This window comes from Podarcis vaucheri, assembly GCF_965113315.1.
Source record: "Podarcis vaucheri genome assembly, chromosome: Z".
Taxonomy (NCBI): Eukaryota; Metazoa; Chordata; class Lepidosauria; order Squamata; family Lacertidae; genus Podarcis; species Podarcis vaucheri.
Window position 1 is genome coordinate 39,030,203 of NC_138758.1, and position 139,579 is coordinate 39,169,781.

A 139,579-nucleotide genomic window follows, 5' to 3' on the forward strand; every position below is an offset into this window, starting at 1 on the left:
GTGGTGGCCTCCAAATGGGGCTAGACTAAAACTAGAATGGCTCTGCCAGTCCGTGGCTCTCTGGCACCACCTATCTTGGGCTCCCTGCCTTCTGCCCTACCAATCCCAAATGGACACCAACCATCACCACTTGGATATAACAGCTTTTTGGTGTTCCATTTAGGTTATTTTCTTTTTGCAATATTTTATTAAGTTTCCATTTTATAATATTTAAATACATCCTTATTTATTATCCTTACTATTTGCTCATATCAGTTAATCGACTTCCCTCCCGCCTCATGGTTTTCATAATTCATTTCTAAGACATAGCATTTGTACCTCTTCCTATTTACATTTCACTTATTCTAATTATCAGAAATTTTAAATAAATATAAAAAGGTAATAATCATTGTCATTACAAGTCTTTTTATATCAGCCCTACTAGTGTTGTTAATTGTTTACAATTGTCCTTCAAATATTGTATAAATTTACTCCAGTCTTTTTGGAAAGCTTGATCACACTGGTTTTGGATTTTCCCGGTCAGCTTTGCCAATTCTGCATATTCCATCATCTTCATCTGCCACTCTTCTAACATTGGTATTTCTTGTTGTTTCCATTTTTGGGTTAAAAGAGTCCTTGCTGCCGTTGTTGCATACATAAACAATTTTTGATCTTTTTTTGGAATTTCCTTGCCTACTGTACCCTACAAGAATGCTTCTGATTTTTTAACAAATGTATTTTTATACATTTTCTTTAACTCTTTATATACATTTCCCAGAAAGCTTTCACCTTACTACATGTCCACCACATATGATAGAAATTCCCTTCCTTTTCTTTACATTTCCAACATTCCTTATTTTTAAAAATACATTTTAGAAAGCTTAATTGGTGTCAAATACCATCTATACATCATTTTCAACCCATTATCTTTTAATGCACTACAGGCAGTAAATTTAATTCCTTCATTCCATAACCTTTCCCATCATTCTAATTGAATATTACAGTGGTACCTTGGGTTACACTGAACCTGACGCTTCAGGTTACAGATGCTTCGTGTTACAGACTCCGCTAACCCAGAAATAGTACCTCAGGTTAAGAACTTTACTTCAGGATGAGAACAAAAATCACGTGGCGGTGGCACGGCGGCTAAAGTGGTGCTTCAGGTTAAGAACAGTTTCAGGTTAAGAACAGACCTCCAGAACAAATTAAGTTCTTAACCCGAGGTACTACTGTATAACCAAAATCATAGAATCATAGAATCATAGAGTTGGAATAGACCACAAGGGCCATCGAGTCCAACCCCCCGCCAAGCAGGAAACACCATCAGAGCACTCCTGACATATGGTTGTCAAGCCTCTGCTTAAATACCTCCAAAGTAGGAGACTCCACCACACTCCTTGGCAGCAAATTCCACTGTCGAACAGCTCTTACTGTCAGGAAGTTCTTCCTAATGTTTAGGTGGAATCTTCTTTCTTGTAGTTTGGATCCATTGCTCCGTGTCCGCTTCTCTGGAGCAGCAGAAAACAACCTTTCTCCCTCCTCTATATGACATCCTTTTATATATTTGAATCTTTAGCCCATTGTATCATAACCACTTTAACTTCTTCATCTTTAGTATGCCATTCTAATAATAATTTATACATTTTCGACAATCATCCAGCAACTCTGTTTCCAGCTCGAATCTTATCGTTTCAAAGCCCATATTCTTTTTATCCTCATTAAATACATCATTTACCTGGTGATATTGCAACCAATCTGTCATTAAATCTTTTATTTCATCAAATGTTTTTAATTTTAGCTTATTGTCTACTTCTATCAATAAATCACTATATGTGGCCCACTTTCCTTTCATATTTACCGTATTTTTCGCTCTAGAGGATGCACATTTTCCTCTCCAAAAATGAAGGGGAAATGTGTGTACGTCCTATGGAGCGAATGCAGGCTCCTTGGCTTCGCGGTGATGCGCCTGACCTGGAAGCCGATGGAGGAAGAGAAGGGAATCCTTCTGTTCCTCCTCCAGCTTCACAGCGTCCTGGAAGCCAGAGGAGGAAGAGAAGGGTCTCCTTCTGTTCCTTCTCCAGCTTTGCTGAAGGGGCAGCACCTCTTCAGCGACGCGCTTGTCCTGGCTTCTGCCTTAGCCCTGCGCGGCATCTTCGTGCAGGGGGAGCCTTCATCCCGCTGCCCTGAAGAGGCTTGGCGCGGTTATCCCAGAAGCCAGAACAGCCACACGGTATCCCAGAAGCCAGATCCCTCTTGCTGTTCTGGCTTCTGGGATTCAGAATAATTTTTCTTGTTTTCCTCCTCCCAAAACTAGGTGCGCCCTATGGTCCGGTGCGCCCTATGGAGCGAAAAATACGGTAATCTCTTTACTGATATTGCTTCTACCGGTGAGAGCCACCAAGGAGTTTTCCGTTCCCACAAGCTTTTATATCTATTCCATACCTCATAAATTGATTTTCTTATCATGTAGTTCAGGAATCCTCTATGTACTTTAACTTTATCATACCATAAATAAGCATGCCAACCATATCTGTTATCATATCATTCTAAATCTAACAAATCTGTATTCTGTTATAGAATTCAATCTCTCAACCAGCATAGGCAGGACGCTTCATAATATATCTTCAGGTCTGGCAACAAGAATCCGCCTCTTTCCTTTATATAATTTATATTTAATTCTTCGTTTCTTCCCTTGCCAGAAAAATTTTGATATTATTTTTTGCCACTCCCTGAATTGTCCTACCCAGCTGATCACTGGGATTGTTTGAAATAAAAACATTTTAGGTAACACATTCATCTTTATAACCAATATTCTTCCCCAAAGGGATAGTTTCATCCTTCCCCACACTTCTAAATCTCTCTTCACTCCATTCCAAATAGGTATGTAATTATTCTTAAACAAATTAATATTTTTTTCAGTTTACCGTATTCCCAAATATTTCACCTTTTTAACAATCGATATTTCAGTCTTGTGTTGCAACTCTTCTATCTTATCTCTATCTAAATTTTTAACTAACATTTTCATTTTGTCTTTAAGTCTAAAACCAGCTAATTGCCCAAATTCTTCCATCCTCTCCAGTGCTTCCGGTACACTGGATAAGGGTTCTAATGTTAATACAAGGTCATCAGAAAAAGCCTTTTAATTTATATTCTCTGGAACCAACTTTAATTCCTTTTACACTTTCATTCACTTTAAAATTCTTTGTCAGGACCTCTAGGGCCGTTATAAATAATAAGGGTGACAACGGGCATCCCTGTCTTATTCCTTTTGTTATTTCAAAATTTTCACTTAAAACATTATTAACTATTAATCTTCCCTTGTGTTCTGAATATCTAGCTTCTATTCCTCTAAGGAAAGATTGCCCCATGTCCATTAAATTTTCCTTCATAAAATACCAAGAGATATTATCAAACGCTTTTTCAGCATCAATAAACATTAAAGCAGTTTGCTTATCATTCCTGGTCTCCAGATATTCTACCATATCAATTATATTTCTTACGTTAGCTTTCATCTGTTGACCAGGAAAAAAGCCTGCTTGATCCTCGTGTATCACCTCCTTCAATATTTCTTTTAACCTATTTGCTAAGATACTAGCAAACAGCTTATAATCATTGTTTAACAGCGATATTGGTCTATAATTTTTAACTTTAAGTAAATCCGTATCTTGCTTTGGAATCAATGTTATGTATGCATCCTTCCATGTCATCAGAATCTTTCCTTTCATCAAGATATTATTTATTACTTCTCTTAAGGGTAATGTCAGTTGTTCACTCAATTTTTTGTAATATGTTGCCGTAAGTGAATCTAGGCCTGGTACTTTCCCACTCTTCACTTGTTTTATAGCTGTTTGTACTTCCATATTCGTTATTAAATAATTCATTTGGTCCTTTTTGTCATTCGGAATCTTCTGTGATTTGTTCTGTTCCAGGTAATCTACTATTTTTTCTTTGTTCTCCTTTTATAAGTCTTTATAAAATTTCTGGAAATTCTTCCTAATCTCTCTTGGATTTTCGATTATTTTGTCTTCATTTAGTTTAGTTTATTCTACCATCTTCTTCCTTTCTCCATATCTAAGCCAATCCTTTGCTTTTGTACTACTAAAGGCTTGATTGAAACATCCCACCACCCTTCCAATAAAAGGATAGTAGAGACCTCTGGGTATAGGGCAGTATATAAATTCAATTAACAACAACAACAACAACAACAACAACAACAACAACAACAATTCTGCATGAGGCTCGGCAAAGAGACGCTGCCATAAAAGCTTTCCGATTGATGTGCGGCATGAACAGCAAGGAAGAAGGAACAGTTCCCCTGAGGAACTGCCCTGCCAACTCCATCCCCATCGAGTCTGACCAGCCTCTTCTTCTCTGCCAGCTTATTTATGGCCTCAGTAGCTTTCCACCATGAAGGAGTGTGAAAACAGACAAAGATATTTTAACTATGGATCTAAGTCAGGGGTAAGGGAACTCAGGCCACACCCTCTTCCCCCAAGGCCATACCTCTCCCCAGCCCTGCACTGCACCCTCCCTGGGTGCCTTCGCCTAGCTGAAATGTGTCCCTCAGCTTTGATTGTGCCTCTGGCATGCCAGAATGATGACACTGGTACGTGAGTGTGGGCATGAGTGCTGACCCCCACTTCATTTAATCCACAGATGCATGCCCATAAATGTATCTATATGTCTTCCAAAGCATAACGGCACATAGCACATACCGTTAGAACTCGTCAATAAAGACTCACGTCCGGCAGAGCTTTAAATTTAAAGGGGCTAGCTGTCGAAACCTCTGCTGTCAAATTTGTTGTGCCATAGCGCCCCTAGAGGTCACTTCAGCATAAGAGCAGGCAATACCTCTGGTTTCTAAGATTAAGATAACTCACTGCACCAATGTAACAAGCAGCTCAGCAGGATGGGGATACTTTCTATCTTAACCGGAAACAATTAATCAAGCTTGTTTAACTAAGGAAATTGTGTATACATATCTATATCTATGCAGGTTTTGGTGTCTTCGGGTGTCTTCCCGTGTAAGAGTCGGGGTGTCTGGGCGACGTTTCGACGAGGTCTCACTCGTCATCTTCAGGCTGGTGCTTTCGGCTTCTTGTTACTGGAACAGAGCTCTGTTCCAGTAACAAGAAGCCGAAAGCACCAGCCTGAAGATGACGAGTGAGACCTCGTCGAAACGTCGCCCAGACACCCCGACTCTTACACGGGAAGACACCCGAAGACACCAAAACCTGCATTCCTGTACCCGTGAAAATCTACGAAATCTATATCTATATATCTATATCTATGAATGAATGAAATACTATTTAAAACGGTTTGTAAATGCTTTATTCTGTATACAGCGGTACCTCGGGTTAAGAACTTAATTCGTTCTGGAGGTCCATTCTTAACCTTAAAACTGTTCTTAACCTGAAGCACCACTTTAGCTAATGGGGCCTCCCACTGCCGCCGCGCCACTATTGTGTGATTTCTGTTCTCATCCTGAAGCAAAATTCTTAACCCAAGGTACTATTTCTGGGTTAGCGGAGTCTGTAACACGAAGCGTCTGTAACCTGAAGCGTCTGTAACCTGAGGTACCACTGTAACTAACTTCCAAAATATCATGCATTCTGGGAAACTGCTGCTGTCATAATAACCCCCTGAGCACGGGAGCAGGTAGGCTGCAACCTGTCAGGGGAAGCATTTGGGCAGGGTTTCTCCAACACAAAGGATATTGATGGAGGTGACTGATAAGATATGTAGCAACATTTGCCTAGAATAGTGATGGCGAACCTTTTAGAGATCGAGTGCCGAAACTACAACCCAAAACCCACTTATTTATCGCAAAGTGCCAACATGGCAATTTAACTTATATATCTCATTTTTTTCTGTGTGTTTCGTGTTTGTTCTTCATGACTGCTGTTGTAATAAATAATCCTTCATAAAAGTTCTTGCATTACATTCTTCATTACATTATCTTTCCAGTGATATATAATTTTATGTTATAACTCAGTGCTTTTTTTCTTTAAAAAAAGTGATTAGGGGTACTCTCATATTGACTCAAGAAAATCACCACCAGGGGAAAAACAAATACAGTTCAAATTGGGAAAAATAAATACAGTTCAAATTGGGGAAAATAAATACAGTTCAAATTGGGAAAAATAAATACAGTGGTACCTCAGTTATTGAACAGCTTGGTTCTCAAACTACTTGGAACCTGAACACTTCAAACCCAGAAATGAGTGTTCTGGTTTTGGAACATTTTTCAGAAGCTGAACGTGCTCTGTTCTGAGTATAACTTCCGTTTTGAGTGCCACACTTCCATTTTCCTAGTGAGGGAAGGTGGGCTGGGCGGCAAGTGAGCAGGCACCTGCCACCCTCCAGCGCTGGGTCCCTCCACCGCTGCCACAACAGTAACCACCCCCTCCTCCAGCTCTGGCGGCCCTGACGCTGAGTGAGAAGGCTGGGCAGGAGGGGCAAGCAAGCAGGCAAGGGATGCCTCGCCCCCCCCCCCAGCCTGCTTCTGCTTGCAGGCAAGTAGGAGTGGGATCAGGCTGCTCAGCTGGGGAGGCGCAGGCTCCCTCACACTTTCCGTTGAGCGCGACTGCACTCCCCTCAAGGGAGAAGTTTAAAGGAGCCCCCACCTGTGCATCAGATCCCCTGCAACCCTATTGTTGCAGGGGAAGGTGGAGGCAGCCCGAAAGCTGCACTGAGAGCTCCTGCACCACCTGAAGGCAGCCAAGCGCTCCTTAGCTGAGCTGCTCGCTCCCACTCCTACTTGCGTGCAAGCAGGAATGGAGGTGGGGATCTCTCAGCGCGAAGCCTCCACTCCACTTCTAAGAGATCCCCGCCTCCACTCATGCTTGCACATGAGCCCTCCTCTCCTCCCACCCCCCAGCACAGAAGCTACGGCCCTGCTGGGGCGACGCCGCACATACCCACAGAGAGGGCTCTGAGTCCCCTCTCTGGCATGAGTGCCAAGGGTTCACCACCACTGGCCCAGACGGACCGATGAATAGGAGGTACTGATCCTGTTGATCACAATATCTTCTGAATGCAACTTGCAGAAATTATTCTGAATGTCAATGCCTCATGTAAATTCTTTCTGGAAAAGTGTAAGATCTGCAGTCCATAACTGTCCTGATTGACACATTATAATTTTGACCTGACTGACCTACTGTAAACTACCCCCCACCCCCAATTGGTGATGTATCTTTGATGTTTTCCTATGTGTCACTGATATTTGTGAGGTGGGATTTCTTGTCATTTCACGAGAAATGTAAACCTTTAAAAGGCAGAGCACACTTTGTCTGTACTTCTCCTTTCTTTACCTTTAGAGAGGTTGTGTCTTTGTTGTGACAAATTAACAACAAAAGGCTTAAGAGCCCACTTTGCTTTGGATATTTTCCTGGTTGTCTTTCTACACCGATTAAGGAACCTCAAAGTACCTCAGGCCAGTTCTAAAGTGAGCACTGATTTCATGTATCAACACAGAGTGGTATGTGAGCATGTGTAGACACTGGCCTGCTGTACAGTAGGGATCATGTCAATTTATTGGACTGCTTACTTTTCCCTCTGGCCCTGCCCACTATGAGCATGTGGCCCCCAGAAGGCTACGAGAAGGAAATGCAACCCTTGGGCTGAAAAAGTTCCCTCACTGCTCTCCTGGGGGTTCAGCAAAACCAAGCATACACACCTCAGGACACACACACACTCTAGGGTCTCATGCAGCCAATGAGAAACACTTACCATTGCCCACTGCCTGGCTTTGATCCTCATTTGGGTGTAGCTGCGCTCTTCAGCATACAGGGCACCCATGAATGAGCCAATGGAGGTGCCACCAATCATGTCAACTGGGATGCCAGCTTCATTCAGCGCTCGGATGACACCCACTTGGGAACATCCTCTGAAGCAATGCAAGATGGGAGTAGCAGGGGGAGAGATAAAATGTACATTAATAGAGAAACCAGTCAACCGTAGAGAAAACCTAAAATGGCAGCTGTCAAAAGAAATGTGAGACTCCTCTGGCTGGAGAGGACTTCAAAAGTTAGGCCTGTGGTCAATACACTTTAAAAAAGAGAATTGACACCCAATACATGCTATTTCAGCACAACAAAAAGCATTACTCCAGGACCTCAAGAAGATTATGCAAAACACTCACACGTATAAATTGTGTAAGATGGTGAAGATTTGCACAAAACTATTCTCTGTCCAGGAACCCCACCTGCTAAGCTCATACTGACTGGGTTCAATCTAGGGGAGGCTGGATTGCACAGCTGGATCAGTGGCCGTTGATATTGACATTTGCTATTTAGTGATTTGTTATAAATTGTTGTGTTCTTACTTTAAAGATTGTAAGATTCTTTTCCTCCTATAGCTTTTTTGGTATTTCTTCTCTTCTTTTGTTTGAAAACCACATTCTGAGTTGTGCATAGGGTAGTATATAAATAAATTTCAATCTATAAAAATTAAAAATAATATTGCATTGACTTATCCTGCTAAAAAAGAGGGGAAGAAAGCAACAGCCCTGCTCTCGTGAACACTAGAACCCTTATTCAGCAACTTCTCTGGCTTGTGAGATTTCAGCAGGTGTACAAGCCCTCTGAGCAGAACCTCAAAATTTTGATAAAATCAAATTTGCTGAGATCAACATTCAGAAGCTGAAATCCACACCCAGCACAAGATTCCTAGGCTTTACTTCTCTGCCCCAGCTGCATACAAAAACCCCAGCCCAGGATGCAATTAACTCAGTGGTGCGGAGTGGGGACACTCTGTACATGCTCAGTTTATCCTCCCTAGGTCTTGACATTGAAGACGGACAACAAGGCTAAGCTGTGGTGAGCTTTGAGCCATCCTGGGTCCAAGATAAAAAGAGACACCACACCAGGTTTAACCCAGTTCTTGTGCAATAAGGCCCAAGATAGATACACAACAGGTGCTGGGGTTAAACCTGGGACCTTCTGCAAGCAAGGCAGATGCTCTGCCACTACAGCCGTACCTCTTAAGATTCTAATCCTCATAGCTCCGAATTAAACAGGGAGTAGGATACTGTCTTACACCAAGTCAGTTCTGTGGTCCATCTAGATCAGTATTATCTACACTGAATGACAGCAGCTGTGAATCAGGTAGTTGGTCTATCCTAGCCCTACCTAGAGAAGCCTAGGATTGAGCCTGGGACCTCCTCCATGCAAAGCCACAGCTCTGCTACTAGCTATGGCCCTTCCACCTAAGACAGCTGCCTCATAGAAGGACCAGCCCTGAACATGTCCCTATTCCTCCTCATCCTGTTTTAGAGTAGTCCCAACAGGCCTATTGGCAAGATTGGCCTGGCCCACGCTGACCTCTGGCCTGGCCATGTCAGTGTGCTCCCCTCTGCACCACACACCTCACAGCTTCACAAACAGTAGAGTTGGATAGACACCAAAATCCAGCTTGCTCCCCCCTTGGATAGTTGTTTTCGCTTAGCAGACATGAAACGTTGCAATTTGAGCACAGTTATGTGTTGGGAACTGTGACAGGGAAAGCAAGGGGGGAGAGCGAGGGAGAGCGAGAGAGAGTGCACTGCTTCTGTTCTCTATCATGACAAATTGCAAAAAGGGAAAAAAGAGGTAATTACCATGAAGTGGCTGGCTGGAAGGAAGAAAGAAGAAGAAAGGAAGAACAGAAGAAAGTATCTCAACGGTAATTGTTACCTGAGATGCCTGGCAAAGTTGCCTGTTTCGGGAACATAAAGCAGCAGCCCCCCCCCCATCACCACAGAGAGGCTGTCTTTTGCCTGTCTTATGTGCCGCTGGCTATGGTTCAGCAAGAAAGGAAACCAAACAAAAGGAAAACGCCACAGTTCACTGTGAATGCCAAGTGCCTGTCAGAAACAGGCAGCCTCTCTTTCAGGGTCCAGGAATGGCTTTTAAAACATTTGCCCCCATCTCATCCCCAAAAAATAATAATATGGGGGGTGGGGTTAGTGCTTGCATCTGAGACCGTGTGTGGAGCATGATTCACCAAGCAGAGCAGAATGTGGTGCTGGGTGTACAGGAGTCTGTGCTTTAAATTTTCAGTCTGGGGACTGGGGAACTTTTAGGGGGCAGCATGCCAGGGGTGAGCAGAGCCAGCAAGAAAATAGGTGGGGCAATGAATGCAGAATTTACCTCTGTACAATGGGCTGCCTAAACCCACTCCCCCTACCTCAGTCAACCATCACTTCAGATAAGAGGCATTATCCAAGTCTCAAGGATACATCCCAGCCAGGCAAAAAACATATGGAATAGGAAGCAGGGCCAGAAGGATGTGGGACCTGGAAAGAGTCCCAAGGGTCAGGCAGAGAGGCCTGGAGGTTTAATTTGCCTTCTGGGGACTGAAGTTAACCCTAGTGTCACTAAGCCCAAGAATGTGCAACTGAATTAGCTGCCTCCTGAATTATTCTTCCTCCTGCTTACATGGATTCCATTTTTCTACCCTTCCTCTGTGAAGAATTTCAAATCAGAAACTTCTTCAGGGCAAGGGCTGCAGACAGACCATTCATTTAAAGTACATGGTTTCCCTCAAAGAGTCCTGGGAAATGTAGTTTAACCCTCTCAGAGCTTAGAATTTCCAACCCCCTTAACAAACTAGTGCCTATGATTCTTCCTGGGGAGTAGGGCTTTAAATGTATGGTGCATACACAACCTAGCACTTTGCAAACCTCTATATCGTAGCAATTATAAAGCCTCATTATAAAGCCTCGTTAAGTTCATCAGAATTTATTGTTATGAGCGAGAGAGCATGCATATACACCCATTGGCAGACATGAGGCTTTAACAAGCAGTAAAAAGGCCTGCCATTGTACAATATATGTTTCTATATGTGATTTTGGCTTTAGGTGCGATCCCTGGAACGTAACAGCCACATGTCACAGGCTTGCTGTATATTAAACACAATTTGAGAAGGGCTGCGTATCAGTGGTGGAGCATATGCTCAGAAAATCCCACGTTCAATCTCCAGTGGCATCTCCAGGGAAGGCTGGAAGAGACCTGCGTCTCAAACTCTGGAGAGCTGCTGCCGGTCTGTGTAAACCACTGAACTAGATGGACCAGGGGTCCTAATTTAGCTTAACACAGCTTCCTGTGTACCTCAGGGAACATCAGAGGAAAGGAAACAGCAGAAGGATAGAAGTAACCCTGAGAGCAGGTGACCTACCACACAGGGGTATTCCAAAGACAAATAAGGCGGGAGAGAGAGACTTAAAACAGTTTGTGGGGAGTGCTAGGAAATATGGTCGACAAGATATGAGAAGGCCTTCCAGGTCTTTTTGAGATTCTGATGTTCTCCTGGGTTGATTTCAGGGCCACCCTCACCCCTAATTACACAAAGCTACAAACGCTGTCTCTCTCTCCCGCTCCCATCAGCTTGAAGCCAGAAGGGAAGGAAAAGTGGGATATTTAGAACATTTAACAAAAGGAGGGGAGGTATAAATACACATCTGGGCTGGAACAAATGTGTGGGCGATTTTTTACTTATGGCATTTCTCCCAAACCCTGGAACAATCAGTGAGGGACTTGCAGCTAAGTGTCAGGGGACTAATTACCCATGTGAAAGGAGAGGAGACAAGAAAATTCCAAGGTTCATTGCAATTTAAGGCGGGATGCATCAGCAAACACCCCCCACACCACTTCTGCAAGTGCCGCAACCTCCTCCCCCAAGGACAAAAGGGAATGACATTTACAACCCAGAGCCAGCAGCCCTAAATGATCCTGAATGGTCCACCAAGGATATAACAGGGGCAAACATCACCTCTGCACACGGCATAGTTGATGAAAGACATGGGGAGGCGAATGGGGTGTGCAGAGAACAAAAGGAAGGCATGCAGTTCCTGGAGTCGCAGGAGCCCAGAATTGCCCTTGCATGTCTCAATGCCAGAAGAGACTTCTCCAAAAATAACCTGCACACCAGTACAGAACTCTCCGCTTGCACACAGAGGCACTGTTTAGGATCAGCTGTCATAAAGATGTGTTGGGAGGGATCTGCTAGGTTCAAGGTTGAAGTGTTAATCTTCAAAGGGCTATTTTATTTAATTGTAACACTGATATCCCACCTTTTCCTCCAAGGAGCTCATGGTGGCAGACATGGTTCCCTTCCTCCTCATTTTATCCTCACAAGCAGCTTGTGAGGTAGCTTAGGCTGAGAGACTGTGACTGACCCGATGTTACCCAGTGAGTTTCATGGCTGAGTGGCAATTTGAACCCTGATCTTCCAAGCCCTAGTCCAGAGACTAACCACGACACCACACTGGCCTGAAAAACCTGGCCCCAAGGCACTTTAAAGGGCTATCTGATTCCTTATTCGGCACCTCAGTCACAGAGAACTTCTGATGGGTACTTTTTGTGGTTTCCAGGGATAGAGTCTTCAGTGTGGCAGGCTCTGCACTACAGAACCCATTGCCCTAAGAAGTATGGTGGAAGACACCTCTGCTTTCCATTCAACGTCTTTTAAAGAACTGTACTGTTCCAACAGACCTTGGGAACGTTCCCTTTTTTAAAATTGACAAGCTTTAATGATATGATAGTGATGCTTTTACAGGCTTTATTATTGCGGCATTGTGTATTCAATGTTGTAGAATCATAGAATTGTAGAGTTGAAAGGACCCTCAATAGCTATCTAGTCCAACCCCCTGGAATGTACGCTGCCTTGTTATGTTTTCTATGGAATAATTGTTTGTAAATAGTAAATTAAATTAAAATGTATGAATTAAGTCAATAAATTCGAGCCAGGATATCTGGTAGTTATAAAGGTGGAACCAAACCGGGGGGGGGGGGCCCACACAAAATCCCGCCAGTTGCTGCAGAAGCCTACTAGGGAGCTGTTCTCTAAGCAAAGTCCCAGGAGGGACTGGGAGGTTTCACATTCTCTCAGCCCTCTCCTTTCCTGGTAATCTGTTGCATCCCAAGGCCTTCTCTGACTTCTCACTTCTTCTGAGCAGTATGCCCTGGCATGAAACCCATCCGCATTCCCAATATACTGGTCTGGCTCTTTGAGGATGAGAATCAGTAGGAGGGACGATTATTATCAGTAGGAGGGACGATGATGAGTGGTCAGAAGGAGAAGAGAGGCACCCTCCACTAAGCAAAATGGCCCAATGGATCTGGCAGCCTCCCAGTAGCCCTGCCCCAGAAGGATCTCAAACTGCTTTGGCCAGTCTTACCGAGCTCCGCCTCCTCCAAGCACTAAAGCGACCGCATTCCCTGTCAGGACACGGGCCAGCCGGGAGAAGTCTGAATGTCTGTCCGGAATCTTCTGAAACACCCTCTCGTACAGTTCTTTCTGAAGGTGAGAAAGAGAGAGGTGGTCAAGGCCATCTCAGATCAAGCATACGGAAGAGGGAACTTTGTGTATATTTGAGGAAAGGGAGAGAATAGCTCCCCACTGTTTCAGAAAGAAAATCTCAGGTTGCAATGTACTGTTGTCTTAAAAAAATAAACCCACAACTAACTGAGATAATCAATTTACGTCAAAAGAAAGAAAAACGAACCCCCAAATACATGGAGTTGTATTTAGTGTTAAGTCACAATTCCCAGAGTAATTTAACAATCAATCCCTCTTCCCAGGGGACCCTGGGAATTGTAGCTCTGTGAGGGGGATAGGGGCTCTCCTACCAAGTCTCAGCACCCTTTGCAAACTACAGTTCCCAGGATTCATTGGGGGAAGCCATGATTATTTAAAGTGGCACCACAGTGCTTTAAATGTATGGTGCTTTTTTGGGCCTCTGACACCACCTTATACAATTCTATGCCAGCCTAAGCAACGAACCGCCCAACTACTTAAACACACACCACAAAGTGTGTCGTTTTCTGTTAATTTGGGCTGCAATCGAAATGTTTGCTGAATCATTCACAATACCAGTTTTAACATGAACCCATCCCAGGGAAACCAGCTGTGAGACCAGTCCCCCCCCCCGCATCATCATTACACAACTGCATTTGAACATTCCAGCCTTAGTCAGAATGGATCCCTGGTGGATCCCTCTAGGCCAGAATTGGAGAGCCACTGCCAGTCACACACAAACCACAGGGGAAGGGAGGATCTTTCTCAACCTAACTGGGCGATAGCACTGGCAACTGAACCTGAGTCTCTGCCATGCAAAGCACTTAGCTGTGGTCCCAGCCTAAAGATAAAGTAAGATTCTAGTCCTCGTGGTTCTGAATACAGTGGTACCTCGGGTTACATACGCTTCAGGTTACATACACTTCAGGTTACAGACTCTGCTAACCTAGAAATAGTGCTTCAGGTTAAGAACTTTGCTTCAGGATAAGAACAGAAATCGTGCTCCGGTGGCGCGGCAGCAGTAGGAGGCCCCATTAGGTAAAGTGGTGCTTCAGGTTAAGAACAGTTTTAGGTTAAGTACAGACCTCCCGAACGGATTAAGTACTTAACCCGAGGTACCACTGTAAAGAGGTGGTTTTAAATAGGGATCTAAGAAGCTGCCTTATCTCAAGTCAGAACATTGGTCTATCTAGCCCAGTATTTTCTACACTGACTGGCAGCTGCCCAGGGTCTCACCGAGGGGGTTCTTTCCATGATCCCACCTGCAGACACTGGGGGTTGAACCTGGAACCTCTGGCACGCAAAGCATTTGCTCCAACACTCAGCGATGGTCATTCCCGTTTATTGACAGCATACAAAGTGTTCCACGTATGTCGCTGCAAGTCATCTTTGCAACAGCTACTGTGATGCAGGCTGGTGTTATTAGTGACATATCCCAAAAATGTATTGAGCGGTTCAACTAATGTATCTACTGGGCTTACAGCCAAAATGAGATTTTGCACCTATGCTTCACAGCTCAGTCTTTGCTGCTGTGCACCTTGTCTTGCATCATTCCTAAGCTTTCAACCTCTCCTTCCTCTGTCTCCAAATCCAGCAGTGACAATACCACACATGGACTGTCCTGGCTTAACCCCAATGAAGAACTTGAACTCAGAGTGTGGTTTCTACTCAAATGCTTAATGCTCAGGCTGGTGCGATACATGGGTGAAACGCTGTTCAAAGGCACAAGGAAAGACTTTGATCCAACAATGGCATGCTCCCTGAAACCCTGTTATGAGGGAAAGGGGAGGGGCACAACTTAGTGGAGCCAGCGGTTCTGAGTCTTAGACTGAGCAAGCAGCCTAGCACTTTTCCAAGAAGAAGGAACCAGACCCATCCGTTCCATGCCTGTGCTGGCAGTCCCATGACCTGGGTGACAGAGGGGAGGCATTACTGCCTCCTCAGAGCTGGACGGGACAGGAAGAGTAAAACGCATGAACACACATGAAGGGTGGGACTAGACATGGTTTCTGCTAACTCCAGAGATAGAGCTGGTGGGGCAACAGCCAAGGACGATGAGCCCAAACCAGCCTCTGGCAACTCCAGAGATGAAGCCCATGCCTCACACTGTAGAGGACTGGTGGAGAGATGGGATGAAGCAAGGGAAATCCCCCCACATACTAAGACCTTACCTAGGATCCTCTTTCTTGGGCTATCCCAGCCTGGGGAGAGACCTTCCGAGCCTACTAGATCCTTCCCAGAGTCATCCACTGGCCACTGCTCTTTTCTGTCCTGCCCTTGCCTGATGGGCAACCCCTGCCCTCTTCCACACACTCAGGGTCTATGGCACACACATACACAACGTACACACACTTTTCAGTTACATGAGTAATATTGTCCAAATAAGCAATACAACAATGCTGATTTACTGAAAATGAATTACTGTACTCTTTTATTGAATGCGAATATAGCTTTTTAAACTTGGCAGATTCAGCACTTTTCACCTGGCCTATTTGCCATTCTCTTACACTGGATATATAACCCTAATCACTAACATCTGTCATATAAAATCCATGATAAGCACATCATATATCATTTCTCTGTGTTCTTCTCAGTGCTCTCTTTGCACCTGTTAATAAAAGACAGAACCTACATCAGCTTGAAAGCATGGGTTTGGACCTAGTGATCATCCTAAACAGCAGAGCCACTGAAATTAATAGGCATGGCTATCTTGGATCAATTCATTTCAGTGGATCTACTCTGAACAAATATTGCATAGTAATCCGATATTTTGCAATTTCTTTATTGGTTTTAAACTCAACACACAGCATAGGAACATAACACTGTCAACATTTTTTGCCATGAAGACTGATCCCTACACTTCTTCTTTGGCAATCACTCGTAGCCGAGTAAGACCAAGAACATGGTCTTAACAGTAAGTGACTGTGGAGGCCAATTCTGGATCCACACTTCCTTCCACAGTGGGGACATAGGTTTCCGGGCAGCAGTTGATCATAGTGAGGGTTTGCCAAATGTGCCTTCCTCTTAGCACATTTCTCCCTTTGTTCCTGAGTTCGAGCATCTTCAAAGACCATGACACCTTTGGTAAAGGCTGTTCTCCGATTGGAGCACTCGCAGGCTAGTGTTTCTCTGTTGTCTGTGTTTATACAACATTTTTTTTAGATTTGCCTTGAGAGAATCTTTAAACCTCTCTTGTTTATCACCAGCATTATACTTTCCATTTTCAAGTTTGGAATAGAGAAGTTGCTTTGGAAGACTATAATCAGGCATCCGAACAACATAACAAAGTTGATGTTGAAGAATCATTGCTTCGACACTGGTGATCTTTGCTTCTTCCAGTACACTGGCAAGTGATATGTAAAATTTTTCAGAGATACCATTAATGGAATCTTTCGAGGAGTTGGAGATGGCGTTTATAAGTGGTCCACATGCACGCATGCACACACACACACTTGATGGCTGCTATAATCAGGCCAGCTAACAAGCATACAAAGGGGACCATACGTTATTCAGGAAAAGAGGGTCAATTGCTTCTGAGTACCATATTTTTCGCCCTATAGGACGCACCGTCCCATAAGACGCACCTAGTTTTTTGGGGGGGAAATAAAGGGAAAAAAATTATTTCCCCCCCAGGCGCGGGGCTGGGGCAGCCCGAGCTTCCCCCGACCCCAGCCCCCAAACAGGCAGCTCTCTGCAGGCCGTGGGAGCCCAGCGGTGGCTCCCGCTGCTTGTGGAGAGATCCGCGAAGCCTGGACGCGCTGAGATCAGCGCGCGCAGGCTTCGGGATGCCGGCAACTCTCCCCAAGCAGCGGGAGCGTTCCCGCTGCTTGAGGAGAGATCCGCGAAGCCTGGACGCGCTGAGATCAGCGCGCGCAGGCTTCGGGATGCCGGCAACTCTCCCCAAGCAGCGGGAACGTTCCCGCTGCTTGCGAAGAGATCCGCGAAGCCTGGACGCGCTGAGATCAGCGCGCGCAGGCTTCGGGATGCCGGCAACTCTCCCCAAGCAGCGGGAGCGTTCCCGCTGCTTGAGGAGAGGTCCGCGAAGCCTGGAGAGCGAGAGGGGTCGGTGCGCACCTACCGCTCTCGCTCTCCAGGCTTCAGCGAAAGCCTGCATTCGCCCCATAAGACACACCCACATTTCCCCTTCATTTTTGGAGGGGAAAAAGTGCGTCTTATAGGGCGAAAAATACGGTAATTAAGCAGGAAATAAAACAGCTCATCAAGGATGCCAGGGGGAAGCGGGGTGGGGGGAGTGCAAGGCTTGGTCTGATCGTCTCACACTGTGCAATTGCCTGACATGACAGAAGGCCACCCTAGGGTGGGTGTGGAAGGAAGGGATAGTGATGAAAACACCCCCCCCCCACACACACACATAAGGTCCCAGATTCAGTCCCTCCCTTCTCTAGCAAAAAAGAAGAGGAAAGAGCTTTTACCTGCTTAAGACCCTGAAGAGCACTCAGTCAGAGCAGGCAATACTGGCCAAAGTGAAGATGGTCTGCTCTGTTACAAGGCAGCTTCTTCTGCACTTATGATGCCCACCTTAAGTAGTAGCTGATGGATCAGGCCAAAGATGGCCCATCTAGTTCAGCATCCTGTTCTCTTTTTTTATATATTATTTATATTTTATTAATTTTCCATACATTCATACCACATTACAATTTCTATTAAATTTTCCATTTTTGACTTCCTTCGGCTTCTCTGCCAATCATCCAAATTCTAACTTCTTTTTTTAAATTTTTTTAAAAGATATTTATTAAGATTTTCCAGAAATTACAAAATAGAAAAAACAAAAGAAAAATACAAAAAAAGAAAAATACAAAAATAAAAATAGTTAAAAAACAATTCAATTATCACATATTTTTCATTTACTTATTTCCAGGACTTCCTCACGCCTTCCTTCTCTGTATTCCAGTTCAAATTATTATTTCAGCAAATCCCTCCCCTCTTTCTAATCTTTTCCATAATTCATAATATTCTGTCATCACATTACCTTAATCTATTTTCATCTTATCTTATATATATATAAAAAAAAAACTTAAAGTTTAAAACTTAAATCTTAATTTTTACCAACTTCTCCTACCATAACATTCTTACCTAATTCTTTAAACATTTTTATTAGAGCCAAATAATTTCATTTCAACATTTTCCTAACACTCATCAATTTTATAAAACAGTCCTAATTAAAAATAAAAAATAAGCAATCCAATCTTCATCGAGCGTCCCTTCCTCCTGGTCCCGGGTTTTGTCAGTCCTTTCTATCCTATTAATCTAGCACATTAACCTGGCAATCTTATATCCAAGGCCCTCAAGTCTCTTCCATATCTCGCAACTCTTCTTCATATCCTTTTATTCTTGGGAACTCCAGCTTAGTAATATTTTTGACCCTTTTCAACAAAACAGTCCCTTTTCCATAGTCCAGACCAAACTTGATATAGTATTTAGAGACATGTACCAGATTCCCTTCAAAGTTAAGAGCCCCCAAAGCTCCAGACATCTGACGGCCCCTTTCCAGACTCGAAAAGTCCAAATCCCCCATTTCCAAACCAAACCAGATTTTATCTTTCCAAGTCTGGTCTTTTCCAAGTTCATTTGTCAAATCCAAAAATTTATATGCCTGCTGGGCCTCAGCTCCTTCCGTCTCTGGCGCCCAAGATTCAGCAGAAACCTCTTCTCTCAGCTGTTCTGTCATGGCACGCTCCTGTTTTAATTCCTGGGTGGGCTCCCTATAGTTTCCCACCACCTGTTCAAAGGTTCTGGCCACACTGGTCATCAAATCTGTCTTCTGGCTTAACTGATCCAGTAGGGCATTTATTTTGCAGAAAACACCCAACAGTGCTTCTGCAGACATTGTCTTGCAAGGTCACAAACCCTTTCCCACAGTTTTCTACTGCTCCAGAGAAGCGGACACGGAGCAATGGATCCAAACTACAAGAAAGAAGATTCCACCTAAACATTAGGAAGAACTTCCTGACAGTAAGAGCTGTTCGACAGTGGAATTTGCTGCCAAGGAGTGTGGTGGAGTCTCCTACTTTGGAGGTCTTTAAGCAGAGGCTTGACAACCATATGTCAGGAGTGCTCTGATGGTGTTTCCTGCTTGGCAGGGGGTTGGACTCGATGGCCCTTGTGGTCTCTTCCAACTCTATGATTCTATGATTCTATGATTCTATAATCAGTAACAGCTGCAAGCTCCCAAAGATTATACAATTCCACAGTTCCCCTCTAGGGGGAAAAGCTTCTGGTTGTTCTTTCTCTTAAAAACAATAGCAACAAAGTCTCTTTTTTAAGATATTTTGTCCATATTTGTTCTTTTTAAGATGCGAAAGGAGGCAATGGAGTCACTATGTTTCTCTTCTTATAACTATCTGTCAAAAACATTTGTTTCTGGTCAATGAGCTTCAAACGTCAATCCTGACACCCCGCTCCAGGATCAGGACGATGGAAAATTACTTTGCTTTAGATTCACTTCTGCAGGTTTAAATAGCTCAAAAAAAGAAAAGAAAAGAAAAGAAAAGAAAAGAAATCCCCCTTCTTCTCCTGCTACCGAAGAGGGGTTCAGCGATTTTAAATGATGAAAGTCGATCCTTCAAAGGTGATTTTTAAAACTCTAGTTTGCTTTGACTTTGCTTTGTTCTGGCTACAGGGAAATGGAAGGGTGACTTCCTGTTTAGACCTTCCCGTTTCAGTACCAAATTAAGGTGAATTTTTAAGTCCAAATTCCTTTCTATTTCACCAGTTCGCCAGTTCTTATTTAAAGTCCAAATATTTGATGTTCCAGTACTCACGGTTGGTTATTTTAGATGCCAATTTGTCCCAGGAAAAAGGCAGCGCTCTCCGGCAACGGCTATGCGGCTTCGCTCCGCAGAAAAAGCGATTGACTCACAGCAATTTAAATGTTTTGTTTGTAAACAGAACATGTTTCATTCATAATTTTTATAATTTATACAAAATACAATACATAAAATGATAGGAACATGATGCAATATTGTTGAAGAAGAAAAACATAGAATCATGGAGCTAGGAGGGACCCCAAGAGTCATCTTTCTAGTGCAACCGCCTGCAATATAGGAAACTCAGCTAAAGCATCCATGACAGATGGCTTTCCAACCTCTGCTTGAAAACCTCCAAGGAAGGAGAGTCCACAACCTCCCGAAGGAGATCCCTCTTCCATGTATTATAAAAAGTAAACACTTATTTGACCTGTTATTTGATACAGAGGGGGAAACCTACGGATACAGTCCAAAAGGTGCACAAGGATTTCTGTATATATGGGAGGATTTTAAAAAGCAAGCGGTCCTCATTGACCTGATCAAAAAGATATTGTAATCCAGAGGAGCCCTGGCTGCCTAAATAAAACACTATAGCCCCACATACTCTTACCTGGGTGTAAGGCCACTGAACTCAGTGTGGCTTTCTTCTGAGTGTACAGTTATTTACTAGATGCAAGTGAGCAGCACTAAACGACCCTGCTTGGCTAGGCGCTGGGGTGGATTTCACCCCATGACTTGCAGAGCTGAGCCAACATTGCCAACAGGCCCTGCGCCCCTCAGCAACATCCAAAGGCCCTGCTCTGCTAGGCGCTGGGGTGGATTGCAACCTGCGCCTTGCAGAGTCAGCCCCAGGCTGCCACTGGGCCCAGTACTGGATTTCCCCCTCCCCCCCCCATGAAGCTACCTACCAGCTTGGGGAGGCTCCGCCGGGAGAAAACCCGTCTGGGGCAACGAAGATGGAGGTGGGCTGAACACCAGCTACGCATGTTGAGCCATTCCACGGTCCGGGAGGGAAGGGGGCCATCCTCCCTGTGAAGTAGGATCAGCTGTTTCTGGGCTCGGACAGCCGTGTTCTCCAGCATCCGCTCCAGCTAGAACAACAATAGAAAAGGATTGTCCAGGTAAGAACAGCTGCCAGTGGCCCAGTCCTGCAGCAATCATCCCACCTCACTCGCAGACACACTTCATGTGCTAGCACACTGATTTAGTTGCCTGCTCCTGCCCCCTGGCCTGCAACACTGGAGACCTTCGGAAATGCTGTGCTGCTACACAGCAAAGGTACATTTCTCCTAGTGACTATGGTGTGAGTTCGGCACTACCATAGAATCAGCTTCTAGATAATACCAGTTTCTGTTTTAAAAAAAGAGAATAAAGCATGTGCTTGAAAATGGATGGGCAGCAACTGGTTAATCTCATGGGCCAAAGGGTGGTTTGAGTACAATTTGGGGTGCCTAGAATAAGGTTTCTTCCCTCCCTCACTTCCCCATGACCAGCAAAAGAATGGGAAAAAATATGCAAGGATAAAAATATAGGTGTGTATCCAACTGTGTTCTTCTCAGAGTAGGCCCCATGTAATTAATGGACCTCAGTGATGTGGTGGTTATATTGTCAGGTCTAGAACCTGGGAGACTCAGGTTTAAATCCCTCCTTTGCCACGGAGTTCACTGGGTGATCTTGGGCTAATCATCAACTCTCTGCCTAATCTGCCTCACAGGGTTGCTCCTAGAAGAGACATCTGATTAGCAACTGCAAGAACAGGATGCTGAACTAGATGGGCCACTAGCCCGTGGGTAGGCAAACTAAGGCCCAGGGGCAGGATCCGGCCCAATCGCCTTCTAAATCCAGCCCGTGGACGGTCCGGGAATTTGTGTGTTTTTACATGAGTAGAATGTGTCCTTTTATTTAAAATGCACCTCTGGGTTATTTGTGGGGCACAGGAATTCGTTCATTTTCCCCCCTTCAAAATATAATCCAGCCCCCCACAAGGTCTGAGGGACAGTGGACCGGCCCCCTGCTGAAAAAATTTGCTGACCCCTAGTTAGCCTAGTTTCAGTTATTTTAAACTGCGTTTAATATTGCGCAATATTATGTTTTAATATTAATGTTGTATTTTAAATTTTAACCTGCCCCGGGATCTTAGGGTGAAGAGGAAGTAAGAAACTGTAATAATAACCAATAATCATAATAGTCATAAGAAAGGGAGGGAAGAAAATCACCCCAGGGAGCAGATAACATATCTGGGTGTTGATAACTTCTTTATCTCACAACCTATTTATTATCCTGTCTCTATAAATAAGAAGCTCCAGGGCATTTCAATCATTTTCACCATCCTTCCCAAGCACCGTAGCTATGCTGGATGACTGAGACTGGTGTGGGGGTTTTATTTTGTTTTCCTACATTTTGCGTAAGAAAGAGTGTGCATCTTGCGTTCAGATGGTCACATCGTGCAACACTGGAAAGGGCAGGGGTGTCACTATGAGGAAGGTGTTAGTGGTGCAGTCCTAAGAACAGGCTTGTGAATGCATTTTGCCAGGCTCTGCCCTAATCAGAACAGAAGAAAGGAGAGAGAAAAGCAGCAGACCTCAGAATCCAACACAAAAGCAGCTTACATGGCCTGAATCTCATCTCGGTAAATCCGGTGCCTGCAGTTTAATCAGGAGTGCCAACCCTCAGCACAAGAGTTGATAAGCTCCAGCAGGCAGAAAGTTGACTTGCTTGCATAGTGGGGCTAAGCAGGCTGCAGCTGACACAGAAAGCAGCCCATGAGCAGAAAGCTGCTCTCTTAAATCCTCCCTCTCAGACGTCTTTATACTGTACGTGGTTTCATTTGCTAAGTGGTATAGAATGCAGGATGGATGACATTTCAGTATGTTGTGCAGCTAGTTTGCAGACAGACTAGAGCATATCCACAGATTTGCAAGATACAATGGTGGTTTGCAAGGTGGGCTGGAGGTTCCAGATATGCATTATACCATATTGGGTAAGGGCGCAGCACAGTTCTGCGGCAGACCAGGGCTCAATCTCCGACATGTGCAGTTAGGGCTGGGGGCAAAACGGTCTGAAAACTTGGTGAGTCACTGCCAAGGATCAACGGTCTGGCTCAATATTAAGGCAGTTACAAAAACTGCTCTATTATTCAAAATAATGATGAACAGAATCTTTCTTTATGTTTAGAGGAAGGGCAGTATCTCAGTGGTACTGCATCTGCTTTGCATGGAAGAGGTCATAGAATCATAGAATCATAGAGTTGGAAGAGACCACAAGGGCCATCGAGTCCAACCCCCTGCCAAGGTCCCAGGTATAATTCCTGGCATCTCCAGGAAGGGCTGGTAAGAGCCTCTGCCTGAAGCCTAGACAGTTTCTGCAAGTCAGAGTAGAAAATACTGAGCCAAGTGGGATGACATGGTAGAAAGTAGAGGTTTGAGAGGCAAATAGAAGGGGAAGAAATGGAGGCAGTGAGAGATTTTACTTTCTTAGGCTCTATGATCACTGCAGATGGTGACAGCAGCCACAAAATCAAAAGACGCCTGCTTCTTGGGAGAAAAGCAATGACAAGCAATGAAAAGCATCTTAAAAAGTAGAGACATCACCTTGCCAACAAAGGTCCGTATAGTAAAAGCTATTATTTTCCCAGTAGTGATGTATGTAAGTGAGAGCTGGACCATAAAGAAGGCTGATTGCCGAAGAATTGATGCTTTTGAATTATAATGCTGGAGTAGACTCTTGAGAGTCCCATGGACTGCAAGAAGATCAAACCTATCCATTCTTATGGAAATCAGCCCTGAGTGCTGACTGGAAGGACAGATCCTGAAGCTGAGGCTCCAATACTTTGGCCACTTCATGAGAAGAGAAGACTCCCTGGAAAAGACCCTGATGTTGGGAAAGATGGAGGGCACAAGGAGAAGGGGACGACAGAGGACAAGATGGTTAGATGGTGTTCTCAAAGTTACTAGCAGGAGTTTGACCAAACTGCGGGAGGCAGTGGAGGACAGAAGTGCTTGGCGTGCTCTGGTCCATGGGGTCACAAAGAGTCTGACACGACTACTAAACGACTAAACAACAACAGAGGTTTGGGAAAGCCTCACCTCTCCAACCGTTGGCTCCTGTTCCCCCAGGCCCACAATCAATATGCAGTCGGCCTGCCGGATGCAACGCTGAGTCCAGGGCGTGAGAGTGCTGTCAGACTGGTAGAGCACGATGCGGTGCATGTCCTCCTGCTGGCCTAGCCAACTGGACAAGCGGTACTCGTGGATGCTGAAGAGGGGAGAGACACAAAGAGGAAGGAGTGGTATGAGGGGTCTCTTTGTATCCAAAGGCCTTGGTCTTGAAGCATCAGTCAGAACACATGATTGCGGGGACAGCAGGGGAGAAGAGCAATGGCTACTAGCCAGGATGGCTGTGCTCTGCCTCCACAGTTAGAGGTAGTGGTGCTTCGGAATACTGGCTGCTGGAAACAGTGGGGGTGGGGTGAGTGCTCTTCTGCTCCTCCATCACTTTTAACTTGTATACCGTCTTTCTATCTTGCAATACCCAAGGCGGTTTACAAGCTGAGGAAACAAAGAATGTACACCTTATAACAATCTAATGCAATACAGTGGTACCTCTGGTTGCCGACGGGATCCATTCCAGAGGTCTGGTCGGATCCCGGGGTTTCCGCAACCTGAGGACCACTTCTGCTCATGCGCGTGTGGCAAAGCCTAGTAAAATACTTCTGGATTTGCCGCACGTGCATCTCGAAACGGAGGTTCAACTGTACAAAAATGTGATAATAAAACATAACTTTAAAATGGGCAACCTACATCAAATAAAGTAACATTCAACAATCATTGGAATAATATAGAATAATACTAAATATCAGGATATAAAAATTAAACAGAAATCTACTCTTAACAATTACAATAAATAATTTCTAAACTACAATCAATAAAACAACAGCAAGCCACAGTGCATAAAATAATACAATACAAATTGAGAAGCAGAGACTGGAGGGTGGGGCAAGGCAGGTGGAAGGAGGCCTTGCCTGATGAAGTCTCTCCCCTCACAATTCTTCCTCCAGGCACGGCTTCCTTATGAGGACTCCCAGGCCCGGGGGTGGGGCAAGGCAGGTGAAAGAAGGCCTTGTCCCACTCCCTGGCCCTGGGAGTCCTCATAAGGTTTTCCCACAGGCATCTAGTTGACCACTTTGGGAACAGGATGTTGGGCTGGACAGGTCCTTGAATTGACCCAGCAGGCTCTTTGCATGTAGCAGGGTTGGGGAAAGGCAGGATGCTGGGATTCTGGGACAAAAGAATGGGACTAAAGGTCCATCTGGTCCAGCATCCTCCTTCCCACAGCAACCTGCTAGATTGCTGTCCAGGAAGCCCACAAGCGGGGCGTGAAGTCAACAGGTTCTCATCTGTCCTCAGCTTCATGCCTTGAGCACCTGGAGCACACACACACGCTCAGTTTCCTGCACCTGTCTTACTTCAAAGGGTTTCCCTATAAGCACTGATCAGCTGATTGGTGCTGAAAGCACAAATTCAAAAGAAGATTGCTGCAAGGGTCAATCAGTGGTTACAGGGAACCCTTTGAACTTTTATAGGTGTCCCCTGGTGGCATCATCCCATTAGGTAGCTGACTGGGGGATGGGTATGTTCTTGCCCACCTGTCAGAGCTGGTCAATGGGAAGGTGGAGGAATTGGAGATTTGGCTCACTAGTTTTCCCCACCCCGTGAGGGATAAAGCCTGCTGCATTTGACCTTGTCCATTCTGCTGAGAGGGACCCAGGACATCTGCCTCAAAGTCTCACCCTGGGGGCACCTCTATCAGTATCTTCTCCTGCACAATACCTGCTGAAATAAATGGGGGCTGTGCAGGAGGAGCAGTAATGTCAATGCAGTTCCCCTGTTTCATAGCGTATCCCTTGGGATATGTGAGTTGCCACCTCTCCCATTAAAAGCAGCTCTTTCAGAACAGAGAGGGGTAGTGGTGGTGGGGCGGGAAATCTGCATCAGAATGAGCACGGCACTGCACTGTACCATTTGGACATCTGCTCTCTCTGAGTGACTGTATTCTTCATTCCCAACTAAGCCCAACTAAGAGCAGATCTACTTAAGGGAATGAGCCAAAGTAAGTCATGTCCACTGATTTCAATGAGTCTGCTCTGAATAGGACTAGCAGTGTAATTTGGCTTTATCAGAAAGCTTCCTTCCTACACTCTATATGACCAAATGCTATTCACCCTCTAAACCTCAGGATCCAAATCTCCTACCTTAGCACAACCCATCCCCTTCAGCAGAGGGTTTCCCCTGCTCACTTCCTATTTGTGTGGGTTTTGCCTTCTTTCGATTCCACCCAGGAACTTTGTGTCAATAGACACAGGATGTGCAGATGCCAGCCATTAATCAGACATTTCATGACAACTTTTCAGAAAAGGAGGCAAAAACATCCAACGCCTTCAAAAGCAGGGCTAATTAACCTGACAGCTGCCTGATATTTCAGGGGCTTGACGAGCGAAAAATGAACCCACAGGAAATTAAGGGTGTTTCCCCCTCCTCTTTTCTTTTCTGTTTAATGGCAGTTTTAAATATTCAAGCTCCCTGCCAATCCCAGACTGGAGAATCCTAAACTTGTGCAGTTAGGGTTTATTTTCATTTTTTAAAATCCCGTTTGCACTTCCACTGATGTATACTGTGTTGGTGGGGTCCACCTTGTTTTATTCACACAACATCCTTGTGAGGCAGGATAATTTAATTCAAATCAATTTTATGTATCGTTTTACATTGTTCAGACAACAGCATACTAAATATGAGGGGAGAAAAACCACATTAAAACAAAATAAATATTTTTTAAATCACCCAAAAATCATGTACAAAAATTACCCAGAACTATAAAATGCCCATCCCACCCACATAAGAATGCCAAAAATAAACCACCAAGAAACAGACTGCTAGGGCTATCCAAATGCCCAGGTGAATAAAAAAATCTTTGTCTGGTGCTAAAATGATGAAAAGCTCAAAACATCCTCCACAACACTAAAGAGACAGTGCAGGAGTTACCTGTCCAAAGCTGCAGAACCAAGTTGCTGTTTGATGTTGTCACTGGTGAGGACCAGAGCAGGACCTAGAAGAAGAGAATATATTTATTTATAAATATATATATCACTTTTCATCAAAAATATGTATCAGAGTGGTTTACAACTGTACATAAACTCATGCAATAAGAACCATATAAAAAGTTGAAATCAGAAATCAGCTAACTGTTGTGGGGAAATGTATTCTTGATTGCTTGCATAAGCCTCACAGAACAGAAAAGTTTACAGTAGGCATTTAAAACTTGAAGCGGAAAGTGCCTTCTGCATCTCTGTTGGCAAGGTGTTCTGCAGGAATGGGTCAATGATACAAAAGACACTATTTCTTGTTGTTATCAGATGAGCCTTGCCAACTTGAAGAATTAGTGACATTCCTGCAGATGATCTCAGTGACTGAGCTGGGATATAAGGATTCAGGCAGTCCCCAATGTATTGCGGAGCTAAGCTGTTCAGGGCTTTTAAATGTAATACAAGGACCTCAAACCAGGCTTGGTAGTAGATGGGCAACCAGTGCATATGATGGTGCCCCAGGTTGTTGGTCAAATGCCCCTGCCAGCAGTTTGGCTGCTGCCTTCTGCACCAGCTGGAGTTTCCGAACCTGGCCCAAGGGCAGCCACACACAGAGTGCTTTGCAGTAATCTAGCTTCAAGTTTGCCAACACGTGGACTTCAGTGGTCAGCACAGCTGTGTGTCTTCCGAGCATCTAAAAACTCCAGAATTGCTGTCCTGCAAATCATGGCTTTTCCTTTAGCAAGCATACAAACCAAGAATGGCTCATCCTCATCGACTACCCCAGAGAAGCTGCAGAACAAATCAGCTGTCATTTCAGTATCCTGGTATAGCATTGAAACACCTTGAGTGTTCCTTCTTTTAAGTTTGAAAATAAAATGAGCTGTGGTCCAAGAAGCAGGGCAACATGTTTTGCCTGGAGAAGGCTGCAGGTTCTGTCACCCAGTTACAGATACTGGGACCCTGAAGGATTTCTATCTAAGCACATGAAATACTACTATCCTCTTTTGGAGAGCCACACAATAGAGACTGTCGTACTGTCTCAGATTTGCTCTGGCTGCTTCTCAAGTATTGCTCATCAGTTGCAAATCAAGAGACTGGTGCACCACTTTGGACTGAAGCGGGTGGTTTTTTAGAAAGTGGTGCTTCCACACAGAGACTCTCAGGACCTTCCTGCAGGGCCTCAGCGGAGGAGATTTTCTAGCTTCTTAGGACCACGCATTCTGATTCACCCCCTTTACTGACAGTTTCTGGATTCTGCCTACCAGGGCAAATAATAGCAGTACTGAGCCCTCATCCCACTTCTGGTGGGTGGTGTTACTGCTCATCTTCCATGTCCCAGCAGCAGAAAAGGTGAGCAACAAGGCCTTGAGGAATTTGGGGGAGCAGGGGACATTCTGGCAGCAGTGAAAGTAGTGGGGCAGACGGGACACAGCAGCGGGGGGGGGGGCAAGGGGCAACACATTCCTGGTTTGCCTCAGGTGGTAAAATAGGATGGCCACCCCTGGGACAAGCACACAGCTCCTTTCCAGTTAATATATGCTCCTCTGACTGGTTGCCTGGAGAAGGCTCCTAACTCGCCATGGGTGCATGCATTTACAAGCATTTACCCTCCTAATTAGTAAACCTGAAAATCAGTCACAAAGAAGCAGAGCTACACACGCAGCTCTTTATCTTGTATCTTTTGTTCAGCTCACTGACTCTGTAGACACAGGCCTCTGGATATATTTTTTTACCCTTCTGAACACTCCACAGAGGCCCTGAACCCTGCTTCTGAAAAAACAACTTCACCTCGTGCCCAAAGCCGCTTTGCTTGCTGCAGCTGCCTTTCGGCCCTATTTTTATTTGCTGCTATAAATGTCAACAAAGAACCAAAGCTCTCCCCCCCAGAGTAACTGCGGCTGTAAGGCACATCAGATGGGAGGGGGGGTGAGAAGTGAGGGAGGGAAGGAGAGAGAGAGGGAAAGCAAGGGATTAATGTCATGCCAGAAAGAGAAAGGTCATGGGTGGTATTGACAGAAGTGCTCGCACCGAGCAAAGTATGAAATATAAACCCTGCCAGAATCACAGCACAGAGCAAAATAACTCATTTTCCTATTAACGAAAGGCCGGCCCAGCTGCAAATTAGAGGAACAAGTTGCTCAGCGCCTGAATGAGCACCATGCGTATGGGATGTGGATGGCAGAGGGAAGAGGAGGGCACATGAGGCCATGAGAGTGATGGTCTCCTGACCATAGTGCAGCAGTGTTCTTCTGAAAACTTGTTTCTGATGCTCATGTGTCACCACATCAAAGCAGGAAATATCTACCACCATTCCCCTGAATACAAGTTGCCGAGGATCATAAGTGGGAAAGGGTGACTTTATTGCACTGATATCCCACCCCTTTTTCTCTAAGGCGCTAGAGGTGGTGTACATGGTTCTCCCCTTCCTAATTTAATCCACATACAACAACCCTATGAGGGAGGTTAGGATGAGAGGCAGTGACTTGCCCCCAAGGACACACCCAGCAGGCTTCAAAGCTGAGTAGGGATTTGAAACTCTGGTTTCCCAGGTCCTAGTCTGACACCCCAGCCACAAATGAGTAGGTAAATATTTGCAATGGGGTGTATGTGTGATGCAAAATATATCTGTGGGAGAATTTCTCCTGCAAGTTCCAAAGATCTTAGAAGCCAACAGGGCTTTCATTGTAGCTGCCCCTATTTTCCGGAACAGCATTCCTCTCAAGAAACAACGGGTGCCCACTATCCACACTTTCCGGAAACAACAGAATATGTTATACAGCATTCCCAGCTGTATAAATGGGTCTTTGCTACAACTGTCCCACTTGTTAGGTTTTTAGTCTCATCTCAAATGTATTGCTGAATTTGTATTTGTGTTTTTAACTGTTTTTAATTATCTTATGTGTAAATTGTTTTGAGAAAGTGTTTTATAAATCAACAACAATCAAAACACCACACTTTTGCTGCCTTCACATTACCAGATGCCTGGTCTGCTCCTCTTCAACACCCTTATTCTCATTCTTCCTCTTTTTCTATGCAATTGCTACTGATTTTAGATTTGGTGGCACTGCAACTTTTCAGCTCATTTTCACCAGTCTGGTGCACTTTCCACAAGACCCATCACAGACAGGAATCTCCTGGGGTAGATTTGCTGCAGGGCAGGCATGGGCAACCAACAGGATCAACTTCGTTACAGTACAGAATCCCACACATTAACCGAATGGCATGAAATGATGTCACTTTCCTTACACATTCTGTAAACCCAGAATGTCTCTCAGCTGCAATTAGGAAAGCGATAGCACTCCCAAAAAGATACTAAGCATCAGCCTTTTTTTGCAGTGAAGTTATATTCTTTTGGGATGCGGGTGGTGCTGTGGTCTAAACCACAGAGCCTAGGACTTGATCAGAAGGTCGGTGGTTCGAATCCCCACAATGTGGCGAGCTCCCGTTGCTCGGTCCCTGCTCCTGCCAACCTAGCAGTTTAAAAGCACGTCAAAGTGCAAGTAGATAAATAGGTACCACTTCGGCGGGAAGTTAAATGGTGTTTCCGTGCGCTGCTCTGGTTCGCCAGAAGCGGCTTAGTCATGCTAGCCACATGACCCGGAAGCCGTCTGCGGACAAACGCTGGCTCCCTCAGCCAGTAAAGTGAGATGAGCACCGCAACCCCAGAGTCGTCCGCGACTGGACTTAACAGTCAGATGTCCCTTTACTTTTACCTATATTCTTTATAAAAAAAACAACCATACACACACAACAGGACAGGCACCTCCTCTACCCATCTCACAGCATCCATGTGGCTGTTTAAGTCACTAAGCTCTTAATCAGCAAAAAGAGAAAGACGGGGATCTGTCTTGGCCATTGACACCAAGCAGCTTCAACAACACACAGCAGACAACTCTTCCCCTAACAGCATCTAGAGGACACAGAAAATCATCCTTTCCTGGTAAACAACCTTCCCTGCCTCTCTCTATCACACACAAACACACTTCTCTAGCCTGCACTGGGATGAGTCACAGATCCTGATGCTTGAAGCAAAGTGGTGCATGTGCCTCTCGCACACTCAACTGCATCCTCATTACAGTGCAGAGGCGGTTTTGGCTGCTGTTCTGGGACTTTGTTAGAAGGAAACCCAGGTCTGCAACCTGACTCAGAATTTATTTATTATTATTTTTTTTTTAATAATAATTTTTATTACATTTTTTCCAAATTACAGAAAAAACAAAAGGAAAGGCAGAATAGAAGAAAAAAAGAAAAAAGAACAGAAAATCACAACCATTTCGACAACTTATTTCAAATTTCCATTGGACTTCCCCACATCTCCCACATAATGCATTCTTGATAATAAAGTTATCAGCAAATTATACCCTTATTTCGTGTGTTTCTTTATATTTTCAGTTGCAATTTAAGTTTAAATCTCTTATTCTCCATTTACTCTAAAGATATAACATAATGTCCTTTTTACCCATTTAAACTTTGATTCTTTCATGAGTGTTATCAATTTCATAAATAATTAAATTTCATTGCTGGGGCTAACGTTCCAAATCATACGGCGTCTTATGTTTCATACAACTTATAATACTTTTGCAAATAGTCTTTAAATTTTTTCCAGTCCTCCTCCATTGCCTCTTCTCCCAAGTCTCGGATCCTTGCAGTCATCTCGGCCAGTTCCATGTAGTTCATCAATTGCGTCTGCCAATCCTCCAGTGTGGGCAAATCTTGGGTCTTCCAATGCTTAGCGATAAGGATTCTTGCTGCTGTTGTAGCATACATAAAAAAAGTTCTATCCTTTTTTAACACCTTCTGGCCGACAATGCCCAGAAGGAAGGCCTCTGGTTTCTTGGGGAAGGTGTACTTGAACACCTTTTTTAACTCGTTATAGATCATTTCCCAAAAGGCCTTCAATCTTGGACAAGTCCACCAGAGGTGAAAGAATGTCCCTTCAGCCTCCTTGCATTTCCAACATTTATTGTCAGACAAATGGTATATCTTAGCGAGCTTGACTGGGGTCATGTACCACCTGTATACCATTTTCATAATGTTTTCTTTCAAGGCATTACATGCCGTAAATTTCATACCGGTGGTCCATAACCTTTCCCAGTCCTCAGACATAATATTGTAACCAATGTCTTGAGCCCATTTTATCATGGCTGACTTAACTGTCTCATCCTGAGTATTCCATTTAAGCAGCAAGTTGTACATTCTCGATAATACCTTGGTCTTTGGTTCTAACAACTCTGTCTCAAGTTTCGATTTTTCCACCTGGAATCCTATTTTTTTATCTAGCTTAAAAACCTCATTAATTTGGGCATAGTGTAGCCAATTTTGCACCTTATCCTTTAATTTTTCAAAGCTCTGCAACCTCCAATTACCTCCAATGTTTTCTATTATTTCCCAATATTTCGGCCAATATGCCTCCATATTGGATGTTTTCCGAGCTTTGGCCTCTATTGGTGAAATCCACCTCGGAGTTTTGCTTTCCAATAAGTCTTTGTATTTTTTCCAGACCATGTATATTGCTTTCCTGACAATATGGTTTTTGAACATTCCATGTGTTTTCCCCTTGTCATACCACAAATACGCATGCCAACCTAACGAATTGTTGAAGCCTTCCAGATCTAGGACATCAGTGTTTTCCAATAAGATCCAATCTTTCATCCAGCAGAAGGCCGCAGCTTCATAATATAACCTTAAGTCCGGCAGGGCAAACCCCCCTCTCTCCTTTGCATCAGTTAGTATTTTGAACTTTATTCGGGGCTTTTTGCCCTGCCAGACAAACCTAGAGATATCCCTCTGCCACTTTCCAAAACATTCCACTCTGTCCACGACCTGCAAGGCTTGAAACAAAAACAACATTTTTGGCAAAACGTTCATTTTTATAGCTGCAATTCGGCCTAACAAGGATAATTTCAATCTTGACCAAATTTCTAGATCTTTTTTAACTTCTGACCAACATTTTTCATAGTTATCTTTAAATAGATTCAAATTCTTAGAAGACAGATTGACCCCCAGGTATTTCACTTTTTTAACAATGTTTAGTTCTGTTTCCTTCTGAAACCCCTCTGTTTCAGTAACCGTCAAGTTTTTCCCTAACACCTTAGTTTTTTGTTTGTTCAGCTTAAAACCCGCCACCCGACCAAATTTCTGAATCAATTCCAAAACTCTTTTTGTACTAGGTTCTGGCTCCTGTAATGTTAAAACCAAGTCATCTGCAAATGCTTTCAGTTTATATTGTTTCGCTCCGACCCGTATTCCTTGTACCTGCCAATCCTCCCTTATCATATTCAGCAGAACCTCCAGGACTGAAATAAACAACAGAGGGGATAGGGGGCACCCCTGGCGTGTTCCTTTTTCAATATGAAGTTCTTCTGTCACCACATTGTTCACTATCAACTTAGCTTTTTGTTCTGAATAGATTGCCTCTATTCCATTCTCAAACCCCCTTCCCACTCCCATCCCTTCCAAGTTTTTCTTCATAAATTTCCAAGAAATGTTGTCAAAGGCCTTCTCCGCATCAATAAAAATTAACACTGCTTTGGTGTTAATATTTGTTTGTAAAAGTTCCAGAATGTCGATAATATTCCTGGTGTTATCAAACAAATGTCTACCTGGGAGAAAGCCTGCTTGGTCCTTATGGATTACTTCATTTAGTACTTTTTTAAATCTGTTAGCCAAAACATCCGCAAATATTTTGTAATCCACGTTTAGGAGTGAGATGGGGCGGTAGTTCTTAAGTTGCAACCTGACTCAGAATTTAGGACCCCACACCGATTTCTGAAAAAGGAGATACAGAGTGTGTGAAGTTAACTGCTCCAGGGAAGATTATTTCTTAGGTGTTTTGACCATTACCCTCTTTTAAGAACATAAGAATAGCACAGTCACTGTGGATAGCAGCCATTGAAAGCCTTATCCTCCGTGTATTTGTCTAATCTTCTTTTAAAGTTTTTAAGCCATCACTGCCCCCTGTGGAAGCAAGTCCCATAATTTAACTAGGTGCTGCATTTTAAATTTATATTCCCCTCCACATTCTCATAAGATTTGTTAAAGCAGGTAAACTCTCAAACACCTCTCATCACAAACATGTGGCACCCCCCCAACTCTCCATTTTGGGATTTGTGAGTCTCCCATAATAATAATAATAATAATAATAATAATAATAATAATAATAATAGGTCTTCGAGGGGAAATGGGCTGACAGCACATCCAGAAGAGAAAAGGAAGCTATTTCAACCGGCTGGATGGTTACGTGGGAGCCGGTTGAAGTTAAATCCTTTGAAGACAGGGGTCCTTTGGCTGGGTCGAGACGAAATGGGGTTGAGGGGACAACTCCCATCCCTTGCGGGGGTGCCAGCGCCTTCCATCAGGAGTTTGGGTGTAATCTTTGATGCCTCCCTTTCTATGGAGGCACAGGTTACAACTATAATAAAGGTGGCATTTTTTCATCTCTGCCAAGCTAAGCAGTTGGTCCCCTACCTCTCTCACCCCAACCTCGCCACTGTGATCCATGCAACGGTCACCTCCAGGCTTGATTACTGTAACTCACTCTATGTGGGGCTGTCCTTGAAACTGGCCCAGAAACTCCAGCGGGTGCAGAATGCTGCGGCAAGACTCCTTACGGGGTCCTTACCGCAGGATCACATTCACCCAATGCTATACCAGCTGCACTGGCTCCCGATGGAGTACAGGATCAAGTTTAAGTTGCTGGTTTTAACCTTTCCTATACGGCTTAGGACCCTCGTACCTACAGGACTGTCTCTCTTGGTAGGCCCCACGGAGGATCTTACGGTCTGCAAATAACAACATCCTAAAGATTCTGGGCCCCAGAGAGATCAGACTGGCCTCGACCAGAGCCAGGGCTTTTTTGGCCGTGGCCCCGGCCTGGTGGAACGCTCTCTCACAAGAGACTAGGGCACTGTGGGATTTGACATCTTTCCTTAGGGCCCGTAAGATGAAGCTGTTCCACCAGGCCTTTGGTCAGGATTCAATCTGACTCATTTTCTCCTTGTTTAAGAACAAGAACGAAGGAGGTTCCCAGCCACTCACAGGTGCTTATAATATCAGTGGAAACAGTTGGTAACCGCATTTAATTTTAACCTGAAGATTGCTACTTGTCCAGTTTTAATTTTAATTTGTTTTAATTAATTGTGGGATGTATCTTAATTTATTGATCGCTTGTTTTATGCATTGTCTTACTTCTATGATGTTAGCCATTCAGAGCCCGGCTTTGGCCAGGGAGGGCGGGATATAAATAAAATTTATTATATTATTATTATTATTATTCTTTGTACAATTACCCTGTGGAATGCGTTGCCACAAAATGTAGGTGTGGCCACCTCAGGGAAGGGTAGCAGCTCAGTGGCAGGGCATCTGCTTAATCTCCAAGTAGGGAGTGTCTCCTTTCTGAAACCCTGGAGAACTGCTGCCAGTCAGTGTGGAGGATACAGAGCTAAATGAACCAAGGTTCTGACTCGGTATAAGGCATGTTCCTAAGTTTTTGAAGAGGGATTTGGCAAATGGTGAAAAGGCAGGCCAAGAGGTGAAATAACAAACTCAACATATTTTGGTCAATAGCTATTAGCACTGATGGTTGAATGGAATCTCCACATTCAAAGGCAGGATGTGACCTGGAGTGAGGGGTATCTGGCTTAGGGAGAGTCTCAAGGGCCAGACAGAGAGGTGCGGAGGGCCACATGCAACCCTGAGGTTCCCTATCCCTGAGCCTGGCCATTAGAATTATGGAAACATAGAATCATAGCATTGAAAGGGATCCCAATTGTCATCTAGTCCAACCCCCTGCAATGCAGGAATCTCAGCTAAAGCATCCATGACAGATGGACATCCAACCTCTGCTTAAAAACCTCCAAGGAAGGAGAGTCCACAACCTCCTGAGGGAGACTGTTCCACTGTCTCTTTTGATGTTTCTAATCTAGCTTAAGGATCCATGTAGACCAGCACTGTTTCTAATAGTGCATAGAGTGAAGAGGCACAGGAATATTAAGGACTAGAGAGCAAAGAAACCAGCATTGCTGAGGCTCGCTGAGGGCTGTCTCCACAAACACTGATTTGAGCCCCCCACCCCCCTCACAAAAAAGACGTCATCCATCCACGCAAACAGCGCTGGTGACAAGGCCCTCTCTGCACGAGAATGCCACTGTGCTGCTTGCCAGACAACACTCAAAAGGGGTGGGTGGGTGGAAACCCTGCATGGCTTCACTAAACAAAGCAGCCTTTCAGCCTTTTGAAAAAATTGATGGGTAGAAGGTTTGCAGGACAGAAGCTATGGCTCTTTTGTGGGAAAAGCCGTCAGAAAGCCAGAAATTGGATGAAACAGAGTGGGGCTGCTGTGCTAAGAGGTGGATGAATAAGATAAAGGAGAAAGGCTGGAGTCTTTGAGCTGGGATTTGAATGTGGCTAAATATATCAGCCCAGCCTTTGCCCTTCTAGCGTCCCCCTCCTTCAATAATTTATTATCTGCCCTTCACCCTCAGTTCACAGGGTGGGTTACAACAATTAAAATGCAGAATTAAAAATAGTTCACAGCAACTTACAATCACAGAAATAAGGTGGGTCCTTTAAAAAGTGTTAAAGGCCAAGCAAGATAAAGAAGCACAACTTCAGCATTTGCCGGAAGATGTATAATGAAGGTGCCAGATGCAGCTCTGTGGGAAGGGAGTTCCACAACTTGGGGACTGCCACAAAGAAGGCCCTCTTCCAGGCCACCCCACCCCCAGTCTCTGAGGATTGAGGGACTATCAAGATTAAAAGAAATATTAGATTTGCATGTTTGGGTAGGCTTGGCTAAACAAAAACTGTTTTAAGCAGGCAATGAAAGTAGTACAGTCCAAGAAGGTCTGTCAGGAAGGAGGTGGTCTTCCAGTCTGAGTCACTTAAGGCTTTTAAATACAAACACGAGCTACCTGAATTGGGCCCAGAAATGAATTGGATGATGATTCCCATAAGCTCCAGCCAGTGCCTCCCTGTTTCTTGGTGCTTCCCCATTGTTGCTCAACAGCCAGTCTGCCTTCCTTTACAGACCTATCCTCTTCTGCTTCTTCAACCTGCTGACCTGACTTCCCGGCAGAGAGGATTTCAGGCACTGCTTGACATTGCCCTTATGAGCTGATCATCACTTTGGTCAGTGTTGTCTTCGGTTGTGGCCCAGGCAAGTCTTATTCCTGGTCAATGTCCCAGCAGAGGCTTTGCACTGGGTCTTAGCTGGGGGCCAGCCAGGATTTGCCACCCTGACCTGCAGTGCTTCAGCTGCCCAACACAGATCAAGGGATAGAAAAGGTTTGAATATGGAGAGGAAAATGTTGGGAAGAGAGAAAAGTTCAAGTCACAAACACACAGTATCTTTCTAATTCACCCTTGGATCTTGGAAGCCAGAATATGAGGCCCCCTGTCAAATATTTTGGGATGTATCCAACTAAGCTCTACTCAGGGTAGATCCAATGAAATTAATGTTAGTCACACCCATCAGTTTCAAATGGGCCTCCTCCGCATAGGATGTACATTGGATGCAAAACAATGTAACACTGGTTAACACAAAACATTTATTCTGTGCTGGTAAGAAAGAGAACTTTCAGCATGGCAGCACCTACACTCTGGAACTCCCTGCCTATCGATAAAACAGGCAAGTACCTTCACTGTACTACTTTCGTCGCCTGCTTAAAACAGTCTTTGTTTAGCCAATCCTACCCGGACATGCAAAGGCCGACATTTCTTTTAATCTGATAATTTAACTTTGGCTTTCATTGATAGTTTTAATGTATCTTTTGTGTGTGTGTGTTTTGCAAACTGCTTAGAGGTTTTATTTGGAGTTAAGTCATATACAAAGGTTTTTAAATCAAATAAATAAACAAATACAGCCTTTGGATGTCCCCCTGCCCCTTCCTCCCATCCATTTAATGCAGAAAAGAGGTCCAAACCATGGGGCCAACAACATCACCTGTTGAGAGCTCTTACCGATAGCGCAGAGGGCGTGCTTGAGCTCCAGGGTGAAGGTGGAGAGAGGCACATCTTCTGACACAGGCATGATGGCGACTGTGGAGAGGTTGCTAGCAGGGTTGCTGGCATCCCATTTGCTCCCAGAGGCATGCAGTCCAAGTGGGTGACCTGCTGTGAAGAACAGCCATTCAGAAAGCTGCACATTATCCACACCACCCCCAAACACACACAAACACATGCACTTGCCAGGGCTGGCTCTACTGTTTGGCAGGGTGAAGCCTTAGGTGGCTGCTATTTTATTTTATTTTTATTTTATTTATTGGTTTTCACAAGTGTATAAGAAAATACAAAAATCAGGCAATTAATTCCTAGTGTCATGAAAGGGACGAGCTGTTAGTTGCTGAATTTACCATTATTTATTTATAGGAATACTTCAGAACTGCTATAACATAATTATATTTTTAAAAATACATACAATCATTCAGGCCTGTTGGCAGAAATCAAGTCTTCAGGAGATGTCAGAGTTTCAAAAGCAAGGGGGCCTGTCACATCTCTGATAGAAGGGAGTTCTACAGTACTGGGCTGGCAACACTAAATACTTGATTTCTGCTTGTGGGCCAGTCCAGCCTCTGTAACAATTGTTGTGCAATGTCAATGCCTGGAAATAAATTCCTGAATGGAAATATTCTTAGCCACATATTTAGGGTCTGTTGTTCAGAAGGTTAGCTCATTTCTGCACCAAGTTTCCAGTCACAGAAAAAGGAAGAATAGAAACAGTGGAAAAAGGGTAAGAGTGGAGGGAAATGTAATAAACATGGATCAGTCAATGCTGGACTGTACAAAGCTCAGAACTACAGTGTAAGGACAGTTCCAGCAGTGCAATCATCTCTCCAGCCAATAGCAGCACTCCACTTAATCACCTTAAAGAGCCAATTGGCTGGTTCTTCCACCCCAAGGAGAGTGTGGAAGTGGAAACAGCCAATCCCTCTCCACCTTGCCAAGCCCCAACGCATGGGAAAGGGAAAAAGGGGAGGCAAGGATGCATCGTCCTACCCCCTTGCTGAAGGCTGCCAAGGATCTTCTCGCCAAGCAAATGGATAAGCCGAGTCACAACCTGGCAAGAGACACACAAACATCAGACCAAACAGTGCTGAGGGATGGCAGAAGTATCTTTAACAGGCAGCCGCATTAAGATTTATGGGGGGGGGGGACAACACACGACGGATTGTAAATGGACCATAGCCAAGATGCTCGGAGGCTGGAGGCTCCTTGATACAAAAGAAAAGCTTCAAGGGAAACAATGGTTTCTTTGCTAAAGTTTTGCAATAAGTTGATTTCCCCCAGAAATGCATTCTTCCTGCTTTGAAGGCTCTGTTTTAACCCTTTCAACTTTGTTCAAAGGGCGTGTGTGTGTGTGTGTGTGTGTGTGTGTGTGTGTGTGTAAAGACAAGAAAGCATTTCTTCACACAGTGCAAACTATGGAACTCTCTCCCACAGGAGGCAGTGATGGCCACCACCTTGAATGGCTTTAAAAGGGGGTTAGAAAGGCTACTAGCCATGATAACTATGCTCTGCCTCCACAGTTGGAGACAGTAATGTGAGTTGCTGAAAACTGCAAGAGGGGAGGGAGCTTTGATACTGTGAGAACAGGAAACTGAATGAGATGGGTGATCCAACAGGGCTCTTCTTATGTTCTTATGGAGCACACATGGGATGCACTGCTCATTTTAACCTAACAATTCCATGGTATAAGTTAGACAGAGAAATTGTGATGAAATATCTGGCCCAGAGTCAGCTTTGTGGCTGTAATTTGAACCTGACTTTGAACCTGGATCTTAGGCTTGATAGTTATTCCATTGTATCATAGAGGGAGGAAGAGAAGGTCAAGGTAAACTTATGGTGGCCAAAGGAAGCTTCCTCGTACCAAATCAGACCACTGGTCCACCTAGCTCAGTATATAGTCTCTACACAGACTGGCAGCAGCTCCTAAGGATTTCTCCCAGGTAGGGATGTCTCTTCCTCCTCTGCCTAGAGATGCTGGAGATTGCAACTGGGACCTTTTGCCTGCAAAGTAGATGCTCCACCACTGTACAGCTGTACCTTGGTTTTTGAACATCTTAGTTCTCGAACATTTTGGCTCCCGAACGCTGCAAACCCAGAAGTGAGTGTTCCGGTTTGCAAACTATTTTTGGAAGCCAAATGTCCAACAGGGCTTCCGCAGTAATCAGAAGCCGTGCTTTGGTTTCCAAAAGTTTTGGAAGTCGAACAGACTTCTGGAACGGATTCCGTTTGACTTCCAAGGTACTACTGTACTATGGTCCTTCCCAGGAACACAGGAAGTTGCCTGATACCAAGTCAGGCCACTGCCCCATCTAGCATAGTATTTTCTGCACTGACTGGCAACAGCTCTCCAGGGGCTCCCACCTGGAGATGCTGGAGACTGAACCTTCTGGAGATGCTTTCCCACTGAACCACAGCCCATTCTGTACACTCTCAGAGCTGCCCTTGTTCTTTCCCCTGAGGTAGCAGCTTAAATTATGCAGGACAAAACTGGAAATAATATAGGTGCATAGACCTCTATAGGTGTGGGCATATACATGTGTGTGTACACACACACATTGTTGTGCCTATGCTCACTCTACTCACCAACCCACCCACTCCCGCCATTCCCCCCATATTAACCCTTCCCCCCATTAACCCTCTAGGACTTCTTTCCACCCCGTGCAACTTCTTATTTCACTTTTCACATTGATTTAAGATTTTTCTGTTGGTAGGTAGGCAAAGAATTAAAAGCACAGCATATTCACAGCCCTGCCCATTAACCTCCCAAGCATGACCTTGGGGTCATGGAGGAAGGAGTTTGCAGCCCTCTGCCAGAAGCTGCGCTCCTTCATGTGACTTGCTATAAAAACAGGCGCGCACACAAACACACACACAAATCCCAAATGCAGCTCTGAGTGAGCACACAGCAGGTTGCTTACTGCCACTGGTTGAGTCACACTGGCGCTGCCATGGCGACGCACCAGGAACATCAATTTCGGATTTGAACAAGGCGAGCAGCATACGATTTCCTTGGAGTTTTAAAAGCACGCTGAGCACTTCGCTCTTACACACACACACACACACACACACACACACACATATGGGTACACAGGGGTTTTTTTCTATATAAAGAGAGAGAATGTAGTTCTACTATATTTCTATGATGCCAGTAACCAAAACAAACCAAATTGCTTGAGCTCTTCTGATATTGGCAAGAAACGCCAATATAGTGGCATGAGAGATTCCCACTGAAGCAAATAATGTCTTCAGACAAAGCTGCGGGGGAACAATCTAAAGCCAATTGGAAAAGAGAGAGTGCCAACCTGATGTCACTTAAATTTCCTATGGCTGTTTTGAACATCATTATTGCAGCTTAGACTTTTTAGTATTTCATTATTTAGGCCTTATGAATGAAACTAGGAATGGAGGCTGAGATATATATATATAATATTACGTGATGTCTGGATTTGCTAGCAGCCATGAGCTTCCTTTGAAAACTGGTGGTTGGCAATATTAGAAGTTATTAAAACAAACAAATCTTTCCAGCTAAGCTACTCACTTGAATTCCAGCACATTTTTGCACAGGAGTATGCAAAAAAGTTTGTGAATTGGGTTCCAAGCCAAACAGTGGCCAACCAGATACTCTGGGAAGGTCATAAGCAGGGGACAAAGGAGATTATTTGCCTCTGCTGCTTAACCCCCCCACCTGCCAATAATTCAGTAGTACACTGCTGCTATACATGTAGGTAGCATTTCACTGCCATGATTAAACAGCTGCGATAAGCCAGCCCTCTGTGCATTTATCACCTACGCTTTTTAAAGAGCCAATGCATATCATGGTACTGGATTCTCTAAGCCAGGAGTGGAGAAACTCTGGTCCTCCCATATGTTGCTGAACTACAACTTCCATCAGCCTCAGCAAGCATGACCAATGGCAAGGGACAATGGGAGTTGCAACATCTGGAGGCCCAAAGATTCCCCACACCTACTCTAAGTCAAAATACTTTTTAGACTAATGATCTAGTGTTAACACATACATACATTTGAGGACCTACTTTTGAATGCTATATTTGTACTGTGCTGAGACTCACCTTAGCTCAGGTCAACAGTGGGCTTTGACCCACCAGCTGAAGACAAACAGCTTTGAGGGATTGATGCTTCGACAGAAATGGTAGTTCTTTCTGTCTGGCCCTGAAACAAGTGCTGATCAGCTTCAATCTGGGCAATTCCAAATTCTAGCTTTTATGAAGTAGGAGGGGGAAATCCATAATTCCTAGCATCCATAACTTCATATACATCTCCCTTGTACCTAAAGCCACTTACAAGAATAGATCCACATTCATTCTTTTCATCCACACACATTCCAGAAATCCTGGGGTGGCACCCACATTCTGATTATCTTTACTCCCACTTAAAAATCAAAATGAAGTTTCTAGTCCCTTACAATTGTACAGGCTGAGGGTGGGAAAGAAGTGTCAAATCCATTTGCTTCCTTTGCAGTAGCAGTGCTCTGACCCCTTCATAGTTTCTACTGCCCTTTTCATTAAGGGCGGATTAAGGGTGGCTTGGAAGCAACGGATCACTCTGAAGCCAAGCTTCACTTTTCCCACACATGTCTGCAGTGCCAAAACTGAGGCTGCAATTGTAACCACAGTGCCTATGTTGTAAGACCCAAGCAACCGTGCAGCACTTCAAGGACAAAGGCCCTCATCCGGGGGCGGGGAACAGCAGAGGTAATTTATCACAATCCCCAGAGACGCCTCTGGACTTATGCACAGCAGGCACAAAGTACTCAAAGTGTAATTTTTTAAAAGATTAATTGTTAAGCAGACCCCTTTACAGATCCAGAGGTGGGTCAAGTCCCCAGCTTCAGAAAAATGCAAATACTGTAGATGAGAAGCCATTTATCAGTCCAACTGAGAGCCAAAGTACATCACCCTGTGAAGCAGAAAGTACATGACCCGTCAAGCCCCCAGACCCAATGCCTCTCCTTGCTTTCTTGAGGGTGGACTTGCTCCGCACCAAAAACCCCTCTTGAACTGACCATGAACAAAACGACCATGAGAAAAAAGCAAGACTTGTTTGAAAAGAAAAAGATATTGCTTTGGAGTAATTGGAAGAAAATCAGGACACCACCCATAAAGGATTGGGCAATTAAAATCTGGGATGCTGTCTACGTGATAAAGCTTACCAAGGTTGTGAGAACCAGAGAAGGCAGGCAATTTGATAACCTCTTAATAGAAAAATGGAATCCCATAATAAGCAATTTGGTCTAACAAGGTTCAAGACAATGTAAATCCGTTCATATTGCTTGGGACTTCATGATTTCAGTACATCTGATTTCCAAATCCTATTTTTGCTTCCATTCTCTGTTCTGGGTAGTGCTGTCATATTACTGTTTCTTGCCCTTTGTAAGCTTTCAAATGATAAATTTAAGAAAAAATATTGCTTTGGAAAGACCCATTAACATTCAGGGTGCAAGGTAGAACACACTCACTCTGTGAGGAAGGGGATATCAATTGGTAGTAGAAGGGTTTTGTGGTTTTGTTTCCTTTGATTCCTTCTAGTTTTCCTAGCCCATGATGGGAATTTTGTTGAAACTATTTATCCCATGTGCACTCCTGCAACCTCTTCCTCCATGGAATGGCAGCAAGCGCAACAGCTGTCTCTTATTACTATCCTGAAAACCCTGGGAAGATAGGAATAGGGTGCAACAGATCCAAAGTCACCCAAAGACGTTCCATGTCTGGATTTGAACCCAAATCCAAAGGCCACTCTCTAAACCACCACCATTTAGGCACATTAAGAGATGTATATAAATTTGACTCAGAGTAGACCCACTGAAATTAACTGACCAAAGTTAGTCACTGCAGGGTGTTGAACTAGATTTCCCCCAGGGTCTCTTCCAAATCTACAATTCTATGATTCTACGTACATCAATTTCAATGGGTCCACTGTTGGATATTGTCCAATGTTTTGGGTCCTAGTTATGTCTGATGTAGTTTTATCTTAACCAGTTAACTGTGTTTTATTTCAAAAATTACACATCCCTTACATGGGAGTAAAGAAAGCTGCCTATTAGCATGCAACACCACGGGTCCATCTAGCTCAGTATTGTCCACCTATGAGCATCAGCTCTCCAAGGTTTCAGGAAGGAGAAATTCCCAGCCCTTCCTGAAGCACTGAACCTGGGACCTTCTGCATGGAAGTCAGATGCCCAATGCCCCTTTCAGTAACCCTAGGGCTGCCTGTGGCCCTCACATTCCTTTAGATGCTATGGGGGTAAAAGAGAGATAGAGAAAAGGGGTTAAAAGAGAGGGGGTTGTCCAACCTATTTTTTGGATTTGGTTACCCCCCCTTCCCACCTTTGATTCTAGCCCTGTGCAGCACTGGTATTCAGTCCCCCTGCCCTGACAGAAAAAAGGCTACTCACCCCTGCCCCTAAGCTAATCTCAAATGCTTGTCAGTACACAGGCTGATTGACAGCCTGCTTTTCATAGCACCTGTAATTCATCTACTTTTAAAAAACCCAAAACAGATCTGGTTTGGGGTGAAGAATTTCCCCAACCTCCACTGCCTATTAAGCTAAAAAAAACAGCCCAAAAACTAGTTCCATGGCCCTATTTCCATATGAAGACAATAACAGTCTTGCTGGCAAATAATACACAGATGGAGCTATATTCTAAATATAGAGGAGTAAAAGAGGCTTTAAACACAAACAAAGGCAGGGGGGAGACAGAGAGGGAGAGACAGAAGAAAAGGGAAGTCTGCAAGTTAATAGTCAGGACAGCAGCAGGCAGAAACTCTGAAAGCAGAGGGAAAATGCCATCAAGTGGGGTCAGGAAGAGTCAAAAGGTCAGACAAGAGTCAAAAGGTTACTGCCTTCCAAATCCAATAAAATCAATTCTGGTCCTGCATACTGTGATCAATAAGCCTTTCATCAATTAGGGGACCAAGAGAGAGCAGCTCTTTAAAACCAACACATAATTATGTACAAGCGACTCCCCACTTATGCAGGGATTACGTAAATGCTTGTAAATAAGGAGCTTCATCAGAGTGGGGAAATAAGGCGATTTCTTCTTCTTTTACAACAAAAATGGTTCAGAGCTCTTCGGAACCCTGCCTAATAAAAAGCAACCCATACTGTACCTTTGCCTCAAGATCGCCAGAAAGGGCAGGGAACAGCTCGCTTGAGCCCACTGTAATACAGCTTCTTGCCCAACAACTGTTGAATAGGGTAGAGCAGGAAGCAGCAAGAGCTTCCGTGCGCCATTTTGGAGCCCATAAGTCCTTTACTCTTTTTTTTAGCCTTTAAAGCCTCTTTGTGCTCTGGGGAGGGTATCCTTTCAAGCCACAAGGACTTTCCAGCTCTCTCCAGCCATTTCCAGATTTGAATTGATTTGAACTGATTGATTTCCCAGCACTCGCACAGTCGCGTGTGAGTCAATTGCATGTAACTGGGAAGATGCCTGTATTGTTAGGCAAACTGAGCTAATTCCATGGGGGCAGTGGGAGAAAAAGTCAAAAGTTTTTTGGCATCAAAGCAGATGATCTCAACAACTCCTCCTGCCTACGACTCAAGTGATGGGCCTGGAGATGTCCACAAAGCCCATCACTGATTGGTTACTGCACCGGCTGTGCATGCAAAGGGTCTTCAGATTCAATCCCAAGGATCTGCAGAAAGGACTGAGAAAGAGTCATGCCCAAAATCTTGGAGAGCTCTTGCCAATCAGCACAGACTGAGGGTGGAGAAATCTGTGGCCCTACAATGGATGTTGGATTCCAGCTCTCATCAGTCCAAGTCAGTGTGGTCAATAGTCATGGATGATGGGAGTAGGGTCACATTTATGCCATACATTTAAAGTAATTGAATAATAATTGTTTCCCTCAAGGAATTACGGGAGCTGCGGTTTGTTCAGGGCTGCGGAGAGTTGTCAGGAGACCCCGCTATTCCACTACCAGAGCTACCATTCTCAGAGTGGCTTCACAATAAATCCCGCTTCACAGGAAAAGTTGGGAACTGTAGCTCTGGGAGGGGAATAAGGTGTCTCCTAACAACTCTTGACACCCTTAATAAGTTATATGTCTCAGAATTCCTTGGGAGAAGCCATAACTCTTCAAAGTGTTACCATAGTGCTTGAAATGTATCATGTGAATGTGGCCCTGGAATCAGACATCATCTGGAGGACCACCTCTGGCACAGACGATACTGACCTAGATACATGTGCACATGTGTTTTTATTCTGTCTGACAATTGTGTAACACACTGTGCCGGGATGCAGAGGAGGAGAAGGAGGAATCTAGAGCCTGACCACCCAGCTTGAGATGGAATGTTTTTTGCATTCCTGGCAAGGTTGGCTGGGCCCACATCATCACATCAAGCAGGTGGTTTTTGATAGCCCAGCTGCTGAATTTCACAGTAAGTTGCGCTTCAATTTAAAAGCACAAGGCGCATACTAGACCCAAGGGGGAAATCTTAGATTCCTTTTTTTGAAAAGCACAAGTGTGCCTTCACCGAGTCACCTTTTAGAAAGAAAATTAAAAGGAACAGGCAAGCCAAAGGAATAGACCCTTAATATAAACCGAACATAAAGGTGCATTGCCAGAAGGATATAGACATTTGACTCCGATATCAAGCGTCAAGCCAGGCCCAGGGAGACAATAGTTCAAATCCCTGCTTCTGCAATTTGTTTGGGAAAGTTCTCTATTTGTTACATATTTGGGTGCTTCTTAAGATATCATAATCAAATGATGGTCTCTGAGAGCAAGGATGAGGTTTTCATCCACATTTGGATACAACTGGGTGCCGTTTTGAATCAACATGGCAGGCTGGACCTCTCAAAAACTTCACTGATTTCAAAACTGAATGTTTTTTGGTCTTCTTAGAATTCCCAAGTGACACCAGGTACTGGCCTCCTAAGAAACTTCAGTGAATGATTATCTTGGGCCAGTCACTATTTCCCAATGTCACCTACCTCACAAGGTTGTCATGAGGGTTAAGGGGGGAGTGAGGGTGAAGAATCATTAGATGGCATGCTGAGTTCCTTGGAAAACAGGTGGGATAGCAGGATTAATAAACTGTGGGTAATGCAAATGTAAAAATAAATAAATTCTACAGTCTAGAAGATACTTCAAATTTTGCTTTAGAAAAACTGGATTCCACAAACTGCATGCATTTAAATGCATTAATTAGTAGCCCTGGACCATCACAGTCCAGCATCCTGTTCTTACAGTGGCCAATCAGATTCCTCTAGGAAGCCCACAAGCAGGACACAAGGGCAGTCTCATTCTCTCACTATGTTCCCCAACAATTGATATTGAGTACCAGTGTGGTATAGTGGTTACAGCGCTGGACTAGGACCTGGTGGGAGACCCTAGTTCAAATCCCCACTCAGCCATGAGGCTCACCAGGGGACCTTGGGCCAGTCACTGCCTCTCAGCCTAACCTACCTCACAGGGTTGTTGTGAGGATAAAATGGGGAGGAAGAGAACTATGTATGCCACATTAAGCTCCTTGGAGGAAAGGTGGGATATAAACGCCAAAAAAAGGGGGGGTTGGAAGGCATTAGAGGCAAAAAGGGCAATCTAGGCTACTCTAAGCCATGCCCACAAGACAAAGTGGTGGTTACCTTGCTGAACAGGAGTGTTTTGTGCTATGACAGAGCCCACTAGCTTACCTGGGGGAATTTGCGTTTGATCGAAGTCAGCGCTCCTTCTGGAAGTTTGGCCAGCTCAGAATCACGAACGGCGTGTACTGTTGTTGCCCTGGGCTGGTGGGTTAAGGCTTCAACCTAAGATAGAGAGAAGAGAAAGTTGCTGCTGAGATGGCACTGGTAATCGCCGTAGTGCTGCTGTGGTACCAGCAACTGCCATAGCACTGCCAAACCAAAACATAGCACAAAGCAGGGGTAACCTCTGCTTCTAGGTGAACTTGTTCAGTTCTCTGTTTTCATTTGCCCCATCTTTGATTGATTTCATAAGAGAGAAGGAAGTGAAGTTTTGTTTGATTTCAGTAATATGCACAGCCCTATCCTACCTCCCAAGCCCAAAGTATTCAAACAGTGTATTGAAGGGGGGGGGCTTACTTAAGTAATTCTTTCTTAATAAACCAATGCTCCTCTTTCCTAAAAGAGTAATCCTGCCTGCTGTCTTCTGACATAGTTCACTGCCCTGGGCTTGCCTCTTTCCCATCAGCCTCTGCAGGGAAATGGGTAATTGAGCCCAGTCATGACATCAAGTATAAGAATTGCTCCCCATCCTGAGATGCAGCAGAATTGCCTAGAGCAGGGTTTCCCAAACTTGGGTCTCTAGTTATTTTTGAACTACAACTCCCATCATCCCTAGCTAGCAGGACCAGTGGTCAGAGATGAAGGGAACTATATTTTTTTTTTTAAAAAAATGATATTTATTAAAGGTTTAGAAATTACAAAAAAGACAACAAAAAATTTAACAGGACATACATTACAATACATAAAAAGAAAAACACAGAAAAACAATACAACAGTACAACAAAAAGAAACAATAACACTAAAACACAGATCCAATATTCCCTATCTTTACCTTTCATCTGCTTGTTTAATCGACCTCCTCGCACCTACCTTCTTTGTATTCTAGTTCAATTAATTGTTTCAGCAAATTCTTCCCATCTTTCTCACAGAGATGAAGGGAACTATAGTCCAAAAACAGCTGGAGACCCAAGTCTGGAAAACCCTGGCCTAGAGGAAACTTCCTATTGAGTCCCTCTGAGTCACTGCTCCTTCAAAAATTGGGAGGCAATTTACAAAAATAAAATAAGTACTGTAAAGAACTTTTGGATTCACACAAAAATGCAAGGATGGCTCCTCTGAGTGCAGAGTTCTTCCTGTTTCATACGAGAAGAGACCTGCTGGATCACACCAAAAAGGTCCATCCAGTAAGCATCCTGATTCCTATAATAGCCACCCAACTCAGAAGCGCCCTGGCAATGCACTCCTGCTGTCGCTCCCTCTCCCAACACGTCTGGTGTTTAGGCTGCCTGCCTCTGGACATGAATACTGCCTACAGCCATTGTGATTAATACTCACTGATGGACTGTTCCTCCTTTGTCTAATCTCTGCTTCAAAGCCACGGGTCACCCCACATCTGAGGGCAGCAAACTCCATACATTTATTTTGCACTATAAGATGTCACTTCTTTTGGCTGTCTTGAATCCTTCTTCTCATCACATTTCATAGGGTAACTCTTTCACGGGATAGGGCTATAGCTGAGGGGTAAAACACCTGCTTTGCAAGCAAAATGTCCCAGGTTCAATCCTTAGCAGCACCAGAGAGTGCTGCCAGTCAGTGCAGACAATATTGAGATAGATGGACCAATGAGGTTCTGACTCAGTATAGAAGTGGTTTCCTGTGCATTTTATCATTATGGGAGAAATTTCTCTGTACACTTCCTACATACCATGCACAATTTCTACAGGTAAACCATCTCGAATGTAAGAGCAAAGTGTGACTTTGGAAGCTGAACTGAGATGGGAGAACCCTCCACATGCATGTGAGTATCCTTCAACTATCAGAAGTTTGGAAAGCAATGCCCTAAACCACAGGTCTTCAACTGATCAGGATGCGCTAGGGCCTGTGGCCTGATCCAAGCTGGGTCAAAACAGAAGTACTGCCACCGTGCAAATATATGGTCAAAGATTAAGAAATGGGTCCCCAAATGCGTTCCTGGGTTAACAGTGGGTCCTGGGTCTGAGAAGGCTGAAGATACTTGCCTGAAACCGCAGGAAACTGTATGTTCTGAAGTTAGGAGAAACAAGATGGAGCAGGAATACTAGCCCCTGGGGCGGCTGGAGAGGGCTTTGATTAGTTGATAGGGGAAGTGGGCTGGACAGGAGGTGGTTATGACTGAACCAAAGTGTGAAGCATTGTCACTTAGAACCTGGCACCACCTTTGCAGATGACAGCAGACTCATCCACCCTGACAGAGAAGACACTTGCAAGAACAACATTATTGAAAGGTGAGAGTCTCATTATTGAGAACCTCTTCGTCTTTAAAAACTTGGTGGAAAGAGGGATGGAACTTGATGGGACATTTTGTTTCACTTTTGTCCAGTTCTGAACTTCTTGCCCTGCTTCTGAATCATGACTATGTCTGCCGCTGAACCTACACCATTACGTTCCTGAATAAAGATCTATTTCTTACTCACAAGAGCTTCTGTTTGACAGGAGCCAGCAGAACTGCCTAATTCACCTCACATTTGGGGAGGCCTCTCTTCTTCAAAAGGTCTTCAAGAACCCAACATTTAGATCAAATGGATCAATGCTGTTTTTTTTAAGGAAATGAAGAGATGTGGCCATGCCTTCTTTCGACAAAAAAATGGCGCTCCCACTGCCTGTTTATCACTTTCAAACCTAGGAACAGAGTGAGTCATCATTTAATGAGACCTCGTGCTAAGTGAAGTGACATTGCTCCCTGCCCTGAGGGAAGCGCTGACATTTTCCAGTGCCGGAACCTGACCTGGCTTTTGGTGGCAGGCTGCCCCATGAGAAGCGGTAGCAGCCCAGAAAGAATGGAGAGAAAGAACACTTGAGCCAGTCCAGCGCTTAGCAACTAATGGATTCTGTTAAGTGAATGGACGTCACTTGCCATTTGGGTCTGTTTACCCTGTTCCAACAGGAGATGAAGACTAATTTGATTTATTATATACATACACTATTTCAAAATCCTAATCCAGCCTTCGCCCACTTGGTCCTCCCCAGTTGTATACGCATTTCGTCCTCAAAAATGACCCCCACAACTTTCTTGCATTAAAAACCTCGGCACAGAACCATATTCTGAGTGGCCACAGCCTACACTGATTCTCACACTAACACTCTAGTAGTAGTATTTTGCACACCTGTGGAATTCTGACAGGGGCAGCAAGACCAGATGTTGTTGCCCAGCCAGTGCAGCTGATGGTCAGGGATGATGGGAGCTGGCAGTCCAACAACATCTGAAGGAACACAGAAATTCCCCACCTGTCCTTCTCCTTCCTTGGAGGTTTTTTAAGCAGAGGTTTGACGGTCATCTGCCATGGATGCTTTAGTTGAGATTCCTGCATTGCAGGGGGTTGGATGAGATGACCTGAAGGATCCCTTCCAACTTTACAATTCTATGATTCTCCATTGAAATCAGGATGACAATGGACAAAGAGGATGAATTTGGAAGCAATTTTTAAAAATATAAAAAGCCCTAAAAACAAATCTGTTCTTTGGATAGCAGGGGCACAACTTTTGCAACTGCCTATAGTATCAACTCTGCTCATTGCTCAGCAATCTTGGGTGCCAAGCCAAAAACAGAATGATAAATATATATTTTTAAACAGGCACACAGAGGGTTGAGCTAATCTCCCCATCCTTTCATGAATAAGATAATTTGATTGTCTGAGCTACTGGTCCTGCTTGGATTTCATCAGAAATTTGAAAAAAATGAATTAATACCACAATTAGTTTATCATGGATTGAATTGGAATCATAGATTATCTCTAAGGCTGTACACCTTAAAAACTTATTTTTTAAAAAAAAGGTAAGATCAGCAAACTAGTCCGCTAAAGGATCAGCTGATTAACCAGCAGGGACAACTCTTCATTAGCAACGTTCTATTGTATACTGATGGCTATATTAGTTCTTGGCCATTACTGGAAAAAATGATTAAAATTTTTAAAAAAATCTCTCTAAAATTAGAAGTAGCTTGTGCTTATCTTAATGTTCTCCCACATTTCTCAAAAGTACCATCTCTACTGAAGTTCTGGCTTTATGCTAGTTTATTTAGACTACAGAAATAAAACCAATCAGTTACAAATTCTTTAAATCAGCTAATAGCCCTCCCTGCTTCTTGAATAGTGAAAAACATTGTCAAATTTTTGAGATAATTAGCTAACAGATGTAGAAAAGCATATTCACGCCTTCTGCTTTTAGCTTTATCTAGATTTTGTGATGCTTTAACTGACCCTCAGGGTGAGAGCTGCTACTGTGATTGCTGTAATAACAAAGTATGGTTGATCCAACTTTTGTATCAGTTTATGAGATACAAGCTCATCAAATGTTTTATACATTGTACATTCGCACTTCTGTTGGGATGTCATAGTTCTAAACTGAAGCTAATTTGATCATCTTGTATCTGCTATACCAGAAGCCAGCAAGAGGACAATTCCCAAAGTCGTTTTAACTGTCAATCCCTCTTTCCTGGGAGCTCTTGGAATTATAACTCTGTGAGGGGTATAGGAATCTCCTAACACTCTCACCACCCCCAAAAACAAAGGCACTTTAAATGTATGGTGTGAATATGGCCCAAGAGAGGTGATTTCAGAAATGATATAAAAACAGTAATCGGATGAGAGGTACATGCTTTAATTTAACCATTAAAAAAACCAAAAACATTCCACAGCCTGGTTCCAATGAACTACTTTAGACCCAAACTGTGCTGACTCAAACTTAATTCTTAAATCCCACTTCAGTGGCAGCAGTGGAAAAAAGCTCCGCTGGATGAGCTAAGGAACCTCATCTTCAGGGCATAGACCTAGCAGTGTGGATCTTTGCATTCTGGCCAAAACAAGTTTGAATGGCCTAATCTGCCAGTTCTTGCTCTCTCTGTGCTGTCCCATCATGCTAATATTTATGAGTTGAATTAACCAGAATGTTTAGAGCAGGCTATAATACTCCTCTATCTCTTGAAGCGTAAAATGAAATTCACTGCCTCACAAGCTGGCTCAATGCAGTACTTGCTAATTTAATTTAATCTTTGTGGCAGTTTATCACCAGCTCCTGGGCTGAATACTGCTCTGGAAGTGCCTTTCAAACCTTTTGTTTTCCTTCAGAGTTTGCTGTCAGGGACAGCAGTACTTTGCGCTTTGAAATTATATGAATTTTACACACATACACACCAAAATTCCACAGCAGTATACGATAAATTCCGCAGCCCGCTAAAGCAAAAGAAAAATCGCCATCCCTGCTTCCAGTGCATAATTAATTCTGCTGCCAGCAGAGTTGAGGCATTTAAAAGATCATGACGCATTATAAAGATTGCACACCTCTTGTTGGAACAGATATTATAGCCAGAATGTCAGGCTTGAGCTTGTTATTTTTGAAAAGGGGTTATTAAGATGTAAGAAGCATGCCTTTTTTTAAAAAAACCAAAGTTTTATTGTAGATTCCAGCAGCCAAGCAACATTAATTGGATATATCTCTAGAAGCCTAATGCACATCTGAGAACACAGGCAATAAGAGGTATGATTTTAAAATATAAAATAAGAATGTTTTAAAACCATGCAGAAAGCCACAGGTTCAATCTCCAGCATCTCTAGGTAGTGATGGGAGAGATCCTGTCTGAAACCCTGGAGAGCAATTGCCAAGTCAGCACTACGGGGCAAGATGGGCCAACTCAATATAAGGCAGCTTCTATTGTTCCTACAAACAAAATGGAGACTTCACTCTTACAACCCAAAGAGGTTCACCTCTAGAACGCAAAAGAGGAAGGCTATTACTTGGCACAAGCCCTGAGTTTCTTTATGTCACTGTTCTGGGAATGTCTGATTGGAGAAGAAAAGCCCGGAACAGCAAGCCATGCAGTGATACAACGAGCAGCCTCCTCTCAAGGCAGATTACTCAACTGCCCATTTGTTCTGGAAATGACTGAATGTTCCAATTGTACAAGATGCAAAACTACCCATTCGTGCTCAGCCAAGGTCAGTGGTCAGGGATGATGAGCACTGTAGCCCAGCAACAACTGGAGGGCCACAGATTCCCCATCATTGTTGGGGGCTGGTCAGGTGGCCCAAAGGGAACCAATAGGATTCCATTTGGCTTTATAAAGCTGGATAGGCTCCTCAGCCTGAACAACTCATTCCTTAGGGAAAGGCCAAGCTGCTTAGGCTCCTACTGCAACCTGCTGCCTCCAGCACCATCAACAACTCAGAAAATGGGTTTGGTTCAAACAGGTCTCAATCTCAATCTAATTCACAAGCCAGGAGGAACTTACCACGCCAATCAGGTCACCGCGGCCATATTCCCCCGTCAGCTGCTTCTTCCCATCATCCATCCTGATGACAGAGCGGAGCCGCCCGTTCAGCACAATGTAGGTGCAATCTGAGTTGTCCCCTTGCCTGTGGAAGGACACACCAGTTACAGGAGGGAAAGACCCTAAAAGCACAATCTCCATTTCTGGCCTGATTACTGGCAGGCCCAGAGCAGTCTAGGTCTATGGAATATTCAATAGACTGGGCCAGAAAAGCCACAGGAAGCTAACCTGCAGGGACTGTACTGCTTTTGACCACTGCGTGTTTGTGTCACTTTTCTACCTCCTCCTATTTTTGTTTAAAAACATACATGGGAGTATTTGAACTCCCTGCACATGGAAAACCTGGATGTCAGAGAAAAGACCCAGGCAGAATCCTACAAACAGACTAGCTTTCCACGCACAAGTTTATTTTAATTTACAATTTTTATTACAATTCCCTTAAATGCACAAAATGCAAAAGGCTTGAAAACAAGAGCAACAAAAATAAGCCAAAACTAATGCACCTTTTGGCATTCAGCATATCCCTAGGCAAATTTGCTCAAGAGGTTTTAAATCAAGGAAGTATTTCAATACATGCTTGTGTTCACAGCAGTCCCCTCTCTATAGACTTTCATGTGGAAATGCTCCTATTCTGCACAGCTTTCCCCCACATCTACCCTATTGCCTCCTGCAAGGGACAGAAAAGCTTGACCGCTTGGTAGGTTCCCCCATTTTGCAGGGGGAGGGGGCAAAGGGGTACACAAGCTTTCCATTTTGCATGCACCCTACCTATAAACAGCCCGTCCCGCTTCTACTTCCATCCAATCCAGAGCAAAGTCGATTTGCCTCACAAAAGATGACATCCGCTTCACAACTGTATGAGCCACACCCAACACGACAGTGGGTTGCTCCCGCATTATCCTGAAAGGCAAGGTCTGGCAGTTAGGAAGTGCTGGGCCTCAGAGGGCACAGAGATGGCTAACTGCACCATTTGCCGAGGAAGGAAGGGAGGGTGGGAGGGAGGGAGGGAAGAGAAGGAAGGTCCAAAAACCCAGTCCAAAACTCTTCTGTTAGCTTTGTTGGGTAATTTGATTCCACTATTCACCCACCCCTCAAAAAGTTAAACTCTGGCAGAGTCACCCTGACTTCTGTTTGCTGGATTGCTTGGGAGGCAAGTGCATTCTGAACCGTTTTGGAAAGGGCTACGTTTATTTTCCTTTCCTTTCCCTGTTATTACTCTGCTTTTCAAACTGAATGGGGCCCTTAAGGCAGATGCAGTAATAAAATATTTAAAAAAACAAGAAGTGTTTTGTTTTGTTTTTTTAAGGTCAAGCATACAGAGTGGAATGAGAAACCAGCCAACAAACATTTCAAATAATCAGGGGCTTGTTTTATCCTTTTAAGTATGCTTGTCTCAAATTTCACTCTGTTACAACCCATTTATATTAATTGGAAAAGCAAAAAAGGGTTGCGACCTGTAAGGTTGTAAACATACACATACTAGAAAACAAGGCAGCAGCATCATTTACCACAGGAGATATGGGAAGAGCCACAGCTCAGTGACAGAGGATCCATTTTGAATTCAGAAGTTACCAGGTTTGATTCCCAGCATCTTCAGACAGGACTGGGAGAGACTTTCTTGGAGAGCTGCTACCACTACAGGTCAGGGTAGATAATACTGAGCTAGACATACTGATGGTCTGACTCCATACAAGTCAGCTTCCTTTCATGGCCACTGGCTACTAAGAGACTTGGGCGTGCGCCAAACTCTCAGTGCTCAAATTACGAGAGGAAAAGGATGCGGGGCGGGGGTGTGTGTCATGATCCTCAATGCACAAAAAGAAGCAGCAGTCTCCAATGAAGAAGAAAAAATCAGGAGTAAATGAGATGGGTACAATTATTAAATTATAAATGAGGTATAAAAATGCAACTTAGATTGAAAGAAACAGGGGGGGAAACAAAAATGGCATCAAAAGCTCTTTGTGTTTAATTTATTATTATTATACTGTTAATGTTTTGTTTGTTTTTCCTGTTCTGCATATAGTCTGTTTTCGTTGTTTAATAGAAAGAATTTAAAAAATAAAAAGGCGAAGCTCCCACCAGTCGGTTTCTGGGGAAGGCATGATCCAAGGCTTCCTGGTCCTTTTGCTTGCAACTCACCACACATCTCACAACTTCCCGCCTTCCCTGGTGGCTTAATTGGATACTGGGAAGGGGGATTCAAAAGCCCCCTGCCCTATGCTACCCAGCATTTATTTATTGAATCACAGCTGTGAGTTCAGGGAAATGGTGTAATTAGCTGGCATCTGCCCGGTACTTAAATCCCACGGCAGGGGCACACCCAGTGGCAGAGCTCCCTGACAAGAGGGTGAGATGGGCCGTGGTACTGCTAACAGGCTGCTGTCTTAGTTGGTCCCACAGCTGGGCTGGAGACAAGGGCTGGCTTTGAACTGTTTCCTCCCACTACCCCTCACAGCACTTAGCCTTGCCTCAACTGGGGGAAGAAGGAAGTGGGAACGGAGAAGCTTTCTGGGAGAGGAATGGGTCATCATTCAAGCTCTGGAGGCAGAGCATTGGCTGCAGCTAGACAAAAAGGGGAGCCAAGCAAAGCTCCGATCAGGTTCATATGAAGTGCATTGTACACGTAAATGCTTCAGTACACGTATGGAAAACAACACTGCATACAGAATCTGGCATTCTGGCATTTAAATAAATAAAAGCAAGGTGCTAGTCCTTAAGGTTGGAAAGATAGGTTGGAAAGTGCCTAAGCAGTACCTGGCAAAAACCTCAGAAGTGCTATGTGCATAGGAGCAACCAGGATTCCTCCAAAGTGCACCTTGCACCGTCACTGAATGGTTTTTGATAACTGGTCAAGACAACTCTTTACCCGTGCCTTTGGTCACGTAGGTGACTTTCTTCACTCCTGCCCTGCTGCTTTGTGCTGCTGTTAACCTCGACCCTGATTTTTTTATGCCTTTAAGATTTTAATGTAGCCATTATGATACCCTCAATATGCTACAGGAGTCTCAGCTCCCATCATCCCCAACCAGTGGCGTAGCGTGGTGGCTGCCAGGGGTGCCGGCCGCACCGGGCGCAACATCTGGGGGGGCGCGAGTCCAGAGGGAAGGGACAAGTTCCTTCCTCTGCCGGGCTCCCCACCGCCAGCCTTGCTCGCAGGAGGAGCAGCCGCTGCAGCAGCGCCAACACCGCCACCGACGCCTGGCCAGGCACGGGCAGCCTCCGCACCCCGACGCCGCCGCCATCCCCTCGGCCCAGCCACAGGCGGCGGTTGCTTCTGCAGACTGGGAGGGAGGAGAGGGAGGAGGGCAGAAGGGGGCACCGCTGGCTCCGGCTCTCAGCCGCGCGCGCGGGGGGGGGGCGAGGACGGAGCACGGCTGGAAGCCCCCGGACCCTGCCGGGAGGAGGAGAGGCGCTCGCCAAGCCCGGATCTGGAGCTCCACCTACAGCCCAAGGAGAGGAGGGGGCTTCGGCTGGCTCGGCCCGCGAGGGCTCAGCAAATAATAAATTTAATAAATTCCTGCTGAGCCTTTTGAGGGGGTCCTTGGCTCCTTCGCTCGCCCCCAGCCCCAGTGGCGTAGCGTGGGGGGGTGCAGGGGGGCCGGGCTCAACATCTGGGGGGTGCGCTCGCACTTGAGTGCTAAAATCCACGGGTTAGGGGGCGCAAATTACTTGCCTTGCCCCAGGTGCTGACAACCCACGCTACGCCACTGTCCCCAATCCTGTTCATGCTGGCTGGGACTGATGGGAGTTGCAGTCTTAAGCATCAGGAGGGCACTGGCCTAGAGGTATGAGTCATTCAACCAAGGCTTAGAATTCCTAGCTTCCTCCAGCAATACTTGCAAACACATCAAAGGAGATGGGGGAGAAGGCTCACTCATAGAAGTGCGACTTGGAGATGGCCAGGAAGCTGCAATCGCGATTGGCCTTGATGGTGAAGATGAGGGGCTCCCCCGTAAGGGCAGCCAGCTGCCCCACCAGCTCCCCAGGGTGGGTGATGAACAGGCAGGTCTCCTCCTCTGAGTCAATCTTCCGCTGATAGACATGAAGCATTCCTGAGATCACAAATCGGATGTTGACATCCTGCAAGGGCAGAAGCAGAGTCTGTTCCTCTGTATCAGGTACCACCTGTTTCTATGTTTGCAAAGTCAAAGCCAGGGGTGGATTATATGGGGGGAGTGGTGTTACAGTGGGAGTTGCAGTCCAGGAACACCTAGAGGGCTAAAGGTTACCCCATATCTATTCTAAGAGTTGAAGAGCCATAGCTCCGTGAAGAAGTGCAAGTTTTACATGCTGAAAGACTCAGGTTCAACCCCCAACATTTCCACACAGAGCTGGGAAAAGACTCAGTGCCTCAAACTGTAGAGAGCTGCTGCCAGTCAGTATAAACAGAACTGAGATAGATGGACCAATGCTCTGGCTCAAGATGAGCCAGCCTAAGAGGTTCCTATGTAAAATACAGGACTGTGGGGACTAAATTCTTACTTCATCTTTAGGCCAAGGCCCAGAGCTGAGTGCTATAGCATCTGCCTTACACACAGATATTCCAAGGTTCAACCCCCAGTATCTCCAGGTCAGTCTGGGAAAAGACTCCCTGCCTCAAACCATGGAGAGCTGCTGCTGGTCAGTGTAGACAACACAGAGCTAGATGGACTGATGGTCTGACCCTATACAAGGCAGCTTCTTATGTACTTTGGGAAAGGGTCAGAGCTTAGTGGTGGAGCATCTGCTTTCCACGCAGAAAGTCCAGTTCCCACCGTCTCTCCATTAAAAGGACCAGGAGGCAGCAGACGAAAATCCCTTTCTCTTCCCAAGACCCTGGAGACCGGCCACGTGTCAGAGTAGCAAATACCAAGCAAGATGGGGCAGCGATGTGATCTGGTTGAATGGACTACAACAAATGACTACAACAAATTTCCCAGGAAAATAAGCTAATGTTGAATTATAAAATAACGGAACAGGAAGTAGAAGGGGCTATTCAGAATATGCAACTGGGTAAATCCCCAGGGCCGGATGGACTGACTTCTAGATATTACAGATCTTTGAAAGAATGGTTAATACAACCTTTAAAGGAAGTCTGCAATGAAATATTGGAAGGGAAAAGGGCACCAGAGGGCTAAAAGATTAAAAAAGGCGCTAACAGAAGTAATTCATAAAGATCAAGCGGGCTTTCTCCCGGGCAGACACCTGTCCGACAATACGAGGAATATAATTAATATCTTAGAAAAACTACAAGTGAAGATCAATACCAAAGCAGTTTTGATATTTGTGGACGCAGAGAAAGCCTTTGACAACATTTCTTGGAGTTTTATGAAAAAGAATTTATTGGGGATGGGGGTTGGTCAAGGTTTTGGAAACGGTATAGGTGCAATTTATTCAGAACAAAAGGCTAAATTAATTGGGAACAACGTAGTGACGGAAGAATTTAAGATTGAGAAAGGAACACGACAAGGTTGCCCTATCTCTCCATTGCTCTTTATTTCGGTCCTGGAGGTTTTGTTAAATATGATTAGAAGGGACCAATTGGTAAAAGGTATACAAGTGGGAGCCAAACAGTACAAATTGAAAGCATTTGCTGATGACTTGGTATTGACTTTACAGGAACCAGAATCAAGCACTAAAAGAGTATTAGAATTGATTCAAGAATTTGGTCAGGTAGCAGGATTTAAGTTGAATAAGATGAAAACTAAAGTCTTAAGAGAAAAACTTAACGGAAATGGAGAGAGATAAGTTTCAGAAAGAGACAGGATTAACACTGGTTAAGAAAGTAAAATACTTAGGGGTTAATATGACTGCTAAGAATGTGAATTTATTTAAGGATAATTATGAAAAATGCTGGGTTGAAGTGAAAAAGGATCTAGAAATATGGTCAAATTTGAAGTTATCATTGCTAGGCCGAATTGCTGCGATAAAAATGAAAATATTGCCAAGAATGCTGTTTTCGTTTCAAACTTTGCAAATTTTGGATAAAATGGATTGTTTCAAGAAGTGGCAGAGAGATATCTCTAGATTTGTCTGGCAGGGCAAGAAGCCTCGAATAAAATTTAAGATATTAACAGATGCTAAAGAAAGAGGTGGATTTGCCCTGCCAGACCTTAATCAGCCGCATTTTGCTGGCTGAGAGAATGGATGCTTCTTGAAAATACGGATGTGCTGGATTTGGAAGGTTTTAACAATGTATTTGGTTGGCATGCATACCTGTGGTATGATAAGGTTAAAGCACACAAAGCGTTTAAAAACCATATTGTCAGAAAAGCATTGTTTAATGTTTGGATAAGATATAAGGATTTGCTAGAAAATAAAACCCCAAGATGGTTGTCACCAATGGAAGCAAAGGCACAGAAAAAACTCAATATGGAGGCCAAATGGCTGAAGTATTGGGAAATCCTGGAACAAGAGGGAGACAGATTAAAATTGCAGAGTTTTGAAAAACTAAAAAATAGAGTACGAGATTGGCTCCACTATTATTAAATAATGGAGGCATATAATTTGGATAAAAAACTAGGCTTCCAGGTGGAAAAAAACAAAACTGGAAACAGAATTGTTAGATCCTAAAGTTAAGAATTTGTCAAGAATGTATAACTTGCTGTTGAAATGGAATACACAAGATGAAACGGTGAAATCTGTTATGATTAAATGGGCACAAGACGTTGGACATAATATCATGATGGCTGACTGGGAACAGTTATGGATCACTGGCATGAAGTTTACGGCATGTAATACCTTAAAAGAGAATTTAATGAAAATGATTTACAGGTGGTACATAACACCAGTCAAGCTTGCAAAAATTTATCATCTGCCCGATAACAAATGTTGGAAATGTAATGAAACTGAAGGTACTTTTTTTCACCTTTGGTGGACATGCCCAAAGATTAAGGCATTCTGGGAGATGATCTATAATGAAATGAAAAAGGTATTTAAATATACCTTCCTGAAGAAACCAGAGGCCTTCCTCCTGGGCATGGTCGGCCAATTGGTGCCAAAGAAGGATAGAACTTTCTTTATGTATGCTACAACAGCAGCAAGAATACTTATTGCAAAGCACTGGAAGACACAAGTTCTACCCACCAGGGAAGAATGGCAGATGAAGCTGATGGACTACATGGAATTGGCGGAAATGAATGGCAGAATCCGAGACCAGGGAGAAGAGTCGGTGGAAGAAGATTGGAAAAAATTTAAAGTATATTTACAGAAATATTGCAAAATTAATGAATGCTAGAAGGATGTTGGAATGAAGTTATATGGTTTTAGCAGAAATGTAATAAAGAATTAAGTAAAAGTTGATTGATAATGGGCAAAAATGGAAAAATTGAAGGATAGACTGTTAAGATAAATTATAGAACAAAAATTGAGAAAGATGGAAAGAATTTGCTGAAATAGTTAACTGAACTAGAATACAAAAAGGGAGGTGTGAGGAGGTCGAGGAAACAAGTAAATGAAAAGTAAAGATATGGAATATTGGATGTGTTTTTAAATGTTTTTGTTTTTAAACGTTTTTGCTTTTTTGCTTCGATGTACTGATTTTTTTTTCTTATTCTGGTTTTCATTTTCCTTTGATGTATTGTATTGTAACTTTTTACTGTCTTCCTTTTTTCTCTTTTTCTGTAATTGTTAAACTTTTAATAAATATCATTTTTTTTAAAAAAAAGATCTGGTTGAATGGAGCTTCATGTGGCTGCACAGTGGCAACTCAAAATGAACCCTAGAGATCAGAGAAGGTAAAGCTCCCCACAAGCTGCGTTTTGACTCACATAGGAAAGTGGCATACAAGGACTCACCTGGTCACCTTGCCTCGACACCACTGTCCCAGCGGTAACCTGATGCAGGGTCACTTTCCCATGCAAAAGGCAGGGGTCCTAAGAGGGTGATAAAAGAGACACACACAGTCAAATTGAAAGCTGCCAAATCAAACGCGATGTGGAGAGGTAACAACATCCTGGCTAGTAAAGTTCCCAAGATGTCCTGGTTGCTCACTGTGGTGTGTGGACTTGGATTAAAATAATCTACTTGCCATATATAAGAAGTGGAGGGAAACACCCACAGTCAACATTCCTAGGCACTAAATTTTAATCTGGGGTTGTTGCAGACAGTGGCATTAAAAGCCATAGCAAATTGAGTAAGTTCTGGGTGCTGGCTCAGATAGTGACAGGGAGTGATGCAACACTGGGCACAAAGGCCCCGCTCCATTCTCCTCACTGATGGCACACACAGCTGTGCTGAGATTCCACCATACATTGCCCTCCTGTTGTGACCCACACATTAGATCAGGCCATGACCCACTAGTGGGTCCCAATCCACCAGTTGAAGACCAGTGCAAACTCCCTCTTACATAGGCAAAAAAACCCCACATCTGTGCAGAGACTGAGGTATCAGCAGGCCTGGAGGAAAATCCCAGAGTTTGCAGGTAATATTTTAAAAAGTCATTGGGTGGGGGAAGAAGAAACGACTCAAAGCATGTCAGTGAGGACTAAGCATGCTCAGTAGTGAAGAATGCTGACTGTGTGTTGCTGGAGGAAGGGAAGGAATGGAGTATGCTGGAAAAGGGCATGAAAAAGCTGAAACCCTGAACATTTCATTGCAGGTCATGTTTCTTACAAAGTTTAAAAAGAGATTGAAGGATGAAGCATGGCAAATCCTACATTTCTTGGAGGTTGAAAAGATCTCCTCCCCGCTTTTTTAAATCATTACTAAAGCCACTTTTTGACAAAGCTCATTTCCCCATCCAGCAGAGGTTGGATAAACATTTTCTCCATGGCTGCGCTCGGGACTGCCTTTCATTACAGTGTGGAATTATGCAAACCCAGTTTGGCCCTCGCCATGACTCACATCCAACTTCATCAAGGTTAAAAGGTCCATCTTGGCAGCTTCTAAGATGGCCTCAGACTGCTTCCTGGCACTGGGCTCCTGGGCTGAGAGGTGGTCCTGTGTATAGTGGAAGATGGCCGAGGGCATTTCTGTCACTGTCACCGTCTTCTTCAAGATGGACTTAAAGAAGAAGAAACACCAGAGGTTAAATTTTCCATGCTGTGCTGAGTACCACCTGGCACACTGTGGCCACATAAGCCAAAAACCCTGCATGGGACTTCTTAGCAACTGCTTCATTCCTTAACCTTCACTTCCCCCATTACATGTAAACCCCCAAAAGAATGCTTAATGTAGGGCTGCCATATGTCTGGATTTTCCCGGACATTACCAGGAATTGATACCTGGGGGGAATTTCTGAAGGGTGGCACTTTGTACTGGGTCTTAGGCAAGTCAACTTTTACGATGTCCTGGTTTTTACTTTTTGAAATACAGTGGTACCTTGGTTCTCAAACGCCTTGATTCTCAAACACCTTGGTTCTCAAACACCGAAAACCCAGAAGTAAGTGTTCCAGTTTTCAAACTTTTTTCAGAAGCTGAACATCTGATGCAGCTGTCAGCTATAGTTTCTGGGACCCCTGCACCAATCAGAAGCTGCACCTTGGTTTTCAAACATTTCAGAAGTCGAACTGACTTCCGGAATGGATTAAGATCAAGAATCAAGAACCAAGGTACCATTGTATGGCGACCCTGCTTAATGGCAAAAGGATTCAATCTTTCTTTCACTCAATCCAATTCAAGAGGCAATGGCAGCAATTTCTCACCAAACATTGTGAAGGCCACAAAGGGACTGGTTCTTTCCAGTCGCTGCAAATACAGAGGGCAGCTTAATGGGTATGCTATTGTTATGGCTGCATGATTTATTGATATATTGTCCAAAACCAGTTTGAAATCCATACCGTGATATCAGTTTCATAATTTTTGACCCAGCAATATATCGTGAATCATGATATGTGTGTGTGCTATGCAAAAATCATGATGCAGGAAAAACTGTGAAGCTAGCCAATGCCTCTACAGGAGGAGGAGGAGGAGGAGGAGGAGGAGGAAGGCTCCGAAAATCTACCTTGCATGTGACATTGCTGGAAAGCACTTCTGAAGAGGAGGAAGAAGAGGCAACTCTGGCTCTCTCGTAGGCCATGTCCAAGTCCAGCTTGCTGCTAGTCAAGCTTCCTGCAGAGGGAAGATGGAGAGAAGACATCACCCTCTACAATAGTGGTTCCCAAACAATTTCTAGACACAACCACCTAGATCCCATAGACACATCCCCAGTGCCCCATACCCTGTTCAGTGCCCCCCTGCCTCTTAGTGCCCCCTAGGTAAACCCACCACCACCCAGGGGCAGTACTGCCCACTTTGGGAACCATGGATCTACAGCATCTTGGCCCACCCTGCTAAAGGCTGTGGCAGTGGTTTTAGGATCAGTTTGGTCTCAGAAGAGAGGCCCACATTGGCCCTGCCCACCATGACATTGGGTTCACTTCAGCACATATGGCAGATCAGTGATAAGGTGGTCATGTTCTGGGATGAAGTACTCAAAGAAATTGGAGAGATAACTGGGCAGAACGTGGTTAAAGGTCCAGAGTTGGCAGCACTTAATCTTAACCAAGGAGACAATATGAAACTTCATTGTAAGCATTGTACTGATCCTCTGTTATGAACAGCCACGCTACTGATAGACAGTTATTGTAAATCTTTAGAGGGTGAAGCATTGACCGCAAGGTATATATATTTAAAAATCTGGCAATTAGCGATGATAGAAAAATTAACCACTAAACTGAAAATAGCAAGGGATGAAACTAAAAGGCACATTGTTTGTGAACTGGTAGATTTTTATTATGCTCATTGCAAAAAAGGAGAAGGTGGGGGCTCCTCCGCACTGCAAAGGTCTTTGGTTGCTGTGATTCTATGTGGGAAGTGGAACTGCCATGAACCTGGAAATGTGACAAATTAAGCAATTTGAACTCCTATACAAGCCAACCTCAAATCTACAGAAAATGTGTATATTTTGTACTATACTGTATCTTGTTGCTTAGTAATATGACAAAACAGTAAAATCTTAATTCTTTAAAAAGAAGTGAACTTAGGGGGCATTCAGTGCCATGGTGAAGCTCCCCACACCTGCTGTTTCCCCCTCAATGGTTCACACTCACCTTCAGAATATCCAGAGGATGATGTCAAGGACAAGCTCCTTTTGAGAGGGTTCTCAGATATGGAAGGCCTCCCTGCATCTGCAATACAGAACACAACAATAGACAATATACTAACAAATTGCTTTTTGCCTGGCTTCCATGGTCAGCTGTGTGGGCTTGATGCGCAGGTGCATTGAGGAAAGGGAGGGGAACTAAGAGTCACAGAAGAGTCACATGCGGAGCCCCTACCAAAGCACAGTTCTCGGAAGGTGCTGGATGATGCCTATCCTTGGCTCCACCCTTCCCTAGTCTATGGTGGAAGCACACTCCCAGGGCCTGCTCCTAACAGAATGGTTTTAATTGCTACCACTGAGGAATTGGAACATTTTTCAGCCTGAGGATCATATTACCTTCCGGGGAAAATTTCCGAGGGCCACATGCCAGCAGTGGGTAGGGCCAGAGACAAAGTGGGCAGAACAACAACTTTCAATTTTACCTTTTTTATAGTAGGCTAGTTTCTACACACACAATCTGTTCTCTAGCCAGGCAAACAAGAGGCATTATCAGAGCCAGGAGTGCCAGCTTAGCCCTGTGACCGTGGGTGCCCGAGGCCGTGGGTGCCACGCAGCATGCATGGCCCTGGCACTGAAATTTGTGGGTGTTCAGCCCCTTCATGGGGAAATTTGTGGGTGCTCTGGCAACCAAGGCCCCAGGAAGTTGGCACTTTATCATCAGAGTTCATGGACACATTGCAGCTCAAGGAGGGCATGAAGAAAGGCTGGTGAAGAGGGGTGGCATGAGGGGAGGAGCCTGACCTGAAGAGAATCCTGAGGGGCAGATAAAGAGGCTTGAATTGCCCCAGGTCCCAAGCCTAAGGTTCCACACCCCCAGTTAAAAAAGGAGTATTTGCTGACACAGAGCTGAAAAACCATGTCCCTCAAGGTTGTTCCCAAGAGCAATTCCCACTTAGGTAATCCTTACCCGTCTCTACAGAACCTGTTTTCTCCAGCTTCTCCACCCGGTCCTCCTCCGACAGATTGGACACCTGCCTCTTCACTGCTCTGCCAGCATTTGCACCAGAGGTCACGCTCGCAACTGACACCAGTGGGATGGCCTGGCTCTCCTATCAGGGGCAGAATGCAGAGACCCAAGAAGGTACCATTCAGATCAGGAAGCACCACAGTCCAAGAGCTTAGGGATAGAGCACCTGCTTTGCATGCAGAAGGTTCCAAGCTCAATCCCTGGAGAGAGACTCCTGGTCTGAAACACCATAGAGCTGCTGCTCCTGGTGGTCAGTATAGACATTATTGCACCTAATGGACTCTTATGCTGTGTTCCTAAACTCAATGATACTACTGAAAACTATTAAGGAAAATGTATCTCCTCATCTCACACCAGTAGGATGTCCCACAGGCGTTGATGGCCTGTGCTCAGAGGAATGGGTGTCTACATCACTCTCTGGGCTAAGCAGCAGATTCAGCCAAAGCTACTGTAACACAAATTGGGGGGGTGGGGAGTCTCTTGTGGGCCAGGGTCCCTTGGAGTTAATCTGCTTGCTGGTGATGGAGGGGGAACCACAGTCTTCTCTCTCTCTCTCTCTCTCTCTCTCTCTCTCTCTCTCTCACCTGCCCTGCCCAGGGAATTTGCTGCCAGGAGAAGAGGCAAATCATTCTTGCCAGGGGTCTGAAATGATTGCTTGAAGTGGAGCTTTTCTCCACTTGCATAAAACTAGGCCAAGGAGGGGAGCACATGCAGAAGGTATGCCACCCCTGGATTAAAGGAATATAGGAGTCATCATGGGCTCTGTAGCTCACTAATGGAAGAAAATGGCTCATTAACACTTCCTATGACACCTTTTTCCTAGCACAAGTCTCTACATGGGTTTGTTGCTTGCATTTGAGTCTCACCCCCAGTCAGCTGGGAGAGGTAAGGGGGGACATGACTGGCATTTCGTAAAAGCACATGTCATGTGAAGTGTAAAGTTGCATTCTTCCTTAGGATGCCAGAACCTGGCATCATCAGACAATGAAATTGTTTGGTAGCAGGTTCTGGATGGACAAGACAAAGGACTTATTCACACAAGGAATAATTAATCTATGGAACTCACAGCCACAAGAATTCAAGATGATCATGGGCTTGAGGACCAAGAAAAATTCATGTAGTATTCAGTTGCCAGGGTGCAAAACTGAGAATGGCTGTTGCTTTCCTGCACTGCTTGTGGACTTCTCAGAGGCTTCCTGCTGACCATTGCAGGAAGTAGAATGCTGGATGAGCTGGAACATTGCTCTGATCCAGCAAGGCTCTTCTTATTTCCTTAACATCCACTGGGTGGTGGTGATGGTACTATTTTATCCCCATAAAAGCTTTGTGAAGTAGACTAGGTAGAGAAATAAGGTCTTCAGGGTCACACAGTGATTAGAACCCAAGTCTCTTCCACCTGAGTCCAACAGTAATTCTAAGAACAGGTTCCAAGTTTGCATCTTATCCTCCCCACCCAGCCCCCAGCCCCGATTTTCTTTTTGCATTGTGTATTTTAAAATGCAAGTTTGTGGGCAGGCACAGTCTTGACTGCACTTATTTTAGGCAAGCTCTTTCAGGAGCTGGTATGGCATAAAAATGCTTTAAACAAACAAATAACAACCACTGAATCATGCTGGGTCTCAGTACAAAAAATGAGACTAAGCTGGTGTTTGCCTGACTGGAAGTATATAATTCTCTTTGCTTCTAATTGAGCAGTCTTCACTTACAGAGCTGAAGAGTTCAGTGGTCAGTCCAAGGTAGTTGTGCAACGCCAGGAAGGTCACTCTTTGGAGCCTCACCATGATTATCTAAGAGCAGGAGGATCAAGTACAGACAAATGGTCCACACCTGGACTCAAGGAAAACCCTGACTATAGTTAGGTTCAAAGTCTGTTTCTGGAGAGAGGAATTGAGATGGATTCTCAGAAGAGCACAGGGGCATTTTCATATCTCACCTCCCTGCCCCCAAGAGGAAAAGGGGATAGAACTTCCCAAGGAACCTACTGTACTTTTCCGTGTATAAAATGATGGTTTTTTACTTTAAAATAATCTTCAAAATAGGGGCTCGTCTTATACACGGATAGTGCAGAGTGGGGACGGATGAATGTTTGCAGCCACGAGCAGGAGGTTGTCAGCGGCAATTGGGTGGATGATTTGTGGCTGCAGCAAGGACTGCTGTGGATTGGCTTCCGCTGTGGCAATTGTGCGTGCGTTTGCCACCTGTTGGTGGCGATCGGGCAGACCCTTAGTGTACAACTCTGTGCAACCCTCCCCAAAAAGCTCAACAACTCTGGGCAACCCTCCTCCCCCCCCCCCCGCAAAGTTGAACAACTCTGGGCCATCTCCCCACATTTTCTTAAATTGGAGTCCCCAAAAACAGGGGGTGTCTTATACATGGGGGCATCTTATACACAGAAAAATACAGTACATCTTTGTGTCGTTGCCTCCAATCCGGACACTTATGGCAGACACCCTGCCTCACTCTCAGGCCATTTCCACACCCATTGTTCTAAAGCAGGTGTGGAAAACCTGTGGCCCTTCAAATGTTAGTAAAGTACAATTCCCATCACCCCTGGCTACTGGCTATGTTTGCTAGGGTTGATGGGAGCAGCAATTAAGCAACAATGATGGGAAGGCCAAAGATTCCCCATACCTGCCTTAAAGCTAAGAGGACTCCCTCCCATAACAACACCAGCCTCACCTGCACAACTCTAACAAGGGTCTCAGGATATTTCTGGAAGACGTCCTGGAAGGCATTGGCTGGGAGGCGCAAGATCGTCGAAGGCATCGCCGCCCGAGCAGAAACTGTTTTATATGGGGCAGGATGACCCTAACAAGGAAGACATTTCATGTAAAACTTTATGCCTTGCCCTTCCAGGAATTTGAGAGAACTCTAATTAAAATGAAGTATTCCCTTAACAAGTATTCCACTTAACACTTTGGTAAATCTGGGAAACAGGTTCAGTACCATTTAAATCAAATGTTAACAATAAATATTTATGCAGTAATTTTGTATTTTTATTTATTGCAAAAATGTACATGCTGCTTAATTGTAAATAAAACATTTACAAATAACATAAAATATACATTACAATTATTGACAAAAAGGAAATACAGTGGAACCTCTATTTGCGACCATAATCCATTCCGGAGGTCTGTCCAGAGGTCGAAACAGGTCGCTGGGAGAGGCGCCGTTGTGCACGGGTGGCGATTGCCTGCTTCTGCGCATGTGTGAATGGCAATCGCCACTCTTGCGCATGCGCGAACAGCAATCAGTCCAGTGCAACTGGACTTAACAGTCAGAGGTCCCTTTACCTTTAATTGTTGTTATCATAATTATCATTATTGAAATAACTGGGGAGGGGTCGTAGCTCAGTGGTACAGGATCTGCTTTGCATGCAGAAGGTCCCAGGTTCAATCCTGAAACTCTAGAGGGCTGCCACCAGTCCATGTGGAGTTTATGTATTGAGGAATGGATTTTGAGAGCTGGTGTTGTGCAATGGTCAGAGTGTCAGAATAGGACCTGGAAGATACAGGGCTGTTGTGGGGATTAAATGAGGAGGGAGAGAACCACGTGTACCACCTTGAGATTCTTGTAGGGAAAAGGTGGGATATAAATGTCATAAACAAACAAACAAACTTTTTAAATAGTTTGTTTTCTTGTGTGTGTTAAATTAAGGAAGTTATAGTGCCCCCAATGGAATTGTTATCATGTATTTTAATTGATACTATAGTTGGAAGGGGGGAAAAACCTGCTTAGAAGCCATTTTGGTATATATACAGTATATAAATGAATAAGGAACAGAAAAACAATACAAATAATAGCAACATCCCTTCCCTAACCCAAAAACTGTAATCAGCTGGCACTACTTGAAAGCAGCTTCTTTTGTACTTATTTGTAAGCCCTCTCTCCTTTCTGCCTCCACTATCATCAGACCTTCCTAGCATCTAACCCCTGAATCCCCTAGCATCACACCCCACACCAAGAAAAAAACTCTCTTCAGAGCACATTCTTCCCACAGCTAGTGAAGGGAAACAAAAAGTAATCCAGCTGAGTAATCCTGCCCAGCTCCCAACTGGCTGATCGATTCTTAATTACATAAGGTTTTTTTGTTTTGTTTTTAAAAAGCACAACCCAGGGCAGGAACTTGGGAGGCTTAGTTTTTAAGCCCTGCTGGCAGCTCCAAAGGGAGAAAGAGGCGAAAGACTCTGGCTTGCAGAGGGCTGCTTAGAGTAATGCACTTATCTTAAACACACCAGGCAGACATTTGGGCTATGTGATGTAGTCTGGAAGAGCATCACTTGCCTATGGCGAGTCCAGCCTTGCTTTGTGGCAAATTTATGAGGGTAAAATGCACACAATTAAAGAAACTGAGTACATGTTCTCCCTTCCAAGTCAAAAAGGAGCCACAAATGACCCGATGACTACATCTAGGCAAGAAAAACATTCAGCAGTCTAACTTTTTTTGCAAATTAACACACAAAGTCAAAATAAACCTCCTAAGTGATCCAGGAGGAGGAGGAGGAAGAAGAAAAAGGGGGGGGGGAGAATTCTACAAGCCTAAAGTTCACTCACAAACACACCCCTCTCTAGTCTCCATCCAAGCAAATGAAAAGCATGATCAGGCAAACACTCAAGGAGAGGGTAACACAAGGCTGGTGAGGGATGTGGCCTGAAACAGTCCCAGAACCAGAGAGATTTAGAAGGTCACATTCAGCTCCTGGGCCTATAGTTCCCCACTTTTGTATCAAAGGATAAAGACATCCAGGAGCCAGAGTCATGGGCTTTGGCTTACCGTGATGACATCCAATATGCTGAGGAGGCTGTGGACACTGTCTCCCGCCAAGACTTCTTTGACCACCACCTCTGTGCCATCCTATTGCAGTTTGGGGGGGGGGGGAGAGAATGAGACCACATTTCAGCTACAAAATTACAAGCTAAGTTCAAAGACCTCTGTGGTGTCTCTAGGAGTGACTGGCCTTGAAAAGCATGTAATAAAAAAGCAAAAGAAATAAGGCAGACACAAACTCTGTGGCTGAGGCAACTTTCAACACAAAGTTCAGGTTGGCATATGCTTATGGGACTTGCTCCCAACACCCACACTCTGCAGGACCTAGGAGGCATAACCACCACCCCAAGGATGGGAAGACGCCTCATTCTTATTAGTCTTTGCCAAAAGCTATATAATGAAGGTGCCAGGTACATCTCTGTGGGAAGGCTGCCACAGAGAATACCCTCTTGCAGGCCAAAACTAAAGAGCAACTAAGGGAGTAATCTCTGTTGATCTTATCACCCAATAGGGTCTGTAGGGAAGAAGGCGGCCTTTCAGGTATTTGGGGCCTGAGTCATTTAGGGCTTTAAACACTAACCTAAATACCTTGAATTGGGCCTGGAAATGAACTAGCAAACCAGTGCAGCTGTTTTAAAACAGGGGTTATATGAGATCTAAACGAAGACAGGCAGAACTTTGGTAGCTACCGATCATACAGCCAGCGGGCCTCTCAACAGAAAAATTAGAAGTTTCTTTACACTAGGTCAGAGCATGCCTCCACCTGCCGCAGCCCAGTAGTGTCTACTCTGACTCTGCCAAGCAAAGAGGGGACTTTGTTATTATTTGCTCCTTATCCAATATGCTTTACTGCTCGATACTGTGTTAACTGGCAGTGTTTGGCCATGTATGTTGATGACCTGTCAGCTATCCTTACACTTTCTTGGATGCAGACTTCCAGTTTTCCGTCCTGTACCACGTAGATGCTGTTGTCCAGCTGCCCCGGGCGAAAGATGTACTCCCCTTCGTGCAGCTGGACAAAAACCATATGCTTGCAGAGCTCCAGAAAGAGAGGCTTCTCAAAGTGGCCAAGGACCCTGCAGGGAAAGAGATGAGAAGGAGCTTGTGGACCAGTCATCCTGCTCCTGGCCTGAAACAGCAATGAGTCCATAGAGGGGGAAACTCACTGGTACAGGAGGTTGCCGCAGCTGCTACATTGAAAGTACAGGTGGTGACCATTTTGCATGTGTTTTGATTGGCGAGTGACGGCCAATGCGTGCACTATTTTTAACCCCCAGAAGGGGGCAGGGGCAGTACAGGGCAGGGAAGGGTGGGGCGGGCTTACACATGCTTTGCCAACATGTGTGATGACCCAAATCGCAACCCCTGTGCAAACAGAGAGTTGCCTGTAGCAGGGGCAAAAGCAGAAGGATTCACCGGCGGCCTCTATTAGTCTAAGTTAGAGAGCAGCCCAAAGCCTATTTTTAGGAGAAAACCAGATGCAAGGGGTTAAGATGCAGACATTGCTGCCACTGTGCCTCACTAATGAACTTCTTAGAGGGGCTGGCCTGCTCATTGCTGGTAAGCATGGCAAGCTGGTTAAATGGTCCCGGTGTGTCAATCCTTATTCTCCTCAAACTGAGGACATGTCAAATCCAATCTTTCTGCAAACTCTTTAATGGTAGGGAAGTTGCTTCTCTTCAGCCCCCACCAGCCCAGCTCTCTCATCACGTTTGCCCTTACCTGACATTTTTAAGCATGTAAAGGACTTCGGAGGGCAAGTGGGAATTCTTCACGTCAAACTCCGTTAAATCTGCCTCGAGCAGAGAGGGTGGAGGCTCCTTCGGCTGCAGGGTGGGTGACTCCTTCTTGAACCGCAGGATCCTATAGGGAATAAAGCAGAACTGGTTCACCTCGAAACAAGGCCATCGGAGGAAAGAGGTCCCTTCATCTTCTTCCTCCCCATTTAAACTCACACAACCCACAGGTCCCTGCATTCCCCAATACCTCTTGGCCAAGGACAATACTTTGGCCCTTTTCCGCATCCGCTGCCGAGGGACCGTGTTTCCAACCAGAGAGTTTGGTAGAGTTGTAACCTGGAAAGGAAGAAAGGTTTCCTGAAGGAAAGAGATCTCAACCCACAGAGGAACATACAGGAAAAAGGCAACCAAGCTGGGATTTTACCACGGGCTCTATTCAGTGTTAGTTTCAATAAATCTACCCTAAGTAGGTCTAACTAAGATCCATTCATTTTAATGTGTCTACCACAAGGAGAACTTAATTGGAGTCAACCCCAAGGCATTAGAGCCTCAGCCTGTCCCTGGTACAAATAAAGAAAGGACTGAAACAATGGTGGTAAGCAAAAAACGGAAAACAGGACATTTCCTTGATCTAAAGTTCCAGACAGAGAAATGCATCCAACTCAATTCTACTCAGAGTAGACTCACTAAAAGGAATGAACCTAACTGAGATATGCACAACCTGGTCCAACTTATAACAGAAAGAGAAAAAAAGAGATGGCAGAAAACTGCAGAAAGAAGAGATGGTGGAGCAAACTGGAAGAATGAACATAGGAAGCTGCCAGTCAGACTACCGGTAGATCTTGCTCAGTATTGTCTATACTGACTTGGCAACAACTCCCCAGGGTTTCGGGCGGGAAGTCTTATCTAAATCCTAGCTGGAGATGCCGCTAAGGATTGAACTGGGGCCTCATGCATACCACTGAGGTACAGCCCTTCTCGAAAGAATGAGAAGCCCAGCGATGGAATGGTAAAGTTTTATAGCTGTGATAATTCAAGAAATAACTCCCTGGTGAATGCTGTGGCTGCTGGGAGATGTAATCCAAAACCTCTAGAGTGTACCAGGCTGACCAAGGTTGATTAAGGCCTTATATTTGCAGTGTGTTTGATTTTGACATGTTCCTTCCAAACAACGCTCTCTATCCATGGCTTTGGAGGCATAACTGAGTTTCCAGCATTAGAGGACATTTCTCCTTCGTGTGCATTATTGATAGATGATATTTCAGCAGCATGTCGGCAAACCGTTACCTGCGAAGGGGGTCCTTTCGCAACCAAGGGCATCTGCTTGGAACTGCAACAATGGTAATATATTGAGCACCATCTATTGGAGTGCCATGTGTACTGCAAATGAAAGCAGGCTGCCATGGCAAATCTACTAACCTATTTTCCCAGGCTCATTCTGCCCTAATAAAAAAAATCTACCAATAGAAACACTGATGTGGATTTCAGAAGCGCTTCATGGTTGACTGCTGAGCTCCCAGATTTAACAACTTGGGGGATTTAGTACAGTGGTGCCCTGCAAGACGAATGCCTCGCAAGACGGAAAACCCGCTAGACGAAAGGGTTTTCCGTTTTTGAGCTGCTTCGCAAGACGATTTTCCCTATGGGCTTGCTTTGCAAGACGAAAATGTCTTGCAAGTGTTCCGATTTTTTTTCGCTCCCCCCCCCTTTTTCTAAGCCACTAATAGCCTTTTAGCCGCTAATCCGCTAAGCCTTTAATAGACGCTAAGCCTTTAATAGCCGCTAAACCGCTAATAGCGCTAAGCCGCTAATAGGGTTGCTTCGCAAGACGAAAAAACCGCTAAATGAAGAGACTCGCGGAACGGATTAATTTCGTCTTGCGAGGCACCACTGTAGTTGAAGCAGCCGTCATTCCCTCTAGCTGCCAATTTGAGTTCTATCACATTCTGCATTCAGAGGGCCTGGAAACTCATGGGAATCCCAGGGATACATGTCTGTGCACGATCCTCCTGTATTCTCCCCTGTGCCACTGTATGTGTGCAATCAGATTAATAATGTTGCTGGTTACTTAGCAACTACAAACTCCCTCCCCTTCATAATTCTAAGAGTTCTCTGTGACGCTTTCCGTAGTTAAGTTACAAGGGCTGAATATAAACTCAAAAGACTCTCCCCACCCTCCTTTCAGAGGTGTCCTACTGAAAAGTGCTTTACAGGGCTGGGTGCTGGACTTTTTGCAGAAGTATTATAGCAGAGTCAATGGAGAGCAAAGTGCAATTCACCAGGACAGCACACAGACACAAAGCCAATCTTTCAGCACTTTTTTTACCTCTAGAAGAGATATGGGGCAGGGACAGAAACATGCATGATGAACCCAGCAAAGGCCAGCCCCATGTCAAGACAAGAGCATCATCAGTCTGAGCTTGCTGTTAGCCTCCAGCTGGTCACCAGCAACCTTACCTTGCGCATGATCTTGCGGCCGTAGAACATGACTTTGTCTCTCTTACGGAACCTGTACTGAGGCACATGTGGCTGAGGTTGCTCTGAAAGAGAGAAGGCTCATCATCCTGTAGTCCCTTTGTGAAGAGTGAGAGCCTAAAACACACAAGCGCAGCTTGCCCGCTTACCCCTGTACAGCTAAGCCACTGCCCTGGATGGAGAGAAATGTCAGGCCAATATACTCTAACCTCTCCCCCTGGGGCAGAATGTTGAGAGGCCCATTTATGTTTTGAGATGTTTGTAGGCTCCAACATTTGGGGGGGGCTTCTGACAAGATGCCCTCAGTAGACATCCTCCTGACCACTGTCATTACCGCCTATTTGCTTGCTTATTTCCTCTGGACCCAATCCATAAAACTGCCCAGATGGAGAGACCAAGGCACATGGAGGGTGTTGTTTCCTCACTCTTGTTACCACCTACATGCTCAGAAAAGGGCAGGTACACAGGTGCCATCAGCAAGGCAAAGAGGCAGGACCACCAGCATGGAGGAGTCATGAGCCAAGCTCCAGGTGCCCAATGAGGCCAGACCCTACCACCACGTTTCCATAGTTTATGATGAAAGCACACTTCCAGGGCATGCTCCTAATAGGATGGTTTTTAATGCTACTTCCAGAGGTGTGAACTCCAAATCCCAGCAGCCCCAGCCAGAATGGCTAAGGGTCAGGGATGATGGGAGTTGTAGTTCAACAACATCTGGAGGGCTACAAGTTCCCCACCCCTATTTTTGATCATAAACAGAGAGTAGATAAGAAGACAAGAAAGTAAGAAGTAGTATGCTGTTTGCTTTTTCATGTTACCCCTATAGTAAGAATTCACAGCATGTTTTTGTTAGCTGCACATCTTGAGTAGATAAAAAGCACCGAAGGGGAGCACTGAAACCTCCTCTGGCCTGAAGAGAAGCTGGACTCAATCCCACACTTACTCAACAAGTAGGTGGTGGAGCTCTGTGCTTTATTGACATGCTCTTTTGAGCATTAATATGGGATCACACTGCACACAAACCCCCCCAAATTCTATGACAGCACGTCAGCTCTCAACCAAAGTGATCCGACTTACTTGATTGCTTCACCTTCCTGTAAACAAAATACACAGCGATCCCAATGAGCAGCAGGGCAACTGTTGCACCAATGATTATTCCAGTTAACTGTGGGAAGAAGAGACAAGGGGAGTCTTAGGCATTGACATTCTTCTCCACCTAAGCCCTTTCCTCAAGCCGTACTAGGAACACAACGTTTCTGGGGAGGAAAACATCTGTTGCAGCTGGCAAAGTCAACCAAACAACTAATTATTATTTGCTCCATTTATTTAAAGTGTGATTTCTAAACCATCCTTCATCAAGAGAGGTGTCAGGGTCATTTACACATCTGTCTTTCTGAAACATGGTGGATAACATTTTTCATCCAGAGGGTTGCATTCCCTATTGGGCAACCTTCTGGGAATCAAATGCCAGTGACATGTGACACTTAGGCCATTATTGGATACAACCCTATATTTATTGTTTTGTCATCTTCAGTTTTGCACTTCCCCTCTAAATACCTTTTCATAACTGACTGTCAGAATTGACTGTGCTGTTGTGCTTTGGTGAGTGTGACAAGTTTCAGCCATCCTTCTCAGCCTTAGAACTGGAGGGCAGGGCAGGGATGTTGGTTTACTCAGGTCAGGAAAAAAGAAGCACTTCTTCACACTGTGTGAAATTATGGCCTTCATAACGACAGGTTGCCAATTTGAGATAGCTTTAAGAGGGGACAGAGAATTTTTTTCTCCTCTCATAACACTATAACTCGTGGACATCCAATAAAGATGAATGTTAGGACATTCTGGGCAGATACAAGAAAGTACTTCTTTGTGCAATGTATAATTAAACTATGAAGTGTGCTCCTCCTGGAGGCAGCAAAGGCCACAAACTTGGATGGTTTTAAAAAAGGATTGGACAAATTCATGGAGGATAATTCTATCAATGGCTACTAGCCATGGTGGGTATGTTCTGCCTCCACAGTAAGAGGCAGTATGCTTCTGAACACTATTTGCTAGAAATAGCAGAAGGTGAGATTGCTCTTTTCCTCAGGTCCTGCTTGTGGGATTCCCCACAGGCATCTGGCTGACCACTGGAAGAACAGGATGTTGGACAAGACAGACCAATGGCCTATTCCGGCTGCAGACTCATGTAACGTTCTTATGATTAGACATATTTATGAAGAATAAGACTAGCAATGGCTACTAGCCATGATGGTTGTGTGTCACCACCATGATCAGAAGCAGTATGCCTCTAAATATTTATGAATGGGGTACACTGCAGCAGGAGGGCACTGCTACCCATATGCTGCTTGCGGGCTTCCCACAGGCATCTGAACACCATGAGAATAGAATCCTGACCTAATAGGCCTTTGGTCTGATCCAGCAATTTTCTTAGGTTAGTTCTGAATGTGATTCAGGGGACTGTCCCTGACCCTGTGCTACATTTTGAAAGCCCCAGCTTGAAGGCTGCACACAAGCCTCCTCTTGGTAGAATGTCATGACTTAAACGTTTTGAGCTGGCCACCAAGCCCAGTTACAATGTGGGCCACAAAAAAAAGAGTAAGTCATAACACTCCTCAGCTTTCCCACAAAAGAACTTATGATTAAGTTACCATACTAAAGGCTGGTGCATTAGAGCAAATGAGGCACAGCCTCATGAACCTCAGTCTGCCCAGACAGCCCTCATGTGTCCTGCCTTCTTACTTACAACCAGTCCAGGGGATGGCACTGCCTGTCAGCTATGTCATCCTCCTAAGTCTCAGTGTTGCCCTTTTGGAACCAATTCAGGAGGAGAAGGACAAAACGAGAATTGGCTGGTTCTGTGTCTCATTGGCTCTGGCTCCACCTACTATTGGGCTCCTTGCCTTCTGCTCTACCAGTTCCAATGTGCACCAGCCACCACTACACCACTGAGGAGACACAAAGCAACATAGCTACCTTAATACGTAAGATGGCATGAAAAATGGGGAGTGCAAGACACTGCATAAAAGAAACCTGAAGCCAGATCAAGACCCAGTTAAGCTCTTTGGTGCCTTTCAGAAGCATCCAAATTAAACAAACACACAGGCTCAAACGTTACCATAGTAGTCTGCATTCGATCTTGTACGAACTGAAGAACTTGCGTTCTTAGGTCTAAACTTGAGGAGTTGACCTAAAGGACAAGAACACCAAGGGTATAACACAGATTGAAGGCAACAGCTCCCCATCCCCCAGAGATGAGTGTCTAAATGAGAGTTTACAAAGCACATGTTGGCTGAGCTCTCTAGTTAAAGAGAACTAGAGCCATTCCCTGAGAGTAAAAGAATCCAAGTAGTTGGAAAATCAGACCCTGTGCTAATGCTTTCATAGTTGCTTTAATGTTGTGTTAGGGAGGGAGAGAAAGGAACCATCTGCCTTAAATGATGTTGTCCCCCTCTCATGCTGGAGTCAGGATGGGAAAAAAAATTGATGGCTGGTACTCAGCTGTCTTGGAGTTTAGAACAGTCACTGTGGTATTATTATTATGCTATGGTCTATACCAAGGATGCCTCATCAAAAATGAGGAAGTGATTGGATTTTGGAACAAGGAGGTTAGCAAGTTTAAGATGTTCTCTCCTTCCCTTCCAGCATGGAGACCTGGGACAAGATCTAAATAGCTATTTTGGACCCACCCAAAGACTTGGTACAAATTAGCATGGTAAATACACACACTAACCCTCAATGTGTATAGTACTAAACACAGAGTGAATAGCTTCAAGTTGTTCATCTAAAACAGGGGTGTCAAACGCAAATTCATCGGGGGCCGCATCAGCAGTTTGGTCACCCTCAAAGGGCCTGTTGTATCTATAGGACTCAATATGCGCTCAATATAAAAACAAGTGGAGGTTTCCTGAATGCATGTAAAGTGGAGGTTTCCTGTGTAGAACGGCCAGCGCCGCTAGAGGGCAGACGTTCTCTGGCTTGTAGGCTGCCGCGCATGCGCTGAAGAGGCGGCTTTCTTGTGTCAAAAAAAAAAAAGCGAGAATAAAAGGTGAAGGCTGGCGGCCGGCAGCGGCTACACGGGCCACATGACAAGGTCTGGCGGGCCGGATTCGGCCCGCGGGCCTTGTGTTTGACACCCGTGATCTAAAAGATAGCAAACAGCAAGTGGGGGGGGGGGGGAAGCCTCAAGATTTTACATATCAGGATGTTTATTTAGAAACCAAATATTCCTCAAGCAGTAAGTTGGATCTAAAAGATAACACTCAGAAAACACACTCACACCATTAGGTTCATTCATTTGTATGTTTTATTATCATACAATATCACCTCTGTGCATGGCACTTTATTGAATGTGAGATATCAGGTCCCTGCCCTAAAGGGCTTACAAATCTGTAAAGTCACACAAAGAAGACAACGGAGGCAAGGGGGGAGGGGGAAATGGAAGCAGCACTGAACCAGGGAAGAATAGGCAATTATTCCAGTTACATGTATACGAGGGAAGAATAAGCAAATGTTGAAGTTACATGCACGTAGGTTTAGCAAGCATAAGACATAGTATTTACTAGCAGGTAAATACCAAATTATTCACAGAAGAAGTGGGTTTTGAGGAGGAATATGAAAAAGGAAAGAGATTGGCCAGTCAGAGGCATTCTCAAAGACAATTCCAAAGAGCACTAAAGGGGCAAGTACAGTTTTTGAGTAACATGAGTAAGCAAACCATCAGTAAACAAAGTTATGAGTTCCACTTTCTTGGATGGCAAGACATTGTGGCCATCACACCAAGACAGTTAGAAAGCAAACTTCAGTTTTAGGTTCATATGTGATACACATCAGAAGCAGGTTCATACAGCATAGGGGGAGCATTTTCAGTGTAAACAAAAGTAGTCCCTAACAGATGAAACATGGGACATTTGACATATTAAAATACAAGAGCAAAAAGATTAGGACCATCTGAAAGGTGGGTGGAAGCAAGAGGGGAACAAGAACCAAAATAGGGATATCAACAGTGGAACCAATAAGCAAGGGATGGGGAAGCTGTGACCCTCCAATAATGTTGGGCCCATTGCCCACATCATCCCTGACCACTGGCCATACTGATAGGGGCTAGTGGGAGTTTAACAACATCTGGAGAGCCACAGGTTCCCTATCCCTCCTCTAAGCACACCTAGACAGCAGAAATGCCTCTGGACAGTATTCAAATGTGAGAACAGAAGACAGGGGTTACTCTCTATGCTCTCACAATGGTGAATGGGCAGCCAAGTGTGGGTGCCTCAGGATAAGTGATATTGCAAATGAATTGGTATATTAAGCAGTGTTATAGAAATAAACAACAACTCCCTGGGAAGTGACAACTTTCTGGCTGTATGAGATCCAAATTTCAACTAGAGCACCAGCTTTCTTCTAACAGAGACCATACAAATGCCTTCAATGACGTTCACAAGCAAGGATTGAATGCAATATTCTCCCCAGTTTTATGATCCCAGGATCAAGTACTCTGAGTTGAACTATTCCTCGTTAGACCATCATGAAACATGGAGGTTTGGCTAATGGCAGCTGATAGAGCCACCCTTTAAGGACCTAAGAGAATCATGAATCAGATCTAAAGTTCACAGAGACATGAAAAGCTTCCTTACACCACATCAGGCCATCTGTCTACCCAGCTTAGTAGTGCCTACACTAAGTGGCAACAGATCTCTGGGGTTTCAGACCAAAGTCCTTCTCGGCCTAACTGGAAATTCCAAGGATTGAACCTAAGGCCTTCTGCATACAAACAACAAGGTTGTAACTAGCCACTCAGAGTGAACCCACTGAAATCAATATTAGTCATGCCCATCAATTTCAATGAACCTATTCTGAACAGAAGCAATATTGGATATAACACACATTCTATAGCACTAAGTTAGGGCGCTTGCCTCCAGGAAAATCTTAAAGCAGGACCTGAAGGCAACTTCCTTTCCTGCTTCTCTTCAATAACTTGCATTAAGTAGCATACAGCCTCTGAATTTGAAAACTGTATACAATAGTATAGTAAACCTGCAACTTACATAGGAGTTCATTCCAGCAATCTTGCCGAAAGCCAAAATTGTATACTGTTTTGGGTTCAATGGCAGGTGGGATTGCCAAAGTCATTTTTCGCAGAACCCCATGCCCTTTTCCAAAAATTTTTTTGCCACATATGTAAAGCTGAGACTGCCTGGCTGGCATTGATCCATAGCAGGGCCTTCTCTGTGGCAGTTCCCCATTTGTGGAATGCCCTCTCTGGTGAGGTGCTTCTGTCTCCCTTGTAACTAACTTTCAGGAGGAGTTTAAAACATGTGCAAAAATGCCTATGGCTGAGTGAAACTATGTCTGAATGATGTTATTCATAGCAACCCAAACACCACTAGTTCAGAGAGTGTTTTTAACTGTTTTTATAACGTTTAATTGCTTATATAATAGGCTGATGTATCTGTCACCGTGGACTCCTTGAAAGGAAGGGAATGATATCTGCCTTTTAACTTATCGTTGTTTTCAATTATCTTTTCAATGCTTTTAAACATGTTTTACTGGTAATAATATTGTCTTATTCATTTTACTACAAACAAATCTTGTGAAATAAGCAGGATATAAATGGAACAACAACGTAACTTCCATTAGTGATCTCCCCTCACCTCTCAGCCAACAAGCACATGCACACTTTATCCCCACAACAACCCTGTGAGGTAGGCTAAAAGAGAACGACTGGCCAAAGGACACCCAATCGAGCGGCTACGGCTGAATGAGGATTTGAACGCAGATTTTCCCCGGTCCAACGCTCCTAAATAACAACCACCACAACCTCGACGACGGCTGCCCCCCTCCGCTCTCTCAAGGGAGCCCTTTAAAGCCGTGCGGATGCGGGGTGGGGGGGAGAGGAAGCCCGTGAAGGGAAACGAAGCGCGGACAAGGGCGCCGCGCTGAGGGAGGAGGCCACGTACCTGCGGAGGGGAGGAGCAGATGTCATCGCTCTCCATGGCTGGGTCTCCACAGGCAGCCAAAGCAGCCTCCGGGGAGGGGAGAATGGAAAGGTGGGGAGTAAAAGGGGAGGAGGCGCTAACGGTTCTTTTCCCTGAGGAGAGAGCCCTGCGGGCGGGGGCGGTGTCAAGGGGCAAAGTTCACAGCGGAGGTCAAGTGGGGTTACTTCCGTTTGGGGGGGTTAACGTCATTTCCGTCCAGAAAGTTTCGTACTACACTTGTTACCTTTCCCAAGCTTGTGCGCTCTCTGACTTTTTTGGGACTACATTTCCCATCAGCCCAAGTAGAGCAGTCACCTTGGCCAATCAAAATTGCGATCATCCTTAAGGTTGTAATCCTTGTGCGTCCCCTCCTTCCTAGAAACCTCCAGGCCGAGACCCTTTTAAGTAAATGTTGACTCTGATTGGTCCCGAGCCTTCCCTCCAATAATCTGTCAGAGAATTGGACCTCCCCTCCAATCCCCTAATTGGTGAAATGAAAATATGGAAGACAGCGATTGGCTATGCACTTATTAGCCAATGAGAACGAGCGGCATTGATGTGTGCCTGAGAGAAGGGGGAGTAGTGCTGTAAGGTAAAGTAGGCCAGAGATCAACGAGGCTCGGGTACTTTCATTTCTCCTTAGCAAGCACCTGCCTATCTATCCATGGGGCTGTTGAGCGAAGTGACGCGGGGCCTGGTGCGCGGCGCAGACCGCACGGCCGCCTGGACGAGCAAGCGGGGCCCGCGCACTTTCTACAAGAGCCGCGGCGCGCACCCCTTGGGCTACCTAACGCGCAACCGAAAGTTTAAGCTGGTGCCGGAGAAGGTGCCGCGCCTGGTGGTGCCGGACCTGAGCGGCTTCAAGCTGAGGCCTTATGTTTCCTACCGGGCCCCCGCCGGCAGCGAGCAGCCCCTCACGGCCCGCGCCCTCTTCCAACAGACGGTCGCCTCCAAGATCGAGAAGGACGTCAAGGCCGGTACCTTCAACCTGCAGCAGCTGGAGAAGTACGGCTTCGAGCCGACCCAGGAAGGCAAACTCTTTCAGCTCTTCCCCAAGAACTTCGTGCGCTAGGACGGCGTTGGTTGCAAGTGGAAGGAAAGCTGGTGTGAAGGGGGGGGACTTCCACACATTTATTAAGCAACAAAATATTTAAGAAAAGTTAAAAAAACAACACTTGAAGTATTCACTCTTTGCAAAACATTTCATCTCTTAAAAGGAGCAAGACACCAAAGGATTGGAACTAAGTGGAAACTCTGGGGTATCTTCAATAAGTTCCTGCTTTCTTTTCATTGATGCTTGAGCCATCTCAGAGGTCTGGGCAAGCAAGCAAGGAATGTAGAAAGCCAGAAGAGCACCGCAGTTTTGCCAGCTGCTCTGTTGGAAAACTATAAGGGATACATCACACACATACCAAATCTTGTGGACACAGTCATGCAAGCAGAGCAGGAAGAATTTATGCAAGTCCCAAGTGTTGGTGGTTTTCGTTTCTGTTGTTTTTGGAAATGCTACTCAGTGGAACAATTTTACTGGATTGTTTGGAAGTTGGCATGTATAGCTTGGCATGTATAGTTGGCATGTATAGTTGGCATGTGAATCTAGGCCTCCTATCATAGATAGATATTAAAGAGACTGAGGAAGCAGGCAGCAAACATTGGTCATATTTTTGTTTAAATAAAGAGTTTATAAAATGTGGAGGCTCATTCTCTTTCTCTGCACAAAATGGCTGTATAGGTTCTAAACATTTGTTTTGCTACATAGCAGGCAATAAACTTTCAACTAGGTAAGCTGCCTATTCAGGAAAGCCCTTCAAGGTATGTCTTCCTGACCACTGAATTGATTGAAGTGACACAGTCTACTTAACAATGGGATAATCCTGCTCTAGAAGCAGTGTTCCTGAAAATAATTCTTGGGAGTCCATTATTATCGTTATGGGAGGACTTATTTTTAATGTGGAAGCATTGGCCTCACCAAATATAATTTATTATCATTTACAGTTAAAATACCAGAGCTATATTATAGTAAGTAGACTGTTGAATGTAAATTAGAATTAAGTGGAGAATTGCAAAAAAGCTATTCATTTTTAAAATATTTGGTATCAAAACTGATGCCCACTACAGTTGCAGTAATGCCAGCTACACCATTGGTTCACTGAGCAACGTACAAGTCTCACACTAATAGCACAATTAAGCCTGGCTTGCTGTGCATTGCTCCATTAGGGAGGAAAGGGCCAGTCTGCTTCTGCAGCAGCAAGGAACTACCGGTAGTTTGCGGGCTAATGTCTCACATGAGACATTGTCTGAAAGCACACAAGACTTTGGTGAGGGCCTGAAGGAGTGGAACTAAGTATGCCACCTTGGGTTTTATAATGGAATAAAGGCAATATGTAAATGTATAAAATAAAAATTATAGCATTAATTTGACTCTGGTTTGCCAGAAGCGGCTTAGTCATGCTGGCCACATGACCTGGAAGCTGTACACCAGCTCCTTCGGCCCATAGAGTGAGATGAGCGCCACAACCTCAGAGTTGTCCACAACTGGACCTAATGGTCAGGGGTCCCTTTACCTTTTAAGGCATCACGTGGTGGCAAGCAACAATACAAACATAACCCCAACACTCACATTAACTTAGTCAGGGGTCAGCAACCCGCGGCTCTGGAGTCACATGTGGCTCTTTTACACCTTTGCTGCGGCTCTGGGGCAGATACTAGCGAGGGGAGGAGGCGCATTGCGCACCCCGACACTCCCCACTGTGGCGGGCGCTGTACTGGCTGTGACGTCGCATGTTAGTCACGCACTGTCCCGACGTCACCTTCCCGCCTGCTGTCAGATCGCGGCTCCGGAGATATATTTGTTTTAAATGTTGCAATGGTTTTGCGACTCCCAGTTTATTTTTCTTCGGAAACGGGTCCAAGTGGCTCTTTTTGTCTTAAAGGTTGCAGACCCCTGACTTAGGTCCTACACCCAAAGACTAAAAAAATGAACAATTGGAAGGTTGTAACCAACAAAAGACATCACTCTTTATTTTAAAAAGATCAAAAATGTTTTTTTAATTTTGTTTACAATACTGATGTGCGTATTTATACACAAACACCCTACATTGTAGTGTCTCAAATTACAAGTCTCCTTCAGCATGAATTTATGCAGCATTGAGGAACTTGCAAGGGCCATATCAGGGTTTCAGGCAAGTACCCCACTCTTAGCACTGATTGTTGCTGGTGTTGTTCACTTCTGTGATATGGAAATGCATGAGTAATTTGTATCCCTTTTCCCCTTAGCTTATGTGTTCCCAGTAACATATTCAACCAAACCTGAAGCATAAAGCCAGAGTGATACTTTGCCTTTCCTGTGAGGGGGAGGTAGACAATAGAAGCATGAAACAAGTGCTGCTCTGTATTTTAGCATTTCCCCTCCCTCCTCAAGTTCTTAACTGAGAAGAGTTCTCCATTTAGATGGCTACTGAACAATGAGGCAAGATAAGAGACACACACAGGCTGCCACTTATTTTCAGCTGGTATCAAGAGTAAAGTAGCCTGGATGTGTTTACCCCAAGAAGGGCAAAGTAGTATGGAATAGCTTTCCTTGCTGCATAATAGATAGCAAGTCAAGTTTACTTTATTGGAAAAATAGGAGAGAATAGCATAACTTTTATTTGCTCATCCTCAGATCTCCTTGATCACATAGGGAGAGAGACCTTAACTAGGGTTGCGATACATTCAGAATTTCCCGGACATAGACGGTAATTGGCCATCAGAAACAGTGTCCAGGCGAAAATCGCTTAAACACACGGGAAAATCAGATGTATGGCAGTGTTGTTTTTGGCAATTTCCCGTAGAAGTAGCTCAACAACTTTGGCCCGAAGAAAGCTCAACAACTTTTCTGTATAGATTCTCACTTTTTGAAATATGGAAACCCTACTTTAACCCCAAACTAAGAGGAACTGCTGTCTGTAGAATATATAGTGGAATAAGAGAACTTCATCAGTGTAGTAATCTTATTTCTGCAGCAAGGAATAAAATGGATGGAGAAGGGAGAGAACATATCCCTGAAGTGTCTGAGGAGTCTTCAAAGCTCTCAGAGCGATGAAAGACTCCCAGGAATAAAGCTAGAAATCTGATATAGAAGAGGTGATAGGAACTCCATCAGGGCCTTCCTACCAAAAATCTATATCTGTCTTTCAAACCCTAGTACTAAAAAGGCCTGCTACTGAAAAAGGCAGGCATACCATAACTTTAATTAGCACAATGTTCAGGACAAAGTAGCAGTCTGGCTAGCCTCCCATTTCCAAACATGTAGGACATTATCATAAAAAGAACATGTTGCTAAGAGGCTGGTCTCTTTTTTGACTTTGACCAAGTCTGTTTCACTGTGTGCTTTGGTTTCTGAACCTTTTTCATCAGTACGTGGTCCCAGCAGGTCAAAGCTACTTTCTTCTTGGATTGGCAAGCCAGGGGTTTGATCCTCTTCCTCCAACACCACATCAAAGGTGGCCGTAGGGGATTCATAAACTATCTTCAGGTTCTGGATTTTGAGATCCACTCGCCTTGCTTCTTGCTCCATAGGAACTACAGGCATCACTGCAGATAGCTCCAGGGGGTCGCTCAGAGAAAGCCTTGACCAATCAGCTCCGTAAGCCAAGGAATTATGCAGGATATAAGAGGAAAGAACAGTGCATTCCTCTTTGTTCTCCACTGAGGGACAAGAAAGGAAAGGACAGACACATGTTAGATGACAATTAAGTTGCATAAGTAATCACCAGTTTCAACAATGGTAACCATATTCAGTTTTAAATTTTATTAAATAAGCTTTTACTCCAGTTTACCACAATGCTCTAAAACAGAGGTTGGCAACCTAAGGCCCATGGGCCAGATATGGCCCATGGCCAGTTCCATGGATCGGTGAGGGGAATCCATGGGGGTTTGCTCGGGCCCGGGCGCCATATTTCCCCCCACCAACATTTCCCCGCTTTTCCCTCACTGCAGCAGAATCTCCTCCCTCCTCCTCCTCGTATAGCAAATCGCTGGCCAATCGCCTGCTAAGGTTTGAGGCCCTGGCCAATGAGTGAGCGGTGGCTGCACATGGCCAAGAAGAGGAAGGGGGCTGGGCTCATCTGGCCAAGAGCATTTCCAGCAGCCGCTCATTGGAGCAAGCTGTTTGCCACCGCCGCTTCCACTCTGCCAAGCGCAGCTCCTGTGCCTGCCCTTGTGAGTGGTAGAGGGTGGTGGTGGCGGCAGCGGCGGAACAAGCAGCCCGAAAGCAGTCCTTTTGGGCTGCTCGTTCCTCCTCTGAAGCTGACGGTGCCAGCCTCTGCCTCTCAGCAGCACCCTAGGTAGGCAGGGGGACGGGCTGGGGGAAAGAGAAGTCCCTTCTGTCGTGTGCGCATGCACACGCGCTCACACACACACTCCAATGCACCAGGAGGTTTGTGGTGCAGTGAACCAGCCCACCCTCAAAAAAGCTTGCCGACCCCTGCTCTAAGAGCTTACATTACAAGTCAAGCATTAAGTAAAATAGGAAATAATTTATCTCTCAACTACTGTTTTTAGCAGGAATTAAACTTTTCATCTCTTCTTGCTGCTGGGCAGGAGGAACAACTTAATGGCTACTCCATATTACCTTCCACTGATTAAGGAAAAATAAATCATGTTTTTATGAAACTATATTCTGCCCAGTTATCTATTCTCAGGTAGAATGTATAAATGACATCCTCTTTAACCTATTTGCATTTTCCTTTTCAAGCATCTCCAAGCAAACAGCACAGATCAACACCAAACCAGCTCCTTAGGAGTATTATTTAAGCATTTGATCTCATCAGCAAGATGAAGTTAGGAGTGTTGGTAGCCGAATAGAATAAGAATGTTTCATATACTCTGGAAATTGTCTTTTGTCTTTCACTCCAGAAGAAGGTACTAAAAACACAGGTATATGGCTTCAGCCAGCCCCTGAGCCTTTCTCACACATCCCAGGTGCCAGCTACCAAGATCAAAGCACTCACCCATACAGCCTTGGCAATTGAGGATTTTGAAGCCATTGTGCATGCAGGCTGCCAGCAGTAAGTGCTCCTGTGTTGGATGCCACTTTAACCTCCAAACTCCACCCTGCACATGGGTGTCCGCCAGTGGCTGCTTCATATTCCGGGTATCCCACAGCATGACATGTTCATCGTAGCTGGAGAAACAAAAACAGTCCTCAGAACACCATAAGAGGTGGTTTTTCAAGGGTACAATAGAGGACTTCAGATTCCTAGCTAACCCTTACTTAACTGTTGCAGGGCAATCAATAAAGACAAAGGCCAAGCTAGAACCAAACCATGCTCTTTTTCAGGCACCCAGGGTCCCATCCATAAGTTCCCACAGTCTCTAGCACAGACACACACAAACAACCATCAGCTCACTTGTCTATCACTAACCCAGACAAATGTACATAACAAGATATATCTCAGGGAAACTCACCTTCCTGTAGCCAGCAGATCCTCCCGGAGTGGATGGCTCTGAATACTGCACACTCCCATTGTATGCCTGTCACAGAATGCAAGTCAAAGGTTAGGCAGCAAGAACCTTCATCAGATGCCCCAGTTTGAATCTGCTTGAGACAACTGCCCAAACAGTGAGGAGAGATGAGCAATGCACCCTCATCTGACAGGCTACTGTTTACCTCTCACTAGTGAAGATGGGAGCTCTCGGGCTGCTCCGGATGTCCCATCCCCGTAGCTTGCAATCATCTCCACCTGAAACAAAGAGAAAACTGATCAAGCTGTGTGACGGTATAGATAGCTGGAGATGAGACACCTTTTTCCTGTGACACAGAGCCACTCCACAAGGCTAGAAGATAGACCTCCAAAGGCAGGAAATGTTTTGTTTCCAGCTCAAGCCTTGCTGCTAATGCACATGAAGCATAAAAATCACCCAACATTATTGCCAGCAACAGTGGTTTGGTGAGCATTAGAGAAAAAACTAAGCACTTCCCATGTGTCATTTACCGCCATCAGATGCAGACCTGAATATACTATAGATGTGTTCCAGTAGTCAAATGCTGCAATCCAGGCCTCAAAGTCATGTGCCTTCCACTGTTCCAATATGTGCAGGGAGGCAGATTCATCAACGGACAGCAAGTTCAGCCTCCCTTTTGAATCACTGCTGATCAACTGCAGTGGGCAGCCACTACAAGGGAAATAGTGCAAAATAGAAAGGACAGGTTAGTCTTTAGCAGGAGGGGGAATTTCCTGTGCACAAGGCCAATCTTTTAAAAATCTTCCACAGAAACTGTCACAACCATCACTAAAAGAAGATAACTGGATTTTAAAGCATTTCCCAGATCCACTATAAGTGGTCAGTAGCAGTCAGAGTACTCAGTTTAAAACCCTGATAATGTTTGCACTGTGAGGCGCTGTGGGGGAAAACAGGGTATCCTAACATCTGCAAGCTGGATAAGATACGTGTGTGTGTGTGTGTGTGTGTGTGTGTGTGTGTGTGTGTGTGTGTAACGAGGCAAACAGCTGTGCCTTTCCCAAGGCACCCACAGCCCAAACAGCAAGCAGCTATAAAGGCTCCTGATTCCTAAGATAAAGGCAATGGGGTAATGCACTCTGAGAAGTGCAAGACCTTGCTCTGCTCAGCGTGGGCAGAAAATAGGCTGAATGGAGTAGGGGACTAGAAATATATATGCCCTCAGTGACTGCATATAGATCTCTTACAAAGCCCCAAAACAGAGCATGGAAAGGCAAACTCCAGGCACAAACTTATGCAGACTTCCATTAGACACAGCTGTCAGACAGTCCTCCCACAGCAGGGATTTTGTTCCAACTTTTAAAACACAGCAATGCTAGCACTGGGCCAATGTCTAGCTAACTGGCCTCTGCTCACCGCTGCCCTCGTCCTGTGGACCAATCAAGAGATAAGGCAAGGCATTCGGCTCCCAGGTCAGCGCTGCACAATGGTTCCAGCTTGCAGCTCTTCTACTGAAGGGAAAAGAAAACTGATCAAGGCTAGACAGGCCCAAGGAGGAACATCAGATCCAACACTCAGTTAAGAAAATACAGCTGGACCCCACTGCAGATTAAGTTTCTTCAGGCAATTCAGAGCATGTGTACAATTTCGGTCACTGTGAGCAAGAGAGACTGTTCTCTCAAGCCCTATTCACATGCCAGCCTTCACGTCCAAGGTTTTTGCAGCAGTTTCAACTACCCTTGTATTTTGTTTAAATAAATAATAACAATACATTTCTTTTTTATAAAAAAAAATTCTTTGTCCCTTGCTTCTCCCTCTTTACTGTCCCTTTGTCCTTAAGAACCTTGTGCTTAGACAATGCCCAGTTATTCAATGCCTGCAACATAAAGTCAGCACCCTCAATTGTATTACCTTTCCTAACATGAAAATACATTCAAGCTGAAGTGGAATGACCACACAGAGCTACATCCTATACCTGTCTATAAAAGGAACCGCTTTGCATAGCTATGGCTCACACTCTAACCATGAAGCTCAATTCCGGTTCACTTACCTCACTTCCTGTTAAGCGGGAGAGCTCCACTGCTCCCTTAGCATTTGCAGTGCCCAGAACAGGATGTTCTGCAATGGGAACGTGGCACCTTGAAGAAGAATGAATAATAAATACCTCTCTTTATAAATGAAATATTAACATGTGTTTAAGCACTTCATCTCCATTTCAAATGCAGTATAATAAGAGATCTACCGTATTGCCCCAAATATAAACTGCACACAAATATAACCTGCACCTTTAAAATTTAAGGGGGAAAAAGAAAAAAAGACAAATGTACCCAAATATAAAGCTGCTCCCTTAAAATTCCACAGGCCCTCACACCTGTAAATGACAAATGTAGAAGAAAATCCTATGCGTACTAGAGAGGACCCGCAAGTGGGTTAAACACCTGTTCGTAGCACCGTAAATGCAAATAAAAAATCAATACTGCACTGTAAAATACGGGGAAAGCAATGAATGGCATTAAAATTAATTGCACAACAGTCTTAAGCTCGCAAGTTGGCAATAAAACATTTTTGTTCCATTTTACCATATGTCTGTTTCAGCAGTGATATAGTAAAAGCTAATTTTTGTAGGGTTGCAAATTTAAGCCGCACTTTAACTTTTCACCGTCAAAATTTGGGGGGGAAGTGTGGCTTATTTTCAGGACAATACGGTATATACCATGTATAACACCACCCCTGTGTATAAGATGACTATTTTGGGGGACTCAAAATTGAGGAAATGGGGGGAAATTGCCCAGAGTTGTTAAGCTTTTTTTTGGGGGGGGGAATTGCCTCATCTTATATATGGAAAAATACGGTAATACATTTAATTTTTTGGTCTAGCTTCTTGTTCCTCCTGTTTTATTATGAATCGTACTTATTTTAATTTTTGTAACCTGCCTATATAATATTCACATTGTAATGTAATATTTATGATCAGTTGTATTGGATTGTGGTAATTTTTCATGTCCTGAGCTCAGTAGATATCATACTGAGCAAATAGGCTGTAAAAGACCACCGATCTGCATCACTGTTAAGGTGTAGCAGCAGCGCTTTTTTCTGAGGGTACTCAAGGGTATGCAGTACTGGCACCTTCCTCCCAAAATGTTAAATGTGTGGCACTTACTGTAACAACTTCATGGTGAATACCGGCACCTTTTTTCTTTTTAAAAAGCACTGTGTAGTGGTAACATGGGTTCAACAGAAAGGAGTACTTTGATTTAGCCACAGGCTTGCCCTCACAACGATACTGCAAGTTTGGACACTGCTCTTCCCATTTTATAGATGGGGAACCAAACCAGGATGACATGACCAAGGCCATAAGCTAGAGTCTATGGGAGAAGCAAGCCTTCAGCCCACATCCAACACTTTCTCCACAAATCCAGTGCTGGTGAAGGGTATAGTGCCCTTAGTGGAAAGTTGTCATTTCCCCTCCAAGGGAAAAAAAACTCTTTGCATATGCTCAGGGGCATCTTACCCATAGAGGCTAGTGGCGTGGGGCGCCAGGGCACCACATTCTGGAGGGCACCAGGGAAGTGGTGGAGGGTGGATGCAGTGGCCCCCAGCATCGGCTCACCACCCTCACCCGCCTCCGCCATGCCACGCCAAAGCAGTGCTGTGCCCAGAGCCTCCGTCTGCTGTGGCCACTGTGGCACAAAGCAGACAGCTGAGCCGGGAGGCGCCGTGTCCAGCCTCCGCCTCTTTCCCACCAGAGGAGCTGCCCTCCAGCCGCTGCCCGCCTCCTCCAGCCCTGCCAGCAGTGCTGTCCTCCCTAAAAAATTATGGGAAATGGGGGGTGCTGGAGGAAGCTTTGCACCACGGTGCTGGATATGCTTAAGACAGCCCTGCATGTGCTACCAAACAACATGAGGAAGAACTGCTTAGGTGTTGGTCTGGTCTTTGTCTCCAGCATTACCATTTAATGTCCAGCAGGGCAGCCATTTCCAGCCTTTGGAGCTCAGTCAGTGGTGTGAAAATTTGTTCTCCAAAGTAATACAGGTAGAGGCGGCCCAGGCGCACATGGGGCTCATTGTTCCCTTCAGGGCTCTCACCAGCCTGCAATGGGAAGCAAAATCAAAAACTATTACTTTGAGACATTGCCTTTGAGACATTCAACTACCTGCTGTCCCTGAACTACCCGTCAACTGCACAGCTAGAGAACATAAGAAATTCCTGTGCATCAGTCCCCTCAGGAAGTTTGCCCCATTGCTCTTGTCACCTCTGCTAAAGAAGACATAGGCCACTGTCATGCCTGGGTGGGAAGGAGAGGTGAACAGCTCACTTAAACTCATTTGGGAGTTATTTGGGACAAGCCAAGATATGGAAAACCAATTGAGATAGAAAACCAATTTTATTCTAGCCTGAATAAAAACTACTACTGCTATACACTTCCTGTCAAAATGATTAAAACTTAGCATATCTACAGTGTTCAAGTCTTTTCTTGTACATTATCTCAATATTATCTCATTAATCCCTGCAACAGAAACTTCAATATCACACATATTCTTATTCAAGAGGGGATGAAAGAAGAATGGTTTGCTTAAGAGCACCTTAAGCTGCAATCTTAATGTGTTTTGAGTGGTTGGTTATCTTCAAAATTACAGTATTTTATCTAGCTGGATCCTGTTTAAAACAATACAGCAGCAGGTACGCTAGTTTAATCCTGTAGTATCTGATGTTCTTGTTGGACTATTTAGTAGTGTTGGATTATAAATGGGGTTTTGACCCAAGCAAGGTTTTGAATCAGAAGGACAGCATCCCAGGCATAGGAAATATCTGGCCCACCAAATGTTGCTGAACTGCAGTTCCCATCATCCCTCGCCACATTTGCTAGGGCTGCTGGAATCTGTAGTTCAGCAACATATCGGAGAGCCAAAGGTTCCCCAATACTGCTGTATGAAAGCAAAATCAACTTTTCATTCTGCATGGAGTTGAGGTGGATGAGCCAAAAGTGGGAAGAATGAGAAAACAAGTTATAGACAATCCATCCTAAGCCTTAACATCAAAGCACCTTAACAACAACCCCAAAATATGCTTCAAGTAACTGTTAACTTGAAACTGCTGGAGCTCTTTTCACTGCATAGGCAACACCAGAAAGGGCCACTCACACTGCTGTCAGGTTTCTTGAGTTGGTAGGTGCCACATGCCAGGATGCTGTGCCAGCCCTCCACAGGGCACCACTCTACGGCATCAGCACTGTATTCTGTGTCAACCACCTGCAAGGTCTGAATCTTACACTGCAGAGCCATGTTAGTGGACACTCATCCTGGTCTGGAAGGAAGGGAAGCACAAGAAAAGCAGAATCAGCAACCCTGACATTCCAAATTGTGCATCAACTTCACACTTTACACATCATGCATCAACTTCACACTTTACATATAATCTATCTCCAGGTGGTTGGGAGAAGTCCCTCTTTTTAACTCATTCTATCCCCAACAGCAACAGGTTAAAAGAGGGAGACACCCCCCCCCACACACACACACCTATGTATCCTCCACAACCTGCAGACTATAGATTGAGGGCAACTGTAAAGTTATATGAGTATGTTTGGAAGAAGAGGCACTCAGAAGGAGGCTCTGTCCCCTTCTGAACACTCCTCCCCCCCCAACAAAAGAAAATTAATACTCCCCCACCCCACAAACTATCTCACAGTCACCCTCAAAGCCATCTCCTGGAGGGCGTGAGGATTTACAATCTCCCTATTTTAACCTACCTCAACACAGTAGACCCCCCATCTGTCGGGCATAAAGAAGCTTGAAATATTGTGGGTGGGAAAGTTGTGTTTGGAAGGGTGGGGTCCCCTAATTAATCCCACACACACTCACACAAACTACTTGACAGTCGCCCTCAAACCCACGAGGACTTGCAAAGTCCCTCTCCTAATCCACCCTAGCACAGCAGAACCCTATGCTATGAATAAATAAAGCCCCATGGATAATGGGTGTGAAGCGGGGGGGGGGGCCACACACTCCTTAATCCTTCACACACAAACACACATACAACTACTTCAGACACCCTGGAATCCAGGAGAAAGAGGCTTTAAAACTCCCCTTCTTTCAACGCACTCCTCACGCGGCAGAGCCCCGCACAATTTTATTTTTACTTATGACATTTCTAGACTGCCCTTCATCCGAGGAATACAGGGAATATTAAAACACAAAAATACATAACGTGGTAACAAACAAAAACTATAACACACACACCCCGCACACACTAGACATCAAGAAAGCCCCACATAAGGTGTGCAGGGGTGGGGGTGGGATGGCCCGTCTCTTAATCCTCCACCCCCACCCCGTTTCCCCACAAAAAAACCACGCAGGCTATCCGTGGGTCGAGGGTGAAGAAGCCCCTCTCAGCCTCCCCATCAGCACCACAGCATGTCCCACCTCACGGCCGTCCCGATTCCCGACGGAGGCGAAGCGGAAACGCGGCAGCCACCCCACAATCTTCTCCCCGCCTCTGAGGGGGAGTGAATGAGGCGAGGCGGCGGCGGGGAAGGGAAGGCGAGGCCGGGTCAGGACGATCGCTCGCTGCCGCCGCCCCCTCGGCCTTTCCCTCCTCCTCTCCAGGCCTGAGACGACCTGAAGCGTCTCCTCCTCCTCCTCTCCCTCGGTCTAGAAAGGTGGCCATTGTGAGGAGGGCTCACTCGCTCGGCTACTTGGGCCGCCTTTCTCTCCACCATCGTCACCACCACCACCGATGTTGTTGTTATTTTCCGTCCTTAACCCTAAGGCCCCTAGGGCGGGTTTCAACATTTAAAACAATTCTTTTTTATTTGTATTGTTTTATTGTTTGTTTGTTTAATAAAATTGAATGCACCGCATGATTGTGTTGTCGTTTTTTTACACAAAAATAATCCCTCAAAGCGGTTTGCAAAAAGGTGAAACGGCAGAGAATCGAGAAAAAAATTCACAACCCTAGTTAACGCAGACAACAGTGCAACACGTTAAAAACTCGCGCCAACTTTTTAAGAGACTGGGGAAGGTATTGCCTCAACAGGGAGAGGCGCCGAAGAAACGCGAAGAGCGAAGGTTGCCTGATCTCAAAAGGCAGGGAGTTCCCCAAGTGATGGCGCTGCCCGCCCGAAGCGACCAAGTACTAAGCCAATGTGGGAAATGGGTATGATGTGGCACCTGGAGCACTGCCAGCCAGTTTGGTCAGAGAGCGGCCGTTTTATTGTGACAACCCTCAAACATGGCACAGTGAAGTGTGGGGAATAACCCTATGGGGGGGGGGGGAAACCTGCCTGTTTAAAGAGTAGCAGGAGGACAAAAGGACACAATTTTTTTGTCATATGGCAGGATGTCAAATTAAGTGTACAGAATGTATAGCAGATGACTCGCACAATTTAGAGTCCACATCTATCATTCAGAAGTCTACTGCTGACTGAATGGAAATACAGTACAGATGAAAATCCCACATCTCGCCAGATATCCCTCTCTGTATACACCAATGTTTGAACTCAAAACATGGCATCTACTTCTTGCTAATATATAAATGTGCTTCTAATTTGCTTCTAATTGGACCCTTCCCCCCGACCAACCCTGACCATTCTTTTGTTTTACTGCATATTTCATACCCTCCAACATTTCTTCAATGAAAGTAGGGACATCCTATTCCATAATAATAATTTTACTATATATACTCCACACATCTGACTGGGTTGCCCCAGCCACTCTGGGAGGCTTCCAAGACACACACACACACACACACAATAAAAAAACATTAAACATTTTTTAAAAAATCCCTATACAGGACTGCCTTTAGATGGCTTGAGGGTCAGATAACTCGATATCGTGCAACATTTCTCTGATGAAAATAGGGACATCCTACCATACCTTCCAACATTTGTCCAATGAAAATAGGGAAGTCCTAAGGAAAAGCGGGACATTCTGAGGTCAAATCAGAAACAGGGACATCTTCTGTAAATTTGGGACTGTCCTTGGAAAATAGGGACATTTGGAGGGTCTGATATTTTTCTACTGCAGATTCTTGAACTTTATGAGTGAGCTGCATCTTTAATTGTTAGATTTTCATTTAAAAAAATCAATAAAAATATTTTTAAAATAAAAAGGATAGAAGCAATAAAAGGGCCATATTTCACGTGCTCCACGTTGGGAAGCTCAAATGGGGCATGGGAGCCACCCCACTAGAACTTCCCCCCTCCACAGACTTTTTCTGCATGGTGTAGGCTTGTTGGAAATCAATGTTCCAGTATGTTTATATATTGTTGTGTGTATGTGTTTATAATTTTATTAATATATTATTGTACTTTGCAGCCAAGACTGTTATACATCTTTCATCAAGAAAAAATAAAGCAAGTTATATTAAATAGTGGGTGGACATAGCAGATGACACAGAGATTTCTCCAAGTAGTTCTTTATAAGTAAGCTGGAACTGAACTGAACAGCAAACAGTTCAGCTGGCCTGCTTTTATAGGCAGCCAGCTGTCAACATTGTAACAACAACCCAGGGTTTCCCGCCTAAATTAACTGATGTGGACCTGAGTGAAAACTGTATACATGCACAATACCCCTGGTGGCCAGGGTGAGAACTTCAATACATAACACCCCTCCCCACCGAGATAAGGCATTAGTTACAATCATAGTGGTTCCATTACATACAGCAATACCCTTATTGGTTTAAGGCACATAAGCATATTAATTGACCCTATTCATCATATAGCTTTACATGTGAAGATGGTCTGGTGAACATAAGTCTTTTAAATAAGCTGGGCGCTTGTAAACCCTGTCGGACCACCAAGGGCCAGTACCAGAGTAAGGGTGGCCGCCCGATTCTGGCTGTAACTGTGGTGCAACCAAATGTGGCATTGAGCCCAAGTTCCCTGGCTCTGCTGCTGTTGAAGGAACTGCCACAAGCGGACTCGGTGGACGGTCAGGCACGGCGGTGGTACGAATCTCTGGAGAGCCAGGCAGACCCACCAAAATGGCTTGGCTCAGCTCTATGCCCTCAGTTTGTGAGGAAGATGTAAGTGGAGCCTCACCTTCCATTAGCTGGAGCCACAGTTGGGGGCACAGTGGTAATGTCCAAATCCCCAACCCTGTGCCTTAGCTGGTCTATGTCCCGGCGCCACAGGTGTCCGTTCTGGAGTGCCACCTGGTACGAACAGGGCCCCGTGACTCCCACTACCGTGGCTGGCACCCAAGGAATATCCCCCACAAAGTTCCAGGCAAAAACCTGATTCCCCGGAATAAAGGACCATGGCATGTTAGTACAGCCCGAGGGCTCGGCCATACCAAAGTTCAGATGCAGCTGGTCAAGTGGAGACCGGAAGCCCATGAGCAGTTCAGTTGGGCTCTGCCCTGTGGCTACATGAGGGGTGATGTGCTGCACAAGCAAGTATTCAGTGACCCGCTCGTGCCAGTCCCTCTGTTCTAGGCGCACCAGTGCCTCTTTTGCTGAGCACACCATTCTGTCTGCCCATTGCTGGCCGGGTGAAATGCTGCCATGAGGGCATGGTGGATGCCCAGCCCCAAGAGCGATCTTTCAAAGGTGCCTAACGTGAACTGAGGTCCGTTGTCCAAGACAAGGACATCAGGACACCCATGAGTTGCAAAGAGGCCCCGCAGCACCCGGATGACGGCTTCGGTAGTGGTGGAGGGCATCAGGGCCACTGCCAGCCATTTGGAATAAGCGTCCACCACTCGGCCATAAAAGTCCGGCCAGGAAAGGGGCTGGCAAGATCGATGTGCACCCTCGACCATGGTGCCTTGGGCATCTCCCAGGTGTTGCCCTTAGTTGCCGGAGGTGCAGGTCTCGACTCTTGGCATGCTTGACAGGAGGCAACCCCCAAAGTGATGGCATTGTCCATGTTAGGCCACCAGATGCAACACCGAGCCAACGCCTTCATTTTGACGATCCCCGGGTGGCCAATGTGGAAAAGGAGGGAAATAAATGACATTATGTAGGAGAAAAGGACAGCAAAGCAAGAAAAAAATTAACAAACATAACCCAAACTCTAAAGTATGGTGAATAGATTAGAGGATTAGCATTCAAAAAATGTAAAACACAAATGCAACCTCTCAATAAATTTGTTTTATTATTATCTATTGTGTTTCTCTCATACTGTAAGTTTTATCATTAAGATGGTTTTCCCTACGTTATAACGGGGGGGGGGGGATGTTCATTTTTCCATTTTTGTGGAAATCAATGTGATGACATTTTAGAGCCACATCTCCCACCTGTTTCAATGGGTCTTGTTTATTTTGGACAGTTTCGGTGTCTCGGCTTCTTCAGCCCATCCGTGAAATGTTTCAGGAGTCTTCCACTCCCCATTAATTTCAAATAATGTCACAGACAATTTAATTTGATTGATTGCATTTATACTCCCCCCCCTTTCTCCAAGGAGCTCAAGGTGGTGTACATGGCTCTCCCCTTCCTCATTTAATCCCCATGCAGCAACCCTGTGAGATAAATTAGGCTGAGAGGCAGTGACTGTGACCCCAGAGTGAGCTTTATGACTGAGTGGGGATTCTAACCCTAGTCCGGGTTTAGTCTGACACTCTAACCACACTGGCACTGTGTAAATATGGTGAATAGGTAAATATTCACATTGTTTTGTGTGATCAAATCAGATCAAAAGTGGATCAGGACAATGCCTGCTTTGCATGAGCAAATCCACATATTAATTTTCATATGGTACCGTACTTACTGTGTTCACCTGAATTGCTCAGTGGCTTACTTATGGCTTCTATAACTGTATTGCATTTATATCCCACCTTTTCTCCAAGGAGTGAAGGGTGGCATTACATGGCTTTCCTTTTCTTCCTTTAATCCCCACACAACCACCCTGTGAGGTAGATTAGCTGAGAGGCAGTGACTGTGACATCCACTGTGGGGATTTCAACCCTGATCTCCCAGGTCCTAGCCCAACACTCTAACCACTACACCACACTGGCCACAAATCCTAAAAATTTAGAGGAGCTGTAGGGGCACGGGGAGAGGAATCCTATGAACCAAAACTATAAAAACCATGTTTCAGGGTGGAGCTGCTTTCACATGTAACTAGAACATGCATACAAAAAACTTCCTAAATCTATTGTGTGAGGAAACAGTCCCATGGGGACATTTTTTGGATGGGAAGAATTCAGGCAGCAGAACTGTTCAAACTAAACAAGGCAAGTGTGAGTGCTTAGCAGATTTGTAGCGGTGGTGGTTGTAGGTGCTTTAAAATACACATGCAAAAGGAGAAACCCATTCCCTACCGACCAACAGGCATGGGGCAGAAAGAAGGTGATGCACGTTATACAAGGAGCACAGGTAAAGACCAATCAGCTTTTGCAAACATGGCGCCCTCTTAGTACATTTTGGACTACAACTCCCAGGTTGGCAAAGGTTGCATTAAATACACCAGTTCACAAATGCAGAAATGCCACACCCTTAACACAAGCCTCTTTTCAGTCTCTTTAACACAAAATTCAACAAACAACCATAAGTTGGTCAATCAATAAAGATTGGCTTATGTACATATGAGGTGGAGCAAACAACTGCTGCTTGGAAGCGTAGATATGAAGGCACCTGCGAGGAAGGCACAAAGCCTATGTGGAACAATTTTAAAATGAGATGGAAGAGACAATGATGTTTATATACTAAATACAGTTGTATGGGAGGATGCACTGAAAACAAAAAGGTATTGACTTCAGAACTCTCTTGTTCGTATTTTGAGTTTTGATAGCTGCAGCTGTTCTTTTCTCTGCTTATCCTGCTCTTCTGTTAGCCACTCAAGTATCCCTTTGCTAAAAGGTGGGAGAGAAAAGCGACGCATTTCCCTTGTTCAGTATAGCTACAGGCAAAACACAGAAATAACTGGCCAGATTCAAGTATACCCAAGAAGCAATGATTTCCTTTGACTGATAAGTCTTGAAAAATAGGCTCAAATTGGGGGCGCTTCAGGGCAGAGAAATATTGGCCACTGTCAGGAGTGCCTAAACTAGCGTTCCACAACATTGATTCCGCAGAAGGCAGTGATGGCCACCAATTGAATGTGATTAGAGACAAATTCACAGAGGCGGCTATTGATGGCTACTAGCCACAATGCCTCTATGCTCTGCCTGCTGTCAAAGGCGGGAAGGCTTCTGAATACCAGCTGGTGGAAACCAAAGGTGGGTAGAGTGCTTTTGTATTTGAGTCCCGCTTGCATCAGGTTGGCCACTTTGAGAACAGGATGCTGGAGTAGATGGGTCACTGACCTGATCCAGCAGTCTCTTCCTATGCTCTTAATCTCATGCCCTCCAGCTGCTTTGGACTACAACACCCATCAGCCCCAGCTGGCAGGGCTCAGTTGATTTAAGCTCTAGTCCACAACGGCTAGAAGATGCATCATCATGGAAAGCTGCCTACAAACCACTCTGCTAAGGTTGCAGTACAGACCTGCCTACCAACTACAGTGGTACCTCAGATTACAGACGCTTCAGGTTACAGACTCCGCTAACCCAGAAATAGTACCTCAGGTTAAGAACTTTGCTTCAGGATGAGAACAGAAATTGTGCTCCGGCGGCACAGCGGCAGCAGGAGGCCCCATTAGCTAAAGTGGTGCTTCAGGTTAAGAACAGTTTCAGGTTAAGAACGGACCTCCGGAACGAATAAAGTTCTTAACCCAAGGTACCACTGTACTTTTATTGGTGGGTCACACGTCTATGCCACCACCACCCCAGCCCACAGTGAAATGCCAAAAACCCTCCTAGTTGTCACTGCATCCACATGTCTAACATCCAGGTTGCTGCTAGGAGGGCCACAAGGTACTGTTCATGGAGACTGAATTGGTGACAGGTTTTTCAGTTACTGATCCCTACACTATAGATAGATGAAAAGGATAGGTTCCTACTCTGGACTTAGAAACTGGCCTACCTGGACTTACCTGCCTTGGATCCAGATAGCAAACAGAAACACATGGGCTCATTGTGGCTGGGTGGAGGCAGTCTCAACAGGAACCATGCTCTCCCCATGATTTGCATGGACAGGGTCTTCTATGTTTGCACACAAGAAATCAAGTCCACCTTGCACTAAGGGTCAAATATCAGGTCTGTTTCCACTTACTGCTGATGGTGGTAAACAATTACATTCTTCCACCCACCCCCAATTCTGAGCCATATATTGGTATGGGCATAAATAGAACCTGTCACACAGACACCTGGTTTTAAGTGTCTCATGGAGTTCCCCACATAGATACGTGCAGAGTCACTTAGTTTTTGTAACTTTAAAATACCTTGCTTTGGGAAATGTAGTGGCATCCCTTCACTGGACCACTGGACTGTCTCAGAGAAAACACAGCTTATTATTCTACCTACTTAGACTACTGAAAGCAAGTTTGCCTTAAAGAAAAAGTCTTAACACTACTTTTAAAAGGTTTAGGTCTCCAGAGGCAGGAATGAGGAATCTGTTGCCTTCCAAACGTTGTTGGGCTACAACTCCCATCATCCCCAACTATGCTGATTGAAGCTGATGAGTCCAACTACATCTGGAAGGGCAGATTCCCTATCCCTAAACTCGGGGTGGGGGTGGGGGGACAGAGGAGAGATGTGGAGGTGCAGCCACCAAGTAGGTCTGCAAGAGTACGGCAGAGTCATGGTTTGGCACATAGATGCTGCAATAAGAAACTATTCCTTGTTCATCTTAAAAGATTACAGCAGGACAAAAGGGCAGGGGAGGACCAATATAGACTTTCCCATGACTGTACGCCTTTCAATGAGAAACGGGGTCATCAGTCACCAATCCCAAACCTCTGCTCATGGAAGCCTGCTTGCACCTTTACCTTACTGCCCATGGTTCCTTGTGGAGTGTTGGAAATATCATTAGGAACTATGACAACCAGGAGGCGGGGGGGGGGGCATGGTTGCCTCTACAAACAGATGGGAAGAACAGTGATAGGAAGCAGCTAAGCAGCTCAGCGGCTTTTGCAATCTTCAGAGGAAAGTATCACTCATGGGGTGGGGTGGGGGGACAGACCAGCAACATGATGTTGATAGTGGTGGACAATCATTCACAGCTGCTCAAGTGTTTAAAAGAGCAAAAAAGGCAGCCAATCCATTCCAATCCTTTACTTGAAAACACAACTTTCCATGCAGAGTTGTTCAGATTTAACTGCTGATGTTCTGAGCTAGCTCCCCAGGCCTTCTCCTAGCCACAGGGGGAGGAAAAGCTTTTTTTTTGTTTCTCTTTTTGCTACTGGACAGTTATTTCAACCAACAATGTGTTCTCACTTGAACATTACAGTAAATGAGTCCTATGCAAGAGAACTTCTAACACAAAAAAACCAAAAACTCTGTACACAACTTTACAAACATATTAACATATAAATAACAGAAAGCTTCCAAGCAGGAGAGCTTCCCCAGTAGTCTTTTTTTTTGCTTCAGACGTTTTCTTTTTTTAACACTGGAAGGGAAGAGTCAGTCCCTTTCCTCAAGCATCACAGGGATTGGTTTGTCTTTCCAAATATAAAAAAAAAATTTCTCCTCTCTCTCTCTCCTTTTTGTCAGTGCCTCTGGCTTCAAGTGAGCAGTTCGTGCAAAGTGGGCACCTCCTCCTTAACCTTCTGGGAAGGTGCCCTGTGGGGCTAAGGCCTCAGCCAGCTGGTCATCGTTCTGGTCCAAGCTCTTGCTGGAAGACTCGCTTCTTCTCCCGACAGTGCTTCTTGTGGGCCGGCCAGTCTTTCTGCTGGCACTGCGAGCCGCAGTACCGTGCGACCTGGCACCGCCCACAGATGTTAAATTCACGTAACTGGAGAGAGGAGTACGGGACAAAAATCAGTATCCCTTTTCAAGGCCCCTAGAGAAAGAAAACCATCCCCCACAAAAGCAAGCCAACCAAAAGGGTCCTAAGGTGGCCAGTCCCAGGGCAATCTTTGTAGGAACTAAAGCAGGCCTGGTCAGGATCTGGGTAGAACAGCCTGGGAACCCTACAAAAATGCTGCCTTGGTTTTCATTGTGGATAAAATATTATCCAGCCCCCACTGGTGCACTTCTCTTGTTTATGAACCTGAAGGTCTCATTATGAGTATCATCTTCTTTTTCTCCACCCCCACCCAATCTTAGACATTCTGAATTCAATGGGAATGAGTAAACATGTACAGGACTGCACTCTCAATTTCTTTCCCTCATGGTCTACAACAAGGATAGGGAACTGTGCCACCCGCCACCTCCACCTCCTGCACTGGCCAGGCTGGCTGGGGCTGAGGGAGTTTCGAGCTGCAGTTCCCCACCCCTGGGTTTATAACTATGGCTTTGGAACATAGAGCACTACCTGACACCAAATCAGACTAGTATGGCCCAGTTCAGTGTACCACCTATGTTGCACAGAAGAAGTGCTCCAAAGTTTTGAGCAGGGATCTTTCGCAGCTCTAGCAAGAGACTGAACCTGGGACTCAAAACCGATGCTCTCCTGCTGAGTTGGAGACCCTTCTATATTCACAGACCTATTTACATATTTTCCTCCACAAAAGCATCCAAAACTGTCATCAAAGGAACAGATTCCCTTTGTACAGGTTATCTTTTCGGGTGACTTCTATCCATCCTTCTATACAACAAAGTTACTTCAGTGAGGTTTAAAACCAGAGCTGTTCATTCTGATCTTGTTTCCCCATGACCCTGTCCTAAGAAAAAGTGGGCTAGGAAAAGAGGGGTTTGGCCTATGGGCAACACTGACTTTTCCACACCGAGAGGTAGGGTGAAGTTATCCAAATAGAATGGTAGCACAAAGTCAGTTGTACTTCACAGAACACCATTGAGAGAGACACGTGTCTGAAGCTTGGAAGCCGCTGGCCAGGATAACTATTTAGGCTAAAAACGGTGCAGTGAAATTCCTTGCAGGGGGTGCAAAGAACACACTAGCTGTGCCTAAGGACTTTTGATTTTTTAAAAAGAAGCAACCACACTGAAGAGGGTGAACTTGCAGCAGCCAGCCTAGAACAAGGACGGTCTTATCCATGACTTGCTTCTGGTTTTGAACGCACCTGTTTCTCAATCACTGTGCAGGGAGGGTAGTGACATTCATAGTATGTGCACGAACTCTCCTCTTCTTCCACAACATCCCCATTAGCGTTATAATAGCGTGTCACATTCAGCACCGGAAACTGTTCCTCTATGGGGTCTGTGGGAAGCTGCTGGATCGCCAGCCAGTATAAGCTTTGTTCCCTTCAAGAAAAAACAGCAAATTAAATATTTCCGCAGCAAGCTTGTGCTGCACCGTTGCAACATGTTAAAACTCCAACCCTCTCAAAGCAGAGAGTTGACAGTAGCCACAATCACAACATACCTTTAAAGTACTCTGATACAGCCTTAAACAGATATGTCCTCCCCTAAAGAATTATGGAAACTTTAGCTTGTTAAGGGTGCTGAAAGTTGTTATAAGGCCCCTGTTCTCGCTAGCAGGCATACAATTACCATAGTAGTTTAACAACTGATTCCTCATTCAGGGGAATTCCTGAGAATTGTTGCTGCGTGAGTAGAATAAATAACCTAGGATGGGAGACATATCCTCCCCTCTATGGCCAGGTCAGAGAGAACTTAGCACCACAGTTTCTTCAGATGCAAAGAAACACACATAAAAAAAATCATCAAGGGGTTATGCCAAAAAACAAGTTCTGGGGTTGTTTGACTTCCAGCCCCTTTTGTCCCTCTTGCCTGTGATATTGTTGTTGAGAATTTACCTTTGTTTACTAGAGATTTCTTCGGCTTTGGGCCTCCATCCCCATGGAACCAATCGCAGGTTGTCTAGACGATTGTCCACTGTCACTGCATTCAGATGCACGACTTGAAAGCCAGGGGCGATGCCCCCCCTATGCCTCTCCCTGAAAGAGAAGACGAGCCACCTGCAATTCCTGAAAGGAAGCATTCAGATGCTTCTTGTTGCTTGGACTCCTATAATACATCATGGGATGCCCTTGAAAGGCAGTATGGAAACTCCAACACGCTCAAAGAGCTGCTACCAGGGTTCTAACCAGAGCAGGTCACTGGAGACAACACATCTCAAAAGAGCTTAACAAGCTTACTTTGACTTCAAGGTGCTGGGTCTGAAAATTTAAAACCTTACACGGCTTAGGACCCAAGGCATAAAGGACACCCACCCCCCTGTCCAGTTCTTAAGATCTTCTGCTGATGACCTTCTGCAGGCATACCTGCAATTAGAGATACAGTGGTACCTTGGGTTAAGAACTTAATTCGTTCCGGAGGTCCGTTCTTAACCTGAAACTGTTCTTAACCTGAAGCACCACTTTAGCTAATGGGGCCTCCTGCTGCCACCGCACCGCTGCTGAATGATTTCTGTTCTCATCCTGAAGCAACGTTCTTAACCCAAGGTACTATTTCTGGGTTAGCGGAGTCTGTAACCTGAAGCGTCTGTAACCCAAGGTACCACTGTAAATTGGGTGGTGATCAGGGGAAATGCCTTAGAAATACACCTGGCATCTTCTAGGTAGCAGGCAAATTCTTTTTTCTTTTAAGTCAACCAAGCTGTTAAAGGGAAAGGATTGTAGCTCAGCAGTAGAGTCTCTCGATATTGGAACCCTGGCTTCAAGTTGTGGGTAGCCCTGTGGCACTTGGATGGGTTGGAGCATTTTGCATGCAGAAGGTCCCATGTTCAATCTCCAGGATTTCCAAGTAGGACCAGGAATGTCCCCTGCCTGAAACCCAGGAAAGCTGCTGCTGCTGTCAGTCAGTCAGTCAGTCAGCATAGACAGCACAGAGCTAGATGGATCAACCTAGATCTAAATACATGGCAGTTTTGCATGTTCAAATTATAGAGAGAAAAAGGGAGGGGGTAAAGATACTTTAACACACAACACAGCCCACTTTCCTTTTACATGGTGGCTCAGTTTGTACATCACAGTATACCTTAGCTAATGGTTTACTGTGAATGTATTTGTCTCCCCTCTGACCCTACTAGAAGAAAACAAACCATGATCCCTTGGGTTTAGAAGATGTGTCCAAAGTAGGGACTATGGTTTGTTTCACCTCCAACAAATCAGAATCAGAAAGCTAAAATCACAATCAGATCACAAGCAAATCACAATCAGAAAGCTACCATTGCACTGTGGAGAGCGTGTTAACTTATGGTCTGTGTGTGTGGTTTGGGAGCTGCATGGCCAGGGAAAAAACAATGCTATCCAGGGTTGTAAAGACTGCAGAGAAAATTATTGGGTGCATTCTTCCCACCTTAGATCAAATCTATGCTGCCAGGTGCCATAAGAAAGCGGCAGAGATAGCGCAGGATAGTACGCACCCTGGAAATGATCTCTTTCAGCTTCTGCCTTCTGGAAGAAGGTATAGGGTTATAAAGGCCAGGACTAGCTGCCTGAGAAACAGTTTCTACGCAAATGCAATTCTGGTTCTAAACGCAGCATAAGGGGTCTTTATAGTATAGTGTATTTTAAAATGGGGTTTCAGAGTTTTTAGGTGTTTTTGAATGTTTTATGTAGTTTTATGTAGTTTTTCAATTTCATTGTTCTGCATGGGACAATGACAATAAAGATATCGTATCGTAAAAAGAAACATTGGCTACACACTGTGGGTTGTCAGGAGAAAAGCAAACCACAACCCCTGGTTTGGACACAATGCTAAGACAGGGATTGTGGTTTCTTTCTTCCCACCATGAATGGGGAGAGGTAAGACAGACGCTATCTGCTCATGCACAGCAAACCACGGCTTATGGCTTACCCTGACACGTGAGAGTTGCCATTATAGTGTCCATCTCCAAAGACTATGCATACACATGCCTCAGCAGTCTGGAAACCTGCAGTTATGTTATCCCCTGCATAATGATACCTACCACAGTAACTCGTGCAGCAGGCGTCCAAAGCCTCTTCCTCGGTTTTTGTCAAACGCAAAGGCAAATATTCTAGCACCATTTCCATCTGCGTCGACCTCCATTCGAGCCTGGCCAAAGACAGAGAACACATCTATTCATACTTTTTGTTTAAAATATTTGTATGCTCATCTAATCATCATAGCAGCTTCAAATACAAAACACAGTAAAATGTAAGTACAACTATTAATGGACAGAAACGTAACAGTCATTAAAACAGAAAACTGCAACCCAAGTAACAGAAATGTTAAAAAACAAATAAATGGCAAAATATTAAACATTTGGGTTAATAAAAGTTTTCTCTTGTCACATAAAAGATATTAAATGATGGTGCTATGCAAATTATGACTAGGGAAAATGTTTCAGAAAAAGGGTGCTACCAGACAAGGGACTCTGTTCCCAGTCAACAAACATCTGAAGGCAGAGGTACTCTGAGTAGAGCCTCTAAAGTTCAAAATCAGTCAGGTCTATATCAGACGAGAGAAAGTGGGTCAATAATGGACATGGGAAATGTCAGATGAGATGCATGCTCTGCCCCAGGAACCCAGTTTCTGTGCTTGAGTCACTCTGTGGTGAGTTAACAGACACTCTATATAAGATCAGAGCCTTCTTGTTCAGTGAGCCTGAGGATATATATAAACCATGTCGAGTCTCTAATTTTTCCCCAGACACCTCAAAAGCTTGTGCAGAACCTGTTGATATCAGGTAAATGAATGGGTGAAAGTGTAATGTCAGTGTATTTCAAATCGGCCCCTTTTCCAAGATCAATACATTTTTTATTAAGCTCTGCAAAATCCAATCTAAAAATACATGAAGCCTATATAAAAGAAAATTCATTCTAAAGTAAAGCAACTCCTGATTCTGCAAGTGAAGGACAACTTGCCTGGCTATCCTACTTCAGAGAACAGTTTGAGTCTTTGGAGAACTTGGTACTTTTCATACAAGTCCTTTCCCAAATCCAGATGTCTGGATCGGGCTGAGTCTTTTTATGACCCACATGCTGTTTCAAGGGAAAATGCCTCCTCTTCTCTCTCTGCCAACTTATTCAGATAGTCATTACTGTATATGAGACCACTGGCTTTCATGAGTTTGCTTAAAGCAGGTTCATTATACAGTCAACCTGCCTGTTTTTGATCTACCCTAATTACTGGCCATGTCAGGTCAGGGTTCATATGGAGAGCCACAGGTTCCCCATCCCTGATCAAGAGGAATAATAGCTGACATGTGGTCCTCCCAATGCTCTTCAGCCATTGAATATGCTAACTGGACCTGATGGGAGTTTGAGTTCAACACTTGGAATGTGGAAATAAGGTAGATAACATGGTTCTTACCTCAAAAGAGTAACTCTCCACAAGTGGAATGTCTTGCTCGTCAATCAGTGTGTACTTTGTCTAGAATAAAAAAGGAAGGGTAATTAAATACTTTATAGTGCGGATACTTTTCCAATACCTAGCAAGGCACTCTTCATTAATTTCAGCAAACCAACAATTTAAGCTACTCCAGGGCACATCTTACACTGAAAAGAGAAGTTTTACACCTTAAATAAGTCATTAATCTGACTGGGCATACTTCGCACACTTGTCTAAACCAGGGGAAAGCTGCTCCAGGGTTAGCCTTGAGCATTCTGGGATCTCTACCTACCATTGTGTCCACAAGCCTTCTGGGAAGTCCAAATGCCAGAAAGGGGTGTATTGCCTTTCTCTTGCCTTTGGAAGTAGGACAGGAGAGGAAGAAAGAACTGTAAAATGCAAGTTCTTGCTCAGAGACCAAAATCTGCAACTGAGAGGGGCAGCTCTGGCCCAATATAGATTATACCACACAAATCAGTTAGCCTTTAATGGGCAGTTTTGTGTTTCAGTTTTTGCTATAACAGATTAACATACAAAACTTAACCCAAACAACCTGTAAAGCAAGACATTGGACCAAATATTGGTACACATCCTTTGTGGTCCATGCTTATTCCAAAAAACAAAAACAGAAAAGCACAACAACAAAAGAAAGTTACAACAAATATGTATCAATAAATATGTATCAAATCTGCACAAGAAAATAGGAAGCTACTTAGGATCAGGTCAGACTATAAATCTGTCAGCATCACCTAGTCTAACCAGTAGGCACACTCCAAAGCAGAAAGAAACCTCTCAGAACACTTGCTATGTAACCCTTTGAAACTGCAGATGCCACCTCCATGTGCTCTGCCAGTGAGCTATGGGCCCCTTTATAGCCTGAATGCGGAGGATATAAAAAGAAAGAAATCTCCCCATTTGAGGTCCACCAGCGGGAAGTGCTCCACAGAACAGCTCATTACCCCTCTACAGGGATAGATGCAAAGAGAGTAAAAAAGAGAAAAGGGACCTCTAAACTAAAACCAGCCTCCCGTATCCTTCTATCTTTAATAATACTAATAATGGGCTCATAGAACCACAATGAACCCAGTGACGTCACAGAGGGGTCCTGTGTGACGTAACGGAGCAGGTCAGACGCGCGAGGGGGCGGTAATGTGATAGAGGAAGGGGCGCGGGTCTCCCAACACAGAACACGCGCGGGCACGGAAACACACGCACACCGCATACAGACGCGCAAATGCTACTTCTCCCACTCCGCCCCGCCCTACGGGGCCCCACGCTTACCTTGCCGGCCACCCGGCCGAGCCGCACGATGCCCAGCTTGAAGTCGGTCATGGCCTTGGCCTGGCAGGGAGCGGAGAGGAGGGGGGAAAGGGGAAAGAGGGAGGAGGAGGAGGGGAGGAAGAGGCGCAGGCCGGAGGGAGACCCCGATGCCACGCGCCGCCGCCTCGCGCACGCCTCGGGCAGGAGGATGGGGAGCGGGGGGCGGGGCAGCGCGCACCGCCGGCGCCGCCGCTGATGCTGCCGCTCTCTTCTTCTGCCGCCGCCACCAACTCCTCCCCCCTCCCCCACCAATATGAAGCCGCGGCCCGCCAATCAGCGCGCGAGCCGCGTCGCCGCGTCATTTCTACCCGCCCGAGGGCCGCCCGGCGCGACCGAGCGCAGCCGCGGCGCCGCGTCACGTGTCCGGCGGCGGCGGCCGATGACGCACATCGCACTCGCGGGAATTCTCTCTCTCTCTCTCTCCCGTCCGGCGAATGGGCACGACTGAGCACGCGAGGAGAACCTCCCTCCTCCGCCTTTTAAAGGGCACGTCCCATATATATATATATATATAGAGAGAGAGAGAGAGAGAGATTATTTGCGAGGTGGGGTACCCCATATTAGTGCGCGTTTAATATATTTATTATTATTATTATTTGGTTTCCCAAGGATCTATTTTTTTATTCAAAATTATAACAAGACATATTATCCAAAAACATATCATCCTTGTCCCCCCCCCATTTTTCCTCCCCCCCCTCCCACACCAAACCCACCCACCCTCAGTTCCAGTCCTTTGGTTTCATGCTGTTTTCTGCATGTCACAAAGTTGCATAGATCCTCAAACTATTTAGCTGATTATTATCAATAAAAAGTTTGTGAATGTTTATTCAAAACCTGCCAAGGAGTCCAGTTCGCTTTGTTGCGTCTTCAGATACTTTGTAAAGGGTTCCCATTCATCCTTAAAGTCACAGTTATCCTTGTCCCATAGCTTATATGTCAGTTTTGCCAGTTCTGCATAGTCCATCAATTTTTCTTGCCATGATTCTTTAGTTGGGGTTTCTTCATTCTTCCATCCTTGTGCTACCAGAACTCTCACGGCTGTTATCGCATACATGAAGATGTTTTTCAACTTCTTTGGCAGGTCTTTCCCTACAATCCCCAACAAAAATGCCTCGGGTTTTTAAACAAATGTTAAATGGAACATTTTCTTCAATTTGTTTTATATCATTTTCCAAAATTTTTAAATTACCTTACAATCCCACCACATATGATAAAATGTCCCCTCCTTTTCCTTACACTTCCAACATATATTTGAACTAGTTTTGTACATTTTCCCTAACTGCACTGGTGTTGTATACCATCTGTACATCATCTTCATGTAATTCTCCTTCAATAGGGAACAATCTGTAAATTTTAAGTCAGTTTTCCATAATTTAACCCAATCTTCCATCATAATGTTGTGACCTACATCTTGTGCCCATTTAATCATAACTGATTTTACCTCTTCATCTTTCGTCTCCCATTCTAATAGTATGCTGTATGCGGCCTTCAGTAGTTTCACTTTCCCTTCAATCACTTCCGTTTGAAACCTAGATCTAGTACAGTGGTGCCCCGCAAGACGAACGCCTCGCGAGACGAAAAACTCGCTAGACGAAAGGGTTTTCCGTTTTTTGAGGTGCTTCGCAAGACGAATTTCCCTATGGGCTTGCTTCGCAAGACAAAAACGTCTTGCAAGTTTGTTTCCTTTTTCGTAAAACCGTTAATACCCAGGGTGCATTGCTGGAAGAGGTGCAGTTGCGACTTGACTTCGAGGAGCAACACATAGCACGCGGTGTGGTAGCCTTTTCTGAGGTTTTTGAGGACTTTGCTGATTTTTGAAGCTTTTCCAAAACTTACTTTGCAGCTGTTTGGTAAGTTAAACTTTTAAAACTTTTTTGGGGGTTTTTGGATTTTGGGTTGGGGTGTTTAGAATTCAAGGACTTGGTGTTGGGGAGAGGTTTGCAAGAATCTGGGAGCTTGTGTGGTTTTTTTCTGCATTTTTATGATTTTCTGTGACCATTGGGCCATGTTGGGGGTTTTTTGAAAAAAAATTCTGGGTTTGAATTTCTGTGTGCTGGGTGGCTGGGGGGACAGTTCAGGAGGGGTTTGCAAGAATCTGGGAGCTTATGTGGTTTTTTTTTTTTGAATTTTTATGATTTTCTGTGACCATTGGGCCATGTTGTTGTTTTTTTGAAAAAAAGTTCTGGGTTTTGAATTTCTGTGTGCTGGGTGGCTGGGGGAACAGTTCAGGAGGGGTTTGCAAGAATCTGGGAGCTTGTGTGTAGTTTTTTTGAATTTTTATGGTTTTCTGTGACCATTGGGCCATGTTGGTTTTTTTCAAAAAAAAGTTCTGGGTTTTGAATTTCTGTGCTGGGTGGCTGGGGGGACAGTTCAGGAGGGGTTTGCAAGAATCTGGGAGCTTATGTGGGTTTTTTTTGAATTTTTATGATTTTCTGTGACCATTGGGCCATGTTGTTGTTTTTTTGAAAAAAAGTTCTGGGTTTTGAATTTCTGTGTGCTGGGTGGCTGGGGGGACAGTTCAGGAGGGGTTTGCAAGAATCTGGGAGCTTGTGTGGGGTTTTTTAAAAATTTTTTATGGTTTTCTGTGACCATTGAGCCATGTTGGTTTTTTTTGAAAAAAGTTCTGGGTTTTGAATTTCTGTGCTGGGTGGCTGGGGGGACAGCTGGGGAGGGGTTTGCAAGAATCTGGAAGCTTGTGTGGGGTTTTTTTTTTTTTGAATTTTTATGGTTTTCTGTGACCATTGGGCCATGTTATTTTTTTTCGAAAAAAAGTTCTGGGTTTGAATTTCTGTGTGCTTGGTGGATGGGGGAACAGCTGGGGAGGGGTTTGCAAGAATCTGGGAGCTTGTGTGGTTTTTTAAAAAAAGTTATGGTTTTCTGTGACCATTGGACCATGTTGTTGTTTTTCCGAAAAAAAGTTCTGGGTTTGAATTTCTGTGTGCTGGGTGGATGGGGGAACAGTTGGGGAGGGGTTTGCCACAGTTGGGGAGGGGCTGGGGAAACAGTTGAGGTTCTTGAAGACTTTGGTGGTTTTTAAAGCTTTCCCAAAACTTCTTTTGCAGCCATTTGAGGATTTTGAAGACTTTGATGATTTGCAGTCATTTCGTAAGTTAAACTTTTAAAACTTTTTTGGGCTTTCTGGATTTTGGGTTGGGTGTTTGGAATTCAAGGACTTGGTTCTGGGTTTGAATTGCTGATTCCCCCCCCCCCCGAGTTTACGAAGGTAAGAGCTGTGCTGCCATGGGACCCAAGAAGACTGCTGCTGCTGCGGAGGCCGGCGAGAGGAAGAAGGAGAAAGTGACGCTGGAAATGAAGAAGGAGATCATCTGGAAGCACGACGGTGGAATGCGTGTGACAGACCTCGCCAGGGAGTACGGCAGGAACCCATCGACCATCGGGACCATCCTGAAGATGAGGGAGAAGATCCTTGCGACCGATGCAGCCAAGGGAGGTCACCAGGATCGTGAAGAACCGCCCAGCTGTTCTGGAGGAGGTAGAGAAGTTGCTCCTCATCTAGATAGAAGAGAAGCAGCGTGCAGGGGACACAGTGACTGAGGCCGTCATTTGTGAGAAGGCCAAGGCCTTGCACGCAGACCTCATCCGGGAACAGCCAGGAACCTCAGGCGAGCCAGAAGTCTTCAAGGCAAGCAGAGGCTGGTTTGACCGGTTCAAGGCAAGATCTGGAATCCACAGCGTGGTCAGGCATGGAGAGGTTGCCAGTTCTGATGTTCCTGCGGCTGAAGACTTTGCAGCGGAGTTCCTGGAGGTTGTGAAGACGGAGGGCTACGTTCCACAGAGGGTCTTCAACTGCGACGAGACCGGGCTGTTTTGGAAGAGGATGCCCAAAAGGACTTTCATCACACAGGAGGAGGCCAAGTTGCCTGGCCACAAGCCCATGAAGGACCGTCTGACCCTGCTCTTCTGTGCCAACGCAAGCAGCGACCTGAAGATCAAGCCCCTGCTGGTGTACCACTTGGAGAACCCACGGGCCTTCAAGAAACACAAGGTCGACAAGGAGCGGCTGAGTGTCACGTGGCGACCCAACAGCAAGGCTTGGGTCACACGTGTGCTGTTTATGGACTGGGTCAATCTTGCTTTTGGCCCTGCTGTCAAACAGTACCTGCTGGACAACGACCTGCCGCTGAAGGCTTTGCTTCTGATGGACAATGCTCCTGCTCATCCTAAAGGCCTTGAGGTGGACTTGTTGGAGGAGTTCAGCTTCATCAGAATCATGTTCCTGCCGCCTAACACCACGCCACTGCTCCAGCCGATGGATCAGCAGGTCATCGCCAATTTCAAAAAACTCTACACCAAGGAGCTTTTCAGGCGATGCTTCGAGGTGACTGATTGCACCACCATCACCCTGCGGGAATTCTGGAAGGACCACTTCGACATTGTCACCTGCTTGAAGATGATCACCATGGCCTGGAACGGGATCAGCCAGAGAAATTTGAATTGCGCTTGGCGCAGCCTGTGGCCGGACTGTGTGGCACCAAGTGACTCTGATGCACCAGAGTCAACAGTGGTGCAGGACATTGTTGCCTTGGGGAGGACCATGGGCCTGGAGGTCACAGAGGAGGACGTCAGCGAGCTGGTGGAGGAGCACGACCACAAGCTGACCACCCAGGAGCTGGTTGAACTGCAGGCAGAGGTTGCGCAGGAGCAGGCCTCGCTGGAAGAGGAGGAAGCAACTGAGGAACGGCCGTCCTCCAAAGAACTGAGGGACATTTGCCAGAAGTGGAAGGAGGTGCAGGCTTTTGCAGAGCGGCACCACCCTGAGAAGCACATGGCACATGACCAAGCGAACACTTTTGATATGACGGTCATGTTGCCTCTCAAGGAGCTGCTGAAAAGGCGGATGAAGCAGCAGACCATGGACAGGTTCCTCAGCAAGAAGCAAAGAGTGGAAGAGGAACCTTCTTCGAGTGGTCCCCCAGAGTCTTAGAAAATCTAATGTACCCTTTTTTGATTTTTAAATGTTTTTCCTGTCATGTTTAGAAACTTAATTTATTGTTCCTTCAATTTTTGATATGCTCTTTAAAGTATGTGTGACTTTAAAGAGCAGTTAATAAACTCTTTTTGTACCAAATTTGGCTTTGATTGGACTTTTTTTGACCATAGGAACGCATTAATTGAATTTCAATGCATTCCTATGGGAAACCGTGCTTCGCAAGACGAAAAATTCACTAGACGAAAAAACTCGCGGAACGAATTAATTTCGTCTTGCGAGGCACCACTGTATAACTAAATCCTTTCTTGCTGTCTTCTTTGTGTATTTCATATAGTTGTTGATAATGCAACCAACTCTGAAAGTGGTATTTGATCTCATCATAATCTCTTAATTTCCATTTTCCATCATGTTCCTTTAATAAATGAGCATATGTGAGCCATTTTCCTTTCTTTCCAAGTGGTTTGAGCAGTAATGCTTTATGTGGTGAAAGCCACCACGGGGTCTTTTGTTCCAATAAGTCTTTGTATCTCTCCCATACTCTCATTAGAGATTTCCTGATTATATGGTTGTAAAAACTTCTATGAATCTTCCCTTTCCCGTACCATAAGTATGCGTGCCAGGTCCTTCTAGTTCTAATGCCTCTTGCTTGTCCAATCTCATCCAGTCCCTGATCCATACCAAACAAGCAGATTCATAATACAATTTAAGGTCTGGGAGGGCAAACCCACTTCTATCTTTTACATCTGTAAGTATTTTATGTTTTATCCTTGGCCTTTTGCCCCCCCCCCCCGATAAATCTTGAAATCTCTTTCTGCCATTTTTTAAAGCATTCATCTTTCAGGATAACTGGTATTGATTGAAAAAGAAATAGCATTCTTGGCAACACATTCATTTTAATCGCCGATATTTTTCCTAACATTGAGAGATTCATTCTGCTCCATATTTCTAAATTTATTTTTACCTCAAGCCAATTTTTTTCATAGTTATTTTTATTTTATTTTTTTATAATAATTTTTATTACATTTTTTACAGAAATAACAAAGAGATCAAAAAGTAAGAAGAAAAAAAAAAAGACCAGAAAAAAAGGAAAAAGAAAAACACGACCATTTCGATAACTCATTTCAAATTTCCATTGGACTTCCCCCATCCCTCGCAGAATGCATTTCTTAACAATAAATTTATCAGCAAATTATATCCTTATTTCGTATGTTTCTTTCTATTTTCAATTACAGTTTAAATTTAAATCTCTTGATCAATATATACTCTGAGCAATATACCATAATATCGTTTTTACCCATTTAAACCTTGATTCTTTCATAAATCTTGTCAAATTTCATAAATAATTAAGTTTTGTTACTGGGGCTAGATTCCCAATCACACGACATCTTATGTTTCATATAACTTATAATACTTTTGCAAATAGTCTTTAAATTTTTTCCAGTCCTCCTCCATTGCTTCTTCTCCCAAGTCTCGAATCCTTGCAGTCATCTCGGCTAATTCCATGTAGTTCATCAGTTGCGTGTGCCAGTCCTCCAGTGTGGGCAAATCTTGGGTCTTCCAATGCTTAGCGATAAGAATTCTTGCTGCTGTTGTAGCGTACATAAAGAAAGTTCTATCCTTTTTAGACACCTTCTGGCCGACAATGCCCAGAAGGAAGGCCTCTGGTTTCTTGGGAAAAGTGTACTTAAACACCTTTTTTAACTCATTATAGATCATTTCCCAGAAGGCCTTCAGTCTTGGGCAGGTCCACCAGAGGTGAAAGAATGTTCCCTCAGCTTCCTTGCATTTCCAACATTTGTTATCGGACAAATGGTAAATCTTAGCTAGCTTAACCGGGGTCATGTACCACCTGTATACCATTTTCATAATGTTTTCTTTCAAAGCATTACATGCAGTAAACTTCATACCGGTGGTCCATAACCTTTCCCAGTCATCAGACATAATATTATAACCAATGTCCTGAGCCCATTTTATCATTGCTGGTTTAACTGTCTCATCTTGAGTGTTCCATTTAAGCAGCAAGTTATACATTCTCGATAATAACTTGGTCTTTGGTTCAAGCAACTCTGTCTCAAGTTTCGATTTTTCCACCTGGAAACCTGTTTTTTTGTCTAGCTTAAAAACCTCATTAATTTGGGCATAATGCAGCCAATTTTGCACCTTATCCTTTAGTTTTTCAAAGCTCTGCAATCTCCAGTTACCTTCAATATTTTCTATTATTTCCCAATATTTCGGCCAATAAGCCTCCATATTGGTTGTTTTCCGAGCTTTGGCCTCTATTGGTGAGATCCACCTCGGAGTTTTGCTTTCCAATAAGTCTTTGTATTTTTTCCAGACCATATATATTGCTTTTCTGACAATATGGTTTTTAAACATTCCATATGATTTACCCTTGTCATACCACAAGTACGCATGCCAACCTAACGAATTGTTGAAGCCTTCCAGATCTAGGACATCAGTGTTTTCTAATAGAATCCAATCTTTCATCCAGCAGAAGGCTGCCGCTTCATAGTATAGCCTTAGGTCCGGCAGGGCAAACCCCCCTCTCTCTTTTGCATCAGTTAATATCTTAAACTTTATTCGGGGCTTTTTGCCCTGCCAGACAAACCTAGAAATGTCCTTCTGCCACTTTCCAAAGCATTCCACTCTGTCCACAATCTGCAAGGCTTGAAACAAAAACAACATCTTTGGCAAAACGTTCATCTTTATAGCTGCAATTCGGCCTAACAAGGATAATTTCAGTCTTGACCAAATTTCTAAATCTTTTTTAACTTCTAACCAACATTTCTCATAATTATCTTTAAATAGATTCAAATTCTTGGAAGACAGATTGACCCCCAGGTATTTCACTTTCTTAACAATATTTAGTTCTGTCTCTTTCTGAAACCCTTCTGTTTCCATGGCCGTCAAGTTTTTCCCTAAGACTTTAGTTTTTTGCTTGTTCAACTTAAAACCCGCCACCCGACCAAATTTCTGGATCAGTTCTAAAACTCTTTTTGTACTGGGTTCTGGCTCCTGTAGTGTTAAAACCAGGTCATCTGCAAATGCTTTCAGTTTATATTGTTTCGCTCCGACCCGTATTCCTTGTACCTGCCGATCCTCCCTTATCATGTTCAGCAAAACCTCCAGGACTGAAATAAACAATAAGGGGGATAGGGGGCACCCCTGTCGTGTTCCTTTTTCAATATGAAGTTCTTCTGTCACCACATTGTTCACTATCAACTTAGCTTTTTGTTCTGAATAGATTGCTTCTATTCCATTCTCAAACCCCCTTCCCACTCCCATCCCTTCCAAATTTTTCTTCATAAATTTCCAGGAAATGTTATCAAAGGCCTTCTCCGCATCAATAAAGATCAATACTGCTTTGGTGTTAATATTTGTTTGTAAAAGTTCCAAGATATCAATAATGTTCCTGGTATTGTCAAACAAATGTCTGCCTGGGAGAAAGCCGGCCTGGTCTTTATGGATTATCTCATTTAATACTTTTTTTAATCTGTTGGCCAGAATATCCGCAAATATTTTATAATCCACATTTAGGAGTGAGATGGGACGGTAGTTCTTGAGTTGAGTCTTTTCAGTTTCCACTTTAGGTATCAATGTGATGAATGCTTCTTTCCACGTATCTGGTGCCTTCCCTCCCCCCATAATCTGGTTACAAACCTCCTCTAGTGGTTGTATCAAATAGTCTTTTAACGTCCTATAATACTTGGAGGTGAGTCCATCAGGTCCTGGAGATTTGCCCAGCTGCATATTCTGAATGGCATCCTCGATTTCTTGTTGTGTTATTTTACAATTCAAGGTTGATCTCTTCTCTTGAGATATTTCTGGAAGACCATTTTCTTTCAAAAATTGTTCTATCTCGGTTACATCCTCGGGTCCTTGTGTATACAGCTTTTTAAAATATTTCTGGAAACACTTTCTAATTTCTCCCGGTTTCTGAATGTTCTTTCCTTCAACTTCTAGATTGGTAACATAGTTTAATTTTTGTCTCTTTTTCAACTGCCAAGCTAGCAGTTTCCCACATTTATTCGCCGATTCAAATGATCTTTGTTTCATTTGTTTAATTCTCCATTCCACTTCTTGGTTAATCAGTTGCGCATATTGTGACTGGTGGAATTTAATTTCTCTTAAAGTCTCTTTGGATTTTGGGTTTAATCTTAATTTTTTCTCGCCGTCTCTTATCTTCTCCAATATCTTGTCCTTTTTACCATTCCAGAGTTTTTTCTTAATCGTATTCTGTTGTATCAGAAACCCTCTCATAACAGCTTTGCTCGCGTCCCAGATTGTTCTTTTTTCCACCGAGGTGTTCAAGTTGATTTCAAAATAGTCCTTTAAAGCTTTTTGGGCCTTCTTTACAATCTCTTGATCTCTTAGCAGGTTGTCATTCATTTTCCATCTGAAGGAGTCGGCAGTAGTAAATCTCATTTCCATTTTCAGAGCGTTATGGTCGGAGCAAGTCTTTGGGCAGATTTCTATTTTTGTGGTCTTAGGTGCCAGCCCTCTAGTTGTCCAAATTTGGTCGATCCTTGTATTTTTAAAGTTAGTTATTTTTTCATAGTTATTTTTTGTTAACCAAATCCCTAAATATTTGACCTTTTTATGGACTTCAATCCCAATGTTTTGTTCTAATTCGGTTCTTTCTTCTTCCTTCATGTTTTTAACTAATAATTTAGTTGCATGTTTAGTACCGTATTTTTCGCCCCATAGGGTGCACCGGCCCATAAGGCGCACCTAGTTTTTTTGGGGGGGAAATAAAGAAAAAAAATTTATTTCCCCCCCAAGGTGCGAGGCTGGGGCGGGGGAAGCCCGAGCTTGCCCCAACCCCAGCCCCCAGAACAGGCTGCTCTCCGCAAGCGGTGGGAGCCCTCCCGCGGCTTGCGCAGAACTACCCGAAGCCCTGGCGCGACTGCTCAGCGCGCCGGGGTATCGGGATAAGAGGCAGCTCTCCGCAAGCGGTGGGAGCTCTCCCACGGCTTGCGCAGAGCTACCCAAAGCCCCGGCGCGACTGCTCAGCGCGCCAGGGCTTCAGGATAAGAGGCAGCTCTGCGCAAGCTGGGGGAGCCCTCCCGCAGCTTGCGCAGAGGTACCCGAAGCCCCGGCGCGACTGCTCAGCGCGCCGGGGCGTCGGGATAAGAGGCAGCTCTGCGCAAGCCGGGGGAGCCCTCCCGCGGCTTGCGCAGAGCTACCCGAAGCCCCGGCACGACTGCTGAGTGCGCCGGGGCTTTGGGATAAGACGCAGCGCTGCGCAAGCCGCGGGAGGGCTTCCCCGCCTTGCGCAGCGCTGCCTCTTATCCCGAAGCCCCGGCGCGCTCAGCAGTTGCTTCGGGTAGCTTCAGGATAAGAGGCAGTGCTGCGTAAGCCGGGGGAGCCCTCCCACAGCTTGAGCAGAGCCACCCGAAGCCCCGGTGCGACTGCTCAGCGCGCCGGGGCGTCGGGATAAGAGGCAGCTCTGCGCAAGCCGGGGGAGCCCTCCCGCTGCTTGCGCAGAGCTACCCGAAGCCCCGTCGTGACTGCTCAGCGAGTCGGGGCTTCGGGGTGCAGGCAGCTCTGCCCAAGCCGTGGGAGCCCGGGGGAACTCCTGCGGGCTCCCACGGCTTGCGGATAGCTTCCTGAAGCCTGAAGAGGGAGAGGGGTTGGTGCGCACCTACCCCTCTTGCTCTCCAGGCTTCAGCGAAAGCCTGCATTCGCCCCATAGGATGCACACACTTTCCCCCTTCATTTTTGGAGGGGAAAAAGTGTGTCCTATAGGGCGAAAAATACGGTATATTTTATCTTTCTCTCTGTTTATATAAATCCTGTACGTGTTACTGCGTGTCTATAAAAAGTAAAATTTACGCCATATATCTTAGTGTGCACCGATAAAATAGATTGTGACATTGTTCTAATAATTTTATACACACATTACGGGCTACACTCCACAGAAAACCAATCCCTGTCCTTCAAAATGAGGAAATGCCCCCCACCAATTCCTCTCACCACCAAGGAAATGTAATAAGCGGATAGAAAGAGAACCTACCCAGTTGATGCTGACAAAAAACCCCACATGCACACTGTATAAAAGAATATGTTTCACCACCCCTCCCCTCCTTTTCTTTCCCATTTAACTCTAATCAATTTTAAATCTACCACTATGCTGAAGTTATCTTTCAGCCTTTCCTTGTCATCCTCTGGAATACAAATCTCTACACTTCCTGTGTTAAACAGAATCCTGAACGAATGCTTTGAGAATAAGGCTGACTTTCATTCACTCTTTCTGCTCTGCTGTGCTAGCACCCAATGATATGTAAATGTAATGCACTAAGGTACCCATTCAATTTTATTTGTTAGAATAGTTCTCGGATCTAAAGTGGGTCTTCTTTGTTTTCTTCCAAGGGTAACCTAGCCAGCACTTCATTCTGAAGTTTCAGAAACAAAGTTTGTCCTGGAATCTGTGTGGTTTCTCATTTAGAATCTATTTTGTATTTAGCCTAGCAGTTTGAAAGCACGTCAAAGTGCAAGTAGATAAATAGGTACCGCTCTGGCGGGAAGGTAAGCGGCATTTCTGTGCGCTGCTTTGGTTTCACCAGAAGCAGCTTTGTCATGCTGGCCACATGACCCGGAAAAACTGTTTGCGGACAAACGTCAGCTCCCTCGGCCAGGGAAGTGAGATGAGGGCTGCAACCCCAGAGTCGTTCGCGACTGGACTTAACTGTCAGGGGTCCTTTACCTTTACCTTTTTAAAATTGCAGTCTATGCAAATTCCAATGAAACAGTAGAGCATATGCAAGAAGTAAATGTGAGATGTACACTAAGTAGAAAATATGCATCTGCTGCCAAATGAGAAGCTCCCAGCATTCAGTGCAGGCTTCTTTAGCCCCTTTATCATTGTTGTTAAGCCACGCTTAAGCTGGGCAGCAGAAGCAGAACATGGACTAACCTTCTGTTGCTTCCTTAGAATTGCTCGTATCTAGGCCAGGATCAGCTAAGCTGTGATCCTTCACATATTGCCGGACTCCCGTCTTCCATCACTGCTGACCATTGGCTATGTTGCCTGTGGCTGATGGGAGTTTGAGTCCAAGAAGATCTGAAGGGCCACAAGAAGTTAGCGGCCCCCCCCCCCCGACTATGCCATAGCCTAAAGCACAACAACCAACTCTTCTTCCTCCACCTTCTTGTCCTGTTGCGCAGCCAAATGAGGATGAGTAAGGGGATAAGGAGATAATTAAAAACAATAAACATTCTACTGCTTCCTCTAAGAATAGAGCACATTTTTGCATTTCTCTGGAAAACTGAAAGATTACTTAGGAGGAAGTGTGCCTTCTAGGTAAATGCATTTGTTGAATACCTCCTCCAATTTTCTTTCACGTATGAGGCACTCAGGCTTCTACCGGCCTAAGAGAGATGTTGGGAATCTCCCTGTGGGGGGAGGCCAGGCAGCTGGAGAACCCGCTCCCCACAGTGTCAGCAGCCAGTCTCCAAATCTCTTCCTCCCTCTGGATTCCCAGCTGATTTGCTGCCTTATGGTAACAGACAGAGGATTTGGAGGGCTCCCGCTGTGGTACCATAGCCAGGATTAGGTCCTTTAGCAGGAAGAGCAACAGAGCAGAAGCCGAGAAGGCAGGGACAGGCCTCTGTCCTCTAGGCGAGGCAGCAAGGGGTGAGATTGGTGCAGGTTCCCCCTCTCTTTTTGCCATCTGCAGAGATGCAGCAGCACAGAGGGGCTGATCCAGATCACTGAGGGATCCTTCTGGAGTGCAGGAGACCAGGGAAGACCAAGCCATTTCCTCTCTGTGGCATGGCAGCAAGCAGTAGAGTTCCTGATGGAGCCGGAACACCTGTGGAGGGGTCAGGTTTAGAGGCAAAGCGCCTTTCTGGCCCCCGCACCACTGCCCAGAGAGCCAAATGGTCCCCTCCGTGCAAGAATGTGCCATCCCTGAGCCAAGAGATCTGACTGTTGCTGTGCCTGCAAGAGAATATGGCAGGAGGTTTTGGCTGACCAAGAACAACTACTCCATCTGAAGGCTGAGCAGCTGCATCAGAGCCCCTTGGCAGAGTCTGCTACCGCTGTGGTAAGGACGAATCCCCTGCTTTCTGGCTTCTTCTCCCCAGAGTACAGTGGTGCCTCGCAAGACGAAATTAATCCGTTTCGCGAGTCTCTTCGTCTAGCGTTTTTTTCACAACCCTATTAGCGGCTTAGCGGATTAGCGCTATTAGCGGTTTAGCGGCTATTAAAGGCTTAGCGGCTATTAAAGGATTAGCGGATTAGCGGCTAAAAGGCTATTAGTGGCATAGCGGCTTAGAAAAAGGGGGGGAGCAAAAAAAAATCGGAACACTTGCAAGACATTTTTGTCTTGCAAAGCAAGCCCATAGGGAAAATCGTCTTGCGAAGCAGCTCAAAAACGGAAAACCCTTTCGTCTAGCGGGTTTTCCGTCTTGCGAGGCATTCGTCTTGCGGGGCACCACTGTAATATCAAGGGGTTTCTGTATTCTGCAGAAAAGCAGGGAAAGTGACTTGCACCGCTCTCTCTCCCAGCAACATCTGACCAGCCTGTTGCACACCATCCGCAGGATGGATGAATACAAAGTACCTGTGCGCCATCACTTTCCACAGCTGCTGATAGCTGCCAACTTCCTGCCTGCCCAGGAATTCCTCAACTCGGTAGTGCATTGCAAAGGGACAAATTGAGTCCTTTTTCCTTCAGCCTATGGTGTTTCTGGTCCAGCTTGATTTTCCAAGGGAGACTATCCTTCAGGTGGCTACTAGGGAGCAAGGATGCAGAAGGAATTTGATTCTGTTTGCATGTCAAGGCAGATCTTCATAATTTCTGGAAATATCAGCTTCTGGGGGAACCTTGTAAATGTGGTTTTCCAGTTTGGTTCTTGGTGTTCTGGTATGGGGTACTGACACAGGAAAAAATGGCTGGAGCAAGGAGGCCCCTGCTTGGTTTCGACTCTTTTGTTCCCATCAACAGCAGAGGGTCCCCCAAGGCCCCATTCTTGATCCCTATGCCACAATCATGCCATCTTTGGCTACATTGAAGAGAATGCAAAGCCAAGCAAGGTCTCTGCCCAATAGAACGTAGCAAAGGCATCTTTATTGATGAGATCTTTGCCAGTGGAGGGGCAATTGTAATCTCCTACAAAAGGCCTTCCAGTAACGTTGTTATGGCTGGCTCCAAGAAGTATCGTTCCCAAGATTCCACATTTAAAGTCTTTCCTCTGGATGCAGATAGCAGACATCCGCCCTCGCCAATTTAGACGGCAACCTCAATGGGGGTTCCCCAACATGCCCCCTTCAGAATTTGGACCTCACCCCTACTATGTACTCATTTACCTTAAATATTCTGTGGCTCGTGTCAAGGTTACTTAGGTCCATTCACTTCAGTGGGTTTGCTCAGCGCAAAACATAGTTGGAGCCAACTCTCCATCTGTAAAACTACAGATGGTGGATAAAACGAGAACCTGTCTAAACCTCCATTGGGAAATGTTTTGTACAAGGAAAGCATCATATCCCGTCACCAAACAGTTTCTTTCTCTTTGGGTCTCTTGAGCTGCTTAGCTACCAAATGTGAGTCTATCCCTACAAGGAAGCACTGGACCACCTGCTCACCTGGCTGCAGCATGATCACCCACAAGTCTGGAAGCTCAACCTCAGAGGGATATCCCCGCTTTTGGATTCTGAGGGAGAGGGAGGGATTTAGATTTAGATTTAGATTTAGATTTAGGTTTAGATTTAGATTTAGATTTAGATTTAGATTTAGATTCGAATCACAGCCAAGCACTGTTTGCAGGCAGAATGGTGAAGGGTCAGTGCTAAAAGAAAAACCGTTGGACTTTTCAGATCTTTGAAAAGATTCTCTCCTTTGTATAGGACCCTTTGGCTCGGTGGTTGTTACTGCTAGATTTCCTCCCTTATGCAAAATAATCATAATACTTATACCCCGCCCATCTGGCCGGGCCCCCCAGGCACTCTGGGCGGCTTCCAACAGGGTATTAAAAACGCAAGAAAACTGTCACGTTAAAAACTTCCCTAAACAGGGCTGCCTTCAGATGTCTCCTAAAAGTCAGATAGTTGTTTATTTCCTTGGCATCTGGTGACATACTTGAAAAGCTGATGTCCTTGCAGAACTGATGCACCCAGTAGAGCTAGCCAACCTCTCCAGGGAGCTGGGGGAGGAATACCTGAAGATGCTGGCTGAAAGCTCCTGTGGTCTGCGTATTATGGAACAACTGCTTTCCGGATTGCACATTACATAATAGACTGTATCTGGAAAGGTCACTTTGTTTTGTTTGCAGCTTTGCACAGAGTTATCCCATTTCATCTTCCCAACAGCCCAGTAGAGGTTAGTTATGATCCTCTACTGAACATCATAGCCATGGCACAAAACTGCATGGGAAGTTACAATATACGAAGCACAAAATACATAATAAAAATAATCAGTGCACAAAATTCATAATAACAAATAATAAAAATAAAACAAGAAGACTAATATATACACACTGATAAACCATAAAAAAGCCCCTAAACAATACTCCAGACCACAAATCCAAATTGATATACCACATTTAAAACAATGCCACCCTTTAAATCAAGCAGCACCCACCCCATTAAAATAATAATTTTAACCCATGCCCTCATTCCATCCCTGCAGTGCTACCACCAAAGGGACAAACTCCTTTGGTGTTGCCCCCACCAGGCAGGGAGACTTCATGCAGCTGCCCCAGAAACGGAAAATTAATGTGTTTTTAACTGTTTTTATTTTGTATTTTTCTTTTTCTTTTTCCATTTTTATTGTAATATGTTAAAAAATCTTAGTAAATATTTTATAAAAAAAGGATAAGATATAGATTTAAAGGAGAATAATATTGTTAAGCTGTATTGTGTTTAAGATATTTAGAAAAAAAATTAATAAAAATTATTGGGTGTGGGGAAAAGCCTCCTTTTTTATAATTTATTCACTATCAATGGTGATAATTTCTGGAGCAACAAGAGGATCTAACGTTACTGATATTCAGTACCTTTCTAACAGAACCTCCTTTCTGTCTTTCCTGCATGAAACGATGAATCCACGCTGGAAAATGGCAGCCTATCAACTGGAGCCTTAGAGGAGGCCTCTGGAAGCAAGAAGACCCACACAAGAATGTCATCTGCTGGGAAAGGAGGCTCAGCAAAGACGACGTCTGCAACCTCGATCCACACCCTTATGGAGACACTGGGGATTAGAGACTTTTTGCTGAGTATTTACTACAGCAAGGTTAAAATGCAAGCAGGACTTGAAATATGAGCAACAGCTTCCTCAACCTTGTTCTATAGAAGAACTTACCGTATTTTTCGTCCTATAAGGCGCACCGGCCCATAGGACGCACCTCATTTGGGGGGGGGAATGAATTTTAAAAAATTATTTTCCCCCCCCCCCAGCCCTGGCTGCCGCCCCAAGCCTTGCGCTCACCTGCCCGAAGCAGGGGAAGCCCTCTGGAGGGCTCCCCGTGCTTTGGGCGACAGGCTGCCGCCCCAAGCCTCGCGCACCTGGCGGAACCTCCTGCCGGGCGCGCGAGGCTTGCAGACACTCGCCCAAAGCAAGGGGAGCCCTCCGAAGGGCTCCCCGTGCTTCGGGTGACAGGCTGCCGCCCCAAGCCTCGCGCATCCGGCGGGATCTCCTGCCAGGCGCGCGATGCTTGCAGACACTCGCCCAAAGCAAGGGGAGCCCTCCGAAGGGCTCCCCGTGCTTCGGGCGACAGGGGCTGCAGCCCCAAGCCTCGCGCACCAGCGGGACCTCCTGCCGGGCGCGTGAGGCTTGCATACACTCGCCCAAAGCAAGGGGAGCCCTCCGAAGGGCTCCCCGTGCTTCGGGCAACAGGCTGCCGCCCCAAGCCTCGTGCACCTGGCGGGACCTCCTGCCAGGCGCGCAAGGCTTGCATACACTCGCCTGAAGCAGGGGGAGCCCTCCAGAGGGCTCCCCGTGCTTCGGGCGACAGGCTGCCGCCCCAAGCCTCGCGCACCCGCTGGGACCTCCTGCCGGGCGCGGGAGGCTTGCAGAAACTCGCCCGAAGCAGGGGGAGCCCTCCGGAGGGCTCCCCGTGCTTCGGGCGACAGGCTGCCGCCCCAAGCCTCGCGCACCCAGTGGGACCTCCTGCTGGGCGCACGAGGCTTGCAGACACTCGCCCAAAGCAAGGGGAGCCCTCCGAAGGGCTCCTCGTGCTTCGGGCGACAGGCTGCAGCCCCAAGCCTCGTGCACCGGCGGGACCTCCTGCCAGGCGCGCGAGGCTTGCAGACACTCGCCCGAAGCAGGGGGAGCCCTCCGGAGGGCTCCCTGTGCTTCCGGCAACAGGCTGCCGCCCCCAGCCTCGCGCACCCAGTGGGACCTCCTGCCAGGCGCGCGAGGCTTGCAGACACTCGCCCAAAGCATGGGGAGCCCTCCGAAGGGCTCCCCGTGCTTCGGGCGACAGGCTGCCGCCCCAAGCCTCACGCACCCGGCGGGACCTCCTGCCGGGCGCGCAAGGCTTGCGGATACTCGCGGGGGCTGCAGGCTGCTGCCCGCAAGCCTTGGGAGCCCGCGGGTACTCCCACCGGGCTTGCAAGGCTTGCGGATAGCTTCCTGAAGCCTGGAGAGCGAGAGGGGTCGGTGCGCACCGATGCCTCTCGCTCTCTAGGATTCAGCGAAAGCCTGCATTCGCCCCATAGGACATACCCAGGTTTCCCCTTCATTTTTGGAGGGGGAAAAAGTGCGTCCTATGGGGCGAAAAATACGGTATATAGTGTTTGGGCAAGACTGAAAAATGTCCTGGGGAAAAAGTCACCATGGTGGGTGTCCCCCATTGAAGCAAGGCCAGTCAATAAATTAAATGTGAACAAGAACTGGGGCATATACAAGGAACTCCTTGATCTTAAAGAGGGTGCTATCAGGCTTAAAAAAGAGAGAAGGTTGAAATGAATGTATTGAATAGTATAGGAGAAATATGCCGCATTCAAGGGTAAATAACTATCAGTTTATGTAAGAATGTATGAGAGTACGGTATATTATATTGCATTTTTAAATATCATTTTCTTTTTTATATGCATTGTTGTTCTTCTCCCCCCTCACACACACCCTTTTCCTTTGTATCAATTTATTTCTTTATAATTGGAATTCTTCCTAGATATAGATATAGATGGGTAAATATGGAAACCATGTAAGGGGAGGATGAGAAGAAAATACATAAAGTAACTTACAGTTTATGTTAACATTTGTAAAAAAAAATTGTGAAAAATCAATAAGTAAGTTTTAAAAAATAATAAAGAAAAATAGATGCTGGGTTAAAAACTCTTCATTGAGACTCCTCTCCAGCACATTGTCTCTGACCTAGTCCTGGGATCCCCACCTTCTTCTTCTTTGTAGCTGAGTAAGATTGTCTTCCATGAATATGGTCTTAACAGTGAGTCCGTAAGTGACTGTGGAGGCCAATTCTGGATCCACACATCCTTCCACAGTGTTTCCATAGTTTCCGGGCGGGAGTTGATCACGGTGTGGATTTGCCAAGTGTGCCTTCCTCTTAGCACGTTTCTCCCTTGTGTCCTGAGTTTGAGTGTCTTCCAAGCACATGACACCTTTGGTATAGACTGTTCTCCAATTGGAGCGCTCACAGGCAAGTGTTTCCCAATTGTTGTGTTTATACTACATTTTTTAAGATTTGCCTTGAGACAGTCTTTAAACCTCATTTGTTGAGTACCAGCATTACACTTTCCATTTTTAAGTTCGGAATAGAGTAGTTGCTTTGGAAGATGATAATCAGGCATCCGCACAACATGACCAGCCCAATGAAGTTGATGTTGAAGAACCATTGCTTCAGCACTGGTGATCTTTGCTTCATCCGGTACACTGCCATTCATTCGCCTGTCTTCCCAAGTTATGTTCAAAAAAATTTTGGAGACACTGTTGATGGAATCTTTCAAGCAGTTGGGGGTGGCATTTATATGTGGTCCACGTTTCACAAGCATACACAAGAGCTTTCTAAACAAGCATTTTGGTTTCCCTGTGAATGTCCCAGTCCTCAAACACTGCACTTCAGTTAGCTGCACTCACAGAGCTCAGACGATGCTGGATTTCATCACCAGTCTGCCCTTGTGAAAATTTAACTGCCCAGGTAGGAGAAGTGATAGACACTTTCCAACGTTACACCATTGATTTGGATTTATTGTGCTGTAGAGTGGTTGTTTTGTCCTTGTTGGTGCAGCACTTTGGTTTTTTGGATGTTGAGTGACAGGCCAAGCTTTTCATAAGCTTCTGCAAAGATATTTAGGATGGTTTGGAGGTCATCCTCTGAGTGTGCACACATTACGTTGTCATCAGCATACTGAAGCTCTATGACAGAAGTTAAGGTAACCTTACGCTTTGCTTTCAGCCTACTCAAAGAGCTTTCCATCTGTTTGATATATGATTTCTACTCTGGTGGGGAGTTTCCCTTCGACAAAGTGTAAGATCATGGCAATGAAAATAATTAATAGAGTTGGGGCAATAACACAACCCTGATTAACACCTGATCCCACTATGAATGGTTCACTTTGAGAGCCATTGTTATCTGCAATTGTTGCTGTGATATTATCATGGAAGAGCCGAACGATGTTCGCAAATTTATCTGGGCAGCCAATTTCAGAGGGACAGTCTACAGGGCATTACGATTTACAGTGTCAAAGGCCTTAGGTCAGTAAACACCATATACAGAGATTGGCTTTGCTCTCTGCATTTTTATTGAAGCTGTCAAGCGGTGAAAATTTTAGACCCCTAGAAGGTCTAAAATAATTTTGGGATTCAGGAAGGGTAGCTTCGGATATTGTTAAGAGATGGTTTGCTAAGATCCTTGCAAGAATTTTGCCAGCTGCAGCTAATAAAGAGATGCCTCGATAGTTTCCGCAATCCGTTGTGTCACCTTTTTAAAAGAGATTGAAAATCTTGGCATCCCGAACACTTCCGGGGAGGCGCCTCCGGCAATGGCTGGATTCCTCTGATCAGGAGGAATCAGTCCCGTGGAAATCTGGGTCTGGCCGCCACGGCGAAGGCGGAGACCCGTTAAAAATCACAGGCGGAAGTAGCCTGTGAGCGTGGGATTCGGCGGGCACCTTTTGCGCCTCCCCCACTCGCGGGGAAACCCGATTTTGGGGATCTGGAGCGACGTGGGGTGAGCAGTGCGGTGCTTCGAATCATCTGCTTCTTCCACGGAGCGAAGCCACATAGCTGTTGTCGGAGAGCGCTGACTTTTTCCTGTGGACAATTTGACTCTAAAGTAACTACCCGTGAGTAGAGCTTAATCGGGAAAATTGGATTTTTAAAAACGTCTAATTTGGCATCGAAACGGGGAAGGTTCAATACAGGAAGTCCGCCTTCCCCTTTTGTAAATAGACTGAAGCAATTGAGTCTGCAAGCTGAAGTCTTGGAAAGCCTTTTGTAAAGACTAAATTTCCATAAGTAAAGAATATAATCCCCCCCCCTTGGAGGCAGGAGAAGAGGGGAGGGGGAGTTGTGGACTGAGTTTGCCTGCGGAAGAGACCAAGAGAGGCAAAATACCGCCGCTCGGACGCTGGGAACGGGCTGCTAGTAGGTCCGATGATTGGTGGGATGTTTATTGACAGCGTTTGGATCGTTCATTGACAGCTAGCATAAGAGAAGATACATTGTTTCTACTGTCTCCAGCAGTGAAAGTAACTTTGAAATTAGTTTTGGGTCGTTTCAACTGTGCCTATAAGAGGATATTATGTATCAATACAAATAGAAACTGTTTCCCTCTAGTGGAAGTTCTGGGCTGGGAAATTTCCAGCGGTAAGATAACACCCGTGAGACTGTGAGATTGACCTTGAATTTATTGAGTGTTATGGCAGATGTGAAAGACGGAATGTCGCCAGAAGAGACCTTAGCGGTTGTATTAGTGAAAATAAATGACTCGCTGGAACAACTTCACAAGAAAATGGACGTGATAAATATGAAAGTGGATGTTGTGAATACTAATATAGAAACCACCCAGAAATTGATACAGGAATCTATCCTGATACGGCAAACTGCGGATGAAGTTAAGGAGAAAACCCTTGCTGCTGAAGTTAAAGTATTCAACTGGAGAGAGTCCCATCCATTCAAGGACAACTTTATGAATTCAAGCCGACACTGGTTATGACTGAACTTAAAGAGAAACAGATGAAATTGAGGATCAGAGCCCTACCCGAGGAAAATGTGAATTTATTCAAGGGCAATTGTGAAGGATGTTGGCTTGAAGAGAAGGGGGATTTGGAAAATGGGGTTAAATTGGAAGTGGTTATTGTTGGGCCGAGTTGTTGTGGTGGGGATGAGGGTTGCTGTGATGTTGGGGATGTTGCTTTTGTTTCAAACATTGCAAGCTTTGGATGGGAGGGATTGCTTCAGGAGGTGGCAGAGGGACGTCTCTAGATTTGTTTGGCAGGGCAGGAAGCCCCGAGTAAAACTTAAGATATTAACGGATGCTAAAGAAGGAGGTGGACTTGCCCTGCCAGACCCCTAAGTTTTGTTGTGAATCATCTGCTTTTTGCTGGCTGAGAGAATCGGCAGAATCCGAGACCAGGGAGAAGAGCTGGTGGAAGAAGACTGGAAGTTTAAAGACTATTTATAGAAATATTGCAAAATTAATGAATGTTAGAACACAGTTGGAATGAAATTATATGGCTTTAGCAGAAATGTTATAAGGAATTAAGTATAAATAGATCAATAGAGTACAGTGGTGCCCCGCAAGACGAATGCCACGCAAGACGGAAAACTCGCTAGACGAAAGAGTTTTCCGTTTTGGAGGTGCTTCGCAAAACGAATTTCCTATGGGCTTGCTTCGCAAGACGACAATGTCTTGCGAGTTCCTGCTGGTTTTCTCTCTCCCCCCCCTTTTTCTAAGCCTCTAAGCCGCTTATCAGCTGATCCGATCAGCAGATAAGCCGCTAAAAGCCGCTAATAGCGCTGATCCGCTAATCCGTCAATGGGCTTGCTTTGCAAGACGAAAAAACCGCTAGACGAAGAGAATCACAGAATGGATTCTTTTCGTCTTGTGAGGCACCACTGTATTAAAGGGAACAAAATAAGGTTAGAATGTGTTAAGATAATTATAGGATAGAAAACAGGGGAAGATGGAAAGGAATTGCTGAAATAATTAATTGATGTTGAATACAAAAAGGGAGGTGTGAGAAAGTCGTGAAAATAAACGAACGAAAGATATGACATTGAAATTGTTTAATATGTTTTAAATGGTTATTGTTTTGTTTTATTTGTCTTATGTTTTAGTTTTGTAGTGTTTTTGTATGATATTGTGTTGTTTTTCGTTTGTTTGTTTCTTCTTCTTTTTTGTTTTTTTGTAGTGTTTAAATTTAAATTTTTGGAAACTCAATAAATATTATTTTTAAAAAAATATCGTGGCAACCCTAAAGTCTGCTGGGATCTCTCTCTCCCATGAGCTTGTGAAGTTGTTGTGTAAGTTCAATTCCGTCCACTTTGAAGACTTCGGCAAGTATTCCTTCAGGTCCGCTGGCTTTGTTGTTTTTCATTTGGTTAATAGCTGTACACAGCTCTCCCAGATTTGGAGATACTGCAATCTCATCTCTAATTTGTTTTTGCAGAATTTGTGAGAAGACATCAGCAGCTATGGGGGAGTTGCGGCTTAGGAGATGTTGGTAATGTTCTTTCCAGTGCTGTCCAATAGCTTCTTTATCTTTTAGAAGTGTGGTACCATTTGTTGAGCATAGAGAGCATATTCCATGATTTATTGACCCATAGATGGTCTTTGTGGCTTTAAAGAAACTCTATGCATCATGAGAGTCAGCTAAGTGCTGGATTTCTTGAGCTTTTTTAATCTACCAGGTGTTCTTTAGTTCTCAGGTTCTTCTTTGAACCTCAGCCTTAGCATAGCCTTTTTTCTTAGTGGCACAGTTTCCATCTCTTTGCCAGATCTGCAAGGCCTTTCTTTTCTTGTCAATCATGCATTCAGTCTCACTGTCATTCTCATCAAACCAGTCCTGGTGTTTATTGGTTTGGTATCCAATAGTTTGTTCACAGGCTGCAGTAATGGATGTTTTTAGCTTGGTTCAGTGTTCCTCAATGTTATCAGGGAACTCCAAAAGCAGATGGTCCTTAAGAATCATTCGGAAGCAATCCCATTAATAGGATCTTGAAGGGATTGAGTGTTCATTTTGTACCTTGATTCCCTTCCTTGATGCCTGTGTTGAGGTACAAGCTTGGTAGCCATTGTGGAGCATATTAATCAGTGATCTGTCCAGCATTCGTTAGCACTCGTCATAGCTCTGGTAAGGAGCACATCATGGCAATCTTATGCTTGGACAATTACATAGTCTAAGTCAGAGGTACCAGTGGTTTTCAATTTATTTTTTTGATGAAAGAGTGTGTTGATAATAACAAAGTTGTGTGCTGCACATATAATCAAAAGTAAGATTCTGTTCTGGTTGCTGTTGCCAATTCCTTCTTTCCCAATAGTCCCAGGCCACAGATCAAAATCTCACCCAGATAGGATGCTATCCAGCTGAGAGTAAAAATTTTCTTTAATTTTTTCATCAGCATCCAGTGTTGGGGCGTAAGTGCTTAGACTAGTAGCCTGTTGGTTTTTTAGCGACTTTTATTCGAAGTGTTGAAAGTCGCTCATTAATGCAGGTAGACTTCTGACAAGAGCTTCACAAGATTGTTTTTTTCATAGCAAAGCCTATTCCATGTATTCGACATTCTTGTTCAGGTAGACCTTTCCAGAAGAAAGTGTAGCCTCCTTTTTCTTCCTTCAGTTGTCCCTTATCTGCTCTTCGAGTTCCTTGAAACGCTGCAATATAATAATAATAATAATAAATTTTATTTATATCCCGCCCTCCCCAGCCAAAGCCGGGCTCAGGGTGGCTAACAACAATAAAACAGTACAAAAGTACAGCATAAACAACACTCTAAAATCATTCATTATAAAATTAATTAATTCAAGCCACTGGCAACCATTGGGCCAGAGCTCCGCGAAGATTGCCGAGGGAGGGAGTCAGGCTGTGCCCTGGCCAAAGGCCTGGTGGAACAGCTCTGTCTTACAGGCCCTGCGGAAAGATGTCAAGTCCCGCAGGGCCCTAGTCTTTTGTGACAGAGTGTTCCACCAGATCGGAGCCACAGCCGAAAAAGCCCTGGCTCTAGTTGAGGCCAGCCTAACTTCTCTGTGGCCTGGGACCTTCAAGATGTTTTTATTTGAAGACCGTAAGTTTCTCTGTGGGGCATACCAGGAGAGGCGGTCCTGTAGGTACGAGGGTCCTAGGCCGTATAGGGCTTTAAAGGTTAAAACCAGCACCTTAAACCTGATCCTATACTCCACCGGGAGCCAGTGCAGCTGGTATAGCACCGGGTTAATGTGATCTCGCAGTGAAGAACCCATAAGGAGTCTCGCTGCAGCATTCTGCACCCGCTGGAGTTTCTGGGTCAGTCTCAAAGGCAGCCCCACGTAGAGCGAGTTACCATAATCCAGTCTGGAGGTGACCGTCACGTGGATCACAGTGGCTAGGTCAGGGCGAGAGAGGTAAGGAGCCAACTGCTTAGTTTGGCGGAGATGGAAAAATGCCGCCTTTGTTATAGCTGCAATCTGCGCCTCCATGGAAAGGGAGGTGTCGAAGATTACACCCAAACTCTTAACGGACGGTGCTGGCACTAATTGCGCCCCCGCAAGAGATGGGAGTTGCCCCCCCAATCCCATATCGTCCCGTCCCAGCCACAGGACCTCTGTCTTCGAAGGATTTAGCTTCAACCAGCTCCCACGTAACCATCCAGCCACAGCTTCCAAACATCTGGTCAGTGTGTCTGGGGCCGAGTCAGGCTGGCCATCCATCAACAGATAAAGTTGGGTGTCATCGGCATACTGATGGCAACCCAGCCCAAAACTCCGAACAAGCTGGGCGAGGGGGCGCATAAAGATGTTGAAAAGCATGGGGGAGAGTATCGCACCCTGCGGTACTCCACACACCAAGGAGTGGCGCGATGACAATTCCCCCCCAAGCGCCACCCTCTGTCCCCGACCAGAGAGAAACGAGCGCAGCCATCGAAGGACTGTGCCCTGGATCCCCACGTCGGCAAGGCGGTGGTCCAGAAGTTCGTGATCGACCATGTCGAAAGCTGCTGACAGATCTAAAAGAATCAGCAACCCCGACCTGCCTCAATCTAGCTGTCTACGAAGATCATCTGTTAGGGCAACCAGAGCTGTCTCAGTCCCATGACCAGCGCGGAAGCCAGACTGGAATGGATCCAGAGCCGATGTTTCATCCAGAAACCCACTAAGCTGTTCAGCAACCGCTCTCTCAATCACCTTACCCAGGAACGGAAGATTCGAAACCGGGCGGTAATTGGATAGATCTAAAGGATCTAATGATGTTTTCTTTAAGAGCGGGTACACCACTGCCTCCTTCAGTTCCCCTGGGAATGTCCCCGTGCCAAGGGACAAATTGATGATATCCCCCAGGAGGGCCCGCACCTCGTCTGGACACGCTCTAATCAGCGAAGACGGGCACGGGTTGAGAGGACAGGTGGTGGGCTTTCCAGCTTGGTGGAGTCTGTCCACATCAGCTGGGGATATCCGGTTGAAGTGGTCCAATACTGGACCCGAGGACAGTCGAGGGGCCTCCAGTTCCTTTATTGTATCCAAATTGGCAGGGAGGTCAAGGCGGAGCAACAAGACCTCCGCAAAAAAGCTCGCAAATGCCTCACAGCTGTGTGTCAAATTGTTATTTAGATTTGGCTGTCCCTCAAGGGACGTTAAAGACCTGATTATACTAAATAATTGCACTGGGCGAGAGCTAGCGGATGCAATGGAGGCCGAGAAGTAAGACTTCTTAGCAGCCTTCACCGCCATCTCGTAGGTTTTCATAAAAGCCTATAAGATGTTCTTGAAGCTCCATCACGGGCACCCCACCATACTCGCTCTAGCTGTCTGAGGTCCCACTTCATTTTCCGGAGCTCCTTGGTAAACCAGGGAGCCCGGTTTCTGTGGGGTCGCAGAGGGCGCTTAGGTGCGATCTCATCGATGGCAGCCAGGAGCTGGGTATTCCAGCCCTCAACAAGCTCAGTCAATGATTCGCCAGGGAGAGCAAGGTCCCGCAAGGCTTGGCGGAATCTATCAGGGTCCATCAGCCTCTGCGGGCGAGCCCAAATTGGCTTGCCACCTAAGCAGGGTGGGGGTGGAAAGCCAATCCTGGCTTTCAGAGTGTAGTGATCAGACCATGGCACCTTCATCGAAGGAGACATGATCACATCTATACCTACGCCAAAGATCAAATCCAGCGTGTGGCCTGCTTGATGTGTGGGGTCCGAAACAAACTGGGAGAGCCCTAGTGTCGCCATGGAAGACACCAGGTCCAGAGCCTGTGAGGAGGGAGTGGCATCAGCATGGATGTTGAAGTCCCCCAATACCAATAGGTTAAGGAACTCCAAGGCCCAGCCGGCCACCGCCTCCAATAGGCCTGACAGGGTGGCTGCTGGTGCGCTAGGTGGCCAGTACACCAGCCAGACAGCCAAGCTCTCCTCGGAGCCCCACACTAGGCCAACACATTCAATGCTGGGGATCGATGGCGATAGTAGAGCCCTGAAAGGACAATCTTCCCGGATTAATAATGCCACCCCTCCCCCTGGCCCACAGTCTGTGACTGGTGGAGGACAGAGAAACCTGCGGGCGCCATCTCTCGTAAGGTAACTGTTGCCCCTTCGTGCACCCAAGTATCCGTCACACAAGCCAGGTCGACCCCCTGCGAGATAAAGAAATCTCGCAGGGTGGCGGTTTTGTTGCCTATAGACCTGGCATTGCACAGCACCAGTGATGGAGGTGAGTAATCCTTGCTCACCCTACCCTCGTCCCTCGGGATGAGGCGCAGATTGGAAGGGGTACAAGCATATCCATATCTCAATCCCCTATTAAAATGTCACAGCTCTCTTGCAATGATGGCAGTTCTTCCTACGGGACACTCATTATCTGTGTTATCTGACAAAGTCTGTATATTCTGTCTTTCAAAGTTCAATTGTCATTTATGACCTCCGGGTGGTGACAGCACTGGGCGCGGTAATTCTGTCAGGGAAAAAGGGAAGCAGACTACATTTTGTGTAAAAATAGGGGAGGTCTGTGACAATGGTTTCAAGAACTAGAGTATTTACCATTTCAAAAGAGTGCCTCAAGACTGGCCAGGATAAGGCAATCAGCAAGCATTATCAGGTATGTTGAGAGACAAATCATACACTCCTTGTATGATGCTTTTGGGTGGCCTTTGGCTAAGGGGTTGGGCAATTCATAAAGCCTTTAAAAGCTGTTACACATCTTTCTCTGGGTCTTCACCTGCATATAAGGAGTGGGGGTGTTGATGGGATGGGACGCTGTTGTAACAGAAAAATAAAGATCTTGCTTTTCTTCTACTGGTTCCTGTCTCCACTCATTTCTCTCTGACCAATAATGGATGACATTGAATCTCTTGATGAGGAATTGCATACTAAAAGCCAACTGCCAACCCCAATTTCTCTCTCATCCATATATATATAAATATCACTTGATTAAACAACTCAGTGATAGCTGCAATCACATATCCTCCTGAGAGGTAAGATACATATTTGATCAGAAATAAGTCCCATTGCTTACTCCCAGGGAAGTGTGTATAGGTGTTTCAGAAGGCACCATGTCTGAAAAGGCATCGCCTCCCAAGGAATAGAGAGAAGCAGCAAGGCCTCTTCCTTTTTAAAAATAAAAATTTTAATTAAAAGTTTTCAGCATAAAATACCAGAAAATCAAACTAATCTAAAGAGAAGGAAAACAATAAGAAAGAGAAGATGTAAGAAAGAGAAAAGAAGATAAAGGAAAAGAAAAGGGGAAACCCATAAAACAGAACATAGTTTGTTGATATATCTTATATTGTTGATATACAATATATAAACAATATATCTTAACCTTTATTCCAAGGAGGATGGACCCTCCCAGCTCTCATGTGGGAGTTTTGCCGCATTCTCTCAATCTCCCACCTTGAAAGATCCTCTCTACCCTGCCTCTCACACAGGATTGTCTTCTCTCTCTCTCTCTCTCTCTCTCTCTCTCTCATTTGGGGTGGTTTATTTATTTATTTATTTATGTCTAATAGTTTTATTAGAGTTTTTCAAAATACAGTAATAAAAGAAAGTATTTAAAAAGGTAAAGGTAAGGTAAGGTAAGGTGAAGGTAAAGGACCCCTGGACGGTTAAGTTCAGTCAAAGGCGACTATGGGGTTGCGGCGCTCATCTCACTTTCAGGCCAAGGGAACTGGCGTTTGTCCACAGACAGCTTTCCAGGTCAGGTGGCCAGCAGGACTAAACCGCTTCTGGAGCAATGGAACACCGTGATGGAAACCAGAGCGCACAGAAACGCTGTTTACTTTCCCACTGCCGTGGTACCTATTTATCTACTTGCACTGGCATACTTTTGAACTGCTAAGTTGGCAGGAGCTGGGACAGAGCAACGGGAGCTCACCCTGTTGTGCAGATTCAAACTGATGACCTTACACTCGGCAAGCCCAAGAGGCTCAGTGGTTTAGACCACAGTGCTACCCAGGCCCAGAAATTAAAGAAAGGAATAACAGAAGAAAGGAATAAAAAAGCAGAAAAAAGAAAAGGGTATAAAGGCCTTCCAGCTATCCATCTGTCAATTATAAACATATACAATAGTTCATCAAAATAGTTGAATGTTTCCCCTCTGCTATAATTTTCCGGTCTTCGATCTGGGACTCTATACTTCATTCATTTATTTTAATGCAAGAAGTCCAAGGAATATTCTCTAGATAAGATTATAATAGTTTACAATAGCTCTCCTCCAGTTCAGCATCACAATGTTACCTTCAATATTAGATTCAATCTGCCTTCTTTATTTTCTCCAAGATTTCTTCACTGTGTTTATGTATTAGAGCATCAATCCATAGTTATTTGATTAGTATACAGTCCTTAATCCAAATCCAAGTCTATGGCTCCCAGTCTCTTTTCATGTCAACCATTCTTATCCATCCTTATTTTTTTTATGAAAAATTCAAATTTCCACATTTTCTTTTTCCATTATTTTTCCAGAGTTTTGCAAGGAGCTTGAAATATTTTTCTTCCAAATTCAATCCAACTTGCACACAGATTCCTTTCTTTCTCAACACTCTATGTTCTAAGAATTCTGGGAGCTGTGGTTTATTAATGTCCTGAGAGTTGTTAAGAGACCCCCTATTACCCTTACACAGCTACAATTTTCAGTAGTTAATACCATATCCTACTGAGATCCATTTTAAATTTTAGATTCTGTTATATTTTGTATATATTGTTACAAAAGTTGGTTGCCTGCCCCTCTCTCTGCCAAGCAGGTCCTTCCAAGAGGGGCTGGTACCCCACAGCAAAGCAGCCAGCCTTCAGCCATCCTGCCCAAGATGGATCTCAGCTGTTCTTCCTCCCAGCCACCCTTGCTCCCAGAGCAGTTACCCTGTCAACCTTCCAAACCCCCAGCCTCCGTTCACACCTCAGGGCAAGGGGGAAGGAGTTCTCTTATATTGTTAATGTCCCTCAATTTTTCTCTATATTTCCTTGATGGCAGTAGCTCAGCCATAGGAATTCC

The 139,579-nt window shown here is 45.0% G+C and overlaps 4 protein-coding genes and 1 long non-coding RNA gene across 5 annotated transcripts in view; 3 read left to right on the plus strand and 2 right to left on the minus strand.

The window, feature by feature from the left end:
- The window catches only part of LOC309524268 (FK506-binding protein 15-like), a gene marked incomplete at its 3' end in the record, with an annotated part of 25,356 nt that extends 22,277 nt beyond the window's left edge, over positions 1 to 3,079 (plus strand). The window contains exon 17 of the mRNA XM_082208723.1: positions 3,059 to 3,079. Within this exon, the coding sequence (XP_082064849.1) occupies positions 3,059 to 3,079 (21 nt within the window). The remainder of the gene's footprint in view (positions 1 to 3,058) is intronic.
- Positions 3,080 to 7,509: 4,430 nt separating this feature from the next.
- On the minus strand, positions 7,510 to 95,327 carry LOC309523895 (patatin-like phospholipase domain-containing protein 7). Its single transcript, XM_082208121.1, has 34 exons — positions 94,963 to 95,327; positions 93,685 to 93,847; positions 92,493 to 92,632; positions 90,594 to 90,681; positions 89,960 to 90,051; positions 89,094 to 89,257; positions 88,752 to 88,824; positions 88,550 to 88,615; positions 88,055 to 88,265; positions 78,244 to 78,315; positions 76,206 to 76,293; positions 75,111 to 75,193; positions 72,901 to 72,989; positions 72,637 to 72,777; positions 71,831 to 71,990; positions 70,921 to 71,001; positions 68,826 to 68,954; positions 67,853 to 67,933; positions 66,087 to 66,228; positions 65,127 to 65,204; positions 64,040 to 64,146; positions 62,941 to 63,099; positions 61,893 to 61,970; positions 57,992 to 58,197; positions 54,886 to 55,017; positions 54,079 to 54,202; positions 47,766 to 47,879; positions 39,100 to 39,160; positions 38,065 to 38,214; positions 27,062 to 27,125; positions 24,110 to 24,278; positions 20,933 to 21,115; positions 13,139 to 13,257; positions 7,510 to 7,867 (listed from the first exon to the last, which is right to left on the minus strand). The coding sequence occupies exons 2-34, from the start codon at positions 93,823 to 93,825 to the stop codon at positions 7,525 to 7,527; spliced, it is 4,128 nt and encodes a 1,375-aa protein (XP_082064247.1). The 5' UTR covers positions 93,826 to 93,847; positions 94,963 to 95,327; the 3' UTR covers positions 7,510 to 7,524.
- On the plus strand, positions 82,330 to 83,672 carry MRPL41 (mitochondrial ribosomal protein L41). Its single transcript, XM_082208120.1, has one exon. The coding sequence runs from the start codon at positions 82,764 to 82,766 to the stop codon at positions 83,169 to 83,171; it is 408 nt and encodes a 135-aa protein (XP_082064246.1). The 5' UTR covers positions 82,330 to 82,763; the 3' UTR covers positions 83,172 to 83,672.
- Positions 95,328 to 102,618: 7,291 nt separating the features above from the next.
- Positions 102,619 to 110,298, minus strand: ZMYND19 (zinc finger MYND-type containing 19). The gene is made up of 6 exons (XM_082208065.1): positions 110,023 to 110,298; positions 108,724 to 108,783; positions 107,357 to 107,463; positions 105,240 to 105,380; positions 104,544 to 104,724; positions 102,619 to 103,312 (listed from the first exon to the last, which is right to left on the minus strand). The coding sequence occupies exons 1-6, from the start codon at positions 110,071 to 110,073 to the stop codon at positions 103,169 to 103,171; spliced, it is 684 nt and encodes a 227-aa protein (XP_082064191.1). The 5' UTR covers positions 110,074 to 110,298; the 3' UTR covers positions 102,619 to 103,168.
- A 12,110-nt stretch (positions 110,299 to 122,408) lies between these two features.
- LOC309524166 lies at positions 122,409 to 124,517 on the plus strand. Its single transcript, XR_014215828.1, has 2 exons — positions 122,409 to 123,060; positions 123,525 to 124,517. It is a non-coding gene; the product is annotated as an uncharacterized lncRNA (long non-coding RNA).
- The last annotated feature ends 15,062 nt before the right edge of the window (positions 124,518 to 139,579 follow it).

What these genes read in the sequence shown, in the direction of transcription:
- MRPL41 (XM_082208120.1), top strand. Translation starts at nt 82,764, where the DNA reads ATGGGGCTGTTGAGCGAAGTGACGCGGGGCCTGGTGCGCGGCGCAGAC.
- LOC309523895 (XM_082208121.1), bottom strand. Translation starts at nt 93,825, where the DNA reads ATGGCTCTGCAGTGTAAGATTCAGACCTTGCAGGTGGTTGACACAGAA. An exon ending in CCACTGAACTCTTCAGCTCT is followed by an intron (nt 66,229 to 67,852) that starts GTAAGTGAAGAC and finishes TGCCCCTGATAG; the next exon opens with GAGAGCCAGGCCATCCCACT. An exon ending in AACAGGTTCTGTAGAGACGG is followed by an intron (nt 65,205 to 66,086) that starts GTAAGGATTACC and finishes TCTGTATTGCAG; the next exon opens with ATGCAGGGAGGCCTTCCATA.
- ZMYND19 (XM_082208065.1), bottom strand. Translation starts at nt 110,073, where the DNA reads ATGACCGACTTCAAGCTGGGCATCGTGCGGCTCGGCCGGGTGGCCGGC. An exon ending in TCGGCCGGGTGGCCGGCAAG is followed by an intron (nt 108,784 to 110,022) that starts GTAAGCGTGGGG and finishes TTTTTATTCTAG; the next exon opens with ACAAAGTACACACTGATTGA. An exon ending in TGGAGAGTTACTCTTTTGAG is followed by an intron (nt 107,464 to 108,723) that starts GTAAGAACCATG and finishes GTCTTTGGCCAG; the next exon opens with GCTCGAATGGAGGTCGACGC.